Genomic DNA, 144,179 nt, shown 5'->3' with positions numbered 1-144,179 from the left:
GATCTTGGGCACGGACCTAGCATCGCTCATCAAGCCATGCTGAGGCGGCGCCTCACATGAAAGAACTGGAGGGACCCACAACTATAATATACAACTGTGTACTGGGATCTCTGGGGAGAAGAAAAACTAAAAGAGGAAGATTGGCAACAGGTGTTGTTAGCTCAGGGCCAATCTTTAAAAAAAAGAGAACAAATGAGCCTGCCTAAGTAATTTGAAACCTCAAACTTTGGTTACAGTCTGGTGTTAGCTAAATGAGGAATTCTAAATTCTGGGGATGGATTAATGTTAAAAGAGCTACAAGTTATTTTCCATATAAATAATTCTTATTCTCTATAAGGAAAGTATAAAAATAAATGTCTGTTTAAATTATATTGATGGGGAAAATTTGATATTAAATTTTAAAATAGATTGTAATAATTCTTTCAATAAAAAAAAAAATCCTTTCACTCAGCCCACAAGTTTCAAATAATGCTTACAATGTCAAGAACTTTCTAAAAAAATCAGTTTTTCCTCCTCTAGTTTTTTTGATGTAGATTTTATTATACATGTTGTGCATAACATGCAGATACAAATCGTAAGTATAGAGCTCTGTGAATTTACACCAAGTGCAATGAGCCTCCAGATCAAGAAAGAGAATATTACAGAGCCCTCCTTGTTGCATATAATAAATGTGGAGCTGGATGTGAATATGAGTTTGTTTAAATTAATTGCCATCCAACACACCTCTGAGTTTATTGCCAGTCAGAATTATTTACAACCGTTTCCAGAGTTAGAGCACAGCAACAGTGTGGTCCGAGTTTCACATGTAATGGTGTAATGTGCATATGCATGAACAGAATGCTCTAAACAAAACTCTTACTAATTCATTTCTTTGCATATAAAAGACCGTATTTTATTTGCTTTCCCTAGACCAAGTTGTCAGACACCGCTCTTAGTCATAATAATTAAAAGATAATATCTAATTCTTTCTCCTAATGAGCAGTATTCAAGAAAGTCCAAAACATGAATCCATCTGATCAGACTTACAGACCACTAGGCAATAGGTGAGGAATATTCCTACTCTATTAACACAAAGTGGTGATAAAATAGCTTACGTTATTCTGTTCTGCTATAGAGACAAAAAAGGCTAATTTTATTACTTCCAAAGGTGAATCTCTTTTTGTAGCCCTTTGTTCTAAGGTGGTCTTTTGTTTGATGTTTCAGAAGTAATTTATCTGTTCTAGGAGCAGTAACTCATTCGCACCATCTACACGTAAAGATCCGTGTTAGAGTAACTCCTTCAGGAAGAAGAATATCACTGTGGACATTAGGCCAAGTACACACCTGCTAAATAAAAGATCAATTTAAAGTTGCGTAAGTTTGAACCGTAAAGCAGGGGCTCCTAGTAGCCCTCACTGGCCGTTGAACCAGCTGTAGACAACCAAGGCCAGATTCAAACTGATAGCAAAGACACGTTAGAAACAGCTAGGGGATGATTTCTATAGACCACTAGGTGACACTGTTTTGTGAAAAACTCGTTAAATGCTATAATTGATCTCTACTTTATATTCCTTTCTTTTTTTAAAGTCACATATTGAATTGGGATATTGGCATAGTATAGTTCTAAAATGAGTATAATTATTTGCCTGGGATTAGCCAAACCCACACCAAAATAAAAGTAGTACAGTATTTAAAAGGAGTGATAAAGCAAAAGGTTTACCATTATCAATGTAAATCTTTGGCTGTTAGAGCCAAACCATCAGTGAATCAATAATCAGGGGATTTATGAACTGAAACTTAAGTAATTTGAATATATATATAATAAGGTGGCTGCGTAAGCATTTTAAAACTGTGGCATATTGTTTGGTTCCAAAATACTTTCTTTTCCTACACGATTGCTTACAGAAAGTTAGAAATGAGATCACATACAAGTTAATGTAAGAAAATTTCCTTGGAGCTGGTTCCGTGGCCGAGTGGTTAAGTTCGCACGCTCCGCTGCAGCAGCCCAGGGTTTGGATCCTGGGCGTGGACATGGCACTGCTCGTCAGGCCACGCTGAGGCGGCGTCTCACATTCCACAACTAGAAGGACCTGCAACTAAGATATATAACTGTGTACAGCGGGGGTTTGGGGAGATAAAGCAGAAGAAAAAGAAAATTGGCCACAGTTGTTAGCCCAGGTGCCAATCCTTAAAAAAAAAAAAAAAGGAAGATTGGCAACAGTTGTTAGCCCAGGTGCCAATCTTTAAAAAAAAAAGAAGAAAAGAAAATTTCCTTAAAGCAACTCTCCTTAACCCATCAATTGGCATTGACCCCCAAACTGGATATAGATGGGCCTACACCAATCTGTAGAATCTCTGAAGAGATTATCTTCAGAAGTAACCAATCCATTGATACCCCAATACAGAAGACCCTTTTCTTATAAATAGGCTGAGTTTTAAGAGCTGACTCTATTTGTTCCCCAAAGTGAACCTAAATAAAATCATTGCTACAGTATCTTCATGTTAGGTCGAGTGGATGCCCTTTTGCTCCGGCACATTACATGCTATTTCAATACCTATGGAAGTCTGGTGGAAAGTTGTAAATAGATGAGTTTTCATTCTTTCCAAATAACTCTAAAGTCCAGGATATTTATAAAGTATTCCTTTAAATAGACTAAGGGTTTTCCAAATCTAACAAGGAAAGGACAACAACAAATGTTCACCCAAAAGCTATCATCTTATTAGACAATGATGTCTAATAACTTGTCATCTGATTAAATTTTTAAATACGCAGGATAATATTGTCATAGTACAAGGTACTTTCTTAGTTATCTATTGCTGCAATGACATATTATCCCACAATTGAGCAGCTTAAAAATAACAAACATTTCCTATTATCTCAGTTTCTGAGGGTCAGGAACGCAGGAGTGGCTAAGCTGGATGCTTCTGGCTCAGGTTCTCTCACAGGAGTTGTAGTTAAACTGTCAGCCAGGGCTGCCATCATCTTAAGACTCAACTGGGGTTGAAGGATCCACTTCCAAGTTCATTTCCATGTTATTTGCAGTCTTCAGCTTCTCTCCAGCTCTTGGCCAGAGACTTCAGTTTGTCTCCGCATTGTCTTCTCCATTGGATTGCTCACAATGTGATAGCTTGCTCCCTCAAGAGTGAGTAATACGAGCTTCGGCTCCCAAAAAAGAAGCCACAGTCTTTTTATCACCCAGTCTCAGAAGTGATGGATCATTATTTCTTCTGTATTTAAATCACTAGAAGTGAGTCATTAAGTCCAGCCCACACTCGAGGGGAGGTGATGGCAACATGGCACAAATATCAGGAGGTGTGGATCACTGACAGTCACCTTAGAAGCTGCCTACCACACCAACTAACACCCAAATCTAAGCCATCAATCAAATATCTCTCAAAGACACTGAAAGGTTTTCCAAAACCAATGTTGATTAGGAAGCTATCATCTGATTATTAGACAGCGAATTTAATTTTTTAAATCTTCAAGATAATATTGTCCAGCACAAGGATACCGATTTCATGGAGTCTACAGAAAGAAAGAGCGAGTTGATTCTGTCATTGTATTTTCACACTACCCAGGTGGTTTCCTTGACTAAGAAGTAAATAGTTGAGTCAGGATATAATAGTTTGGCGGCACCATTTCCATAGCCACTCAGCTCTCTTTACCATGACTCTATGTATTACTACAAACAATATAACCTTGGCAAACTGATGATCTTTTGCAGGCCTGTCTAAATATTTGTCTTTTATCTGAATGATATGAAAACTCCTGATGAGCCCTCTTAAAGTAAGAGTGTTTATCAACTTTATTTCTTAATAAACTAGAATACAAGGGAGATTTGGCTGTGCTATCTGTTGCCCCATGGTTAATTCCACTCATGGGACTGTTTGTCACCTTTTGGGGGTGCCTACCTCCCCAGACTGTGACCTAGATTGAAGGAGATGAGATTTCCAGAAATTGCCAATTAAAACTTTTAAATTTTATTTTATTCATCTCTGGTGATTCATATGAAATAATTTCCCAAGATCCTAATAGTCTCTGAGTAACCTGATAACATTATGACTTTGGCAAATAATAGACATCCAGTAACTCTGTGGAAGACTGAACATGCCAGCTTGGGGACCAGTTCGACCATACGTACCCTTGCCTCATGCTCTTTTAAAGGACCTTTGACATCCTCTATGCTTTCTGTTTGTTTGACAGTTGCCATAGTTTTAGAGTATATCTCACTATGAACATCTGCTCATCCCATCGGCCCCTCAGGCACACAGTATGAACATGGAGGAGTCCCTGTGGCCTCCTGGGGAGAGGTACAGGCTGGAAGGGATGACACTGGACCATACGGGCTGATGTGAATATTGTGTGGTGGTTGTAAATGCTGTAAGAACTCCATTGGGCAAAGGCGAGAGATATCGTCGCTGTCCCTCTGGTCCTTGCCTCCTTTGTCTAAACTAGTTAAAGCAAGGTTGTACCCAAAGTTAGCAAAGTCCAGCCAGGTTCAGAACAGAGTTAGCTTGTCAGAATCAGACTATTGAGACAAAACACAGAGGAGGAACAGATTTACAAAGACGGGAAAAAGCAAGGAGGGAAAACGTGAATGGAGCTGTAGTAATTACACATGAGAAAAACACACACACATAAAGAGGGCTGCCATTCTTTCGGGGGAAGGAAGAATCTTTGTGTCCTTTTGCAGCCACTTCAAGGACTGACAGACACCCATGGTCCTTCCTTGGCTGTTCTGAAGTTGCCTCCCTTTCTTAGGAACAACTAGAAAAATATTATGGCAGCAAAGACCCTGAAGAGCAAAGTTATTTCACTTTGACTGGGTCCCAGTTGGTAAACTGACAATATCAGCTTTGAAAAGAATAAAAAGCCGCAGAAGAATCTGAAATAATTATCTTTTGAAATTAAAAAAAAAAAATCACAATTAGTAACATCAAGGGTGATTCTTGTAAACACACACACAGTCTACAATCTTAATTATGCCTTTGCTGACTATGGGAATATGAATTATGTAACCAATTTCAGCTTCACTTTCTTCCTCTACAAACACCTGCTTCACAAAGATAGCTTATACATCGTTTAATGTGTAGAAAAACTTTTTGTGTGTTTCCATGGGAAATTGTGCATCTTCTATAGTATATGTTTCTGGGTTATATTCTAACCCTGTTACTTTTCTTTGAGCAAATTCGCAACTCTGTAAGTTGTAGGTAACTGAGAGATACGTAAATTCTGACTTTTCTGGTAGTGTTTAACTGACTTCCTCCCCTCTGTGGAAAACTAGTTTTGTCTCCATTTGCGGTTCACCTGAACATTGCTTTATTCCATAATAATTTGTGCTCTTTTGACTTTTCCTTTGAACAAGTTATGCATCGTGAACCCCTGACTGTAACGGTCCATTCTCCTCATCCGACGTGGACTGGTGACCCTCCAGGCTAGCTGCACAGCTATTGTCCTGGTGCTACCCTTTGTCGTCAGCCTCAAAAATGGCACCATTTTCCCAGGTTTGATCCACGTTTTACTGCACACACCTGTTGCTTCCTTAATTTGCTCCCTCCTCTGTTCAAGCACATCCTGCAGTAGTTTCCTGTGGATGAGTGACTGAGAGGTATACATATGTTTGAGTCTTTGTATTCCTAAAAATGTTCTTATTTCTCGTTCTTGGTCAATAGCTTGGCTGAGCATAGAATTGTTCATCAAATATCATTTTCATTAAGAATTTTGAAGATCTTGCTCCAAAGTCTCCTGTCCTTGACTCTTGCTTTTGAGAAGGCCCGAACAATTCTGATTTGCTTTCTCTTATAGGTGACCTTTGTTATTTTCTCTGGAAGCTTCAAGTTTTCTACCTTATACCTGTTATTTTGAAATTTCACACTTCATGTGCTTTGTGGGGTCTTCTTTCCTTTTTTCTGTAGGTCACTCATGCTGGACATGTTCAATTTGAAGACTATGTCCCTCAAGTGTAAAAAAATGGTTCTCTTTCTTGATAATTCATTCTTTTCTTTTTTCTCTTTGCTCTCCAAGATTCTTATTAAATGGATTTGAAACCCTCATGGAATTATCTACCAATTCTCTTTTTTATGCATCCTATTTTTCACTTCTTCATTTTTTGTTTTAATTTTGGTCCTAGGATTTATCTTTCAATCCTTTTATAATGTTATTTATTTTTGTCATATTTTTGTTCTATGATATTTTTTCCTTTGTATAGCATCTATATATATATACCTATTGGGTAATATTAGATTATTTTCACATTTAAAAATAGTATTCCCTGTATTATCTGTTTCCAGTGGATTTTTTTTTTTTTGTATTTGTCATGGCATCTCTTTTTTATTGCATTGTTTCTTCACTATTGTTTTAGTGAGGTTTGCAGAAGAAGAAAAATAATATAATATGTGATCGGTCATTTTTTTAAAAAAATCCCTTTTCCCTTTTTATTTTCCAAAATATTAATTTTTGGCTTTCTGGTTATGCTGGGTTGAATAGCATCTCCCCAACATACACATCCTTTTAGAACCTGTGAATGGGGCCTTACGAGGAAACAGGGTCTTCACGGACGTAATCATGAGGTCATACAGGATTAGAGTGGGCCCTAAATCCAATATGGCTGGTTTCCTTGGAAGAAGAGGGAAATGGGACCACCAAACATTGCTGGTGACCACCGGGAGCCAGAAGAGACAAGGAAGGACCCTCCCCTGGAGCCTTCAGAAGGAGCATGGCCCACAGACCCCATGATTTTGAGCTTCAGGCCTCAAGAACTGTGAAAGAATAAGATTCTGTTGTTTTACGCTGCCCAATTTGTGTTGCTTTGTCCCAGCAGCCACAGGAGACTAATACATCTTTCTCCATTAAGGGGAATGGAGAATTTAGTAGAAAAAAAAAGATTAATTTGCTTTTTAAAAGCTTGTCTCCGATTAGTACCTTTTAAACCTTCTTTCTGAGAAACAGGAAGCTCAGTTCAGACTCTAACATCTGTTCCTTGTGCTCATATGGTGTTGGAGGGGTTAGTGGTGTCCCTTCCTTCTTGGTGGTTTCTCCTGGCCAGGTGGGGTCAAGCTCCCAGTGATGCGACAAGTGTGTGGAATAGAATAATGTCCCTGTGCTGATGCCTGAAGAGAAAATTATGGTTTTATATATTTAGCTTATTAGAAGTATAGATAATGCCTGCTTTTCATATACAATTTTAGGGACTGGTCAATTTGATGCCTTTTCCTGTACAATCAGATTGACATTCATTTTTATTTTATACCTAAGAATTTGTACAGCTCTGCACATAATTTTATTTAAATATTTTTGGTGCAAGACCAGTGAGAGATAGAAGGAGATGTAGAAACAAAAAAAGATGAGCCAAGGAAGGCATGTGTTCAGGAAGGGAAGTGTCAACTCTATCAAATGCCACAGACCCTAAGGAAAATTCCATTTGGAAATTGTTCTGTGTTGTTACCGCTCAAGTGGGCTCGTCTGCTCGCCTCAAGACTTGCCAGTAGTCAGGAGGCAAGGTGGAAGGGAAGAAAGGACTTTATTACAGCTTGCTAGCAAGAGGGAAGATGGCTGACTCATGTCTGAGAGAACCGTCTCCCAGAACAAAGACTACAGGCCAGTTATATACAGGCCAGTCTCCAGGTGGGGGAAGCGGCTGGGCTCTGGGTGGGGCAGACATCTGCTCCTGGTTCTTGATAATCCTTTGTTTACTGGATATGCATCAGAGAATGAAGCAATGCCTATACCCTGATCTTTCAGTTGTCATTGATGATGGCTATCAGCATGGGCTCTCTGCCCAGGGGTCATCACATTCCTAAGGAACTCAAAAGAGCAAAGGTATCATCTTAAAGCAGCTGGGAGGGACCACAAAATCTACAGAGCATGTCTGGGCTAGTTAGTCAGAGGTCATTTAAATTTACACTATGGTTTCTTTTATACAATATGGCTTCCTCTATGTCAGCCTTGTGTTGAGCAGGTATCAGTGTGGAGGGAGTTATTGACATTGTTGGTGCCTTGAGGAGTTCTGGGAGCGGAGGCCAAATTGCAGTGGGTTCATGATTGAATCAGAGGTGAGGAGTGGAGTGGAGCATGCTCTGCTCTATCAAGAAGTTTGGTTTTGAAAGGAAGGAAAGAGAGTCAGTTATAGAACACTGGTTTTAGAAAAGAGACTCACAGTGTTTGTACTCGGAAGGGAAAAAGTCTAAAAGGAAAGAACAGGTGGAGCTGAAGAAGCTGAAAATACAGGAAAGAGGGAAAGATAGAGAAGAGACAGAGATAAGGATGGAGAGTTGGAGATAGAGAAGGAGAGAGAGAGAGAAGATGAGTAGTAAAGATGTTTTCTTGAGCAGGAGTGGAAACTAATAGCCAGACCACGACATATATTAGCATTAGCTTTGAACATAAGCACAGCCCCTGAGACTAGAAAGAAAAATAACTGATGGGGACGCTGCCTTGTTTCCAGGAAGTTAATCGGGGAGGGACGGGAAATTGAGAACTCTTGCTTTTCTGTGAAGTTAGAAAGCAAAATCACGTGTTGTGTGTATTTATAGAAAGAAACTAAATTTAATAAGTTAAAATTATTACTTTACTTCAAAATCAAAATAAGGAAAAACATGACTAAATAAAAAGGTGCTGTAAGAGCTCTCTTTGAAACATAGTGGAGAGAATCATTGAATAAAAGCGTCTTAAACACGCGGCTTCTTTGTAGGCCATTAACAGAAATTATGGATTTCACACAACCCATCCATCTTTTATTTTTAGTTCATTTACAAAACAATCACTGACGGGTACAGACTGTGGCTTGAGATGCTAAGAGTCTGGTAGGTTCTGCTATTTCATCTCTGAAGGTTCTAAGTATCCTGTTTCAGTTAAAAAAAAAAGTTCTTCCTCTGAAAAAGGTCCACTGAGGATGTGGCTCGATGAGGCACACTTTCCTTTATCTGCCTAAGTGCTTGCTTTTCAGGGTGTGAGAAAAAGCTGCGCGGAGATTTTGACTTCATCTAGTAACACAGCCTTATTTCAGAAAAAACAGAAAACCTGGCAGACAAGTAAGTATATAGCACCTGGGGATACGCAGAAGTTTCTGACACAAATTTCAAAATCAGTAAAATAGAGATAAGTGACTTCCTGAAGTATTTCATTTCAATCTGCTTATTCAGAAAGTGCTTTCATCAGATAGGCATATAATTTATTCAATGCTCTCAATTAAAGGAACACATTCATAATGGAACACGACACCAATGATTGCAAGAATGCCAAGAGACACACAGAAAAGGCTCTTGTTTGGGGGAAAAAATTGTATAGAGATATTTGTGAAGCACACCAATTCGAGGAAAAAAATTTAAAGTATTTTCATATTGCTGTTAATATTGCAACGTTTCTCTGGGCTTTTGTCACTGTGTTTATAAGATATTCCAGACAAAAAGGGAGAGTAATGGCGCCGGTACAGTTTGTGTATTCAGCTCAGGCATATAGCTCATGTTGGGGCTTCCATCTCCAAGTGAAACCACAGTGCTTGGCTGGAGCCAGTCTCAACTTGGGTGAAGACGGCGTCTGTTCCAAGCAATTTAATCAACCCTGCCCTTAGGGAGCACTACTTTGCGAGCCTTTCTTCCTGCCCATCGGGTCAATAATGAAAGAACAAAGCTGCATTCAATGCAGTGACTGTCGTCTTGGTTTTCACCTTTTCTACCAAAGATTTTTATTTCTGAATGGAATTTAGTTTAGCAAATTATAGCATAATGTCAGGTTCAAGAAGACTAAGGGAAGATAAAAAGTACAGAATTATGGAAATGACGCCAGCCACACTTGGAGACGTTGATTGTACTCATGTAAATGAGACCGCTTTGACTCAAAAATCAGATAGAAATTGAAGGCTCTGATTACCCTAGAAACAGAATAACTGAGTTTTTTAAATGCCCTTTTCTTAATACAGCAGGGCAACATCAAGACATTTCAGGGCTTATCGAGAGGTACAAGAAGCAAATGTATATCCAGCTTCCGTCATCATCTGCCAGGAACCTGGTTACATCTTCAAAACAACCTCTAAGAACCACATACCTGGGTGGGCGGGTGGTGCAGCGGTTAAGTTCACATGTTCCGCTTTGGCAGCCCAGGGTTCGCCGGTTTGGATCCCGGGTCCGGACAAGGCATGCTTGTCAAGCCATGATGTGGTAGGCGTCCCACATATAAAGTAGAGGAAGATGGGCATGGATGTTAGCTCAGGGCCAGTATTCCTCAGCAAAAAGAGGAGGATTGGCAGTGGATGGTTAGCTCAGGGCTAATCTTCCTCAAAAAAAAAAACCACCCACCTTTTCTGGAGCCTTTTCAGATTCAATGCAACTAATACCTCCCTTTTAAGGACCACACATGGGATGCTCACTGATAAAACCAAGTACACTCGGACATGAGCGTCTGGGGACAATGAACTCTTTGCCGTTTCAGGTGGTGATGGGAGAAGCTGTTGGACTTGCAGCCTCTCCCAGACACTGGGTAAACCAGCCAGCTGTTTCGTGACACGTGCCACAGTTTGGAAGATGCACAAAGCTACCAGTCAGCAGTCGGTAGAGTCAGTGGGGAATATGGAGACCTAAAGGTAAGATATGCCTGAGGCTTCTGCAGTGTAATGTCAGAGAGCACTTTAAAATCTGTTGCTGTAGTAGTCTGGTCATTTATTGAATACTGTAAATTATGAATATTTATTTTGCTTGGTAAAGCTTTTTTTTTCTTTTGCAATAGACTCTTTTGGCAGCAATGAACTCAAAATATGAAAAGCATGTTTAATGAACATTTTAGTATGAAATATTTACTCTTTGAACAAGTGGATAATTAACGCGAACTTGCACAAAGAGCTTATCAATGCATACCGTTCACCAGGGGGGCCACAGTAAAGCTAATAGTCACCACAAAGCCAGAGAACATAAATCTCTGAAGAATCATTGACGTCTACTTCCAAAGTCAATACGAATTTTAAGAAGGACGTTCCCAAAGACAGCAATGTGATCCCTGCAGCTGATACCCTTCATTCTGAGAAGCACGACTTTTAGATCAAACGTGCTCTGCTAAATAGCTTAATTTTCAGTCCCAATTTTTCTTGGGCACATACGAAAACTCAAGCAACAGCTCTGAAGTCGGTTTTATTGAAGTGTCATTGGATGGTTGGGATAAGAATTCACGCAAGGTGATTCCCATAATGCTTCAGATTTTTCACCCAATTCATGCAATCAAAGTAAAAATTTTGGAGAAGGTGAAACATGCGATGTTTACAACATTACGTGAAAGTTGTAAATTTAGTTGGACATCATTATTCATTTGTGCTATAATAATATGAATACAAATTTTGGTGGGGCGAACCCACCAAAATCATTATTGTTGTGATAAAAACAACTTTTTGGCTAATTTAGGAAACCCATTGTGTCACTCAACCACTGCCCCATCAATGCTGCATAATAAATCATCCCAAATTTCAGTCTTAAGACAAAAATTATTTATTCTCATGGCTACATGATTAGCTGGCAGCAGGAAGACCAGCAAATGGATGAATGCAACAATCGAGTGACAGGATGGCGGCCCCGGCGAGGAGGATAGGAGTGAGGACTTGGTTGGTGGTGAGAAGAGACTAAATCTAAATATGTGGGTCAACTTTGCCTCAGACTGTGGCAGCTCAGGGTCAGCCGATCTGGGATACATTCTGCTGCCACTCTACTCTGTATGTCTCTCATCCTTCTGGTGGGCCAGCAAGGACCTGCTCCTCTCATGGTGATGGCAAACAGAAACACTGCAGGCCTCTGAAAGCTGAGGCTCAGAGCCAGCATATTACCAAACCTGCCCGAACACCACTGGCCAAGACAAGCTAAGGGGTGAGGATGTAGATTCTTCTCGGGATGACAAGGGTGCGGCTGGAAAAAAGGACGCAAAGATTGGGGCCAATCATTCAATCTACAAACCCTTTTGGAAGCAATGAGCTCAAAAACAGATGTACTTAGGATTGGCTGTGGTCGACACGACTAAGCGCATCCCCAAAGGTGCAGTGTTCTGTGGTCAAAATAGAGGATGCAGATGCCAAAATTTACACTTTTAAATATGTCCACAGAGTAGATAAACTACAGTTTGGGAGATAAAGCTGATGTCAAATAAATGTAAACATACTTCAGGCTTGAAGTATGTGCTTTCTCTCTTTGCTGCTGATCGTGTAGGATTTTAAGAAATATCTGACACTCGGAAGACATAATTTGTAAAACAGCCTAAAAGGCGTACAGTGGAACCGAACTTCAAAAAAGGAAAGCCTCTAAATTTGGTTGTATTTTGCTTAAAATTAAAGTTGAAAATATTTAATCAAAATGTTCTACAAAGGGAACAATAAGAAACTTCAGCTTTTCAGGTTTTAGAAAAGTAAAATTATTGAAAACAAGGCTAAAATCAAGACGACATTAAAATGTATGTGTATAAATGCAAGGTAGAGACTGAGTAAATTACAGGACGAGAGGTCAAACAGGGTGTACAATTTAATTTTTGAATTTTAATGTTGTACTTCGGAATATCTCAACTTGTAGGATGAATCTTTTGATAGAGGTCTTATTGTTAACAGATACATTTATAATTTCTACCAAAACTGAATAAAAGACCTATAATTTTAAATACTGTGGAATATCCAAAAAATAATAAAAAGAGGTAACTTACCTGACAAGTTTTAACTTATAAAATATACGTCAAAGAAAGGTTTTCTGAATAGAGGCAAAAAGACAAAACTTGTCAAAATATTTAGATTAAATATTTGCACATTTTAATGTCAAAAATGAAAAAAGAAGAACTGACAATATCCTCCATTTAGCAAAATTTGCTCAGACCTTACCAGGCATCTCGACATCTTTAAAGAGATTATTTGTTTAATTAGAAATATGATGGTCTACAGATAAATATTAATCTAAATTGTCAACAACTTCAAATTTAGCAACCATAAAATACAACTTTAAAGAATATTGCAGGTAATTGCAAGAAAATTGAAAATAACTAAAGACATTTTTAGGAAAAAATGCTGAAAAAACTGCATTCTTAAGAAAAACAGCAGTGGCATTATATGACTAACTGCATAAAGAACATAAATATGTGTCAAGAATAATTACTCTGCTTACATTTTTTAATGTTCATATAGTCAATAGACATAAATGTTATCATTTTTGCTTTAATAAACATGGATGTGTGCTTTTTTATTTTTAGAAATGGTTGCATAGTTCCAGCATTATAATAAAACAATTTTGAGGGTGAAGAGATAAACATTTCAAAAAGCTATGCAATTTATTTTGACATCCTCTTTCATTCTCAGAATTGTCCCAGGCTGAGATTTACAATAAATGGTCAAACCTATATTTCAGTGGTATGGGTGTGACGTGACAGCGGTCTGAACCAGGTAGATGACAGTTTTCAGAAAGAAATTAATAGGAGGTGTGGTGGACAGCTTTAGGTTTTATATTTTGATTAGTGGAATTAGTTGGTTAGTACAACTAGTCGGTCAGTGGAACTCACCACTTAATAGATGGCATCGGCCTTCATGGAATTAAAAAGAAACAGGAAAAGGCAGAAAGAGATAGAGTTTGGCAGGAGACCAGTTTCAAGTGAGAGGATCACGAGACGTCGGGTGACACTGGGCTTCTTGATGGTGATCTGCAGCCTCAGAGAGAAGGTTTTAATGTAAGTCATGCACCACATGACTACATTTCTGTCAATGATGGGCTGCATATATGATGGTAGTCCCATGAGATTAGCACCATATAGCCTAGGTGTGTAGGAGGCTGTGCCATCCAGGTTTGTAGGAGTACTGTAGGGAAGGAAGAAATTTTCCTCTCCCCTTCTAGATTCTTGGTCTAAGAATCAAATTGACATGAGACAGATTAAGAGGAGGAAAACAAACAGAAGTTTAATAGCATGTATACACAGGACAAACCCAGGAAAAATGAGTAACTCCTCAAAATGACCAAAGCTCTCACCTTAAATACCATGCTCAGCTAAAGACAAAAGAAGATGTTAGGGGTGAGGAGAGGCAGGGACTTCAAAGGGAAGAAGGGCAGTTCACAGGTAGGTGACAAAGAGCAAACGTTTGGAAACAGGTGCTCAGCCACAAGAGACAGAAGAAAACAGAGGGGAGTCCAGCAAACAGACTTTTCCAGGTTCCTCCCTGTCTTCCACCTGGTTCGTGTTGTGCTGAAGTGATAGCTGCTTCCTGAGATCGGTTTCTGGATCTGAATTCTTTTAGGCAGTTAAGGAGGAGGTGACAAAAACTTTCTGAGTCTTGTGTTTCTTAAAAACAGCGTAAAATAATCCTCATGTTAGAGAAGCATATTTTGGGGTGGCAAATTTTGTTCCCCTTCAGTACACTCTCTGATGTTTGCACAACAGCGAAATTGCCTAACGCCTTTCTCAGAATGTGTCCCAACCATTAAGCAGCGAATGACTGTCCTTTGAAGGGATAGCCACTTCCCTAAATGGTCACATCAAAGGCATTTCTCCTATCAAAAGTATAGATTTTTGTTCATTTGAAGCCTCTGAATGTAGTTATTTCAGGTGGTTTGAAACAATATTAAGAAAGATAATGTTTTCTGTATTTATGTTGGTATGACAGACTAGTAACAAGTTAATAAACAGAAAAAAGTACTATTGTATGGGACATAGGCAAATCAATTAAAAGTCCTGTAAGATAATATAGAGAAAGGTAATTTTATAATTCCATTTACCCAGTAAACATAATGCATAATTCAACTAAACAATAAATCCATTGGAATTCAGTACACTAAGGAAATTAAAAATGAATATATTTGCATTCTCTACTGATTTATTATTCATGAAAAAAACACTTTGTTTTCTTGTGTACAAACATACACATACATACGTATACTGAAATCACAGCCTGTATAATATTCCAGGCAAAAATGTGCAGATACAACATATAAAGCTGAAGCAATTTGGCATTTTATAGGGTTATCGATGCACATAATCCATTACCAGTCTATAAATGAAAATTGGGGTGAGTTTGTTATCAGCCAGATCTGAGGACTAGCCTAGGCCAGGGCCTTCCTTCCCCAAGGAATGGAGAGCACAAAGAAGTGGGATGCACAGAGTGGTTATATACCCTCAAAGAGCACGTATCACTTATGACTGAAATGTCCCTTTTACAGTAGTTACGAGACTGCTCTGTCGGCACAGGGATGGACGGACGAAGCAGGGTGGCAGGTCTGCTGTCTCGAGCTGGGTGGTCACAGGTGAGCACAGCAATCAGTTCCTAGCCTACGGAGAGATGCTTATCCTTAAGGAAATCCCAGTGTGGGGGAAAATGAAACCTTTATCTTGCTTGAGACTGATATACAATGCATGCTCAATGGCCATGTCAGGCCCTTTTGGACAAAACAAAGTCAGGCTGAATTAGGTTTACACCAAATGGCTTCCTCATCTACTCCAATATATCCTACTGCTTGCCATTTCTATTTGTCATTTTCCCTTTTTGATCTATGATCTTTCGATAGAAAGCATTGATGATCAAAACATTGTCCCTCGGTGCCAGGGTGGTTTCTGCCCACCCTGGGTCCATCATGTCCCTCGGTGCTGGGCTTTTATCTCATTTATTTGCGTAGTCGTCCACATTGGGGGGATATAGTGGACAAGCATAGAAGTATATATATTAACAGAGGAAAAATTTCATACGTTATGTAATTGTCAATTAATTTTAGATTGTTGCACAAACATTGTATACGTGCTTTTCTATGACTCTTCACGTTTACATTGCATATGATCATAGAACAAGTACAGTAACAATAATAATATTTCAACATATTTGAAAACATTAGTTTAAAATGAGTTCTAAGGCATAGTCCTTATCAGAAAAGGAAATCCAGGGTTATAAGACAGATCAACCATCTCAAGCCGTCAAGCAATCATTACTCTATTTTGTATGCTATTCTTACAACACTGAGTAAAGAAAACAACAATTAGTTTGAATATTATGACTAGTACAAGAATTCCAGGAAGTAATAGAAATAGGAACTGCAATCCAGTTTGAATAAAGGAAACCGATACTGGAAGGGAGCCAAACAAACAAGTGACACTGGGTATAGGATGGCTTAAGGCATCTTCCTGCTTCTTCATGTGCTTTAGCAGAGATGACACATTGGAAGATTCATCACGCATAAAAGCACAGCATTCAGTCTGAAAGATTGTCTATGTACCACCTTGGGATGCAGTAAGAACATCTAAAGCCATTCCGTTTTGAAGGACAGCCCTTCTCATTAAAGACATTTCAGTATTTAATAAGGTTATTCCTGCTTGTTGAGTAAATTTAGTCAGGGCTTTCATGTGGTAATTACATCTTTTAGCCCCAAAGAAGGAGCAAACATAGCCACTTGGTGGCCATACCAGTGGACGCTGAATGAGCCCATCTGTCCTTAAAGAGAGGGAGATGGGCAACAGGTTTTAACTCAGCCTGACTCCTTCTCTGCTTTTAAAGGAAACTCAGGGTGCAGTGTCTTAGCCATCCAGACAGTAGCCAAGGCCAGAGGTTTGTTCCATATAACCACTGAGTTCCATTAGGAGCCACTTGATAAATGCCTGGCCTTCAAGACCAGTCTGTTCAAAATCAATCACTTTCTTTAAGTATGATAGTATTCCAAACAAATTATAACATAGGTATATAGTTTAAGCATAACAAAGGTTTAAATGAGCAGATATATAGTCAGGGATACAGGTCTGGTCCAGAGTCTTGGGACAGCTGTCTACAACAGATGCTGTTTTCTTCTCATCCTGGTGTGGTCCTTTCCAACAAGGCTGCAAAAAGTCTTTTATTTGATGTCTCTCTCAATAAAGAAATTCTCCAGATTACAGTCCATGATCCTTAAATTCTGGGAGTTCTCTGTGAAAGAATCAGCTACGAATCTTTCATTTCTTTTAACCACCTCAATAAGACCCTGACAACAATGTAATATATCCCTTAAGCAAAGTTGGTTCATATGTTTCTTCATCTAATTGCATAGGCTGTTTTATTATTATTTCAAAAGGAAACAGCTGATGTTTATAAAAAGTGTAGATCTAAGATTAAGGAGCACTAGCGCAAGAGTTTTTGGCCGTGAGAGAGTAAATGCTTCTGAAAGCTTTGTCAATTAAGTTTTGGCTGTGTCATTAGTTCCCTCCGCCAATCCTGAGGAGAGAAGATGGTAAGCGCAGTGGAAATGCTGCGTTATTGGCCAAATATTACAGATAGATTTAATTAGTCGTCTGGCGAAATGAGTTCCCCGGTCACTGTGTAACTCGGTAGGAATTCCTCAAGCAGAAATTATCTTTTTCAATAATAATTACCTAAAGCCATTGCTCTTCTGCAAGTAAAGGCCTCAAAACAATGTGAGAACATATGGATCATTACAAGATATATTTATCCTTGAGATGGTGGCGTTTGGACGAAGTCCAATTGTCATACCTCAAAGGGTCCCTTAGGGAGGGGAAAGTGGTCTTGTGACTCATGAAATAGTTTCTCTAGATTATTTTTGATCATACAGCATAACAAGTATAAGCTATCTCAGTCACTGTGGGAGAAGGTTTCCAAAGGTATTGTTTTCCTCTTTTTTTGCCACCTTTATATATAGATATTTTTATTCTGTAGTGATTTCTTGAGCCTATAGAAGGAAATCTTTTCACTGGGTTAGCAGAGTTAATAGAAAGTAGCGGGCATTCTTGAGGTTGGACAGCATCTCCAGCTTGATAACATCCTTGCTTATCATTTAAGTAAGACCCATCTGTAAACCAAATTAAATAATAGAAAGTAGTCTTGGCCTTCTTCCCTTGTGATGTTGGAAGCAAGGTAGCAGGGTTAAAATAGTGAATAATATTTACCTACATAATACAACCTAAGAAGGTTTATCATCGATTACTTGACAATGCATCCTGTGCAATTTAGCATCCCAAACAAGCCTAATTAGTATCCCTCTAATATAGGAAGAGAGGACAAATTTCTTTGAGAAGTCCCAGGGGCCCTCTGAAAATTCTCAAAGAATGTCAGATAAAGACTTCATTTAGGATATGAATTATTGGGAGCTTGTCAAAAATATCAAAAGATTTTAAAACACTTATTTAAACGAGATCAAGGTGTTGCTGATCTTGTCATTGTGAAACAAGGGCCACTGAAACAATGCTTCATAATAATATTTAGCTAAAGTGACAACAGAAGCAGCTAAAACTCTTAATAGAGAGACCTCAGTCTTTTTTGAATATAGGAAATTATCTTAACAAAATATAGATCCTCCATCTTTTAGGTAAACTTACTCAGAAGAAAAACCTTTTATAACCTCTTTATCAAGAGCAAGACTAAGAGTTTAAGAAAATTATCCTTTTGAGACAGAAAGACAAATTCTAACTTTTGTACCAGTTTGCTTTTTCACATTAAACCTTATTTACTTAATTAGACTCATTTCAATCCTAGCCAGCTTGACCATGTACAAAACTCTTCTCAGAATTTCTCTTTCACAAACCGTCTATAACTTCCTTTTACATTCAGAATTTGTCCAATGTCTTTCTTTTTTCCTCCTAGTACTTTAGGACAAATTTATCTTTCTTAACCAAACAAACAAAATATTTCCATTCTTTATACTTTCTTTACTGAAAACTTACATCTTACTTTTCTTGAATACAAATGTTTTCCTTATTAATTTCTAATAGTTTTATCATATATATTAGAATCCTTTAACCCTTAGAAACCTTAATTTTTAGTGAAAATTAAGAAGTAAGCAATTATAAACTTTCTTTAGCATTTCGTGCCTTGGCAAATTTATAATACTTTCATAATTTGTAAAACATCTTACTTTATAGTATAATCTTTTAGTAACAAGCAAGACATGTTAACCTATGGATCTAGACACCTTTTAGTTTTTCTGGTAATAAAAGCCAAAAGTAGACAAACTTACATTTAGTAATTAACATCCAATACTCTATCTTATTTAGAGATGATCTAGATACTTAATGAATCTTTACCATTTAAATTAACCTAGAAAAATGTCAAAGTTTCAAGTTACCAAAGAGATTTTGGAAGTTACTAAATACATGTCATAGAATATTTTTATTGCTAAAAGTTTACCCAACACTCATCTTTTTCACATGTATTCACTTGTCCCCAATAATCATTTAGATTGCCTATCAGGCTTCATGAGACATTAGACAAAATTAGCCATCATTTTAAGTTATTATTTTTGCCAACCAGTTTTGTAATAGAGATAACATCAGCTTACCTGACCAATAAACATAGAATAAAGGCTGTGTGTTTGTATCACAGCCAATGATGACAGCTCTGAGGATATGCCTGTTTTAATTAAACCAATAAATTTAAACAAGCTTTCGTTTACCAAAAATTATTTCATCTCAGGTTAACTTGAAAGACATTTGGGTTAGGCCTATTTAGAAAAACTTTTTGTAAGCACTTACTTTAAGTCAATGGAATAGAGCTCTTTAGAAATTGTACCTTTCAGAGGTAAAATACCACAAGTTTGTAACACACATAGACACACACAAAAAACAGACAGATACAACAAAGATTTTCCTTAGATTTCTAAGTTAGGGGTTCTCATAACAGACTTCCACAGTAAACTTATTTTCCCAGTTTTTTTTCTCTTTCTTATTCTTTCTTCTGGCCTTAGCAATCTGGCTTGGGATCCCCCTTTGTTAAGCAATAGCAGTCACAGCATGAAGCCAGCTGGACTCCAGAGGAGAGGCTGCCCATTCGGGAACTGACCAGGCTGTTTTAGAAGCTCAATTTCTCACTTCTCTTTTAATTTTATTTTGTTATAAAGTCCGAACAACTCCTAAGGACCCTGTAATGGGTCAGAAAATGTGCTGCTTGTGAGCGTTACTCCCTGTAGAAATGTCGTAAACACGCTCTTACGTGCCTCAGTTTCTCCCTCCGGCAGTCTAACACCGCCGTGGGGGCTTGGAGCACCGGGTGACCAGTCCTTATGTGCGCATCCCCGGACGAGCCTGCAATTAATTACCGTGAATGAGAGTGGAGTTCCCTATGGGACCGCTGCATGTCATGAGGATTGATCCTCTGACACTCCCGCTGAGGTCCTTGGTCACCTAAGGACGCCTTTTGGTAAAGGCCGGGAGAAGCAAGCGTCCCTTTTCTTCGGAGCTGAACAAGTTCAGTCTCTCATTTCTCTATCAAGCTGTTTGTTCAGAATTTATAAACACAATTCTTTCCAATTTAAAGCCAAATTGAAATGGTCAGCCTTCCCCACTCACTCCCAAGTTCCTCTAGGCTCCTCTGACCTAGGAACTTCCCTCTAGGCTCCTCCTACCTAGGGTATGTACCAGTACCCTTTAAGACCTTCACCAGCTCATATAAACTCTTGAACTGTCACCTTAAAATAAGGAGGTCCGGGTTTCAGGAGAACTCACCAGGGCCACCTGAAGAATGCAGTGATCTGGGGTGTTCAATGGGCCCCTACTGGTACTGAATGCCAGTTCATTGTAGATTCCAGGTAGTCTCTGGTAGGTTTCTCTGAAATCCTGTTGCAACTATGCCAAGAAATGTTGATGCAGATAATCCATAACCAATCTATATATGAAAATTTGGGTGAGTTTTTTCTGAGCTAAAATGTGAGGACCATGTAGTCCAGGGCCTTTCTTCCCCAAGGAGGGAAGAGCACCAAAGAAGTGGGGTGTACGGAGAGGTTATATACCCACAAAGAGGATGTTTCATATGTGATTGAAATGTCCCTTTTACAATAGTCGCTAGACTGCTCTGTCGGCACAGCGATTGATGGACACAGCAGGTAGGTCTGCTCACTCGGTGGACACAGCAGGGTGGCTGGTCTGTTGTCTCGAGCTGGCTGGTCACAGGTGAGCTGGGTGGTCACAGGTGAGCTGGGTGGTCAGAGGTGAGCACAGCAATCAGTTCCTAGCCTAGGGAGAGATTCTCATCCTTAGGGAAAGGCCAATGTGGGGGGGTAAATTGCACCTTTATCTTAAGGCCATTTGTTCTTGCCTTTGGGACACAGCAGATATGTAAAGCAGATACACATAAAGCAGATACCCAAAGCATGCTCAAAGGCCATGTCAGGCCCTTATGGAAAAACAAGGTCAGGCCAAATTAGGTTTAAACCAAATAGCTTCCTCATATACTCCAATATATCCTATTGCTTGCCATTTCTCTTTCTCAGGGTAAAAAAAAAAGACTATTTTAAATTGTAACCCAGTTAATTTTATTCATATAATATATTTAGTAAAATACCAGGTATTGCTTTAGCGCATATTAGCATATTAGGATCTTTATTTATATAATCTTATTTTGGTTACTAAAATCCAAGTTTTTGTGATTTCTAGCCTTTAAAATCTCAAATTATTTTTTAGTTTAATTTATCTTATGCACTTATTTGAATATTTTGAGAAGACATTTTCACGTGCATGCCTATGTGTATATATTGGAAAATCTCTGTGGAAAATATGATGTAGATCCTTTAATAACAGAATGTCTGAATTTATAGGACAGGAAATGGTAGTTCTAAGATTTCTCACTATATCAGAGGGACTCTATTTAAACATCACTCTTTATCCAAGACATTTATACGTTTCGCCTGTGAGGTGTCAGTAAATGGATAATCAAGTGCTTCCCAGAGCACTAACATTGGAACAGGAAAGAAATGGGCTAAATGGAAACAGACTCAGTTAGATTCTAACAATTACTGTAAAGCCAATTCTAAAGTTTACATGGGGCCTGATCTTCCCAAACCTTTAAAAATATGTCAGTCCCCTCCTTCTGTGCATTCACCTTCCACATCTTGAAAGGGAACGCATTCATTAGGACATTAAAATACAACAGACCCACCCCTCCTCTGCCCCCACCCCCATAACTGATGACCCCGTTGTCTATGCCCTCTGTGCCTGCCCTCCTCTGCTCCAGTCTTTAACTCTCAGCTGATGCACACCTTACCCCACTGTTCAGAGAAAAGTTATTACAGGGACATTCCCTCACACTCCCAGCAGCAAATCTATCCATTTTCTCTGCACTCCTCCTTGCACAAAGGAACTAACCCTCCTCCCAAGTTTATTCTTACGTGCACTGGACTCTGTCCCCTCTGCCTTCTCAAGGACTTCCTTTCCTCAGTCGTGTCTCCCCTCCCCTACCTCCTCAGTCTCTTCATCTGTCCGTCATCAGTCTCTTCCTCTGTACCAGAACAACTCCATCATCATGCAGACAGTCTCTACTATTTCCATTTTGAAATCTCTCGCTAACCCCTCATTTCCTCTAGTTACTGTCCTATTTTTCTACTCCTCTTCCCAGCAAACGTTCTTTATTTAGTTGCTTTATTAGTTGCTCCAATCCGTCTCTCCAATCCATCCAACAAACTACACATATTCGACTTTCTCCCCATTCCATCGACTCTATTCTTTTCAAGGTCCCATCTACTGCAGAGTTGCCAACGCCAACAGGAATTTCTCTGTGTTTAGTCTCCACGGACTCTTGACAGTATTCAACACATTGGCAATGCTGTTCCTGTGGAATCTTTTCCTCCTGGAGTCCTTGCCCTAATGGTTTCAGCCTTTTCCTCCTACCTCACTATCTCCTCAAACTCCGTCTCTGATTATCCCCTAGGTCTGAATTCCGGCTCAGGAATTCTAGACTCATGTCTTCACCTGCCTGTCTGACGTCTTCCCGTAGATACTTAATTGGGTGGAAATGTTCAAAAGGTAGCTGATGATTCTCTCCATCAACCTCTGTCTCCCCATGTTTTCCCATTTTATGTGATGGCTCTGCTAGTTATTCAAGCCAAAAAAAAAAAAAAAATCTAAAAATAATACTTGATTCCTCTCTGTTTCACACCATCATCCCTGACATCTAATTGACCATCAAGGCCTGTTAGCTTAATTCTAAAATATGTCAATATGTCTTGAATTTATCTGAAAGATATCACTTCTAATTCTGAACTGTACCTGCCCTGTTCAAGTTATCATCATGTGTTTCCTAAAATGTTGCAAAAACTTCTTAATTATAACCCCTGCTCCCATGAACCACCCTCCCATTCTCCAACTGTGGCAAGAGTGATCTTTTAAAATAAGTAAGATCATATCACTTCTCTGTTTATTCTCCTTGAATTGTCCCCAGTTGCGTCCGTCTTTCCATGATCAAGCTGTTGACCTCCACAAACACTGTTCTTGGTATCGCCTCTTGCTTACACTCCCTGCCTCAGCTGCCTGGCCTCCGCATTGCTCTTCCAGTATCCACATTACCTTTCTCTGCTTGAAACCATCTCCCTCCCACTCCTGCCCTTCACCCGGCTCATTCTCATCCTTCATATTTCAGCTCAAACATCTCCTTTTTGCAGAGTCGTCCCCCCCATACCATTTAAAGCGACTCTACCTACCACTGTTTATCTTCTCACTCTGTTTGTTCTGCCTACACCTGTCGCCACCTGAGAACATCGTCTTTGGTTTCTTCGGTTCATCCTATCCACTCTCTATCCATTCGAATGTCCATTTGAACGGCAGCTCCCAGAGAACAGGGACATCCTTTATCTGGATCAGTTTTGTATTTTCTTGGGTCTAGGCCAGTGCCCTGCACCACACTTGATAGGTTATTAGTGAGTCAACGTATGACTAAACGAACAGATTATTTATAAAGCATCTCTCTCATAAGTAAGAGATCAAGAATTGAGAAATTGGATGGCATCATGATGTAACCCAAACTAAGTGGTCCGACACTCTCTATTATCTAGAAAATTCAGGAAATATAAATAACCCACCAAGACCTGGAGCAAGAGCACAGCAGAGAGAACAAAAAAACAAAGATATTACGTTTAGAGGGACACTTTTTTTTAGTTTTTTGAAAAGTTATAAAGAAATGAATACATAATTACAGATCTTAGAAAATATATACAAGGAAAAATAAGATTATCTGTTATCCCATCAAGTGGTTAAAACCTCACTTAATATTTTCTACATAATTTCCAGATTTTTCCCATGCAGCTTTACATACGATTTTTGACTACATTTTGCTTTATTGAAAACATAATGTCTGAAATGAGATATGCTGTAAATGTAAAATATATGGTGGATTTTAAAGACTTAATATAAAAAACGAATGCAAAAGATCTGAGTAATAACTTTTTTATGGATTAGATGTGAAATTATAATATTTTGGATATAATGGATTAAATAAAGTATATTTTTAAATTTAGTCTATTTTTATTTTTTCTAAAGTGGCTACCAGAAAATTTAAGTTACTACCTATGTGGTTTACATTATGTTTGTATTGAACAGCACTTCTATACACACACATATGCATTTATATAAACGTACAGTCACATATATAAGTTTTTTATAAAACATATTTTTTTATGAACTACTTCCTTGACTTAGTGATATTGTACAGACATCCTTTGAAGTCAATAAATGCAGATCCATATTTAGTCTTTTTGAATGATTGTTTAGTATTTAACCGTGTGGAATATTAGATATATTCCTTACTACTGAACACTTGGATGGTTTCTAAATTTCCACTTTGATATCCAATGCCAGGGAAACACACTGAGGGATATTTTTATTCATGAGGGCTGATTATAAAGGCCGAGTACCTTCTATGCTAAATTTTAAAGGAATTGGAGAAGGCCGAGGGAAATTTTTAGAAAATCACTGAAGTAATGAGAACAATGGAAAGCAAAAGCAACCATGGATGCCTGTGTGTAAAGGTAAGAGGAAAGGGAGGCAGACAGCCACGGCGGGTTCGGGAGGAGCACAGGTGGTGGCAGGAAGTTTCCAGTGGTGGTGGGAGCACCATAAACAGAAGACAGAAGGGCTGAAACAGGGCCATCAGGGCCATCTGAAGACACTCGGTCCAAATGGCCTCCCCCAACTCCTACACATATTGCAGTCACGTGGATAAGAAATGGGAGATTCGAGATGCTTCATACCTGCTGCCTGTTAAGACAGCAGCTAAATAACACATATTATGAAGCTGCTATCAACATCAGTTAAATTTAAAAAAAAATTCTATTGAAGACTGTTCTAATTTTGTGGGAAAATATGTTCTATGATGACTTCACCTCTCTGAGAACACCTTTTTATGATTTTAGATAAATGAAATACTGCCACATTTAACAATAGGATACAAGTTCATGGATCTAAGGGACTGGCAGCTCTGGTCTCTGTCATTTTTTCCCGTCTCTGAGAAGATGCCCTGAATACAGCTCAGAGGACAAAGAGCCTGCATGGACAGGTGCCCGGACCAGCCCTCCTGAGAAAGTGTTTGTTATCTCCATTCTGACGTTTGCCCATCTAGGCCGGCCCCAGGGCCGTGCCAAGGGTCATGGAATGTCATACTTCTCAGACCAGTTCAGGGAGCCTTTGCCCTCTGTGCTCCTGCCTGTTAGATCTACTCCAGGTGGCCAGAATCTAGAACAATGTGGTCTCCAGGGAACTTATAAGGAGCTCCACATTAGGGGAAACACACAGAGCAGGACTGTCTTGATTTTCCAAGTGTTTTGAGTACCCTAAATGCTCAGGGTTTCAGCGCTGTATGAATTGCATATTCCAGTGTTCCCAGACCACTGTTAGGTTCCTAGATGGCAAAAGATTCACGTTTAACAGAGAGAAAATTGCAGACATAGGAAATATTTTATGGAAATAAAATATAAATAGCATATTTAGCATTGCCAGAAAAGTCTTTTAAAATTTGAGCCAGTTATTCTACTTACTCTATAAATAAAATCATAGGACTTTCTTGGTTTAGGGCAATACAGTTGAAACTTTTTCATTTGTTTGTTTCGTCAATGAGAGTTTTGCCTCCCATGTCCTACATTGGAATTTTAGTACAATTTCACTGAATTTAAATAAATAAGAAGTGGGATCTAAGCACTGTTAAATTATTAGCAGTTACACCTTCTATATAAACACGTTGGAAATTCAGTCAGAAGTGACTCCTCTCTACATCGTTTCTGTAGTGTCACAGAAGCACCCAGAAGCTCTGTCCTGTCTTTCTGGATGTGCCAGTTCCTGATTATTAAACCAAGGGTAAGCCCTCTGAAAATTAATCTCTCTGAAAGTCAATTTCCTCATATACAATATGGGGACGATACCTCTTACGCTACCTACTTTACAAGGTTGTCATGAGAATCAAACAAGGTGAAACATATGAATACATTTTGAAAACAAAGGGAGATACTATTCCTAGAAGCTTAGGAAAATTTTAGAGTAATAATAAGTCCTCATTTTGTAAATATTTTCTTTTATTAGGAATCTTATGATTGCAAGCAATAGAAATCAACCCAAAGTAGTTTAACCGGGCCAAAAGATGGAGAAAGGATTGTATCACAAGGACACCAAAGCATCTCCTGGTATCCGAAACCAGGCGCACATCAGGGTCTCAGGAAAGAAATGAAACCTGTTACTTCTCCTTCTCTCTTCTCTTCTATTTGTTCTCTGTTTGTCTAAAGCATTTAAAAAAATATATCTAAACAGATTTCTTCTGCTTCTCCTTGAATGAAAATGTGTCTACGCACAGATCCAGAGCATGTTTTTACAGATCCAGTCACCTAAAGACACTTCCATCTCTTTCACTTCCGACTACAAATTCACAGGCAATCTGGCAATGCTTGGATTATGTGGCCACACCTAGTCCTAACCTGTGATGGATGACCAAGGACAAGACCAACAAAATGCCTGTTTGGTGAACACTGCTCTTCTCCAATAGATTGGAACGAGACCCTTTTTACCTCCCAAGAAAAGGGATGGTAGAACACAAAATCCCTTAGACATCCACTGCCTTTCTTAACTTCCCAAAGCACTTTCACATGTGAATAAAATGAAAAAAAAAAAAAAAAAAAGTATTACCTTAACAGATAGAAACAGAATTTCTCTGAGGGATGGAACTATTTTTGTTGAGGGGAAAAAATACCTTGGCAAGCTCTTTGAAAGAAAAGTCTGACCATCTGAATCCCAAGAACAAAGGAGTGCTTACAGGTGATGTGCTCCAGAAAACGAAAGGCACCGGGTCTGCTCCTAAGAGGACTGGGGAGGAAACACAGAAGGGGAGACTGGGAGGCAAAGAGACCAGGAACACTCTGCATGAAAGCTGCATGCAATAAAGAACCCGTAAAAATCTCCCTGACGGTAGGCACCCCAGCTCTCCCTTCCCCCGAGAAGCCTTTAAGAAGAAAAATAACCAATATGTGATTTGTGGTTATTTCTGCCTACTTTGGGCTACATGTCTGCTCTATGGACATTGCATGAGTGAAATAAGAGTTTGTGTGTGTGTGTGTGTGTGTGTATGTGTCCGTGTGTATAAATTAAGTACATCTGGACCGAAGCAGTATGGAACAGAGGAAACGCGTGCAGAAGCAGGAGCAGAGCACACATCACCCAAGATTTCAAGGGCAGGGCGGCAGCAGCTGACACAGGGTTATAAATGCATTATTTTCTGTGAGCCGCCCAACAACGTGTCAAGTAGTTAGAACAGACACTCTTCCCGTTGAACAGATGAGGAGATTGAAGACAAGCACTTACCCGATGTCTTAGAGCAAATTCGTCTTGAAGCACAACTAAAGCCTGTACATCTCCTCACTCCTGGGCTCCTGTCACTGCACAGAATCCACTTTATTTGCTTCCACTGTTATGACCGCGACAGAACAGGGAGAGCAAACCTTAGTGGCAAGAATCGAGAAGACATCTTTTCGATGCAATGCTTTTAATGAAATCACTAAGATTCCTTTTATTCATTTATCCATCCATTTAATATATATTTGTTGAATTCCTGCTCTGTGACCAGCCCTTTGCTGATGAGTAAGAATAGTCTGACGGAAATGAATCTTAAAATTAGGAAAGAAAATGACTAAGTAGTAATGGGAGACCATGCAATTCCCAATGTTCTTGTTTTTTTTTTGGTACTCTTTGAAATTGCAGCTGCACACAAAGTCTGCTGTGGTTTCAGCTGCAGAAACTAACCACGTCGACCCGCATACGCTGCTCATGGGAATGTGAGCATGCAGCAGCTTTGGGAAAAGCTGAGCAGTTCCTCAAAAAGGGAAACATAGAGTTCTCATATGACCGGCAAGTCCACTCCTAGGTGTGCGTCCGAGAGAAACAAACACAGGCATTCAAACAAGTACGTGCACACAAATGTTCGTATCAGCACCATTCACAGCAGCCCAAAGTGGAAAGGACCCAAATGTCCACCAGCTGATGGATGGAAAACCAAAATGTGGCATATCCGTACAACAGGATAACATTATTCAGGAACAAAAAGGAATGAAGTACCGTTACATGCAACCACGTGGATGAATCGTAAAAACATTAGGCTGAGTGAAAGAAGACAGACACAGAAGGCCACATATTGTATGATTCCATTTATATGAAATGCCAAGAACAGGCAAATCCGTAAAGACAGAAGGTAGCTTAAGAGTTGCCAAGGGCTGGGATGAGCACGGAATTAGGAAACTGCTAAAGGGTATGAGGTTTCTTGTTCAGTGATGAAAATGTCCCAGAATTAGTAGTAAGGGTTGCACAATCTTGTGCATATATTATAAAGCATTGGATTTTACACTTTAAAATGGTGAACTTTGCATATGGATTATATCCCAATGAAAAAAACTAACCACATCACATCTCTACATGTGAACAAATTCAGGATAATAAAATCAGCATCAAGATGAACACTAGCCACATTGCAATCACAGGAGTGCCATTGTTACCTTTTTTATCAGTGTTTTCCTTTGCTATCAAAATGTCCTTCAGTCAGCCACTTTGTGTTACAAAGGCGTCTCAATAAACCTACGGACACTGAACTCTTAAGGAGCCGATGCCCTACTTGGCCTTGCCTTTCTCCATATTCTGCCTCCATCTCAGAGTAAACTTTCTGTTGCTGTTGAAAAAGCAGTTGTCAGTGGCTCAACCCAGTCGAGGTCAGTTGTCCACCTCTGCTTTGCGAATTGCTAGCGGTTAGGGTAAAGCTTTGATGATTATTTTAAATTTCACTTTGAAGGAGCGCTTGGAAAGTGCCCTGCCAGCCGAGACACTCTTCCTCATCCAGGAGCTCCCGGGGAGCTTTTTAGAAAAGGGACAGGAGTGCTCTGTGAATCAAAGCACACCCCACCCCACACCCCCCGTCGGAAGCTGTGCAGCCCCAGATGTCCAAAGCAGAGCAAAGGATGAGGTTGAACTGGTGGTAGAAGCCTGAGGGCTAAGCACCACCTCCCAGTCAGCGCGTATTAAAAATCTGTGGACCAACATGCTCAGGCTTGCTTGTGGAACACGGTGTAGCCCAGGCAGGCCGTGAGCCCGTTTACCCACGCAGGTGCATCCAGGGAAAAGAGAGGCTCTGCAGAGCTATGTACTTTATCTTCCCGGGTGTTAGGGGTAGGGGTAGGGTCACAGCGAGCTGGGAATAAAGGGCGCAGGGACAGGCCAGGCACAGGGAGAGGGGACCAAAGATTCTCTGCCAGTCCTGCCTGTATTTCACCCCAGTTGCTTCTCACAGGAGGTCCAGGATCGCATCTTCAGCGTCTGACTACTTAACTCTCCACTTTGCATGCTGGCGTCGTTGGCATATGGAAAATCTGGATAATTTCACGTCTCAAGGCCCCTCATATGTGATTTCTCCCCCCATTCGATGACCCTGACCTCTTACAAAGAACTCATTTCTTAATAAGTTTATATCTAATAGATTTTGCCCCTTTTATCCCCTAATCAACATACAGCCCATTAAGGTGTTGACCTTCAACAAATGTGGGCTAAACTCCTTACTACCATTATTTGGAGCAGCATTGCCAATAACTGTGGTTAGGACAGAAGAGCCCTCGGTGCTTCCCAGAATCCCTCTGGCCTGGCTCCTGCTACCGGTCGTCCGTCAGTCCATCTGTTGTAGTTCCTGCTGAGCCGAACAAGAGACACACATGTCGGTGTCACAGCGTGAACAGAGGGCCCCAGCGACGGAAAAACGGCCGAGCCAGCGGGAGGCAGACCCTGAGGAGGAGGTGTCAATAGAGCTTCTTTTTATTCCGATGCAGTAAATAAACACACAGCCTTTAATAAAGCGGGGCAGCTCTTCCCTTGAGATGCTGCCCTATGCTTCAAGCGTGGCCCAAGGTTTACTCGATCCTTTATTAGAACAGCATTTTTGAAACTTTGGTAAAGTCAAACAAATATGGGGGGAAAAAAAAGACATGTCTTCATTCTTAGGCTTATTTTCAAAAAGAGGAGTAGGAAGCTTGAGAACCATGAAAACACGAGGCAGCTGGGAATTGCAAAAATATATTCAAAATTTTAGCATTGTCTGTCAAGATACAAATGGACACTGTGCTGCGATGCAGTTGACCATAAGCTAATTACTCCTCTTTGGATCTTACCCAAACCCCTCATCTCCGCCCTCCAAGCCCCCAGTTGTCCTCTCCACCTTAATCTCTTCTCTCTCCTGTTTCGCATAAGAGTAAAATACTTGAACTCTTGGATCTGACAGAGCAGAAAGAAAAACTACCATCATGATGAGCACACGATGTGCCAGGAACTACATTACAAATGATGTTATTAATTATCACAACACTTCTACAGATACATCCAGGTTTTTGTTTGTTTGGCTTTTTTTGGTGAGGAAGATTGGCCCTAAGCTAACATCTGTGCCAATCGTCCTCTGTTTCATACGTGGGATGCCACCACAGCATGGCTGATGAGTAGTGTAGGTCTGCGCCTTGGATCCAAACCTGTGAACCTGGGTGGTCAAAGTGGAGTGTGCCAAACTTAACCACTAGGCCACTGGGCCAGCCTCTGATATCTCCAGTCTTGAAGAATAAACTGAGGCTTACCAATACCAATTTAGAATATAGTCAGAACAAATTCTGAGCACTCTAGAATGGTCTGCACGGCTCCATAGAGCCTGGCCCCTGCCCACCTCGCAGCCCCCACTCTTTCACCTCCTGCCTCTCGTCTTCACTGTCATGCTTCCATCAAACGGCCTCTGGGCCCCTGGATTGGGTGACCTCGGTCTCCCCCAGGGACTGAGCACTTGCTCTGTGCCCACGACAGTGACTGGAACCCTCTTCCATCCATCTGGTTCCTTCTCATCTTCCAGTTGTCAGTTGCAAGGCGTCATCTCCTCAGAATGGCCTCCTTGAGCACTCAGTCGAAAGTTCCTAATTCTTCCCTCAGGGTAACTCCCCGTTTGGCCATGGAGGGGCCCCGCTCCAATAACCGTCTGAGGGGTATAGCTGGCTGACCACCTCCAACTGCCCCGCCTTCGGATCCATGGCAGAGCGCATGCAGACCTGAGGCCTCACTCTTCTGAGGCTGCCCAGGGTCCCTGACCGACAAGGCTGGGCACTAGGTCCAGACCACTCTGCCCAAAGCAGGGCTCCTCCCATGAGCAATGTTGACTAGGGTGTGAGGGAAGGGATCTCCATCCGCCTGGCCGCGATTTTCTGAGTCGTACCATAATCTGAGCCTCTTCTACTCCATCCTTCCTCTTTCCTTCTCTCCTCCCCCAAGTGTCGGAGCTGCAACCCATTGAGGGCTCTCCCCATCTCCTCCTGGCCCCTCTCTCCTTTATCCTTCACAGGCACTGCCCCCAAGAAATCTCTTGCCCATCTATTCTGCCTTCTCAGAAGACCTGTGCTAAGCTCTCTTGTGTCATCATTCACTCTTGTTTCATTCTCTTGTAAAACACTCTGCTTCCTTATCTTCATAGCACTTACAACTACTTTTAAGTGTATCCTGTTTAATTGATCCACTTAGCTATTTATTTAACGTCTCTCCTACCACTGGCCCCAACCCCATTCTATTGCAACAGGTCTGATTCACCACCTTATTCCCAGTGCTAAGAGCTTTGCCAGGCTCACGACAGATCTTCAATTAATATTGTTGAATGAATTAACAGATGGTTTAGAAGACTAGATTTATCGTCTAAACCCAGCTCCTCCTCTTTGTTCATTTACTATGGATATTTACTGTTCTAGCATATGGAGATGAAACAGTAAACAAAAGACACGAAGTCTCTGCTCTTGTGAATTTATGTTCAAGTGAGGGAAGATAGGAAATAAACAAATAATCACAAAAACATGTTATGTGATAAGAGCTGTAAAGAAATGGTAGTGCATGGTGAGGGAATGAAGAGTGACAGAGGGATGGTCAGAGGGCAACATTTAAATAGAGATTTGAATGAAATACGGGAATGGGCTGAGCAGACATCTGCTGGAAGAGTGTCCCAGGCAGGGGGAACATAAGTGCAAAGGCCAATGACAGAGTGTGTTTGGCAAATTCAAGGAACAGCCTGGAGGTCAGCGAGGCTGAACCATAGAGAGCAAGAGGAGAGTGTAGGAAATAGCATCGGGGTGAAAGAGGTGAACTTGACAAATCAGGTAAGTCCTTGTATGTCATCATAAGAACCTTAGATGGGATTTTTCTCCAGGTCAGATAGAAAGTGAGTGGATAGTTCTGAGTAGAGGAGTGACAATATCTGATCTACATGTGAAAGGATGACTCTGGTTGCTAGGTGGAAAACAGCAGGGGCTCATGGTGGAGGCAGACGGACTAGAAAGCAGGCTGTGCTAATCTTCCACAGATATCTGGAGCTAGGGTGTATCAGTGGATGGCGATATTTGGCCAAATTCCGGATGTATATGAAGGCAGAGTTAACAGGATTTCCAGACAGATCAGATATATAGGGTTTGAAGAAAAGCGGGGAACCAAAGGTGACTCCAGGTTTTTGGCCTGAGCAAATAGAAGGATGGCTGGAGTTAGTGATTAGCATGTTCTCCTTGGTCAAGTTCATCCATACAGGTGCAGACACAGATAGGCAAAGTGCTGATTTAACCAAATTTGAGGTTTTTCCTGTTGGACACAATGGTGGATGTTTTGGGGGTGTATACAAAGGAATGATTATCCTGGTGGAAGATGGAACATAAGTTGCATAAGGAGAGAAATAGCACACAACAGCCGCAAGGGAGGGGGAAAAGGCATATGGTCAATGGAAGGAAGGTCTCTGTAGGACTGAAGAAACAATGGTGATGAGGTATCAGAGGACGTGAGATGGAGAAATCAGAGGTAGAGATCAGAAAGTAGGGCAGCCATGTTCTTTCGTACCATGACAATTTCCTTTTCCACCCCTGCCTAACGCTTGAGAAGAGTCATGACTGAAACCAAACAAGGTCCCAAACCCACCTCTCCATCTAGCATCCCGTGTGTCTGCCGCTCTTCCTGGCTCACACTCTGGAAAGTTTCCTCCTCGAGCTCTGCGTTCCCAGCCTTCACCTGCTCCTTAAATTTGCACATGGTGTGGCTTCCATTCATGACAGCTTGGTGCTTCGGTATATATGCCAACCACCTCCTGCTGAGATGACAGACTCACAGGAATTCAGAATGATTGGGACCTCGGAGATGATCTAATTCAACACACTCACTTTTATGGATAGGGATTCTGCAATTTATAGAGGGTAAGGGACTTTCAAAGACAGAGAAACAGTTGAACACAGAGCTCTGCATTGCTCCATGGTTATCTAACTACCCGTCTAAAGTTTCTTCTACCACACCACTACTGCCATTCTCTTTTTCTTTATACTTGTCCCTGGGGATATTTTTTGATGCATTGGAAATCACATATTAGCCTTTTCTTCTTAAATCTCTCCCTCCTTTACTTGTGTATTGTTATATTCCTCAATGCCCCCCGGCCTCATCAACAATGACTTCAAGACTTACCTGCTTCAGCAGGAAGTTAAGCTTCCTAAAAATGTTCCCCAAATATTTCTGAGAGCCCGGTAAGGTGGCATCATATTCACAGGTGCTCACAAACCAATCTTTTGGTGGAAGTCACTGCCTAAGACCCTCTATGTTTTTCCTTTCTTTTCCAGGTCCCTTTTGTCATAACCTCTGTCTGTGAAGCTCTTGAGGAAGACTGAGTGTTGCCAATGGTGCAATGCCATCAGCCAGTGTCCATACCAAAAGCACTGTGTCAAGACGCTGCAAGTCCCTCAGTGCTCTGTGCCTGAGTGGTGGCATGCTCCACGCAGACACGACGGCCATTACATTCTCTCTGTCCCGCAGTGTTGTCATCTGCACACCCAGAGTCTGCTTGTCTTACAAAGTCTCTCAATAATAGTCAAGGGCTTTAGTCTTTCAACCTTTGCCCAGAGTCTCACATCTCTAATAAAAACAGTTTGGGTTTGGGACCGTCATATCTCTAACAATAGAAGGGTATAGATGCCATGCTAGCCGCTCTATTCTCCTAATTATTCCTAGCTTCCTCCCAAACCACACTCTCTCCTTCTTGTTTAGAAAGCAACAACCCCAATGTAGACAATGGAGAGGTGTTGACACACCACATAGGTTCCCACTTAGCCAGCCAAAGATACATACTGCCCTCTGATGTGTGTGTGTGTTCATGTCACGTTGCCCTGACTCTGTCTTCTTCTATGGTTCCTTCTTACCCCCACACTAATCCATCAACACACCAAGCCAACACATCTCAGATAAACTCTCCTTTCCCACTTTGGCTTGTTTTTCCTGATGGCAGAATGAGTAGGGAAAAGGTTGGAGTCCAGAAAAAGAGTTTCTTAATTTTATTCTCAGTTCTGACATTTAATCCCATTTGACTTCTGAATAATACAGAATCTCAAGGTTGGAAGGGATCCCAAAAGTTCTTCTCTAGCTGGATCTTTCCCAATATGTGATCATCCAGTCAGTCTAGATTTTTACATCATAGTCAAGAATGTATGAGCTTCTGAGGTTCCCTATCTCCTTTGGGGGGAACTGTACACTATTTTTTCTCACATCAAGATAAAATCTGTTAGCTACAGCTTTCTTCCAATACTTCTAAATCTACCACTTGAATCCACACAGAAAATGTCTACTCCCTCCGATTTATAATTTCTCTTTAGTCATTTGGAAACAGCATCCTGTCACTTTGTACCTTCTCACTCATAACCCCAATTTCTTCAATTATAGAAATAATAAGAATATGACACAATTTGGAGTTACTTTAAGACTTAGATGCTCTCAGCTGAACGTGTCCCAATTTGTCTTTTACCATATGTCTCTAATTTTCTTAACACATGATGCTTAGTATTATTCAGCAATAAAAAGAAGTGGAGGACTGACACAGGTTACCACGTGGATGAACCTTGAAAACCTTATGCTAATGAAATGAGTCGGTCACAAAAGACCGCATACCATATGGTTCCTTGTACATAAAATGTCCAGAATGGGCAAATCTATAGAGACAGTAGGTATATCAGTAGTTGCCTAGGACCCAGGGGGATTAGGGGTGGTGGAAAGATTGGGGGATAATGGCTATGGGGAATAGGGTTTCTTTTGGGGATGATGGCAATGTTCTAGAATTGATTGTCTTGATGGCTGCACAACTCTGTGACTGTACTAGGAGTCCTTGAATTGTACACTTTCAATGGATAAATTATATGGGGTGTGAATTACATCTTAGCATAGCCACTTAAAAAATATGATGTCCAGAAGGTAAACCAGTTCTCTGAAGTACATTGCTCTAACCTCTGTATTTCAATTTCATTCTCTATAAAATAGATGAGTTAATCATATCCACTCCACCTCCTTGATAAGGTTGTGGAATCACATTTTGCAACATCATAATTATGTAAATTATTGATTTGAGTGGCTCTTGCCACCTCATATCTGTGTTACTAACACAATCCACTTGCTGGTAACTCATTTGTTTTGTTGGGTAAGATATTTTTTTTTTTTAAGTACCTACTACCCAATTCAGGAGAACATAAGAAACACTTAGTACCCATTGTATAAAGTCCAACTGTTCCCCTTAATATTTCAAGCTCTCTTCCAACTGCCTATCATGCTTCACAGCCAAACTACGTTTCGATTATAAAACAATTGCTTCTCCAACGTGTACTTTGCACATTAACCCTTCCAGCTGGTTATCCTTCTCAATTAAAATATATCCTATAATGGACTGAATGTTTGTGTCCCCCGCAATCCACATGTTGACTCCCTAACCCCAGTATAAGGGTATTTGGAAGTGGGGTTTTTGGGAGGTAATTAAGTTTTGACGAGGTTATGAGGGTGGGATTAGTGTCCTTATAAGAAGAGGAAGTGAGACCAGAGCACGTTGTCTCCACATGTGAGCAAGATGCTGGCCATCTGCAAGCCAGGAGGAGAGTCTTCAGTGGGACACTGAATTGTCTGGTATTTTGAACTTGGACTTCCCAGCCTCCAGGACTGTGAGCAATAAATTCCCATTGTTTAAGCCGCTCAGTCTATGATATTTTGTTACAGCAGCCGGAGCTGACCAATACACACCCCTCAAACTCCCCACCCACGCCCAGGAATGGCTTTCTTCTTGCTTCACAAGTTTCTTCCAAACTTTCTTCTCTTGCAGTTTCCCCTCATACAAATCACTCCATTCCTATGCATCCTTTCGGAAGTTTAGCTTCCTGTAAAGCTGATTTCCAGTTCTTGTTCATCCCTGTTTTATATTTTACCTCCTCACCTACTGGACAAGCTTCTCAAATGAGCGGGGTAATGTGTACATTCTGTTATACCTTCTTTTCTCCAAAACACAAGTTTTGTAGCCATTTCCACCAGTCCTCAGTCGTGATTGCTTCCTCTTTCCCTGCAATTGTTGGTCCCACACTCTATATCGCCCGAAGCTTATAGGAAAGACAACAACAGACAATCCAACATGGCGAACACACAAACACTACGTTGAGAGTTCACTCCACCAAGTTTAATTCCAGAGTTTCTGAGGAACATCACCATTTAGAGCGCCAAGAAATACAGGGAGAGTAGAAGGTGACTACAATTTAAGGCTTGTTCCTTTTTGTTGTTATTTTACTAAAAGTCATAGGAAACGTGGAGGCAGTCCTTGAAACGGCATCTCTTGAGCCCAGCAGGTGTGCAGAACAGGAAAGGGCATGTCCAGCAGGGAGGACCCTGACAGTCCCCAATTGCCCTGCCAGGCCTGGCCTAGGGGACCCCTCTACAGCTCTTCTGACTGCATCAGCTCAGCCTCACTCTCTCGGAAAACTCAAGCCCAGTGATTGCAAATGCCTTTTAGGAAACAAGACTTGCAGATGGAAACGAAAGACCAATCTCCCAAATTTTAGTACATCAAAGATGTTTTTCTTTGCTGCCAGCCCCATCTTAGAAGCAACCAGCAACATTCTCTGCCGTGGCTGTCAGGGAGAGGTGTGGTGCAAATGACAGCAAGAGACAGACCTCAAACCTCAGCCCATTCCTCAGATGCTGAGTGGAATGCCTGGCAGGCCCCAGAAGCTGACCTCCTCCCCCAGACCAGGTACAACCGATGGCGTGCATCCGCTCCTTCTCAGTTCCTGGGCGAGGAAGCTGAAGCCTGCGAGAAGGAACGACATGCTCCGTGGCTTATGACTTACTAACGTGGTCATAAATATCGGTTCCAACTTGGCTGGGGAGCTTCCATCCCGCCCCGGTCGCGGTGTGGAGCAGATCTGTTTGCGTGGGTGTGTTTTACTGCTCTCGTCATTTAAAAATATACTCGTTGCTTCTTTGTCTCACGTTTTCTCAGGTCGTGAGGAAATCCTTCTAAACGTTCTCTGCTTGCGAAAAGAAACGTGAGAATGGATGGAAGGATGCAAGGAAGGGAAGGGAGACGGAAGGGAGCAGGCTGACCTCCTAGCTCCCCAGACTTCTCTGTTCCCCCGTCCCCACTGCCTTCGCCTCGGCTCGCTCCCTCCCAGCTCCATCCCCTCCCGCCGCGCAGAAGGCCGGCCCCGGGGCTGTGCGCTGGACCACCCCGCGAGGCCGCGGGCGCCGGGCGCGCTCGGAGCCGGGACGGGCGCTCCCCGCGCCCAACTTGGGCAGCGCTCCGGCCGACCCCCGAAGCGGCAGGTCCGCATAGACCCCCGTGCAAGCCAACGGCCAGAGACCACCCGCTCCCGCGGAGGAAGAGAGGCGGTGCGCTCGCCGGCGGCCAGGCTCTCGGGGGCGCTTCTCCGGGGCGCGCGCCCGCTCGAGGGGCGCTGTCCGAGGGCACGTGCGCGGGAGCGCGCTCCAGGGCCGCCGCGGGGAAGGGCTGGGGGGACGGCAGCGGCAGAGGTGGTGGGCGGGACGGGGCGGTGGGGCGGCCCGGGGCTGGTGAGAGGCGGGGCCGCGGCGGGCGGGCGGAGCGAGGGTGACGGGGGCGCGGTGTGCCCCGGGAGCGGCCGGGGGCGGGTCTGTCCGAGGGCGGGTCTGTCCGGTGGCGAGGGGCGGGAGGGGCGAGGGTAATGGGGGCGCGGTGCGCCGCGGGAGCGAACGGGGGCGTGCCTGGCGGTTTGCCCTGGGAAAGGCCGGGGGGCGGGTCTGGCGGGGGGCGGTGCTCGCGAGGAGCTGCCAGGGGCGGGTCTAGTCCGGGGCAGGGCTGGCGGGGGGCGGGTGGGGCGAGGGTGATGGGGGGCGGTACGCCCTGGGAGCTGCCGGGCGTGGGTCTAGCCAGGGGCGGGGCTGGCCGGTGGCGGGGCTGGCGGGGGGCGGGTGGGGCGAGGGTGAGGGAGGCGGTGCGCCCCGGGAGTGGTCGCGGGGCGGGGCGAGGGTGATGGAGGCGGTGCGCCCCGGGAGCGGCCGGGGCGGGGCTGGCGGGGGGCGGGCCGCGGCGGCGCGCGGACGACAGCTCCAGGCTCCGCGAGGCTGCGGCGCGGCCGGCGGCGGGAGGCGGCAGCAGGGGTTCCCGGGAGCTCGGTCGCGGCTGGTGGGCGCCGGGGCGCCGGCATCGTAGCGCGCGTAGCGAGGGGCGCGGCGGGCGGGCTGTGCGGACGGCGCCTGCCCCGGGGTCCGGAGGGCGGCGGCGGCGGCGGCCGGGAGAGGGCCGCCCGCTTGCGGAGAGGAGGCGCTGCCCGCGCCGGGCCCGCTCGGCACGATGGGCTGCACGCTGAGCGCCGAGGACAAGGCGGCGGTGGAGCGCAGCAAGATGATCGACCGCAACCTGCGCGAGGACGGCGAGAAGGCGGCGCGCGAGGTCAAGCTGCTGCTGCTCGGTGAGCGGCCGGGGTCGGGGGGTCGGGGCCGGGGCTGGGGCCAGGGGTCGGGGTCGGGTTCGGGGCCAGGGCGTTGGGGGTCGACCCTCGCGGGGACGTGTCCTGGCGCCCAGGGCGCGTCGGGTAGCGCCCGAGATGTTGTCCAAGGGCGCGTGTCCGGTGCGGGGCAGAGCCGGGCGAGCGCGCACCCGGGTCCTGGTCTCCCCCTTCGCTTCCCGGCTCACCGGGTGTGGACCCCAGAGCCAGGAGCGGGTGGGAGGGCGCCCTTTATTGGAGTTAGCGCGGCCGCGTGGAGATGGGCACATCCGCACCGTGAGAGCCCAGCCCTGTGCGCAGGGCGCTGTGGCGGTGCGCGTTCCCCGCGGCCCGAGCGCCGCGCGCGGTGAGGTCGAGGCCCCTTCGTGGGGTCCCCGTGGGTCGCGTGCGTCTCCTGTGAACTTGCCCTGGCGACTCCATGCCCGATGCAGGAGCACTGGCTGTGTTTGCGGTGCGGGAGGAAGCGGGCTGCGCTGCGCCCGGTCGTTAGTGGGGACCTGGGAACCACCGGGGCGGGGTGACATTCGCTCCTGGGAGATGCTCGAGCGGAGAAACCGACGGGGGAGATGCGAGAGGGTCACGCCGGCGACAGGACCCTCCCCGCCGCCGCGGGTCCTGATGGATGAGGTTGACCAGACACACGCCAGGGCTCTCATTTGCTCTTGGGGAAACGCTTTCTTTTCCTTCTTTGAAAGGAGAGAACATAAAAAGAGGAGCCAGGGTTTTGACTAGGGGATACGTTGGGAAATAGTCGCAGCCTACGGTTTGTAGATATATGAGCTAGGATTTTCTTTTGTTTGCATGTTACCCCCCTACACCCTATAGGTATTTAGGTAGATGAAAGACTTCTCAGAATCATCATTTGCACTGCCAGCGATTGCTTGTAATTTTGTATCGGTTATAATAAAACACAAACATTGCACAAACCTGCTTTTAGTAAGCTTCTGTTTCATTGGTTTAATGATTGCAGGAAAAATGGTGGGTTTTTTCCCCCATTACTAGTAGGCTTAGAAGCAGCAAACTTGGCATGACTAAAAGTAATAATGATCTGAGTCATTTTGCGAGCAAACTGTGAAATAACTTTGCATTTTGAAGACTTGGGTGGCTTTCTTCGCCACCTTCCCCCACGTAAATCTTGCACTTGGTGCTTTTAGCTTAAGTTTTTACCTTAATAAGAAATACTGTATTTTGACGAGGTCAGTGTATTCTTAGTGCATTGAGCATGGAAGACACACCTTGCTATGGAAACATATGGACGCTCCTCTTACCCATTAATGTGCTTGAGGCAAAAATGCAAAAAAAAAAAAAGGTTGAAAAGTTATTTTGCTGCTGTTTCTGCGCTCCTGCCGTGAAGTGTTATTTCGGTTTATTGTAATGTGGCTCTTAGTTTGAGCCAGCCATCCTCCATGTTTGAGGCAGGTGGAAAATGAACCCTTGGCTGTTATTTTATGCTTTAATTAGATGTCTGTTAGAGAGAGATGGGCAGGCATAAAGGTCCGGGCACTCGCGTTTTGCTTTGTTCAGAAGAGGTGGGTGTTTTTCCTCAGTCTTAGCGCCGCTGGCATTTTGGGCAGGAAAATTCTTTGTGGTGAGGCTGTCTTGTGCATTGTAGGATGTTAGTACATCTTGGCCTCTACCGGTTAGATCACCATAGCAGCCCCCTCAAACTGTGACTCCAGAAAATATCTCCAGATTTCCCCAAACGTCCCCTGGGGGCAAAAATTAACCTGGGCCGAGAACCACTGTTGTAGATTAGCCGTTAAATATAGTCGCATGTGTAATAAAGACCCCCAAATTGCATCTCTATAGCCCGCTATAGAGAGACTTAGAAGAAAGGTGTCGCGGACTCAAGATTTTCAGAAGAAATCGTGGAATTTTTGTTTCTCCACGCCAGTAAGGTTAGAGAGATTTCACGATGACTTTTTAAAATCTTTCGGTAGCTGAGTCCCTTCAGCCGTCTTCTCTGGCTTTAGTCTTTTCCGTGCATCTCGTCTCTGCAGAAATCCTTTGGCGTGCCTGTCTGTGGTCCACCCCCCCCCCCCCCCCGCCCCCGGATCTGTCTTACTCCCACTTGACTCTACCCTTTTGCCCAGAGTCCCAGCACCCCCGTTCCTATAAACAGACTGCTGGCTTACTTATTTCATACATCATAATTCTTAAAATGTTTGTTTTTTTTTTTTCCCCAATTTGGCTTTAGCAGGAAGTGTTGACCTTTGGTTCTTTCCTAGATGCTTAAAGTCACAATGTGAAATCATTGTGCGTGAAACACGGCAAGTGAATCAACTGGAAATATAAAATGGTTTCTAGGGGACCTGTAACCAGTGTCATTTCCATTTACATCAGGTGTTCTTCCTCTTCAGTTATTTGTTTTTCTTATCACGTGTTTTTTTTTTTTTTTCATTTAAGGCAAAAAGCCTCCAAAATATATTTAAGATAGTATAGTAAATTGTTCATTATATTGCATTTTTTCCTGAGGCATGTGTTGCCTTTTTAGGCATCTGGGATGAGATATTCAGGTATGAGACAAACATTATTAGGAAGAAGCTTTGGGTACTATCTATAATGACTTAAAAAAAAAAAATAGAGGTTTTTCACTATCCTTATGAGGAGCAGTGAATTAGACCTTAGGAAAGAGAAGACCTCGTGTAAACATTGACCTCAAGGAAATTCGCTTAGGGTTTGGGTGGTTCAAGGCTTCATGTTTTTGTATTAGATTAGGTTTTAGGTATTAATATGTTTTCAGGCTTTAGTGTCAGAATAATAATCCAAAATAGAAAAACTTATTTTTTTTTATAGAGTTTTTTTTTTTTTTAAAGATTTTTATTATTTCCTTTTTCTCCCCAAAGCCCCCCAGTACATAGTTGTATATTCTTTGTTGTGGGTTCTTCTAGTTGTGGCATGTGGGACGCTGCCTCAGCGTGGTCTGATGAGCAGTGCCATGTCCGCGCGCCCAGGATTCGAACCAACGAAACACTGGGCTGCCTGCAGCAGAGCGCGTGAACTTAACCACTCGGCCACGGGGCCAGCCCCTAGAAAAACTTATTTTAACTAAAGTTTTCTTTCCGTTATATGTATATGTGTGTGTGTGTGTATATATATGTGTGCATATATATAATGTCTCAGGAGAATCCTTTTGTTACTGTTGTATCTTGGCAGATGTTACAATTTATCATCCTTTTAAGGGCAGTATCTGTTACACCTAGGCTGTTTCAGTGAGACTGTCTTGTACATATGGGTACTTATTAAATATTATGTTATCATAATCTTCATGGAGTTAAATGAAAGTGAAATGTGCAGGAAACAGTTCTTCCTAAATCTTTGCACCCTGAAGCTTTGCATTCTTATTCTCCTTCCCTCCGCTCATCCTTGGAAGTGAAAATGCCCAGTCTGCCTCCTCCTGGAGGTGGGTTTAAATGTCCTACGTTGAGTGAAAATGAGGAGACAGATCAGACCTCTTCTGCTTGATGCATGTTTTTCTGTTGCTACCACCAACCAGCTGTTTGAGAAGCTGCATCATTAGTCTTTCCTCTTCCCCTTGATCTGGCCCTGTGACTTTTTTAGTTGAGAAATTCTGGCGTTGCCAGACTTTGGATTTTGCGTTGATTTAGGTGTTTCTTGGAACTGGCTCAGGACCTTAGCTGTCCGAAAGCCCATTTCCTTGAGTAAGTGGACCCGGTGTTCCATGGGTCGTGTGCTCCTCTCTCGAAGCCTCCTCGTAAGGCCACTTACCTTGACTGGAGCCACAGGTGGTCCTGCAGGATGTTCCAAAGGGCTGATTCTTCTGTCTTCTTTTTCTCCTCCTCGCATTTACTGTCCAGGTTCTGCTCTCCCCGATTCCGCTAGGCTTTCCTGCCTCCAGTCTTTGCCTCTGGCCTCTTCTTCCTGCCTTGGGTGTCATGCTAATTCCCCGCTCAACCTTCCTTGCCTTCTCTGTTGCCTGCAGAATAAAAGCTGCTTCTAGCCCTGGCTTTTCCCTCTGCCTTTCTGCTCTTTTCCTCCGGGCGCCCCCTCCTCCCGACAGGAACCGCTGACATATGGCCAGCCGTATTTGCGCTGTTTCCCGGTTCTTGAGCCTGTGCCCTGCCTGTCCCCTACGAGTGCGGGCTCTTTGCTGGCAGAGTCTTTGTTAGTCATCCTTCGTGTCCCTAACATCTCATTTACTGTCTTGTGCACAATTAGTTCTTAATTATGTTATCTTCTATAGGATTAGAACTTACCTAGAATATAAACCTTATACCTTGCCATTTTCAGTGTTGATGGGAATAACTACCCAGCCAAACAAAAAAGGAATAGAAATAGTGTGTGATGACCAAAATAAGCGTGCATTATCTAAAAGCAAATTATTTAGTTTAAGAACTTTTTCCATATTTGTAAGAACTTTTCACAGTCATTGTATTATTTGATAAATTAGAGACAATGACAAGGATAATTCATCGGAGGAGGGTTTGCCGTGGTTGTGCCGTTGTTGTGTTGTTCCTTAAAACATTTTTTTGGTAAGGGTAAGTCTCATTTTCTAATCTTTATTTTTGGCTTCTTTTAACCATAAATAAAGAGCACAAGTCTTGTTAAATTTATCAGTGATGAGAAATATAATGCCTATATTGTAGAATTTAGTGGGACATATCAGGAAATACAATGCCTATCTTACAGGATTTAGTGGAAGATTTGTTTAAACCTGAAAAAGATTGCTGTAGTTTCTTAAACAAAAACTGAATATCCACCCACAGTCTTAATTTTTATTCTGTTATGTGTCTCTCTGCCTGGACAATTCAGGATACCACAGATTCCCTTGGGAGGCCCTGATCGTATGTGTCACATTTCTAGGTCACATATTTCTTGGTCACATGTTCTGACATGCAGTCGGCCACTGCGTGACTTCTCAGAGTGTGACATTGGTGAGGCTCGGATCCCAGATGGCGTTTGAGCCGAAAGAGCTGAGGTCAGCTGCACCTCATCTTGGAGTGCTTAGGCTGCTTTTGGTCATAACTTGCTAAATACTAATTAAAAACCTTATCAGAAACAGGGCAAAAGTAATTTTAAAGTGAGTGTTTGTTACCATACACTTAGTGGCTTCAAACAATGCAGAATTGGTTAATTTTACATTTCTAGGGGTCAGAAGTCCAGAATGAGTGTCCCCGGGCTACAATCAGGATGTCGGCAGCTTGCTGTCTTCTGGAGGTCCTGCAGAAGAATCCCCTCCTCTGCCTTTTCCAGCCTCTGTCTGGTGGCTGCCTGTTTTCACTGGCTCATGGTCCCTTCCTCTGCAAAGCCAGCGGTGGCTGGTGGAGTCTTTGTCAGGTCCTGTAGCTTTCCTGGTCCCCTCTGTCACTTACAAGGACCCTTGTGATTACACTGGTGGCCCACCCAGGTAATCCAGGACAGCAGCCTCATCTCAAGGTCTTTATCTTAACTAAGTCTGCAAAGTTCCTCTCACCGTGTAGGGTAACACGCTCACAGGTTCCAGGCAGGCCATGGGCATCTTTGGGGGCTGCTCTTCTTGCTCCCAGTCTGCCCTCTGGCCGCCAAAGATTCACATCCATCTCACGTGCAGAATACGTTTGCCCTGTCCCAGCGCCTCCTGAAGTCTCAACCCATTACAGCATCAACTCAGCGTCCAAAATCTCATCCAGATCTCATAATCTAGCTCAGGTATGGGTGGGATTCTGGGCATAATCCATACTGGGATAAAATTCTTCCTGTGAACCTGTGAATCTAGAAAACACAGTATCTGCTCCCAGAATACGATGGTGGGACCGGCATAGGGTGTCAGTTAGAGACACTCCCTTTCAAAAAAGGAGGAAGTGGCAAGAAGAAAGGAGCCATCAGTCCCACGCACTGTCCAAGCTACATTAGGTTTCAAGGCCTAGAAGTGATCTCTGTGCCTGTCAGCTCTGCCCTCTGGGACCTGGACCGCCCTGGGAGTCCTTCCTTTTTAATGGAAGGTGGCACCTGTTTGCAGCTGAGTGATTTTATCAGCTTTGCTTCTTGCCTGTAGAATTATGGTGATGTGACAGCATCCTTTCTTGTTGTCCTCTTCATTTGTCTTTTTCCTCTTCCACTTTCCTATAACCAACAAGGAAAAGAACAGGGAGCACCTTCCACAGTTTGCTTGGAAATCTCATCTAAATACCCCAGTTCGTAGCTTACCAACTCTGCCTTCCGCATACCTGCAGGACATGATTCACTTCGGCTCTCCGTGGCTACCTCACAAGGATCTCCTGTCCTCTAGTTTCTGATGACACGTTGCTCTTTTCCATCTGAGTCCTCTCCAGCCGCGCATCTGAAGTCCACAGTCTGTTCATGACAGTTCAGTATTTTCTAAGCTCAAGTATGTTTCTCTGTCACGTTCCCCACTTCCACCGAGGCCCTCATAGGACAGACGTTGACATCTGTGTTTCTGACAGCCTGTCAAGGCAATCTAGGCTTTTTCTGTCGCACGCCTCAAAATTATTTCAGCCTCTGCCCGTTGGCTAGTTCCAAATCCGTTTCCACGTTTTTGGTGTTTGTTACAGGAACACCCCACTTCCAGATACCCTCGTTGATATGTCATCTGTAACTTTAGGGCACGCCTAATGATTGTCATTTCATATTCCTCAATCCTTTGTAACTGATGTAACCATCATGGTAACAGCAAATTCACCAGTTTATGGTGCTTCATATTCAACCCATCGTATCTCGCTTGAGACATAGTGTGAAAGAATAGAATTTTCTTTGCCTTCTCGTCAGTGGAGTTTTTCCTGACCGTCTAGTCTAAAGGGAGAGTCTTTGCTCTCCCTTCCTAATTACACCATTTTGAAATCATCTTCTGCATTTCCTTTTTCTCTTTTTTTTTTTAAATTTTTTTTATTTTTAAGGAAGATTAGCCCTGAGCTCACTGCTGCCAATCCTCCTCTTTTTGTTGCTGAGGAAGACTGGCCCTGAGCTAACATCCGTGCTCATCTTCCTCCACTTTATATGTGGGACGCCTACCACAGCATGGCTTGCCACGTGGTGCCATGTCTGCATCCAGGATCCGAACCAGCGAACCCCAGGCCGCTGAAGCGGAACGTGCGCACTTAACTGCTGTGCCACCAGGCCGGCCCCCGCATTTCCTTTTTTATTGTATGTTGCATCCCCCTATGGGGTTGGCTCCATTAGAGCGTGAATCCTATTCGACTTGTCACCTAATGGCATGGCACACTGTAGTCCTTTCATAAATGTTGATTAAATGAATGACTAGATAAATTATTGAACATCAGTTCTGACTAATAGTGCTTTAAAGGGAAATGGTGATACATTTTCTTTGTGCCTTGGGTAATTTTAGTAAATGTTGGCACAGTCTATCCCCATTTATCTCTTTTATATCTTGCTGGTTGGAGTAACTAAAACTTGCTACGTTATTTCTCACACCGTTCTAGAAAATGAAATTAATTTGCAGGACCTAATTCTTTGATGGTTTTTTTTAGCTTATTCGTTTTCCGTATTTATTTATTTAAATTTCAGGTGTACAGCGTTGTATTTCTACTTCTGTGTAGACCACATATCTTCCCCACCAGAAGTCTAGTTGCCATCCACATGTGCCCCTTTACCACCCCCACACCCCTGTAACCACCAATCTGTTCCCTGTATCTGTGTGTGTTTCTGTTCTACATAGGAGTGAAATCATGCAGTGTTTGTCTTCCTCTGTCTCACTTACTTTGCTTAGCATAATACCCTCAAGGGCCTTTCATGTTGTTGCAAATGGAAGATTTCATCATTTTTTATGTTTGAGTACTATTCCATTGCATATTTATAGATATCGCATTTTCTTTATCTGTTCCTCTGTTGATGGGCGCTTACGTTGTTTCCAGGTGTTGGCTACTGTGAATAATGCTGCAATGAGCGTAGGGTGCACATATCTTTTCAGATTAGTTTTTTTGTGTTCTTTGGACAAATACCCAGAAGTGAAATAGCTGAATCATATGGTATTTCTATTTTTAATTTTCTGAGGAATCTCCATACTGTTTTCCATAGTGGCTGCACCAGTTTTCATTCCCACCAGCAGTGGATGAGGGTTCCCTTTTCTCCTCATCCTCTCCAACACTCTTTATTTTTTGTCTTTTTAATAAGAGCCATTCTGAAGGGCGTGGGGTGATATCTTGTTGTGGTTTTGATTTGCGTTTCCTTGATAATTAGTGACGTTGAACATCTTTTCATGTGCCTGTTGGTCATCTGCATGTCTTCTTTGGAGAAATGTCTGTTCATATCCTCTGCCCATTTTTTAAACAGCTTGCTTGTTTTTTGTTGTTGTTGGGATGTATGAGTTCTTCATATATTTTGGATATTAACCCCTTATTAGATATATGGTTTGCAAATATCTTCTCTCACTTGTTAGATTGACTTTTTGTTTTGTTGATGGTTTCCTTTGCTGTATAGAAGCTTATTAGTTTAGTGAAGTCCCATTTGTCTGTTTTTTCTTTTGTTTCCCTTGCCTGAGGAGACATATTCAAAAAGATACTGCTAAGATACTGCTAAGACCGATGTCAAAGAGTGTACTGCCTATGTTTTCTTCTAGGAGTTTTGTGCTTTCAGGTCTTACCTTCAAGTCTTTGATCCATTTCGAGTTAATTTTTGTGTATGGTGAAAGATATTGGTCTACTTTCATTCTTTTGCATGTGGTGTCCAACACCGTTTATTGAAGAGACTCTCCTTTCTCCATCGTATGTCCTTGGCTCCCTTGTTGAAGTTTAGCTGTCCGTATATGTGTGGCCTTATTTCTGGGCTCTCGATTCTGTTCCATTGATCTGTGTGTCTGTTTTTGTGCCAGTCCCATGCTGTTTTGGTTACTAGAGCTTTGGAGTATATTTTGAAATCAGGGAGTGTGATATCTCAAACTTCATTTTTTTCCCCTCAGGATTGCTTTGGTTATTTGGGGTCTTTTATTTTTCCATATGAATTTTAGGATTCTTTGTTCTATTTCCATGAAGAATGTCATTGGGATTCTGATTGGGATGGCGTTGAATCTGTAGATTGCTTTAGGTAGTATGGACATTTTAACTATGAGCACGTGAATGAGCACAGAATATCTTTCCATTTGTTTCTGTCTTCTTTGATTTCTTTTCAACAGTGTCATGGTTTTCAATATACAGGCCTTTCACCTCATTGGTTAAGTTTATTCCTAGGCATTTTATTCTTTTTGTTGCAATTGTAAATGAGATTGTGTTCTTGATTTCTCTTTCTGCTAGTTCGTTGTTGGTGTGTAGAAATTCAAGTGATTTTTGTATGTTGATTTTGTGCTCTGCAACTTTACTGTATTTGTTATTGTTTCTAATAGCTTTTTGATGGATTCTTTACGGTTTTCTCTGTATAAAATCATGTCATCTATAGATAGCAACAGTTTCACTTCTTCCTTTCCAATTTGGATCCTTTTTATTTCTTTTTCTTGTCTAATTGCTCTGGCTAGGACTTCCAATACCATGTTGAATAAGAGTGGTGATAGTGGGCACCCTTGTCTTGTTCCTATTCTCAGAGGGATGGCTTTCAGTTTTTCCCCATTAAGTATGATGTTGGCTGTGGGTTTCTCATATATGGCCTTTATTATGTTGAGGTACTTTCCTTCTATACCCATTTTTTGAGAGTTTTTGTCATAAATGGATGCTATATCTTGCCAAATGCTTTTCTGTGTCTGTTGAGATGATCAATGATTTTTATTCTTCATTTTGTTAATGTGGTGTATCACATTGATTTGTGGATGTTGAACCATCCCTGCATCCCTGGAATAAATCCCACTTGATCTTGGTGTGTGATCCTTTTAATGTATTGTATTCAATTGTCTAATATTTTGTTGAGGATTTTTGCCCCTGTGTTTATCAGTGATATTGGCCTGTAATTTTCTTTTTTTGTGTTGTTATTCTCTGCTTTTGGTATCAAGGTCGTCTTGGCCTCATAGAATTCTAATGAGTTGGAAGTTGGGGACCTAATTCTCATTGCATGACCAGAAAATTATTGTTGGACTGTTGGAAATTAAGTGGTATTGTGAAATGTGGTTTTTATATTTGAATATTCTGGACACTGTTTTCTACGTGTTTGTCACGTTGCTGCTTCTCATGTTATTTGACTGCTTTCCTAATGTGCATACAGTGATACAAGAGGCCTTCAGTGTGTTCTCATGGCCGTGTCTGTCACTCAGGATGAGGCGATTGTAAACTCTGGGCTTTCAGGGCCCAGCAGGCTGCTTGGAAGCTCACCGCAGCCTCTTCTTTATGTCGCCCCCGTCCTTATGTGGCGAGAATGGTCTCTCAGGGCATTTGTAAAGTGCGTTCCATGTTTTCGCTGTGGCATTATGCCCGAGGTGTACCAGATCCTTAAGATCATTTGCAGTCTACTTAGGGAAATCCCATATGTGAGTAAAAATAATTCCTCGTAATGGCATGTGGGGAAGAAGTGGTGTAAGGGAGACCAGGTGAGGTGTGCTTTAATATCGAGGTCTGCACTGTAGATCTTGTGGGGTGAAGATGGACGGAGCCTGCCTCTCAGAAATTACCATGCTTCTAAATCTGCTCATTTTCTTTGTGTATTTCCAACCTTGCTTTTTGATCCTGATCAGTTATAAGCTCTGTATTATATAGAAACCTACAATCTAGAAGAGACTTTGCCATCTATAATGTAGTTTTCTTACATTCTCATGCATAAGGCATTTCATCCCTCCAAGGTTTATTTAGCTCCGTAAGGAGACCGTCCAGGTAGGGAAAGCGGTTGACTCGGGACTCTGGCAGTAAAATGTTTTTCTTGAGACCGTGGCAAGCTACCCACCCCATTTTTGCAAGCTCTGGTTTTCTTTTCTATAAATGCCAGATAGTAAACGCACCTGCCTCACAGGGCTGGGGGACAAAGTCAACTAATGCATCTGAAGCACTGAGTATGAGGAACGGAGACTCTCTGGGGTCCCCCCTCCCTCTCTGGCTCCTTGCAGTTGACCCATTTATAGTCATAGACATTAAATCCTTTTGTTGGTTCTTCTTAGCAAAGGGTGTGTACGCCACGGAGACTTCAGGAAGGATGCAGTCCATCTTAATTACTAGTTTCTGATCCCGCCACAGCTTCCTTGCAGGACTCGGGTTTCTGCTCCCAGTTTCCCCACTGGGAATAGACCAGGTGGATGCCTGTGCTATGCAAAGAATTCTGTAGAGTGAATTTTAAGTCTTTGGAAAACCTGACAAATGCTTTCCAGGTGATTTTCTCTCCATTTGATTGCCCGTTTTTAGAACAAATGCAGTAATTAACTTCAAACTTTCCTTTTTTCGTTCTTGAAAATAAAACAAAGTTGTTAGTGTAGGTGATGAAACCTTGCGTTGATTGCAATGAGTGTGCCATTTCTGCGGGGAGGTTACGATTCCGTCCGGCAAATGCTAATCCTCTCGGAAACTCCCCGTGCTGATGACTCCAAGAGATTCCTAATAAAACACTAGGATTGCCATCAGGTTACTTTTAAGAGAGAAGCAGTCTCCTGAAGAGTAGCTGTAACCTAGATAGAGGAACAACGAAGCGTCGAATGTGTAGTGTTTATGCCTTTTAATAGTTTTCCAAAGGAGTCCCTTAGGACTTAGCCTAGAATTCTCTGAATTCCTTCTACCTTGCGTTTCTGAGGTGCAGTCCAGAATTTTTTTCCTGTAATTTGCTGACCTCATCTGTATTACGTTTTTTTCTTCTTTGGGCGCGTGCCTTTTATTTGGCAGCCTTTCATGGTATTTAAGATGCATGGGAGCTGTAAGTAAACCGCACATAAGATCAATATGACCTGATAGGAGTTAGAACAAAACTGTCTTCTTAGACATAGTTCTGAAGTTAATCTAATTCCAAGAGTTACATTTATGTCTATACGATTTAAAATCAATCCACGAATGGTAGCTCGCGGAGTTTTCACAAACTGAGCCCATCGCTGCCATCAGCAGCTAGGTCAAGAAACATCTGCACGGGACGCATGGGGACCAGAACGAGTCATCGTGCTACCCAGGGAGGGTGGCGCGAGTGACCAGGGGATGCTCCCCTCGTTTGAGGCCAGCGTTGTGCACTGCTCCCACTTTCCCACCTGCTCTTCCTCCTGGGCCTCCCGCCCACCCGACTCTGCTGTCTTCATACTTCTTTCCAGACGCCTGTGTCCCGGTCCACAGACAGCCTCCAGTCGTGCTCCGCATCACAAGGAATAAAATCCAAGCCGAACTGCTCACACCCACCTTTAGTAGTGTTTAATGTCTCGTTTGTTCATCTAAACCTTTCACAATATTAGGCTGCATTCCACTGTTACTTTCTCACTCCCCATTCACTCTTGGAATTGCTTCTTGTTTTAACATGGTGGACTTTCCCAGTGATGTAGAGATAGTGAGAAATGTGACAGACACTCCTGTGACCTGCACCTACATATTATTTTTGGAAGGGAGAACGTCTTGTGGTCATTCCCTCTCTTCCTTCCTGCTGGAGTTTCTTTTCCAATCGGGTTGGGCTTCTCGTTCTAACTTCTCTAGCTCTTAACCTCTCTCCAGGTTTTTATCTCTTTACCTTTTTGTGCTGCTTATATATTTTCTGGTTCACTGTGTCTATTCATTAGTAACCTAAGCTGCCTTTTAGCGTGGTGAATTTTTAATTGTAATGGTGACATTTTTATTTCCAGAAACTATTTCTAATCCTTCTTTTAAAAAATAGTTTATGATTTCTATTGTTCTATTTCCCAACTTTTTAAAAAGTCGCTTTCATTATGCCAGACTTATTTCAGTCTCTTGGTGAAGAATTTATTATTTGAAGTTCTTGGGGTTCAGCTCCTTGTGGCGTCTTGACTGAATCTCACGGGGGATCGTGTCCTCCTGTGGCTTTTGTGAGCATATGTTAACCGGCACATGGTCTGTGTGAATGCTGTGCCCCTGGCGTGGCTCGAGTTCCCTTTCAGGCTGGTGGGTTGAGGGTGGAGGGCTGGCCTATTTTGGATTTACCGGGACACATTCTTCCTAAACTGAAGGCATCTGCTCTCCCCCACGTGTTCAGCCACTTTCTCCCTCCTCCTGCTTTCTCTTCCTTGGTTGCTGGCACCACCCGTCCTTGACTTCTCATTTGCTTTCACACTCACATAGGCGAAGCTGCATGGACTTTATTTTGTAAATAATTTGCTTGTTTTTATGCCTTGCTTTATGCTCTTGTGGTCTCTGCTCAGTGAGAGGCACGTGTATGTGTGTGTGCACGCGCGTGTGTGTGCGTGGCCAGGACTGCCTCCCACTTCTACGCTGGGATCCTCTTCGACTTCCATCGGGCCTCCGTCCCCTGCATCTAGCTCGTTTCCTGTCCGCTGGCGTCTGCTGCTGAAGTCTGAGTGTCCGGTTGGTCCCTCACGTTGCATTTTGGTCATGGCCGGGACCACCTCTCTTCCTGGGGGGCCCTCCGTCATCTCTGTGGATGCTGTGGCCCTTCCCACTTCTGTCCCCCGGGCAGCCCTCTGCTGCACAGCCATACGTGGTGGCCAGGCTCTCGGGATCTCAAGTGCTCTGCTTCTCCGGTCCCCTCAAGCATGTGCGAAATTAGATGTTGCATCCATTCTGTGGTGCTGAGGAGATGTGAGCTCAGGTGTCCTTCTGCTCAAGCGCTCCTCCCCACCAGGCTGCCTGGCGACTTCATCCTCCCAGGATCCCAGACAGATCCCTCTGCCGTTAGCTTTCTCTTCCTCTTCTCTGACATACTGTTCACCTCTGAAACTGGCCCAAAGATGACATCAGACAGGTGACTCCCGCCTCCCTGGTCCCCTTCTGCCGTCGCTACTAGGCCACTGATCTTGCTTCTCCACCTTATTTTCCTAAAGCAGCTCGCCTTAAACTCAGACTTTCATGTGCATAGGAATAAGCTGGAATCTTTTAAAATGCAGATGCTCCTCCAGTAGGTCTGGGGTGGCGCCTGAGATGGTGCATTTCTCCCAAGCTCTCAAGGGATCCACAGTCCAGGTCACACTTCGAGAAGCAGAGTCCTGGAGTGGCGGATGCGCCTACATCTTTCCCATTTATCCATTTCATGAGCCTTTTTCAAGACTTCCTCCATCATTGCCACGTTCATGAAACCTCTCGTCACCTTGTTTATAAAGCTTTGAACCAGTGGCTTGCCCAAAAGCTCGTTCATTATGTTTTATACACTCACATATATGTACACGCATATATGATGCCTGTCATCCTTACTGTTGTTATGTAGTTAAACTTCTTCTAATGTTAATCTGAAACCTTTTTTTAGTAGTGCATTTTGAGAAAAACTGTTTGATGTAATCTTGCATGGAAACACGCGTTTCCTGGAGAGTGATCAAAAACTATAATTAGTGATAATGAATCTTCTCTGTTTTTAGCAAGAATTTTTAAAGTGGGTTTCTTCTTTTGATGGTACGATTATTCAGGTCAGGTTGAATGTGACCTTATAATAATGTTTTATGGACATTTCCATCTGGCAGTGTTCATGGTGAGATTCCTTCTTCGGAAGTAAATAAAGGATGCTTGCAAATCTGAGAAGGTTAATAGTTGTTGTTCTTGGAATAATTGATTGTGCTATTTTTATGTAACCTTAGCTCTGCTAATCTATATGCACATACAGTGTAATTGCTGTTGCCTTTGAAAGGGAATTCTCATCTTAGAAAACTGTCTTTCACAACAATATTTACTGACAAGCACCTACAAAATGTGGAACACTTTCTGATCAAATATAGCATAAATGATCTATACCTTCTGCTTTTGTCATAGTATCATTTGCTAGTTAGGCTTAACTTGCAGTTACTTATGACATCTGGTTCTTATGAAACGTGTAAATTCATTCAACAAATATTTCTGGAATGCCACCTCTGGCATTTATTATCTGAGTATCTGGAAATGGGACAACTTTGGGGAAGCTGATATTGATTAAGGTAGAGAAAACGTTCTTTAATCATTTTACCGTTGGATAAAAGCAATACGCTTATTTCGGCTTGTCTAGTTAGAAGTTTAAGTATAAAAAAATAGGTTCTGGGTTTCCTCTCGCTCCCATTTGTCTTGGTATGCCTTTGTGGTAGACCATTTCAACTTCGATTTGGATCATTGCTTTTTATGCATCAGGTTGAATTTTATTCCTTTTTGCCAAAGGCTGTTCAGAACCTTTCAGAGCAAAGGACAAGCAATGAGCTTCACAGCAACTTAACCCTGAGCACCTGGTGCTGCTTAGAATTTCAGAAGTAATTTCCTGAAGAGTTACCAGCCGTCGGTGCAGCCCATTGTCGTATTAGCAGTCACATCTGAAATCACTTACACTCTGGTATAAAGAGCAACCTGTATCAAAAGACGGTTTCTGAAAAATACAGAACTCTGAGGAGGCTCTCAATAGCGGCTGCCTTTGGAGAGTCAGTCAGCAGGACTCAACCCTTTATAATTCGTAGACTTGTGTAGATTCCGAGTTAGATTGGGGTCTGTGTGGATGCTTCTGTTCATCAGTGAGCAAAAGTTATTTTAAGAAACCAAAAAAGTCAGAAAATTAAAGCATCAGAATGAGTCTCTTGGACAAGGAACTTAATTTTTTCTGAATAAAAGTAGAAAATGCCGTGAGAATTTCTACAATGGATCCATCTAGGTGACGGAGTAAGTTGAGAGCCGAGCTTTAGTATTTTTGGACTTGTGTAGTATTCTAGAAATCATTGGGCATAAGGGTTTGTCTGGATTTCTGAAAGTTAAGATTAGGTAGTTAGATTTTTGATAGCTTTAATCGTTCAATATTATATGGATAAGTTTGCAACCAAGATAGCCAGCTTCTTTGATAGACCATTTTGAGTAAAATCATAGAGGCGTGACTTAGTTGTCGTGTATTTCCCATATCCACAGTGGTCTGTGACTGAGGCAAGTTTGGTTTTTAGTAATGTGTGCGTCATTTACATCTGCTGCACCTTCGAGGTTTAGTTTACGATAATTAAGGTTCTCCAGCCTGAGATGTGTGTGCCTTAAATTGAAGCATTCAGCCAGAGCCCTTCTGTTGTTAATCTTCCGAAGACGTTTGATGGTGTGACATAGATCCGAGATCGTTTCATGTCCTCATGCGGTCTACTCTGATCGCTTCAGTAGGAGGCTTTATAAAAGACACATTCTCCCGCTTTCCTGGGCACAACACATTCACCAAGTGTTTCTTTCCCTTCTAGCCATCTCTGTTCGTCTAATTTTCTATTTAATGTTCATATGTCATTCTCTTATGAAAATAAAGTGGGATCTGTGCTGGTAGATGTGGTAAATGTTTGGCGTGGTAAGTGTGTGGAGAACACGTCTGTGATTAGACAGGGCTCTTGCCGTGCTGGGAAGAGATGCTCCCTGAGTTAGCTCAGGCACAGAGGGCTCCCAGGAAGCCAGGGCCACAGCTCTTCAGGCCAGTGGGTCAGAACGAACCTGGTGCCTCGGGCTCTGCATCCAGGGGCATTGCTGTGGCACCTGCCATCCAGCTTCTCGTCCCCTCGCTTCGTGAGCTTTCAGCTCAGTTCACACTGCTCACTGCCTCAAACTCTTGATGAATTTTCCCAAATCGGACAAATCTGATGTGCCCACCTTGGCTTTGGCCCCACGCTGTGGGTCCTGGGCCTTTGGCAGGTAGAGGCTGGGCTCCCTTGGCTCGAGTGCTCGCTGCCCTCTGGTCCAGGCAGCTGTGGGGGGAGGGCAGTGTGAGGTCACAGAGCCCGCTCTTCAGGAACGCCGGGGAAGGCCCTCAGACTGTTAAACAAAAAAAGGAATGTGGTGCTGCTTTCAGATCCTTCATGTCCCCATTATCAGAAAATGGTTTATTTATTGCCTTTTAAACAACAAAGATAGAGCTTTGGATTCATCTCCTCCATCAGGGGTGACATACGTGTTCATCGTGTCACATGTTTTGGGCTGTTCGCTCTTGAGTCTGATATGGGATATTACTAACCAATGTCTCAGTGTAACTTGATTTAATTATATTCAGCATTATTTTATCAGAGGAAGAAAATACAGGCATTGCTCTTGTGTTCTGGTATCTAATTATTTGCGAATGCTGATCCTCTAATTATAAAGTTTTATGTGTGTACTTTGGGCATTTGGGAAAAGTAAGCCTGTGAGTGAGTTGCTTTTCTCTGCATTTTGAATAGCTGACCTGATGCTGTATCTGGATGTCCCTGTGCGCTTTTTGGCTTACGTATTTAGCTGTCCTTAAACATCTTCTGTAAATCTCAAGTGCAGTGGCTACATAATAATTCATTTTCTAGATCTGCCGTCGTTTATTGAATCACACTCACGTTGAAAGTGGAGGCCTTCCAGTCTTATAATCAGATACTGTGCTGTGTCGAGTATATTTTATGCATCTGTCGTTACTTATATTTGTGATTATTTCCTTAAATTACTGAGTGAAAAGGTTTGAACTGTTTGAAGGCTTCTGATGTGTTATGGGATGACTGCTTTCCCCAGATCTTCCCGTTTCCACCCGGACAGGTGGTCGTGAGGCTCTGTGGCCCTCACCCTCATTAGCGTTGGGTGTTCTTATGATTATCTGCGCTACAATGATGAGTAAAAGTGGTTTCACCTTGCTTTAATCTGCACTCGGGTTTGCCAAGGTAGAACGACTTTTTAAAGAAGTGAATCTGCTCCATTTTGAGATTCGTCAGAAGCTGTCCTGTAACACTTTGCATATTTGTTGCATATATTTTTACCCACTTGTGGGCTTATTGATTCTGTTGCTTTTTGACATACATCACTTGTTTTGCCTTGGGTTAAATAAGAAGATTTAGAGTTGTTTAAATGGTTGGCACGTATAACTGTGCCTGGAGTGATTTTAACAAATGATGTTTTTAAATTCACTTAATTATATGTGCCTTCGGGATATACAACCTGAGAACTTTTTCATCAGAAATAGAGAAGACTTTCTTAAACAAGAAGAAAAAAATGCAGACTCTAAGAGACAAGATTGATTAATTCATTCATGTGAACATTGATAACAAATGCACCATAAACCAGAGTGGGGCAAAAAGCGTGCCATATACGGTACCGCCTGTTAGGATGGAAGTGCAAACTAGAATAAGATACCATTTCACACCTGTCACAGTCAGTACCAAATGTTGACTTGGACAACTTTGATGCAGCGTTGGTGGGAGCATCAGTTGGTAGAACCATTTTGCATAATGTTTGGTCAATATCTAGTAAAGATACACATCCCTTGGACCAAATAATCAGTCTTAGATTTGGCCTCCAGAGAGGGTATTGCACTTGTACCAAGAAAAATGTTTCCTGCAAAATTTCTAGTAATACAAAAGTTAGAAATAAACATAAAATATTCATCAGGAGTGAATAAATGAGCAGGAGTGAATAAATAAATGAGTATATATTAAACATGAAATACTATATAGGACTGTACGAATGAAATACTATACAGAGAAAGTGAACCTGTGACAACTCTCAGTGACAGTGTTGAGTTAAATCTGCAGTTTGCAAAATGACGTGCTCTGTGACACATTCATAGAGAGTTAAAAAAAACTCTTCAGAACTGTTCCATGTTTACAGGTGCGAACATATAGCAGAAGCACAGAGAGACGCACGGGGAGGACAAAGCTCGGATTCAGAGCGCTGGTTCTTTCTGAGATGGGGGAGAGATGTGGATGAGAGCGAGGTCCCCAGGATGCTGTGACATCTTCACTCTTAAGCCGGGAGCTGGAGGCAGAGATGTTAATTCTCTTATTTTCCAGATATTTTTGTATGACTGGAATATGTTGTCACTAAACAGAAGGTTTGTGACTGTGGGCTAATTTGTGTGAATTTTGGCGTCCTCTCTTTCTCTGCTTCCACACCTGGTTATTTCCCAAACACTGTTTACTCTCCTCTCCACCACCCCGCCCGTCATCCTCCTTTTCCCGTTTTCACGGAAGTTAGTCTGTTGTAATACTCCCCGCCCTGGTCTTCCCACCTACACACTTTCCGCCCTTCCTTCTAAATTAATCCTCCTGGGTGACGCTTTGATCTGATCTGGAACTGCTCAGGAGTCCTCAGTAGCTCTGACTGCTTTCAGACTCCCACCCTCTTATTAGCGTGGTATCCAGGAGCCTCTGTCCTGTGGCTTCCACTCTGCCTCCTCGTACCTCCCGTGACTCTCCCTTGGCACCTCTGCGCACGTCCCCTGCTTTTCCATCTTGATCATGCTGTTCCTCTTTCTGGAAATACCCTTCCATCCTTATCTGTTTCCAGTCCTGCCTATGTATGTTCATGAGCAGAGTTTGGGACATTTTCTATCAAAATTGAATAATATCTAGATCGTTAATAAAGAGGAAACAATGCTTGCAGATTTCAGATAATAATTATTCAAACAAATAATGTGTAAAAATTATACATTTCTTACTCCTAAGCAACCACAAAGCCAGAAAAATTACAAACAAAAGTGCCAGCTCTGCAGTTCTCATGAACTGCTTGTCCTGTGCTGGGTGGGACCTAAATTGGGTGTAGACTGCGATTGCGTTGGGCATGCCTGGACTGGGCCACAGCCCGTCTCCACTCTCTCCTCACCCTTCTCCAGCTGAGTCATTGCAGAGCCCCATTCCCCGGGGGCTTCCCTTCACTGGGTCTCTGATGGTGTGAACTGTGAGGCTCAGTAACGTGCCCACCAAGGAGCCTGCTTTTATAACACGAGCGAAATTTCTGGACTCAGTGCGGAGGTCATTCAGAAATCCTCAGTGAGATGCCGTCTGCTCCGGGCTGTGTGAGCTGTGGGCATCCACACGGGCGCCAAACGTGGGTCCTGCCCTCAGGGGTTTTAGCTGCAAAATAAAGCAGACGGCAGCCTTATTGGTGGGAGGGATAAACGCTGGGGTGGGATTTGAACTCACCCAGGGCGGCGGCAGCTGACTTTCAGGTTCTCAGCTGTGAACTCTGCGGCCCTTGGGCTGTGAAAAGGCGGAAGCCAGGATATTAGGTCGATGTGTTTATTTTGAGCTGATTTCTCTACTGTCACATTCATGTTCCTCATGCTGCTTTCATTGCCTCTTCTCGTTTCTTGCTTGTGGACCCTGTTTCCTTCAATTTTCTAAACTAAGGGAGGGGATATTAATCTCATGTTACAAAGTGGGAGATGCAGGCTTACAAGGTGCGTGTCTTGCCCAAGGACGTGCAGCCGGCAGGTGCCAGGCTGGGTCTGTGTGTCTCAGTAAATATGGGTTAAATAAATTAATTAACAATTGTGTCTTAGTTGAAAGAATTAATAATTACAACTTAAAATGCAAGTATTAACTGGTATACATAATCACGTATTTTAATGGTATTTTTTAAGGGAAGACAAAATCGTGCATGTACATTAAAATAGTGTCAGTGTTTTGTTTTTTAAAAAATGAGCAAGAGAGCGGCCGGCCCCGTGGCCGAGTGGTTGAGTTCTGGTGCTCCGCTGCGGTGGCCCAGGGTTTCACCGGTTTGGATCCTGGGTGCGGACATGGCACCGCTCATCGGGCCCTGCTGAGGCGGTGTCCCATGTACCACAACTAGAAGGACCCACAACTAAAAATATGCAGCTATGTAACTGCGGGGATTTGCGGAGAAAAAGGAAAAATAAAATCTTAAAAAAAAATGAGCAAGAAAAACCAACTTCAGGGTATAATCTGGGTGTAATAGTATAGATTCGGTCTCATCTCTTACATCTTCTGTATCTAGGGCTGAAGTATTTCAAATGAAAAGTGAAATTTCTTATTAAAAAAAAACTGATGCAATTGAATTCCCGAATCTTTGAAGAAAAAGTTAATTATGCTTACTGCACTGTAGTTACTAAAGAAAACATGTGGGCTGTTGTATTTCAGAAAGACTTTTTCTGCATCAATGACCTTCCCATTAACCAAGTTGACTAAAATAGCAAATTTTTAAGAATATGCCGTGATGGAAAAACATCCCCGTCATTGACAAGCTGGCCCCTGCATGGTGATGATGGAGCCTGGAAGGGGGGAGATTAAATTAATCCAGCTTATCATGTCTAACGTACTCATTGAGAAGAGTCAAAGCATTCGTGTGACTTTGCGTTCTTTTTTTCTTTGGTAGCGGCCTAGTACACGGTTTTACATCCCTGGTTTAAGGTTTTGGTTATAAAATGTATATCTTAAAAATTGGTAAGCTGTACTTAATGCATGCGTTTTTCTAATAACTTTGTAAGTATAGTGAACAGTGATACATCTAATTATCAAATTGGAATTAAAACCATTTCCATTTCTGCCAGTTAACCAGGAGTATGTCGGGGGTGGTTTTGCTCTGATATTATATGAAAGAAACAGTGAGACGATTAATAAAGAAGTCAGAGGTGCCGGGGATAAGATGCTTGTTCCATCTAGAACGCTGAGATATTGTAAGTAGACAAAGGGGTGCTTCTCATCAGCTTATTTTGAGGGGTCATATTAGTTAATGGCCTCAACATTCTGAAATGTTATCTCTTCATCGGACATTTTACTCCTGAAGCCGTCAAATAGAGGCACATCCTGTGTGCCCTGGCTGAGAAGGAGAGGAAGAAATTTTTATCGAACTGAAAGTAATACTTTTTTTCTTGCATTTAGAAGATTGTCTAGTTTTCTTAATCTTTTGTGACTTCTGTTTGGTTTCCTTTAGTGTAATTCCTAGAAATAATTTTTGGCAGTCAATTTACATAATTCTCTATGGACATCAGATTTATATACTCAGTAAACTAATGTTTTTAGGAAAGAAATAGAGAGGCACATCTTTATTTTAATTGTTATTTTCATGGTTATAATGTCTTGTGTTTAATTGAGTTCTGGATTGTAAATGTTTCAAGGGTGTATTTTTAAGCCTCTGTGAATATGTTGAATGTCGTCTTTGGTGCCGTTGTGATAAACTAGGGTTGAACTCGATGCACTGGGACTCTAGAAATAAAGCCTTCATTTTCCCCAAACCCTTGGGTGTGGAAACAGTGGTGGGGATGGGGTGGCAGTGCCCAATTCTGTCAACTCTTGTGTGTACGTTAATTTCTAGACCGAAGTTATCTGGGGCTTTTGTTTTTTATTTGGTTACTTCTTAAATAAACACACTTCTACCATAATTTATATTCTTTACTAGAGTAACTTTATTTAGGTTTATGGTTGACAAATAACACTTCAATTATTACTTTTTTTTTTTTTTTTGCTGAGGAAGATTTGCCCTGAGCTAATATCCCTGCCAGTCTTCCTTTATTTTATATGTGGGACACCACCACAGCATGGCGGCCAAGGAATCGTGTAGGTCCACACCCGGGAATTGAACCTGGGCCACCAAAGTGGAGCCTGCTGAACTTAACCACTAGGCTGCCGGGCAGGCCCCAGTTATTACATCATTTTTTAGGGTTGTTTTCTTTATTTACAGTAAAGCAGATGATGTGTACATTTTACATTTGAGAGAACACTGTAAAATATCTCTTGAAAATTGTATTTCCTCTGAGTTGGAAGAACTTAGAAAGATTTTGATTAGTGTAGCTAGAACTTTGCCCTCAGCAATAGCTTTCTGGGCTGTGCTCCAGAATTAGATTTGGGTTCTAATTGTGAAAGACTTGGATTACAGTTTATTAGATTACAGATATAATATTTTTTAAATTAGCTTATTTTTTATAAAAGATAGTTTCATCTTTAGTGAGAAATATTACTGCAGCAAAAGTACCTATTACATATTATGGAAAAATAAAATAATATGTTGCTTATTCTTTATTCCTTTAGCCTGCTTTTGAATTCATTTTTAAATGGATTTGTCTATAAATGTTGTATTTCTACCTAGACTGCAGAGCTTTTTCAAAATTATTGACTCAATAAGTGAGATTATGCAACTCTTGAATTATTGAGCTTTTCCTGATAAATGGAACAGTTTATTGCTTTTTAATAAAGTCTGCTTACATGAGTAAGACAAACTATTGAGTTGATATTAAGGAAACACATGAATTATTTTGTTTTTTGCATATTTTAGTCATAATTGAACTGTTTTTTCTTACATAAAAAAGGAAACGAAATTTTCTTTGATAGTATTGTCAATTTCCAATAATTTCTAATTCTATATTTCTATCAGGCAATAGATGTATAAAGAATAAAAATGACTTTTTAATTTTTTTGGTATGTGCCAGGTCTATAATAGATACCGGTTTTAGTGATTTGAGAATTTGGTTGTCGGGGGTGTTGTTTTTATTCGGAAATCACACGGTTTCATTGAGGTTAAACAGAATCTCCCATGTGCTCACCTCCCTTTAGTATATTTTATGTCGTCTCCTTTTCAAGACTTTGCACTCTTAGTCATTAAGGTGTCAAAGTCGGTGAGTAGGCTGGTGTCTTTATTATTAAGGATCGGTGATTATAATTGAAGTTTTGAGATTTTAAGTGGCAGTGGCATTCCAGAAAGAATGATAACGGAGTTGTACAGCTAGATGTTTAAGGAAAAAAATCCCGCGTGTCACTGAGCAGACTCTTAGGAAGCGGGGACCCGTGAGCAGGCGAGTTGCCTCTTCTCCTGGCAGCAGAAGAGCGCTCTGGGAGCGGCCTTCATCCTGGAGGATGGGTGTTCATTTGCAAAATTCTTCCTAACCCTTTTCCCCTGTCTTAAGTAAATGTGTTGTATTCAGTAAGCGCTTACTGTCTGCTTATCCTGTGCCATGCATCCCGTTGGAAGAACTAAAAGAAATCAAGGAAAGATAAAGTTCTTGGCCCCGGATCTAGGGGCGAGTGAGAGATTTAAGGTTCCCTCTGTGACGTGAAACAGGCCCCAAGTGTGTGTTACAAGTACGCTTATCCTGAAGGAGGGCTTCAAGTAGCGAAAGGAGATCCATTTCTTTCTAACTCCAAAACTCTTGATGATGTGCTTGCCTGTTGAGTCAGTATCTATGTTTAACAGTGTTTCTAGATACTTAATTAAATTTTTCTTTTCCAAAGAGTGACCTTTAAATAAAAAGTCGCCGTGCAAATGGCGAGACGCTGTTTTCTCAGTATGCACCAGGCGGCTCTCGCCAGCCCTTTCACATTCCTCCCAGACATCCTGGGATTTGTCAGGAGACTTCCAGCTGTGTCCTTGCCCTCGGCCTCCACGTGGATGCCATCGTTTCCTCCAGTCTTTCTGTGGCTCACGGTGGTGATGTCTGCTGAAGCTGCTGAGGTCGGAGGTGGCCCAGCTTCCGCCACCGCCCGCCCTCGATGTGCTGGGGCTGCGGGCACCCAGGCCTGAGTTTGCTGTGTCTGTCTCCTGGCCTCACCAAGTCTCTCTCGATGTTTCCCATGTCACATTGGGGACGCTGTCCCACCCGGGCCAGAGCTGCTGGCACAAGTTCTGGGGCCCTGTGTTCTCAGAGTCCCACGGAGACTTTGCAGAAACAGTTCTTTCTCGGTTTTGCTTGTTCATTGCACTGCCCTTGTGCCCTGTTCCGCCCAAGTCCAGATGGGCTTGGCTGAGCGACAGGCTGGTCCTTTGTTTTTGAGCCAGACTCCGTGGACTGACTCCTCCTCACCCCTGTATTTGTTTTGAAATAGTGCCTTTTAGTTCTGGAAAAGCCTAAATCCGAGATGCCCACAGCTCGAGTCCAAGCCGTACACCCAGTGGGTCGTCCGTAACAGACCCTCGAGATGTTTCTCTTTACTGTCTTCTCTTTCAGCAAACTGTTAACGTTTTGAAATATAGTTTGTTTCCTGTTTGGATGGCCAAGGACCTGTGGTTGTGGTCGTCTCCAGGTAAACTGTCTCCACTTCGCTCTTCTGTGCTCAAAGATCCTTGTCTTCACGAAGCGGGAGAATTCAGTTTGCATCCCAACTTCAACACTTGAACCTGCAGGATGATCATGGCGCATTTCTGAATTTCTGGGAAACTCAGGCTCCTCCCCTGTAACAATGGTAGAAGACATCTGTCTCATGGGGATTAGATGCAAGTCCAGTGCTGGGCACACTCCGGATGCTCATTACGTGCTGGCTGGTGTTGACCTCCCCGCGTTGCTTGGATCACTCATTAAGTGTCAGTAAATAAACGAGTCCTTGCTGTACTTTGCTGCTTGGATCTGAGCTTCGAGGCAGCTCTCTGGCAAATCAGTTCCCTGCAGCCCCTCTAGAAACAGCTGCTTCTCTTATAAATGCTACCCCCGCCGCCCCACGGGTGACATGGACGTATTATGGGCAGCCTCTCTTCTAGGCTAGCTCCCTGCAGACCATTTTCCTTTAAAATGTGGGGGAAACGTTAGAACGGTTTGCACGCGACGTGAGCATGTGGCAGTCAGCAGAGCGTAGATTAACCTCAACTGTGCACAGAGCATGGGTTCTCTGTGGTTCTCTGAGCCGCGGTGGGTTGTTAAGATGGAAAGAACCAGGTGATCTTTTAAGAGCTTTTCCATGTTTAAAAAGAAAATGAATCTGTTATTCCATAGGACAGATCTGCTGTGCTCAACTTGGTATTTTAGATTGCTGGTTTGCATATAAGTAGGATGCTTTCTGGTTTCCCATCATGGAATGAGCAAGTGTCCAGGAGAAACTCAGCACACGTCAGAGTTTGCAAATCGATCCCGCAGCTTCCAGCCCCTTTTGGTTGTGGCCTTAAAGATTTTCATTACCTTTTAAAAATGAATATTTGTGGTGTCTGTTTGCAAATCAAGTTATCTGCCAATGTATTATCTTGAGTGATTTCGCCAGTTAATACTTTCAAGAAGAAGAAGGTTACCTTGAGTTGTTATAGCACGTTATGTTCTTGAGAGCAACCTGAAAATCTGTTAAAGAGGGTTTTTTGGTAAAACAATTTGAGTATTTCCTAAGGAGGGCAGGAAGTATGTATGTTTTTTATATTCTTTCCACTTAGTAGTACTATTTTTCATGAGAAAACATTTTGATAGCTAACATAATAGTTGATATTGTATCGTACGCTATTTTCCAAACAGTCTTCTCCGGAACACTGAATTTCCATAAGTCACATAAAATGGCTCCCCAGTTAATTACATCTAGGAAATGCTGAGTTAAAGGTAACAGACTTTTTAATGTAGGAGGCTTTTGAATCTTTAATAGGCTGAAACGCATTGTGCATCCTCGAAAAGAGAGTATAGCACACACGTTATTATGCTGTGTGGCCTGGTTTCCCAGAAACCTCTTGGCCTTCTTGATAACGTCAGTGTTCCAAGGACACGGTGTGAGAAGCTCCTTCATGTGCAGTGGTCTGCGGTCCATACAGCACGGTCGCATTATTACCTCTCTTGATTCTCACAGCCTGGTTGGGTGCTTGCTGGCCAGGTCCATGGGCGCTGGAGAAACCGGCTACACCTGGAGGCTCAGAATTACTCAGTTGGAGACTAGTTTATGTTGAGAAGGAAATTAGATCTTAAATCAGCAACGGCATGTTGTTTTGAGAAATATTTGAGAAGTTAATTGAGTGCAGCTTTGGTGATTAAAGAGAACTCTGTTAGAAGACGTTGATTTAGAGAATGAGAGTTTAAGAATGTCAGCTATTTACGACCGGGCATGCTGGTGAAATTTTCCACTCCTTAATTATGTTTGTGTCAAGGAGAAAGAATTTCTTTAAATGCCGTATGTTTTTAGAAGTGTGTTGTGGCTCTGCCATATAAATTCTCTGGGTTCTTATTAAATGTGAAAGTACAAGTTAATTTATCATGTTATTGTTTGCTAAGGCAGCTTGTTTCTGAAAGGTGAGCTCCAAGATCCAAAATATTCTGAATCGTAGGCTTGATAGGACGTTGAGTTCAAAGAGATTATTTTTTTTCCTGAGGAAGATTGGCCTGAGCTAACATCTGTGCCAGTCTTCCTCTATTTTGTACGTGGGATGTTGCCACAGTGTGGCTTGATGAACGGTGTGTAGGTCCGTGCCGGGGATCCGAACCCACAAACCCTGGGCCGCCAAAGCAGAGTGCGCAACTTAACCACTATGCCACTGGGCCGGCCCCAAAAGTTTTCTGGGGTTCCTAAGTCCATCCGCCTTTTCAGAAAGCTGAAATAACCCCTGCAGCATTCCTACTGGATTATGGAATGGTCTACCAAGATTCGAAGTCACTGGAAAGGTGCTCAGTTGTTCTGTTTCTTAACAGGTTCTTACGCCGTTCCTGCCGTTTGCCAGGCAGTGTCCTTGGGGATCTGTACCCATCAGGCTATTTCATTAATAGTTATCGAGTGTCTGCTAATGTGCCGGGCGGTTTCCTGGCTCTTTAAGGTGTTGTGTTAAATCCTGCACCAGCTCGTGAGGAAGTCTGTGTTATGTCCATTTGATCGATGAGGAAACAGACACTCTTCTCGTGCGTCTCAGCCTCAGGGCCACACCTGCCTGCCAGGTCGGTTCAGACAGCGGGGAGAGACCTACCCTGCGCCTTCCGCAGCTGGCTCTGCTCATGCACGAGTGAAATCAGTGGACTTCTCTTCAGTGTCGTGTCTGCAAAGAGATTTTGCTCTTGGAGCCACCGTGTCAGCAGCAATGGGAAATCTCTCTGCCCAGAAAGAAACCCTTCTTGGGTTGAGGGAATACTTTGAATGGCTCCTTGAAGTCAGAGGAGAGATGGTTAAGATACCTGGGAGAAATCATGAATGGTCCCTACTGAGCCACCTGCTGGATTTGGTGTGGCTGAGCTTGGCGGGTGCTTGAGATGCCGCGTGAGAGAGAATGGAGCAGATTTGGGGTCACTTCCCGTGAAGAGAAACGAGAAGGAAGAATGGATGTGTGTAAGTCATACCGGGTTTCTGGTGCACATGGTGTTATGATGTAAATCTTAGTCCTGTCTCCCCATAAAATCTTTATTAAACCTTTTTTTTCCCTGAATAATTTGCAAAGCTGGATTTGTTTTAGGGAACGGGGCCACGTCCTGACTACAGCTTCAGGGAGCCTCGGAGCCGACTTGCTGAGACCACCCAGTGGAGGGTGACGGTGGAGGTCGCGTTTCTCCCTGGCCCTCGTGTTCATTTCCCTCTGGCCGTGTATGTGTCTGTTCTCCTTTCCCCTGCATCTGAAAGGCTTTTAGATGTTGGAAGCACAGGGTGGTCCCTACCTTAGAACCCCTCAATCTTTTATTTAACTAAATAATTTTAGTTCTGTAACCATCTCTGTCACATTACCCGCCTGCCGACAGCTTAGCATCCTAGGAGCCCTTCTGAGTGTGGGCCCGTATGTTTGCAAAGCCCAGGTGTATTTGAACAGTGGTGAGTACAGAGACCTTGCTCGATGGCTATAAGGATACGGCCCGTCTAGGGTGGACTCTCCGTCACTCTGTGTTGAGCAAAGTCTTCACTTAATTGGCACGTTAATTCTGTTCCATTGAAAATCCTTATGTAGCTACTTAGCACAAACCAGTAGGATCACACATTTGAGAAATTGGACGTTTTGAGTCCAAGTTCTGTATTTTACCTCCATTTTAACATATGTGAAGATAATTTGTTCCAGCCCATTAATTACTGAATTTTGAGATATTTAGAGACACTGGTTTTCCTTCTGTCTTTTTCTGCCCACCTCATGATTAAAGTGTGAATGTTGTAGCACATTATTCACATGCAGATAGTAATTCATTAATCGGTGTTCTTTAAATAGATACGAGATACAAGGCCACCTAATGAACTGGAGTCTGGCATCTTCTTGTATTGAGCAGAGGATGTTGTGGGACATACGGTGAACGCTTGGCTGAAACGAAGCTACTCTGGGTCTCACCTGTGGTCTTGTCTTTTCTCGGTCTAATAATCTTGTCGAAACAGGGCTGGCCTTTTTTAGTGAGCGTCTGCTGTTTCCTCGTGCCAGTGATTTCTTTTCTAAATGGCCCCTTTTTACCTTTCAATGAGTTGTCTTCAGAATTGTCAGAAATGGATTCGAGGCTCACCTGATTTTCCCGCTCCTCCTGGCCCATCTCTTCTCCTCGCTGACGTTCTCCATGATTTCTCGGCTGCCGTTGGATGACTTCACAAAGACACCAGCCATTGGAGAAGCGGCAGTGACGCCTTAATAAGAGCTGTTGACATTTCAGAAGCCTTAGAGGGCCACTCCTTCCTCACTCGGCCTTCTAAGAGTCATGGAGAGGCATCCGAGAAAACGCTTTATAGCAGATTAGAAAATAAAGCCTGCGAGAAAAGGCTGAAGATGTCGTGTTTGTCCCTCCAAGAGAGAAACCTGGAGACTTTGTGCGTGAGGATTGACTGGAATGGCCATCTGTTTCGCACATTCCACAAAGACCAAACAAAAGGAAATGGATTTAAGCTGAACTGTTCAAGGATTTATATTGAGTATAAATAGGAATTTTATGATTCTAAATATTGTTCATCTCTGGAGTGATGTTTTAAAGGAAGTTGGAATTTTTTCCCTCCCCTCTAAAAGTCTCTAAAAATAACAGATTTTCACCTCCAGCAGTGGTGTAGTCGTGTGGTGCTCCCAGAGGCTACCAGAGATGCCGGGTGACCTTCCATGTCCTTTCTTGCTCAGTGATTCTCACCTCCCATCTAGAGGTGTTCCATTAGAGTTCCTCTTCCTCTTTCCCTGTCTGTCATTGAGTGCCGGAACATTCCATCATGCATCTGCTAATGGGAGAGTGGCTGTGCCGTTTAAGGTGCTGTTCTGTATAAAAATAAATACTTCCTAGGTTTACGTAAAATACAGATACTTCATCTAATGCCTCAGTAATTAAAATGGCAGGAGATGCTTGATGAATTATTTTTAATGACAATCGGTATTTTTCCATTTACCTTAAGAGTTCTGGCAGAGCATTTTTTCTGTCAGTTGTGAAATTGAAGGTGCCATTCATTTGTTTTTACTTAATATTTTATTGCTAGTTAGTTCTTTTAGCTAAATTCTATAACCAGAGGTATTCTTCACTAAAGTACTTTTTAAAAACTAGATTACTATCAAGCAGGTGGTATTATCTATCCCCAAAAGAATGAATACTATTTGGAAATATCCCTAATTTTTTTCTGATTTGGAAGTAAAATAAACCATGGATATATTCAAAATAAATATGTAAAATATTCCCATAACAGTTACCGCATCCTTTGGACCGTGTCGTCTGGTTTGACCTTTGTTACTTTGTCCTTCTTTGAGAATTAAAGACAGAGAAGGGAAATTAATACAAAACCTTTGACTCCTGGATCTCTGCTTTCAAGTGTGTGACCTTGAGCAATTTGTTTGATCTTTGTCAAGCTCCAGTTTTACCACTTTATAATATAACATGGTAGTGACGCAGTGCTTATTAAGACTGATCAAAAAAAGAATGCAAAATGCTTAGCATAGTGCCTGTCACCTAGTAAGGGTATAGAAGTGGCCATTTTTGTGCATTCACGGAAACAGGCACGGTTGCTTGTGCTGGGCACTGAGCAGCCGACAGTGAGAAGACTGGCTTCTGCTCTGGGGGAGCTCTCGTCCTTACCTGGGAAACGTTAGGTAGAAACAAGAAACTGTGATCCTAGAAATGCAGTCTTTCAGAAGGTGGAATTGGATAGTAACTTGCTCACTGGTAAAAACAGAACTTCCAAATTACTTTTAAAAAGTGGCGGCGCTGTTTAGATCATTTTCCTTTGTGCCAAGTGGATTGACATATTGTTCTTACAAACGTAAATAATCATAAAGTTAATAGAAATGCATTTTGCCTTTTCTTGACTATAAATGACTGTGTGTAGAGCCTGCTGGAGGAAGGGAGCAGTGTCGCAGAAGATTTCGTTGTGGGTATTTGCATATTGATATTAATTGAGTGTTCTAAATTGACTCGATCACTCATATTGAGTTTTCATTCTAATTTTGTTTCTTTAACGCTACTTAGTATAATTTAATTTTAATCCTTTCAGATGACATGGGAGTTTTGATAATGTGTATATTTATGAAGACATTTTCAGCTTCATTTTTTCTCTCACTACTCCTAAGGTCGTTGGTTGGGGGTGGAAATGGGTCTTCTCCACGCGCCCTCTAAGATGTGTATGTGGTTATTAAAAGTGATTTGCTGCCGTTCCCCAAGCAGGTTCTTCGGGTTTGGAAGTTGACAAGGTCTGTGCAGGTTGTCATGACAGGGTTCTTGTCATCGTTGGGGTGTTGATGTTGGGGCCTCGTTGCCTGTGGGAGCCGCGGAGGTGGATGGCGTCATTATAAGCAATGACCAGGGAGAGTGAGTGGGTTCGTGGATTGCTGTTTCCTGGGGCGTGCCCTGACCGAGTCGCCTGAAGACCACTGATGGTTTCACACACTTCTTGGAGTGGGAAACAATCTTGGCGTTGACCGTTGTCCAGCCTTACAGCCAATGTGAGAATGGCCTTATGATTCTGCATCTCTGACTGGTGGGCACCCTGCCTCTGAGCACTGCATGTGGTTGGATGGAAGGGAGAGAAGAAAGCTCTTCTGGGAAGCTTGGCCTTCGTGGAAAACAGGCATTTGCAGTGTCTAATGGGCAGCAAGAGGCACGTGGGGTTAGCGTGTCTTCTCTGTCCTTGAGATGGAGTCAGCGTTGCTAAAGTGAAGACGGAGTCAGGTCTCTGGCAACGGAAAGGAGGTCCATATTTTACTTGCCCTGAGCAGTGGCTCCTATAATGGTCAGATCCAATGCCTCCTTTTGTTGCCAATAATTTTCCTGTGCCCCATGATACCCTGAAACAAAAGTTGTAGATAATAATGACCTATCATTATAGACTTATTAGAAAACAGTCAATAAAACACCCTAACTGTAATGTTTTAGGAGAAACAAAGGAAAGTAATTTATAGTATGTTTTTCGGTACGTAAGTGGTCAGCTACAACTACGAGTCGCTCTGAAAGCTCCATGCCGGGTTCTGTGGGTCAAGTCTTGTAGTCGCGACACGTGCAGACTGCAGAGGTGCGCTGCTGAGAATGAGTCAGAAATGGAGTTCAGCTTCCCTGAAATTGATGAACCATGGGGGTACACTCTTCTTTCCTCCTGGTGGTAGTTGCACTCCTGGAACAATTCAGTATGTATTAATGCCATGCAGAAAGGTCTTTGTGTTTATGTGGGAACTGGGGTTAGGTTCTAGAGTCAGACAGGGAATTTTTTTTTTTAACTGACAGGGACGTTCAGAAGGTCGTTAGAAAATCGAGCAGAACACAGCACAATGCTTCATTGATAGGATTGCTCTATATATCGCAGTAATATACCTCACCACTCCGCCCATCAAAAATGCTCTCATAAACTTCCTTTGCCCTGCCCCTGGGGTGGCACCATCTTTTTTGAGAATCGGTGCCCTGCGCTGACTCCACTAGAACTTCACCTTGAAACCCTGCTACCTCAGGTCCAAAAGCGTAACACCAGTCTGCACCTGTGAATGCGTTCCAGCAATCGCTAGTCCTGTATTTAACCCCTTTTGACTAACTTACTAGATTTTCAGATGCTGTGAAATTTTTTAGAAACAATCCCCCATGCATACAAAGGCCACATCCAGAACACCAGATACTCTTAAAAAAAATTTTTTTTTTATTATGGTAAAATATACACAACATAAAATTTGCTGTTTCAGCTTTTTTTAAGTGTGCAATTCACTGGCATTAAGCATACTATTGTTCACCCATTATCCATCTTTGGGACTTCTGCATCACCCCAAACTGAAACTCTGTACCCACTAAATAATACCTCCCTATACCCAGCCCCTGGTGACCCCCCCTTCTCCTTCCTGTGTCTCTGAATTTGTCTCTTCTGTATGCCTCATATAAGTGGAATCATGTGATATTTTTCTTTAGTGTCTCTGGCTTATCTCACTTAGCATAATATCTTCAGGGTTCATCCATGTTGTAGCATGTGTCAGAATCTCTTTCCTTTTTAGGGGCTGAATAATATTCCATTGTGTGTATTGACCGTGGTTTCTTTGTCCGGTCATCCACTGGTAGACATTTCAGTTGTTCCGTCTTTTGGCCATTGTCAATAATGCTGCCGTGAGCATGGGGGTGTAAGTATCTCTTTGAGACTCTGCTCTCAATTCTTTTGGTTTATACCCAAAGTGGAGTCACTGGATCATATGGTAATTCTATATTATATTTTTATTTTGTAGAAAAAAAAGTTTTTTTTTTATTTTAGACTGCCGTACTGTTTTCCACCATGGCCGCACCATTTTGCGTTCCCCTCAACAGTGCACAAAGGTTCTGATTTCTCCATATCCTCCCCAACACTCGTTCTTTACTGTTTTTTTGATAGTAGCCGTCCTGATGGGTGTGAGGTGGGTGTCTCATGGCAGTTTTGATTTGCATTTTCCTAATCATAAGTGATGTTGAACATCCTTTCATGTGCTTGTTGGCCGTTCGTATGTCTCCTTTGAAGAAATGTCTATTCCGTTCCTTTGTCCCTTTTTAAATTGAGTTACTTATCTTTTTGTCGTTGAGTTGTAGGACTTCTATATGTATATAGAATCATGCGCTGCGTAACGATGTTTCAGAAAACGACAGACCACACATACGACGGTGGTCCCACAAGATTCGTACCATACAGCCTAGGTGTGTAGTGGGCTGTCCCATCTGGGTCTGTGCGAGTCACTCTGTGTGTTCCCACAGCGACGGAATCGCTTAAAGACACATTTCTCAGAACACAGAACACACCCCCGTTGTTAAGCGATGGCTGACTGTATTCTACATATTAATCCCTTCTCAGATACATAATTTGAAAATATTTTCTCCCATTCTGTGGGTTGCCTTTTCATGTTCTTTATAGTGTCTTTTGATGTACAAGTTTTAAATGTTGGTGAAGTCTAATTTAGCTGTTTTTTCTTTTGTTGCTGGTGCTTTTGGTGTCATATCTGAGAAATCAGTGCGGAATGCAATGCGCTGAGGCTCTGCCCTGTGTCTCTAAGAGTTTTGTATGTTTAGGCCTTTGATCCATTTTGAGTTAATTTTTGTATATGGTGAAAGGTAGGGGTCCAACTTCATTCTTTTGCACATGGCTGTCTAACTTACTAAATTTTTAACTTTTCCCTTTCAAAATTATTACAGTCTTAGCTACCTTACCATTATAATGTCTTCATCTCCTTTCACATGTAACTTTCTTCTAGTTATTTTTTAAAACATTCCATTCATTCTCTAATTTGTGTTATTCATTTTTATTCTTAAATATGTGCACGTTTTATTTTTTTAACTTTTCTATTTTAGCTGTATCCTCTTTTTCAATCTTTCTTATTTTTAACCATCTCTTTTTGTGCTTGCCCACTTGATATGTTATTTACTTGGTTCGAATGCTGTCTTTCTGTTGTAAGATTATTTTTATTATGAAGTGATGTGATTAGTATAAAAAAATTTCCCAAAAATGATATGTAAATTAGAAAATGAGAAGCACTCATAATCCTAGTCTCAGGAGATCACAGTGGCTTAGTGTGTGCCCTTCCAGATGCTGACTGGTGGTGCATGTGTAGATCTTACATATATATGTAAACTGTCCATACGCTTTCACAGCATCGTGTGTGCTCTGTGTTTTTCTATGTCGACTCATGCAGAGCTATCACATTTTTAATGCTTCTATAAAAATATGTTTATATGGCTATTTCATAATTTGTTTGATGAGCTCCCTAATCCTGGACATTTAGGTTGACTGGACTCTTTTCCTATTGTTAAAATTTGTAGATGTGTTTAAGATGGATCTCTGAAGAGGATCCTGGTATGACAGGACATTTTTGACGGCTTTTGAAATACATTGTTTGAAGGGTGGTCACAGCTCTGGCCTCAGTAATGGTATGTGAGTGGACTCACAGCCTCACACCGTTGTTTACGGTTTACCATAGTGGCTTGGTTAAAAACATTGTGTTTTTTTGATGCCTAGTGCAATTGGCTGTCTTTTTCTGTTTACAGGGCTTGTATTTTTCCTCTGTTGACAGTTCTTGTGTTTCATTTTTTGTTTCTTTATGGTTGCTTGTTCTGACCTTATTCTGTGTTGGTTTATTTTTGAAATCTTGACTATTTTAAATATTTTAAATAATGGTTTTCTCCTTGCCCTCTTACTGTAGTTCTTTTCCTGATTCTCTTAATTTTACTTTCACTATTTTATTTGTCCGCATTAAAAAAAAATAGCTTTTCTTTTTAAAAATATTCCTGGATTTAAAATAGGGAGCTAGACTCAACGCCTTGAGAGACGACGGTTTTAGGAAGACCCCATGTCCTACGTCTGGCACTTGGGGTGCCTTTTCCGTCCACCTGCCGCCGCCACGGCCCCCAGGTCTCTGTGACGAAGCCCTGAAATGACTGTCCTGAATGGCCTGGAAGATTTTCACTTCTGCGAGTCTGCAGTCTATAGACCTACGGGCTAAAATTCCCCCCCAAAGGGAATATTCAGCTGGTGTTGGAACCAGACTAAAGTAGTAGAAATACATCACTCTCTTATAACAGACACCACCTGTCTGCTCGGTATAAAATCTTTGGACTTCTACTTCTGATAAAATCACTAGTCTTTCAGCAAACTGTGCAGTCAGAAATGCTGCTCAGTAGAAGAAGAGGTAGAAGGAAGATTCTGTTTAGAAAAAGTTTGGTCTTATCTCACAAGGATCCAAGGGCTAAGTCAAAGTTTCAGGATGATTTCATGGGAAACAGGTACAATTGGGTTTTAAAAATATTCTTAAATTATCTTTTTAATCATAATTATTAATTATCAAATTTTTGAAAACATCTTTATTGAGAGATAATTCACCAACCATAAAATTTGCCAAAGTGTACAGTTCACTGTTTCTTAGTATAGTCACATTGTTGTGCAGTCATCACCCTATCAATTTTAGAACATTTTCATGGCCCCCCAAAGGAAGCCGGCATCCTTTAGCAGTTACCTCCCATTTCCCCTAAACCCCACCCTCCACCCCGAGTCTTTAGCAACCACTACTCTACTCTGTGTCTATAGAGTTGACATTTCTGGACATTTCCTGTAAGTAGAATCATACAGCAATATGTGGTCTTTCTGTTTGACCTCTTTCTCTTAGTGTGATGTTTGTAGGGTTCATCCACGTTGTAGTGTCTATCAGTACTTCGTTCCTTTTTATGGCCAAATAATATTCCACTGTATGTCTGTGCCACAGTTTCTTTATTCATCAGTTGATGGATATAATCATCCCTGGGTATCTGTGGGGGATTGGTTCCAGGACCCCACCCCCCGTACCAAAATCTGCAGATGCTCAAGTCCCTTATATAAAATGGTGTAGTATTTGCATATAACCTACACAATCCTTCCATGTACTTTAAATCATCTCTAGATTACTTACAATACCTAATACCATGTAAGTGCTATGTAAATAGTTGTTATACTGTATTGTTTAGGGAATCATGACAAGAAGAAAAGTCTACACATTCAGTACAGATGTAGCCACCGTAGGATCTTTCCATCTGAAGCTGGTTGAATCTACCACCTGTATTTGGTTTGTTTCCGTCTTTTTGACTATTATGAACAACGCTGCTGTGAACATTCATGTACCAATTTTGCTTGGGCTTATGGTTCATTTCTCTTGGGTATATACTTCACAGTGGAAATGTTGGACCAGATGGCAACTCTTTCTTTAACTTCTTGAACCGTCAGAGTGTTTTCAAAAGTGGCTGCACCGTTTTACATTCCACCACCAGCGTATGAGGCTTCTGGTTTCTACACACCTTACCACCACTTGTTATTCTCTGACTTGTGATTCCAGCTATCCTAGTAGGTGCGAAGTCGCATCTTACTGTGGTCTTAATTTGCGTTTCCCTGATGACTATTGATGTTGAATGTCTTTTGATGTTTACGAACTCGTAATAACTCTTAAAACTTAAATAAACTAAATCCCTGGTGGAAGGTCTAACTTGGCGTTTGGATGCATTAATGAGGATGGATCAAGGGGACATATATTTCATTAATTCTAGGCTATCCGTTTTTTACATTTAACATCACTGAAGTCAGCATACCTTATAGTAAATGTAATATGGCTTTAATAAAGACAATTTGAAAAAAGAAAATCCAGTTGGCATTTAACAAGCTTACTCTTTCTTGTTTTCTTAGTCCTGAAGCAGCTGGTTCAACTAGAAACTAAAATGTTCTCAAATTAGGACCAGATAATTCCTTCTCTGCCAGTTCATCGGATTAAATTTTTAAATAACTCATAATGTGAAGCCTCTTTGCTTACTCAACTTTTCTGATTAGCTTGCCAGGACTTGCCAAACTACTCTGTCATGTCCTTGACAGTCGTGAGGGAGTTGATGCTCACTTTTTAATAAAAAGTAACTTCCTATTTCCTTGTAAAAAATTAATTTATTGGATATTTACTCAAGACTTTTTTCCTATTTCCTTCTTTATAAAGTTTAAGACTGTGTGTCAATTTGGGGGAAGAAGTGCAGAGATTTAGTTCAAGCTGCCCCATCGTTTGTCATTTTTAGACTCTCTTGTGTGGTGGGAAAAGCTGATGAGGAATAGCAGTGCAGGCTTGTTTTTTGTTGATTCCATGGGACTTTGACCCTGTGCGGAAATGGGCCGTGGCCAGAATGAATTCAGCATCGCCTTTTATTATTGCTTCTGTGAAACCTACAGTTTAACAGGAGTGCAGGAATCAGGATAGTACAGATAATTTTAATGATTTCCAGTAGTGTAATCCAGAGTTCTGTATTGCCCCCTTCCCTCCCTCGCCCCCCCACTCTTTGATTGTGATAAGACCACCCAACAATGGATCTACCCTCTTGACAAAATTCTAAGTGTACAATGATAGAGTGTTATGAACTATGGGAAGTGGGGAGTTGCCCCATTTCTTTTTAACATATATCTTAGTGATGTAAAATGGCATCCAGTGAAACGATATATATGCCTCTTACAGTGGGGAACTGGGGCAATAACAGTCTCATTGACGGGTCATGTTATTTTATAGATTCTGACATCAGATTATTAACAGATTATTCCTTTTATTGAGCCAAACTTGCTTCCGTGTAATTTCTGTTACTGATCTTAATTCAGCCTTCTTGGGTGTCACCCGGCGTAACTTCTCTTCCCATGTGGGGGCTTTTCAGCTATTCATCAGACATCCTGATTTTCCCTAGGCTTTTTCTTCCCTAAAAATTCCCTCTCTCCTCAGCCTTTCTTCAAATGAAGTAGTTTATAGTCCTTCATGCTGCCTCTCTGGACATAACCCCGTTTGTCAGTGTCCTTCCGAGAGGAGTGGTTAAAGGGCGTCTTTCAGACGTTGTGGGCCTGTGAAAAGTATAATAGGGATCTAGTTCTTGTTCTTTGGAATTATATGTAGTCATACACATTTTGTTCTTATTAAGTTTTCTGTAAGCTGTTACTGTCGTTTTCTTACTTTTCATTAATTTTGTTCTTCCAGTGAGTTACTGGATGCATTAAGATTTTTTTTTCTTCCCCGCAATCTCAAGTGTTTCCTGCCACCTGTTCCTCCCGCTCCTGAGAGCAGGGGCCATGGCTGTATTCCCACTCACTCTGTCCTCACTGTCCAGCGTTGTGCCTGCCGTATCGTGTGGGTGCTCCATACATATTTTTTGAATGGAAGAAAAAATATTATGATTGTTCATTTCCTCCATTGTCTTCTTTTCTTCTGGATACAACTTCTAGAATCAGGACCCTTGTCTTATTCAGCTTTGACTTGGTGGCCTCACATAGTCCTTGACACAAAGATGTTGGGGTTCTTTCTGTGTAGGTTAGAGAGAGTATTTGAAGATTTATATGACTAGAGAATGGTTGGAGGTATGTGAGACTAAGAGGCATTTGGGTCCAAATCCTAGAATCCTTGGAATGTGATGCTCAGAAGTTTGCATTAGAGAGTTGATACAAATTTAAACATTTTGGAAAAATAGTTCTGGCAGGAGTATCAAAATTGAGAGAGAGAGGTAATAAGTTTGGAATATGTTGATATGCAGGGGGAAATAGGAATCTTGTGTACTGGTGGGATCAGAATTCATCTGTCAAAAACTATGTCTTAAGGGGAAGTAAAAAAAAATTTGCAAACATACCCTGAATATTTTGTTCTAATGGAAAACATAGGCGTATTCGGCAATCTTTTGATGTAGGATCGTGGTGTTTTTTGGAGAGTATGATTCACTGGTTATCGCTCAGGGTTGTCTTTTTTGCATGTCCAAAGTGGACGCCTTATTTCCAGTTTCTGTTTCTTTCAAGTGAGACTCTGAATGAAGAATCCTTCGAGATCTGAAAATTCTTCCCCTCTCTAGCGAACGACACGTCACCTTAGGTAATCCGGTAACCCTCGTTAGTAGCAGAGACTTCTGCTCGTCCCCCACCAGCCCTGGGATCCATTTTCTGGACACGTAGCCACACAGCCAGGGACCGTATTTCATAGCCAGTGAGGCCAAGAGGCTCGGTTCTGATCGTGGGGATGTGGGTGGAAATGCACTTACAGTTTGGGGCTGTCCCCTTAAGCACATTCCCTGCCCTCCTCCTCTTCTGCTCCCTCCCACTGACTGCAGGTTCCTGGACAGGTGGGATCACAGACAGGTGTCTACCCCTGAGTTGGAAGCCATGGCATGAAGGTGGCAGAGCAGTAAGATAAAGGGCTCTTGGGTCCCCAACACCATCCAGCTGACCATGAGCCTGGACTGCTCCCACTTGGACCACGGTGGGAAAGAAGGGTGGCACTCGCTCTCTCGTTTCACTCACTTCCGTGGCCTGAGCAGGAATCCTCGTGGAAACTTTAAGGTCGTGTGTACATGCCAGGAGCACGGTGTCACGGAACTGGTTTCCTCTGAGTTGGTGGAAGTAGAGGAGGGGATGGTGGTATGTGCCTCGGGTTACTTACTGACGGGAAACGTTTACCGTGGAGAGAGAGAGAGATGTCAGCTCTCGTCAGGTGTGAACACCTGCTCCTCCAGGTCCCTGATAGTCGCTCGGAGCAGGCTGTGGAGGTCGTCTGTGAGTTTGGGGTGTCTGATAGAGGAAGGGACAGTATCCTTGTCTCTCTCTAAGTATGCTTAGAAATCATTGCTTATCCGTTAATAGTGGGGGCTGCGAGAGTCCAGTCTGGTCATTTAGACAGTCCGATTACATAGTGTCAGATGAAAATGTTTCATCTCTTGCTGGTGGGTGGGGCAGTGGGTGGGTGGGAAGGGGGCGGAGTGGCTCAGGTGAGCTCCTCCCTGTAGCAGGGAGAGTCCAGTCCCTTAGAGGTGACCGGCTCCACCTACCCTGGGCCTGGAGGGGTGGCTCTCTCCTGGCTGCCCCCAGCATCACAGTTGACCTCTCTGGCGTTGTGACTCATGGCTTGCTTGAGCCTGCCTGTCTGAGCTGCCTCCGAGTGTAGACCTTGGCATCTCCCACCTGAGTCTCGGCAGGGCTCCGGTCTTGGTGGTCATCCTGTCTGCCATGTGGGCCATATGGCAGGCCCAGCATCTGGCAACCCCGTTCCCACTCTCCAGTGCCTTGGGATCAACCCCAGATGCTCTTCTGCCTGAGTATGGTGTGGTCCTCCTTGGGGGCCGTGTTGTTAAGAGGCTCCACTTGGGAGAAAGCTGGGGGAGGGTTAGAGGCAGGAATGGTCATGAAACTTTTGGAAGTAAAGTGATTCGCTGTGATTAGGACGTGAGATTTCTGTGCATGAGTGATGATCTGAGAACGTGAGTTGAAGCGCAAGATTAGAGAAGATGATTTTATTCAACTTCAATCATGCAAGAGCGATGACCAAATTTTTCTGAATAACTTGCGTAGTTTTGATTCAGTGTTATGTACAAAGTAAAAATTTGGAAATTACAGAAATGTTTGGAGAGTAAAATTGCGTTACTCAGATATAAACACTTTTCAGTGTATTTCAGTCAATGTACTTTTTTTTGCATGAATATATGTACATGTGTATATAGTTTAGAAATACTCTATATGTGTGTTTTTCCTCTGTAAGTTGTGTTTGTGGCTTTTGCCATTTGGAATATTGGTATTTTTCTTGTCAGTTAATGTTAATTCATTATGAATTAAAGAAATCTATACTTTGATACTAATTACTAATATTTTTCCCTATTCTGTAGTTTATCTTTCCACTTTATTTATGGGGATTTTTTTAGACATTTGTATGTTTGGGGACTTTTTAGTTTGATTTGTTTTATATATCTTTGTGTTTACATATTTAAACCTAGATAACTTATAAAAAATTTGTCAGCACAAAGGCCAAACTGTGTATCAGAGAAACCTAAGCTGGCCATGTCCTAAAGAAGCTGGGTGCTGCTGTCTGCCGTGTACCAAATCTGGGCTGAAACAGTGTCAGCGTGCTCTCCCTCGCCGGGGCATTCGGGGAGCCTGCCTCTCATTGCCCCACCATCCCCTGGGCGTTGTCTTGATCCCCATGGTTGGACAAGACCCCAGGCACACCCGTTGTCCGGCTCATCTGAAGGAGCAGGACAGAGTCCAAGGCTGCGTCTTCCTTTTGCACACGTCACCTGCTTTGGTGACAAGGGTGATGTGGTTTGCACCTGGCAGCCTAGGAGCCTAAGAATGGTGGTCTCCAGCTGCCGTGCAGCCAGCCTCTACTCTGCCGACAGCGGAAGGAGAGAAGCCGCTCAGTGGGCAGCCACGACCCTCCACCACATGTTTTCTTGATTTCTTCTGGTCTTCTAACAGAATTCTCCCTTTCCACAGTTCATATAGAGATTCAGGGACATTTTCTTATACTGTCTTGATGGTGTCCTCCTTCCTGCCTTTCTCCCTTGCATCCAGCCAGTGAACAAAAGTTGATTGCACTCCTGCTTTGTGCTAAGTATGGGAATAAGCTTTGGGGACATCATGGTGACAAGACCAAGGGCTCTCTTCCCTCATAACTTATAGTCCAGTGGGTGAGAAAGACGTTAAATCAACGATTCAAGGGGTGACCCATGGACCCTGGGATCCCCTGAGACCATTTTCATAATAATATTATGATGATGTTTGCCTTTTTTGTTGTGGTATTTGCTCCAATGGCACCAAAGTAATAGTGGGTCAAACTACTGAATCAAGTCAATGGCATCGAATTGTGCCAGTAGTCGTCGTTATTCTTCACTGCTACACACGTGTGAGAAAAATCATTATTTTTGTTAAATCTTGACCATTGGGTAGGCACCTCTTTAAGACTCCCTGTGACCAAATGTGAACTATACTCAGCGTCCTTCTTCCCTATGCCAAAGCGTGTTGGTCGTCTGGAGGAAAAGCAGTTGTGGGATCGAGCTGAGAACTGAACTAGTGGCTCTTTTTCCTGGAATGCCCCTTTTTGCTTGAAAGAATGACTGATAGATAAATTAGGGTTAGTCCGACCTTGGGGCTGGGCAGAGTTAGTCCTGTCCCTTCAAGGAAACAGCTGACAGTATTTGTTGCCTGTAATAAAATTTGATCTTTCAAGGCAAAAAAAAAAAGAAAAAAAAAAATGTCCCTGCCACTGGGAGCTTGACGTCTTCCCAAGACCCTCAGGTTTTTCTGATGAAATTATGGGTAATTTTAAAAGGTGATTAAATATATATACACACACGTATATATTACTTTTTAGATTGAAAATGTGTCATCATTCATTTCTGCATAACTCAGTGAACTAATTTCCATATCAGACTTGGGTAAAAGATACATTCCAAATGTGAAAAGTTCGTAGAAATGCATTATAACCAAACTTTAGGCCACCTTTTTCACATTTTGATACGGAATCAAAGAAGACTATCCACAGTTATCTGTAAATACTATTAAAATGTTCTTCCCTTTTCTAACTACTAATTATGTGAAAATTGATTTTTTTCATGTACTTCATCCAAAGTAATATATCGCACCGAGTTAGATGCAGAAGTAGATGTGAGAATCCAGCTGCCTTTTAATAAGCTATTTGCAGAAATGTAAAACAGCATTACTTGTCTCATTGTTTTTTGAAAGGGAGGAGGGAAATATAATTATTTCAGAAAAACAATATATTGGTTATTAAGCAGAACAGCACATCAAGACTTTTTCGGGGTCTGAGGCTTTATCGTACTTGCCAGCCAGCAAGTTGGCCCACTGCAGTCGCACGGGTGCTGGCCGAAGATGTGAGATTCCTGGTTCAGAAACAAGAACGACTTTTTTACAACAATCGCAGTTGCCAGAGAATTAGCATTTTTGAAGGTTTACTAAGCCCAGCTCCCTAACAGCAGCAGGTGGTGGCTGCTCAAGCAGTAGTTTATGTGGCAGTGGGGGAGCTCTGAGCGTAGGGGTCCCCAGTTTCTTTTTCATAAGGTGCAATAACCCTTTGGCCCGGAGGACGTTATCTGTTTTATATTGGACAGTACAGGGACGTGCTCTCTGCTCCAGAGGGAGGCATCACCTCTGTCTTCCCAAACTGTTCCCCATATGAACGTCCTGGACAAGACGGTTGGGGAGAAAGGCAGTTGGTGCCTCGGCCCATACCTGTTCAGAAATGCCGCAGAAACCCGTGGAGAGTTGTAGGTCAACGGAGGACAAGTTGAGAACGTTTGCATATATTAATTATTTACTGATCCCTAATAGTAAACAGCTGATCAAAAAACATGAGCCCAATTAGACTTGTGTTTTAGACAAAGACAGAGAAGAATATTCTTCCCCTGTGTGGTTCTAAGTTATTTTCATAAATGTTTATAACCATCATTGGGAGCAAAATTCCTCATGCTTATGGGTCTTATATGAACTATAAAAACAATTCTGTAAATTAATATATATATTTAAATTTAAAAAGAATAATATTAACTTAACATGACAAATAATGATACCTTAGCCACAAATAAATTGTACTCGCAATAGATTCCTTTGGATTTGGCACCTTTTCTGAAGTGGGCTGATTTTCCCACATCTTTTCTCTGTCTAAACTTCTGTCTTTCTTTTGTAAAGCGCGCAGGGGTTAGCATTCGACCTGCCCTTGGCACAAATGCATCCTTAACCTCCTTTATTTTTCCCTCATTAGCTAAAGATCGTTAAAGTAAAGCTGTTTGGCACAAGGTTAGTCCGGACTCTTTTTGGGTCCGTGTGACAGCAAGCAGACTCCTAAGGGCTCTCGTAGCTTGGAAATCAGGTGAGGTCGTCTTCAGCTGTGACTTGAGAGATGTGTCTCCTGCTTTTCCAGGTCAGTCCTGGGTTCTGCTTCTGCCCTGCACTCTCACAGCGTCCCAGTGTGGCTGGTAAGTTGTGATTGTCTTCCCGGGTGTGACTTCTCCTGAGGTCCAGCGGTGCTGTCAGGTTCCTCCCGCTCTCGCCCTCTCTCCGTGTCTCAGTGCTGCTTCCCTGTTTTGGCCCCGTCCTTGGATGGTGTCTCCATCATGTGATCATGGAAGATGGCTTCTGTGGGCCAGATTTCACGTTATCCTTTCAGGGCTGGGATTCCTCCAATAGCTTTCACTTAAAAAGCCAGAGAAGACCTCTCATTGGCACCCAGATCTCCTTCCTTTCTTGGAGGGAAAAAAAAAAATCAGTGCATCCGAAGTGACTATTTTGTAAGTTTTATACATATTATTTACAAATATATCTACATGCATTAATTTATAAAATGTTTTGTTTGATGCTTTGTATAAGAGCTGTCAGGATAAGTAATTTTACTCCCAGTCATGCAACTGATTGGCCAGCTAGAAACACATGACCCCTTCTTTGGGTAAAGGGTCGAGTGATTGACAGCCAGACCAGACAGAGTGGGGCACGGAGGGGTTCCCAGGCAAGGTGAATGTTGGGCACTTGCTTAAGCATCTTAGGCGTCTATAAACACAAACTCAAATACAGACCCAGAAGTTGCATAGCTCTGTTCTGTTCCATCATATGGAGTCATTCAAGTGCCTCAGAATTTCTTAAATTATTTCTTATTGTACAAATAAAAACACTGAACTAAAAATTCTTGCAGAAAACTTGCAGAGCCCCAAGAATATGCTTGTGGCCTCCAGTCTCCATCCTGCCTCGCCCTCACCTGTGAGTCTGTAGACTTCCCTCGTAGAAACATTGATCTCTTGGTTAGTTAGCTGACTTCCGCGGTCTCTGACTGGGCTGCCCAAATCCTCCTTCCTTTCGTCCTACTTTTCTAGAGGAGTCTGGTGTGTGCAATCACTCTTGCTCCGTGTAACACTATGTTAGCTATCTCAGGCACGAATGGCTCGGGGAGTACTTCAGTGGGGAGTTAACATTGGAGAAAGTGGGTCATGTGGGGGACCTAGATTCTGATGTTTACCGTCATTACCAAATTATTGTCCTATCCCAGAATGTCAGATCTATTCCATAAATATGTATGTATTTATTTAAATATCAGTTCAGAGCTTCTTATCACTAAATAGAAAAGATTTTTAGATTGTTACCCCTGTTGGGGAATTATAATTAGAAACAAAATCTTCTCCCAACCCAGAAATCTTCTTCACAAAGGTAGTAGAGAAAGAAAACGCTTTTATTATTGAAGAACGTTGAACCGGGCTGTGGTGTGCCTCTCGCAGGCTGTCCACCACGAGCGTCTAGAAAGGAATCTTGTCCTCTGATGTAGCGAGGCTGGTACAGCTTCTTACATGCTGTTTCCAAGATGATCAATAATAGTCCTTAAGTAAGAGGCTCACCAACGCCTTCCGACACACTAGTTCATCCTGGCTGTACCTGGTCACTGGTGACCCCGTCTGTGTTCTTATCCAGAGGAGGAACAGTCTTCTGTCTTTCCGACAGGAGGCTAGTTTTGCAACCTGGAGTAAGGCGCCCACCCAGCTTAGGCTCCTGCCCTCCCAGAGAAACTGGGAGACGGGGCGCTGTCTCCTTGGACGTTTGCATTTCAGAGAAACGGTGCCCACATCCTCCAGGAAGACATTCTGGGTCATAATGCTGACAAAAAAGGCCTATTTAGTTTTCAGAAGGATATTATATACATTTCAAAGAGAAGAGAAAGTACTTACAATTTTTCTGAAAATAGAGGCTCTAAGAAAAAGGAGGAGAAGGAACCTGCTCCCTTACTTTCAACTGGGATAATCCAGCCTCCTATTTTGAACTTCTATTTGCCCTCACACCCTCTTTATTAGTGTTCTATCTTAAATATAGGGACCCTGATCTTGGGCATCTTTAGTAGCACCATGGTAAACAAAAGTGACTTTAAGTGCACTTGTAATTTGGACTAAATTGTAATCTAGTTTTATTCAGTATAAAAATTTTGAATTGTTGAATTCTACATAAAAATTAGGATTTCTTAAAAGTAGCATGGTAGTGTCAGGAATTGAGCATAACTTGACTGAATCACCGTTTTAATAGGTGAACAGTCTGTGATATGGGGCAGCTTACAACCCTGAAACCAGGGATAAATGTTGTCAATACCATCCCAAGCAGAGGGTTGGACAAAGAATCTTCTTGGAAGAAAAAAAAGTATTTATTTCCTGAGGTCAGAGGATTTTTTTTTTTTCTTTTAAACTTTGCCAGCAGTTAAAATTTTAGATTTCCTCCAGTGCTCCTCAACAGAATCAGGGGCAGGCACTATTCGGTCGCCATTTTTATAAGGTGAATTACATCATTCTATTCTAGGACTTAGAATCTAGCCAGGGGTTACTTTACGCAGATCTTGGTTTGTCTTGAGTTTTCCCCCGTCCCTTCCTTCTCCTTGCCCTAACCTGGAGCATTTCCCTTTCTGAACCCGGATCCGTTAGGAGGCCGCCGTAGGTGGCTTCCCCTGGGCTGCGTTCCCTCGCCGCGGTGCTGTGGACGCTCTTCGGTCCTCCACCGTCTGCACGTGCGTTAGCATCGCATGCTGAGCTCCACTGCATGCACCTGCTGGCTCAGCATTTGCTCTCCGAGATGCTGTTTTCCATCAGCCACTTCCTCCGTGGGGAGAGGCCCGGGGACCCCTCGGTGACCCTGCCCTTGGCTTTACGGGCCTGCCGTGACCACACTGCACACGTTCTCGGCTCTGTGGGAGGTACATTCTCCCTTCCTTCTGCTCTGAAGTCCCGCTCATTTCACAGTGACCAGCTGGTTGACAGTTGCTTTGCAGGCCCCTTAGTCCCCTTGACTAGCTTGGCCTGGTGACCGTGGTGGCCACGTGCCTTGATCTCTGCTGATGGATACACGGTCTGTATGCCTTGATTCTTCTTGAGAGAAGGCTGCTCCCGCCCTTTTCATCCCGCCTCTGGACTTACAGGGAAGCGATAGCTGCCTAGCTGGGTGCTCTTAGGAGAATGTACCTTTTTCTCCCTTCCCTGCCCTTCCACGATCTCCTAGTATTTTTACAATATTGCTTCCTGCCCATCTCTCGAACGTGACTGTGCTGAGATTTGTAAAGTGTCCTTTCCCCCTTTCCTGTACACTCTGGGGAAGAAGGCTGGAGCCGTACCCGTGCGGCATTGCTCATTTTCCTCTTACGAGTCTGTCTGCGTGGAAGTGAGAACTGAAAACCATTAATATAAATTGCAAAGCTTTGAAACACTTCTTTTCAGCCTTTCTGCCTCCAGGATATCTATTCCGCAAAGAGTACCTTGTGACTAGCCAAGAAACTAGGTAGAAATTCGATTAGTAACACTGCCATCCTGATGCTTTAATGTTAGATGGTTTTCAGGATTTTTGCAACCACAAGCCACTGACTAGATGTTCTTTGCAAAGTAAGCTAAGTGTTCCGTGTCACCAATTATTTTGAGAGATGAGGGAATTAGAATTCAAAGATAACGGCTAACATCAGAAAAATTTGCTTTTTCCTCGTTAAGATTTAAAAATTCTCATATGTGTACACATAGTTCAACTATTACATATTCAACTATTCTTTACTGTTCCTGATTTTTCCCCTCACGTGGCTCTCAGACCTCAGTAGCTTGTCTCGTGTGACCTGTTCTCTGGGCTTTGAGTTGACCAGCTGCTGGGCAGCGCTCAGTGCTCCGGAGCCGAGGGCCCGCTCCCAGGTGGCCCAGCTGGACGCTGCGCCCGTGTGTTGCTCGGGCCGACGTCTCTTGAGTCTGAGAAACGCGTGAGCAGTAATGCCTGCCGTGGTGCCTTCCCGAGCCAAGTACACTGTTGACTAAGAACTAATGGGTTGTTTATCTTGGAATTGTTTTATTGGCAGATGCCCCGAAAGAGTCAAAGGCTGGCTGTGCCTGAAGAAGGCCCCCGTTGTGTATTCAGCTCCTGCTTTTCCGCTTAATATGCTGCTTATCTTGGGGAAAATTTCTTGAATATCAAATCACAAGTAAAATTAAAGCCCACCCCCACCCCGATTTTCAAATAGGCCATTTAACTATGACATTCTCAGATGCCCCCAAGGATTTGGGGGTATGTGTGTCTGTGTGTAGCTGGAGGGAGAAGGGGCGAAGGGAATGGAGCCCAGAAAGATGCCGTCAAATGGTACCCGTCACAGAGAGCGTAAATAAGTCCCATTACGTTTCTGGTTGACTGATGTTGTGTCTAGCGCAGCTTGCTGAGAATTCAAGTAGGAACGTGCAGAGTGAGAGGCAGGGGTCACACAGGGAGGGGGTCTGGACGTGACGAAGCAGGTGAGTGTGGTGGGTGAACGAGGACCACCACATGGTGAGATGCAGCGGGCCAGGTCGCGTTTCGGCAGCGGAACCAGAGTGACGCTTTGGGCGTGGTCCGTGTAGGTGTTCTTGGAACTTAAGTTGTTCACTGATGCTGGAGCCGAGCACTGTGGGAATATCCCTGGGAAGATGGGAATATGGGGCCCAGACAATGAAAACCCTGAGCCGGGTCTCTTAGACGGTGATAAACACCTCCACGACACGTGGCCCTGACAAAGACGTGAGAAGCCAGAAGACGCTGTGCTATCTTCCCTGTTTTGTGTTCTGCGCTCAGACGTTCTCCATGTCTAGCCATCGAGCGGAGCCTGACAAGCCATGTGTCTAATCTGACGTAAAGGTGGCAGCTCCTCTAAGTGTGAAGCGTAAGAGGGCGCTGGCTTTGTAACGGCCGTTTCATCGGTCATACTTCCATGGTACGATGGCAGGATGCTGGGGACTCAGGTCGTGAGCAGACCCTGCGTGTGGAGAGTGTTCTGAGAATGGGCTCATGGCGGGTGACAGGGACGACGGAGACATTTCTGTCCCACACACACCGTCGCCCCTTCGGTGCTGGGGCTCGTGTTGGCTGCGTGTCAGCTGTTGAGTAGCGGTGGATGAACACGTATTGCACGAGCCATAGCTATTTTCACATATATTCTTAAAGTATTTTTCACGTGGCTCCTGGGCATCACTGCCATCTACTTCACCAGAGCCAAAGGCTAAAATTACGACAATTGGCTGAACAGTTAAAACGTCTTCGAGGGAGCAAGACTCTGAATAAAACTGCTTATGGTGCTTCAATTTAAGTTATGGAAGATTGAATTTTTAATGCTTTAGGGAACACACACAAATACCAATGAAAGATTTTTGTTTCACTTGGGTTTGCTGAATTTAAGTATTAAAAAATAATAGACAGATGGGACTTATTTTTTTGAGAACTTTCCTATATATTTGGAAACCAGTAAAGATCATTTTGTTATGAAACAAAATTCGACTGTTTGTTAGAGACAGAAAGAGGGACTGTGTGTGTGTGTGTTGGGAACTGAGCAGACATAAGTGATGAAGTTAGAAATCCCGTATTGTATTTTCCTTTTTTCAGGTGCTGGTGAATCTGGGAAAAGCACCATTGTGAAGCAGATGAAGTGAGTAGAATGGACGTTGGGTTTGTGTTTTGGGCGTGGGTGTGCGCCTGCACCAGAGGAGTGAGTGTTCTCTGTTCCTCGGTCCCGGTAGGATCATCCACGAAGCCGGTTATTCGGAAGAGGAGTGTAAACAGTACAGAGCTGTGGTATACAGCAACACCATCCAGTCCATCATTGCCATCATCAGGGCCATGGGCCGGCTCAAGATAGACTTCGGCGACTCAGCGCGGGCGGTAAGTTCTCAGATTCATTGGCGCCGGCCTGATGAGTGCAAAGAGTGACAATATTGTACCGCGTCACATAGATTCCTCAGCTGTCTCGGGACATTCTGTAAAAGGGAGTCACAAGGACCAGAGAAGGACACACGAGATCTCATGATCTCCCCTTTCTAGCTGGATGCGTTCCTTCCCCATCAGATGGTGGGCGCTCAGTACCCCTTGCAGTGCTTCCTGTGTAACCTGGTGCTCGGGAGCCGTGTCTCCGTCACAGTTTGTAGCAGTTCCCACTGAGTTTAGTGAGCTGCCTCTTCAAGGTTCATTCTTATCGTTCGGAACGCTGAAATGATCTAATTGTTTGTTTTCATGCCCGGACGAAAAAGCATTCTCATCTCCTAGAATGAGAGCAGTGTAAGAGTGAGCCTGTCTTTGGAATCGGAAAGCCTTGGCTGTCAGAAAACACACGTCAGAATTTCACGGCTAAAGGGACACGGCCCTTAGGAGACAAGCTGGCTGCACGCCTTTGTTTCGTGGGTGAAGAACCTGGAGCCCAGGAGAGACAGGACAGAAAGGGTGGTAACCCAGCACGCGGCTTGCTTCCTCCTTTCATTTCAAGTTTATTATCTATACACGTGTGGCTTTTTCTTCACTGTTTCTTTGTCTAATAACATATAAGACTTGACCTTCCCAGAAACCTTTAACTGAATCTGTAGCTTCATTTTTAATTTTTTTTGTACAAAGGTGTATTATTATTGTTATCACTACCATACTGCTCCTTTTCATAATTCCTTTGTATTTTTATGTGTTCCATACGTGTGTGTGCTCTGTCCCTTCTAACACTATGAAGATTTTTTTTGTTCAGAGACTATAACTTTTTCTTCCTTTTTTTAGCAGAGGCTCAATTCACACTTGATGGAAAAAAATGAATGAAAGCAACGTTAGAAAATATACATTGGAGAAACCTGTAAAATACACCTGGTTTATTTTTTATGAATTACTCTAAAATTTCTTCATAAGTTACTGAACCATGATAATTTCCTCAGCTTTTCCCTTTAAAGAAGGATTAAAAAAGCTTAGTGTAATGACTTAAAACTTCCAAGTAGATTTCCAGATCCTTTTTAATAGTAATTCATCACATTCTTCTACGTCGTCTTTTCTGAAAACAAGACTTGCTCACATCCAGGCATTTTTGTGCCTTGTCTGCTTCCTGCCCAGTCAGTCTGTAATTTACGCATTTATCATTTATTCAGTCAACAAATGCTCTTTGAGCTCTTCGTCTTACGGAGAGGGGAACCCCCTTTAGACTGATAGACATTGTACTGATACCACTTCTAACGATGGTGACTTTGGTCAGATTCCTGTGTGCGGGATTCTGCATTCCGCTCTTACACGTGATTCTTAGAGATTTTGTAGCCTCCGTTTTAGGGGGTGATGAAAGATCGCTGCAGGCAGTATTTAATCAAGTCTATCTGTTTTCTTGTTTTTCTCTCATAAATTGTTGCCACTTTCTGCTTAATTTCATTTTTTAACGTTCCTGGACTTGGTTTCAGGACTGACCGGGAACAACTGCTCACCACAGCCTTTTTTGACGCTGGTTTTCTGATGCTTGGGGGCGGCGTGCAGGCCTGCTGTGCCGCCTCGTCTGCCTTGCTGGTTCGACCGCTCTTTTCCTCCCGCTGCTCTGCCCTCCTAACTCTTTTCTTCCACCGTCAGCCTGTTGCTTCTGCCGTGTTAGCCGTGGTTGCTGCCTCCTTCCCGCGGACGCGGTCTTGCTCTTGCTCTTGCGCTGGTTTCGATGGGTCTCCTCTGTGTGTCTCTGGTCATCTGGCCTCTGCGGAAGCTGTGAATACACGAGGCTCCAGGAACTGTGCTGAGGAGTCAAAGGATCAATGTGGCCTGCACGTGAGGAGGGGCCACTGGCGCTCAGTCTTGACTTGAAACGTGTATGAGTTTTCTAGACAAAAACAAGGAAAAAACGTTCTAGGAATAGGAAACAGTACTGTCTTTCTTCTGTGAACTCCTGTTAGTGTTCTTCACTCAGTTCTGTTAAATGACTTGTCCTTTTCACATTAATTCTCTTTAAATATTAGGGATATTAACCCTTCTTTAATATTTTGCAAATATTTTTGTTCAATTTATTTTTTACTTTTTTTTTTTTTTTTTGGTGAGGAAGATTGCCTGTGAGCTAACGTCTGTGCCAGTCTTCCTCTGTTTTGTATGTGGGACGCCGCCACAGCATGGCTGACGAGTGGTGTAGGTCCACGCCTGGGATCTGAACCCACAAACCCCAGGCCGCCGAAGCAGAACGTGTGAACTTAACCACTACGCTACTGGGCTGGCCCCTCTTTTCCTTTTTTGAAATAGCATTTTTCTTGTTATAGAACTCCTAAATAAAATTTCTGCAGTCATTTCTGACTTCTGTGTGTCTTGTTAGAAAGATATTCTTCGATTTATAATTATTTTTAAAACTACTCTTATTTTTCTAGAATGTTTATAGTTTTATTTTTTAGATTTCTCTCTTCACCCACCTGGAAATCTTACTTATGTCTCGTGGTAGGTGGGATCTAAGTATGTTTTTTACTCTGATCATTTCTTGCCTTAGAACCATTTATTAAATACTCCGTTCCTCCATAACTTGAAAATGCTCCCTTCAGCATGAAATTGGGTGTGTTTCTGGACTCCCATTTTTTGGGATATATTCTTTTCTTCCCAGATCACTCACTTATTAAATTAACCTCTGTAAGTTTGTTTCCTCATAATAAGATGGAAATAATAATAACTTCTATGTTGCAGGGCTGTGAGGAATAATGACACAATGAACATCGTGTTTACCTCACGCCCGGGTTGGAATTGATGCTCAGTAGATGTTTGTTGCCACTGTTGCTGTTGTCACCGTCACGTCGTTTTAGTTTCTCTTGCCTCATAGGATAAATTGGTATTTGGCAAAGTCAGAGCACCCATCCCATTCTTCTTTTACCAGAATATCAAGGCTGTTATGCGTTTATCTTCCAGATGGATTTGAGAATCAGCTTAATTCCCTGCACCCCTCTTCAACCAAGCAGAAAAAGCCTGTTGGTACCTTCATTGGAATGACATCTTAATGCCTAGGTTAATTTGGTGAGAACTGACCAAAAAGATGTAAAATTGTAAGAGAGGGTGACTGATTTGCTGTGGTTTCCTTCATATTTGGCAGTTACCAGATTTGCAAAGCAGATTATACATGACTTATTCAAAATGAGACGAAACAAAATTGTTTTTAAGCCTGTCGTAGAACAATCAAATTTTGTGCCTAATCATCCTTTCAAAACTCTCCCAGAATGGCTGTCATCAGGCTGTGGATGGTGATGATATATTGATAGATTAGATTACTGTTTCTAATACTGTGAAATTAGGAAAGCGTTATGTGGGGCCTGTTAGCATGTGCTGCTCAAAGGATGATCCACAGCCCGGGTCAGTGCACAAGCACGTGCACAAGGCAAATACAGAAATGAGGGGTAAGCATTTAGAGAGACTTATTGCCATCAACAGGGTAATTTATATGTTGATTCTGATAGTTTAAGAATGTGGATTTATATTTTTATGTCATTTAAATTTTATTTTTCTAATGGTATTAGTTCCGAATTAGATTGGAAACAAATGAATGTAAGACAGTGTAAAACAGGATGGGTCCTCTGTCACGGATGGTTTGAGAAGCGCTCACTTTGAATAACACAGGCTGGAGGAAACAGAAAAGTCTGCCTAGCGTTGACCGAAGAAGCTCCTTTCCCCAGCCTCAGCGTGCGCCTGCGTGGCCGCCACTCTGTGCCTCGAATCTGTCATTTATTTCGTTAGTGCACACGTGTCCGCCATATTTGCCAGATTGCTTTGGAGAAGGTTGACTCCTTTCACCTTCCCGTTAGCGGCTGACCAGGGTGCCTTTTTTAACGCTCTGGGCAGCCAACATTTAGGAGCCTTACGTTTAAAAAATGTTGGCTCGTTTGTTAGCAAGTCTTATTTCAGTATAATTTGTATGTTCGATTTTTAGTGTAGTTGTACAGTTTTCCGTATCTTTATTGGCTGCGTTTTCATTTCTCTACGTTAGTGGCCTGTTTCATCCCTTGTTCCCCACCTGTTGGAGCCTTGGTGTTTGATAGTCTGTTGGCCTGTTCGCATGTGCACGTGTTACCCCTTGTCCACTGACATAAATATTCTCCACGTTATGCTGATTACCTTCAGTTTTACGGTTTCGGGTTTTTAAATCTTGCCATATTATTTCTTCCCTTATGTTTAAATTTAGAAAATCTCTCAACCAAAGATTTACCACATATACATGCAAATTTAACATTTTTTAGACTGAATTTTAACAGTTTTCTGTGTTTATTCTTTAATCCCTCTGAAACTTATTTTGTCGTATCCATGGACTAAGGATCTACTTCATTTTTTTCCTCTTCAATGGCTAAATCTATTAGCGTTTTTTGAATAATCATGTTCTTTCCTGCTAATTTACCTTTATCCTATAATAGTTTCAGATTTGGGATTTTGTTTCCTGGTGAGCTACATTAATACCAGACAGTCTACAAATTGTCAGCTTTTAATATCGGATATTTAGCCTTCCTTCTCTGGTATCCTTTTTTAAAACGTTCCTAGTTATTTGTGCTTGTTATTTTTCCAGATGAATATTTGAATAGGTTTCGTATTCTGGCTCATGTTTGCAAACTAAGATGATGTTACAGGATTATATTGTTTTCATTCTGAGAGATACCCATTTATATATGTGGCAAAGTGATATTAACCCTATTTGAAATGTAGTATGTGCCTCCAGCTAGTATTTTCTATTTCCTTCTATTCATGTATCAATTATCCCATATTTCTATATCTCTTTGGACAAGTTCTATCGTCCATATAAAGAAGTCTTAGGTATTTTTTATTAACTTGAAAATAAAAAGTATATATTTATGATTCGTAAATACATGCATAACATTTGTATTTGCATAACGCATTTATTGTAATTTTTCATCTTGACATAATGAAGCTCGTGATCAATACAAATCAGTCAAAATGTTTGCTGTCTGCAGTTTAGTTGAAATTAACGTAGAATATTTCACTTTGAGGCTTTTTCCTCCTTTTAACCATTGCTATGGGAAAAAAGGAAAAGGATTTCTTCTTTCCTTGCCTCAGCCATTTTTACTTGGGTTATGTTTGTGTTTTTAGAGGAAAAAAAGTTGCAAGTTTGCGTATTTCTGAATCAAAGTAATTCTTTAATGTCTGGGATGGGCGCCGTGAGCTGGCAGCCGGAACGCCCCCACTTTCCCCGGATTTGCTCAGGGCGCACTGCCTGTGACGGGAGCCGTGCGGCTCTCAGATTTATGGGGTGAGTGTGTGCTTAGACACGCGGATAAAGGAGGAGCTCTCGTGTGTGGTTTTCTGAGTTTGTTGTTAAGCAGTAATTGAGCTAAACCATTGGAACAAGAGATTTCCATACACGTAACTATTATGACATCAATATATGATCCTTCTGGCCCCAAATTGAGAGGTGTCGCTGTTTTTTGACACTCTTTTATCCTACGATTTAGCCTCTGTTGTGGAAGAGCTTTCTGACGTTTTCTGTTCCAACTCTTGATCTCATTCATAAATTCTCTCCGCTGTATCACAATAAAGAATCATCCAGCCTTTGCTTAAAAACTTCTCTTTCTCGTCCCCCCTTTATTTTTTTTTTTTGGATGGCTTTGGTTGTTTAAAAAAAAGTGTTCTTCTTATTGAATTGAAATCTGATGTCTTTTGCCCTAAGAATTCTTCTTTGTCTGCTCTGTTTCCGAACGCGGAGTCTACTCTTTCTTACCTCTCACGATCCTTAGTATGTGGGAAGACAGCGTCATGGTCCCTCCAAGCCTTGCCCATCCTGGGCAGACCCTTCTGAGTTCTCACGGCGGGGGACAGCCTCAGATCAGACAGACGGTGACGCTCAGAGAGCACAGGTGCCCCCGACTGTCTGCAGAGAAGGCCCTCTTGCCTGCGTCAGCGATAAGATAGTTGTCATCATTCTACAGATTTAAAATTTACCCTGTTAGGCAACACTACTTACCAGTCATTGACTGACTAATATGTGGGATTGGGTGACTCATTAGCTGTGAGACTTTACATGAGTTGCTTAACCTCTCTGTGCCTCACATTTTTTTTTATACAAAATGAAAATTAGAATAATTGCTGAAGTACCTTCCTGCTTAAATTTATTACCTTAAAGCTCATCTACTGACGTCTGAATATCCTGCTAGTGACACTGAAGCGAACATTCCAATTAGTTTTTCAGGGAAAAGAGACGATTTTACATTTTTGTGGATAGGACATATTTTTGAATGCCGCAGAGAGAACACACTTTATAAATCCAGCTTCCAAGGCTTCTCCTGTCCTGTCTTCAGGCTGCTTCCTAGAAGGTTTGAAGAGGATGTGATCTTATGACCCATCCCAGAGGGCGGGAGTCCTTTCTGTCAAGAAATTTTACTAAAATTGAAGAAAGACAGAAGGAAAGCTCATTTAAAATCCCACTTTACTGAAAAGTACTTTTCTGAAGTGGATGGAGATAATTATGTTGATGTCCGTTAATTAACGAAAATGACCAAATTTAGAAATTTCTCCTATTCAGGTAAATGTTTGGAAGACTGAATTGTTGTTTGCTGGAATTACTAAATGGTGCTCAGAATGACTCAGAACCTGGTTACCTCCGCGTTTATTAAGGATATTGTGCACGTGTGGCTCGCTTGCATGCGTTTCTCTTGTGATTTACTCAAAAGGGGAACATAGGCTTGCATCGTATGTTCCCATGCTGAGAAACTTAATATTTCCCGCAGTGGGTTCCATCTGAAAAGGAAGGGTTTCACAGATTGGCCGCAGAAGGAGTTCACACACCGTCAGCTGGCGCCTCTGCCAGCCTGGGTCACCGGATGCTTCTCGTGTGCACCCCTTACCCTGTGCACCCTCCCTTCATGAACATCCACCACGGTGCTTTGGAAAAACTCCCCTTGCGAACAGTTAGGGGTCGTCCGCCTGGTTAACACAAAGCCACGGTCTCAGGTGGAGAATCAGCTGTGTTGTTGCCTGAGGACGGTGCCCGGCACCATTGCTGCTGCACACGCGTGTGTTTGAAACGTGTCTAGTGTGAATTGAGATGCGCTGTCCCTGTGAAGTGAACGCCAGATCGTGAAGACTAAGTACGTATCAAAGCGAATATGAACCATCTTATTCATAATTTCCTATTACATGTTGGAATAACGCTTCATAGACAGGTTAAATAAAACTGTGAAAATGAGTTTCACATTTTTTTTTACTTTTTAGAATGTGGCTGTTAGAAAATTTAGAATTGCATCGGTGGCTCCCACTGTATTTCTTTTGGACTGCACTGCCGAGCGTGGTCGATCGCCTGCGGGTCAGAATAGCTGTACATATTTGTAGCCTCAAAACTTAAGGGAAATTTAATTAACTTTGTATGCAAGATTCCTTCATTTAAAAACTTCCGCGTGCCGTCTTCTCTATGCATCTTGAGTATTTCTGCCCCGGATCTGTGTCTGTTCTGTTTTCTGCACCTGATCAGCGGGTGCCTGCCACCCTCCTGCCCGTGGATGTTGACATACATCCACTTTACGGTCTTCTGAGAAGTCTCTGGCTGCCCCGTGAAACGGTTCTTGCTCATTCTACGTTGATCTCTCCCTTCTCTCAACTCACTTTGCGTCTACAGAGTGTATCAGAGGCTGACATTTCATTAGACTCTTATCTTCATGTCTAAGTGTTAATCTGTTTCTTAGATTCGAGACGTTTTTGGGACGGAGGGAGCAAGGGTACATCCTTCTGTTTTCTCCTAAGTGGTCCTTTACAGTGTCCCGCAGACTGTCAGTGGACGGTGGGCTACGTGTCCCCTCACGACCTCCAAATGTGCTGGTGCTTCCGGCTTCCTCGCACCTATAGAGCTCTCACTAACATCACAAAACATAGACTCACGATTTAAGATGATGCCTTTCTGATTAAGCCCATTTTTTTCAGGGGTGCTTTAGAAAAATAAAAGTTCTGACACCAATAAAAAAACCTAAAGGAAATTGCCCATGTCGCCTTTTGTGACCCGTAACGTCCCCCTTTGTAGTTTTTATCGGTAACGTCTCCCTTTTTCCTTTTTTTGCAAAACGGCCTTCCGATGTTCAGGATGATGCCCGCCAGCTCTTCGTGCTCGCGGGGGCCGCTGAGGAAGGTTTCATGACGGCGGAGCTGGCCGGGGTTATAAAGAGGTTGTGGAAAGACAGCGGTGTGCAGGCCTGTTTCAACAGATCCCGCGAGTACCAGCTCAACGATTCCGCAGCATAGTAAGTACTCCTAACTTCAGAACCAACGATGATGAGTAATTGCCTCGAGTTGTATATACCCCCAAGTCGCTTCTGTTGCAGAATTGGCTGACACGTCCCAGTACAACGCAGGACATCAGGGTGACAGTGTTGGAAAAGCCTTCTCCGTCTTTCTTGTGTCTGTCTGTAGACAGCAGTGCCGTTATTTCTCTTGTGTTCAAAAGTGTCTCGAGACTCATGGTTACGTGACTCCAATTGGAACACGCAGAATGGGAATTTCCAGTGTATTTCTAAGAAAGTAGCTGGAACTTTTCACAGTTCACTCTGAATTTGGGGGTCTCTCCAGATGGCCTGGGACAAGCCACAGGGAGGGTCACTGACGGGGGTTCTTGTGCTGATGGTGCCTGGAATGGGTTGGCTGTCCGGTCCCAGGCACCTTGATGACATGCACCCTTTTTAAAGAGGTGTCTGCTCATCCCAATATCTTTTCCCACAGTGTAGAATAGCTCTTCACTTGAGAATTGTCAGTTGTATGTGTCTTGTTGCCTTAGACATCTAAGGACAGCTTTTTGGCAGAAAAATCTACCCTGGTTTTCTAGGTGGTGGCCCAGAAAGTTTGTAAAGCAAGATGTGAGAAAACCTAATCAGGGCGCTTTCTGCTTGGTGATCTACATAGAATTAAAAAAATAGAGTATTTGTTTCCGTAATTTGGCAAACATCTTCAAAAATGCCACATAGGATGTGAGTAGGAATTGTTGGTCTTAAAGCACATGCTCTGCCCTCATTTTCCTTTCCAGGATTGTTCCATCCTCTTGACAGAGCTCTTGACTCTTAGGGACACAGTGAGGATCGCACAGAAGATGACAAGTATTAGGTCTCAGGAAATACACACACTTTGACACAATGGAAAACAGACAAATGGGGTCTGGCTCCCCTTACGCCACTGTTGTCAAACAGCCTGTCATCTGTCGCACATCAGCAAACTCCATGTGTGTTACATCAGTGATTGGGTGCGAGTGAACAAATAATGCATATTATTGTATAACCCATGGTAATTTTTATAATGCTATTTCTTAATCTATATTTTTAATTTTTTCTTTTTTTTTTGCTTTTTCTCCCCAAATCCCCCCAGTACATAGTTGCATATTTTTAGTTGTGGGTCCTTCTGGTTGTGGCATATGGGATGCCGCCTCAGCATGGCCTGATGAGTGGTGCCATGTCCACACCTGGGATCCAAACCGGTGAAACCCTGGGCCACCGAAGCAGAGTGTGTGAACTTAACCACTTGGCCACGGGGCTGGCCCCTTTAATGTTTTCTATGTATATAAACCATATATATTATCACATATGCAGTTTAGATATATTTGTGTAACACCTTCCTTTTTTTTTTTTTTTTTTTGAGGAAGATTAGCCCTGAGCTAACATCATGCCCATCTTCCTCTACTTTATATGTGGGATGCCTACCACAGCATGGCTTTGCCAAGCCATGCCATGTCCACACCCGGGATCCGAACCGGCAAACCCCGGGCCACCGAAGCTGAACGTGGGAACTTAACCGCTGAGCCACTGGGCCGGCCCCATATGTCACACCTTCTTATTGCACATGTAGCCCATCTCGCCAGCTGGAGGCCTCCCTTCTGCTAGGAAATATTCCTCGTCTCCCTGAGGAGGTCCTTGCCTCTCTGTTTTGTGTACCCCTAATACGTTGTGTTTTCTTTCACAGATTTACATTTCCTTTGAGGCAATTTGATTTGCACTTACACCGAGACCTTTTGATTATTTTCTGTCTTGGCCGCCACTCTGTGAATTCAGCGAGGTCTGTCTCTGCTCAGGCTTCTGTCTCCGTTGCCTGACACGCAGCCGTCGCTCAGGATGTCCTTAATTAATAATGAATGGATGAGCCACCACCCTTTACGGAGGCTGGAAGAGAAATTAGGGAAAGTTAGAGAGAGCAGGAACACAGCTCTTGGGCCGTGGTGTTGGTTTCGGCCTCACCAGCACCTGCAGGAAGGGCCACACGGGGGTCACCGTTAGGGTGAGAAGATGCTCTGAGCCGAGCCCGGCAAGGGGCTGTTTCAGCAGTTGTGGGGCGCTTTCCAGGGACACTGTTTGAAGTCTGTGTCCCCTGTGGGGGACTTCCTGGGCCCCTCAGTCTGTTGCCAGAGACGCCCCCTCTCCTCTCATGGTGCTTGGACATGTGCTGAGGAAGACATGTCACTTTGGCTCCCCGTTATTTTATTACTAGTCATCCTGACCTTACGATGGCAGTAAAGGGACGAGGACGTCACAGAGATCTTGTTCACGGCCGTTACAGGCGTCACGATTTCCGAGGTCTTGACCAGAGATGGGGAGGTGCCACCAACGTTGCCAATAAGACATCTAACCACCAGTTCACACTTTAAATTCACAATCATTTAAAACAATTGGAGTTTTTCACAACGCCTGTTTTTCTTTTTTCGTTTTGTTGAAATATAAACGTGTGTTACTTTTAGAGGCTATTAGAACTCTAGCAGTTTTAAGCAAAGAAATATTCCTGTGAGTGATCAGAGCACATTTTAAATAAGAGTAGCTCACCGTTTCAAAGACACAATTCGTAAAATTGGGCTGTGGCCCGTTTTGTTTATTTAGATTTTCTTCCAATAAGGTGTAACATTATATATGTGGGATTAAAAAGAGATAAAGTACTGGGGGATTATCAGCAATGCAGTAATAAGATTTTTTTTTGCTTGAGGAGGATTGGCCCTGAGCTAACATCTGTGCCAATCTTCCTCTATTTTGTATGTGGGATGCCTCCACAGCGTGGCTTGACGAGCAGTGTGTATGTCCGCACCCAGGATCCAAACCTGCGAACCCCGGGCCACCAAAGCAGAATGTGCAAACTTAACCTCTGCACCGTTGGGCTGGCCCCCGTAATAAGATTCTTTTAAATTCAGTACATACAATACAGATAACTCAAGCTGTCCTCTCTCCGTGTGTTCTGGTGTCAACACCACGTACATACACTTAGCCATCTGAAATGTTTTGATTACTAATTTAATGTTCAGATTGTTTTCCGACTCCATCTCCACAAATCAAATATTTATTGAGCTCCTTTGGTTTGCAAGACCCCGTCTGAATGCCAAGGGCAGTTTCGGAGGATAACATCAGTTAAAGGTGCAGGAGTGGGTGCCTGTCTGCAAGACGCCTGGATGCATCTTCTAAATCCTCCTGGGCCGTTCCCCTCCAGAATTTGGCGATGCCCCCCACGTCCAGCTGACCTTAGGACTCCTTCCAGACTTCCCATTCCAGGTTACGCATAGCCTGCCCCTGGCCTTCCTCTCTGAGAAACAAACTGTGGCTCCTCCTGCTCCCGTGTTCTTTCCCTGCTCCTCCTGACATGATTGACATTCCTGTTTATCCGTCCCGCTGTTCAGATCTGGGTGAACCCCCCGCACTCTCCCCGAATCCTTCTTTACCACATTCACGTTCCTGTCTCCACGCCGAGACTCTGTATAACGTTACTGACTCTACTATATAATGTGACACGTTAATTTACACAGAATCATGGCGTGGTGTGACACCAGGACGGTTTCGTATCACAACGAGTTTGGCGTCATCGGCCGAGAGCGTTGAATGAGTGACTGGTCAGTGAGCGGTGCAATGCAAAGATCGGTTAGGGAGCCCGTGAAACGGGAAGGAAGGGAGCCTATGGGTGTTCCCCTTCATGGAGCTTCAGGCTGGTCATAGAGGAACAGGATCCAGTTCAACTTCGGCCAGAGGTTCCCTCATCACTTTCCTGAAGACTGAGACTTCTTAAATCCACAACAGAAGAGTAATGTCTGGATGTGAGCGCAGCCCTGCATCAAAAAAGTGGAATCAAGAGTTTTAAGAAACAAACTCATGCTGCACACTTAGTTTGGGTGGTTTTTGAAGAAGTTATTATTCTGTTTTCTCCCCCAGCAAAGAGAATGACTAATTACCGTCCTTAAGAAACATAGGACACAACCTTTAAAAAAACGTTAAAAGAGCTTTGTGGCTGGAGAAGTAGAGACGTTTTCATTGCAGTGGGATTCCTGTAAGATATAAACTTAAATTGGTTGTATTACATCATTACACAGAAATGTAAAAACTGCCAGTAATTTGGAATATTGCATGCGTTCGAAATGTTTCCTCTTTATTTAGATGCTCTTTACTGGCTGTGTTAACTATGAGCGTATTGTTTTCTTTATTTTTTCAGCTACCTGAATGACTTGGACAGAATAGCACAAACAAATTACATCCCCACTCAACAAGACGTTCTCAGAACTAGAGTGAAAACTACAGGAATCGTTGAAACCCATTTTACTTTCAAAGATCTTCATTTTAAGTGAGTAGCTTCAAAACATATCATTTATAAATTTAGATAGAAAACACTATTTGGGAAAAAAAGTATAGTAAACGTTTCAATAAATTTAGGGTTGGAAATTACAGAAAACTTTTCTCAGATGATTGGACAAAAATAATTTTGGGGTGAAAGAGGGAGAGAAACATTCTTAAGAGGAATATTTATATTTTTATTTAAGAATAATAGCTATGCAAATTCCAGTTGCCTATATTGTTCACAGGGATGTAAATAAAAATACTTTTTGGTTTTCATTTCTAAATAGAAAATACTCTCTAATATTTTATATTTTGGGAAAGTGTTGCTATCTATTTTTAGGTAAAAAGAGAGAGTTTTACTGATAGAATATGTGCTTATTTATGGAAATATTAAAAAGGAAGGGTAGCTTTTAAAAATTTTTCCTGAAAAGTTTTGTTCATGCGAACTGATGTTTGCACTATTTCGAGATGAAAAACATTCATTTAATTTCGAGTCTGCTGAATTTTCACATTCTGACACCCGAGCAGAGCAGAAATGAGAGGGAATTGGAGTTCATTTTGTCCAGTGCACTCATCTCGTCACGAACCCGCCTCAGGAAGTTCAATTAAACATCACGTTCACATTTATAGGACTCATTTTCTTTTTCCAATAAATAACAGTTTTCAAAGTATGAGAAAAACTGCTGGACTTCAGTTAATGCTGATGCCCTTAAGCAGTCGTGATGATAAGGCAGAATTTCTGAAAGCCCCTTAAGCAAAGGTTCCTGTCCAAGATAAACAGATGTTCCTAAGCTCACTCATGAACAAGCTCACAATTCCAGACCGTGGGGAGCACAGTTAAATATGTGCAATTACACCTCTGATTCCCCGTATTTTAAATATAATGCATTTGTTACTATCGTTTGTCACTAATTTATCCCACATTCAGTGGTTCATGTAATTGAATTTTCCAGAAAACTAAGATTTCATTTCAATTTTCCATGGCAACTTCCCTCCCAGGAAAACAAACCTTGCCCTGCTCTCTTAAACAGAGACACGGATCCTAATTCGTTTATCTGACCGTGCAACCTGCTGTTTTAACACAGGGTGTGGTTTTGCATCTGCTTTTTAATTTTTTTCTGTTTCCACTATTTTTTTTAAGCTGTCAGTGGGTGTTTTTTCGCTGCTGGCATTCTCTCTGACTGAAATCATTCACCTCCTTTTAGTCTGCTCACGACTCCTAGGATGTTAAGTGACCAACTCGGGAATATTCAAATACTGGGATTTCAAATAATCTGGTATGTCTTATCTGAGCCCTATTTTCATATTTATCTTAAAATTAAGAAGTGATTTTGATTATAAGGAAGCCCACTGTTAGAATGAGGCTGTAAGGATGTTCTTGTTTTTAAACCAAGTGCAGCTTAGATTCTGACTTTTTGCTTTTTATTTACCTTGCTTTAAAGACCCTATTTTATAGCAAATTTACATTGCTATGTTTGGATAATGGCTTTATTCTAACCATTTAGTGCGGGGAGAAAATGCATGGGGTCGGGATGAGCAAGTCAGGGTCCTAGACCCAGGCCCCTGCTGGGTATGAGGGCAAACTGGGTTAAGATTCTTCCCGAGGGTGTTGCAACCTTGCGTGTTGTCAGAGGTTCAGACATCAAATGAGTTATCGTCTGTGGAGGGAGAGCCTGCGGATGGTGGAAATGCAGTGGTAGATGGCTCAGTCCGTCCTCTGGTACTTAAAACAGTCTAACTGTAAAGTCCGGCTCCAGGCTTGCTGAGATCCCCCTTAAACGTTCGCTTCCAGAACACACTTTTCACCTCCAGCCAAGGTTTCTCAGAGTTGTCACTGCAGCATCTCGCGGGCGCCCTGATTCAGTGAGGTTGTCCCTTGCCTGGTCCTCGCCGTGCGTCCGTTTCTGCTGCCCTGTCCGGTGTCCCTGGTGAGGTAGAATTTCTCAGGATGCATTTAGTCACTGTTTCCACCTGCCGCCTTGAAGATAAACACAGGTCTGTCAGGAACTGCAGACAGACTTTGTCTCATTTTGGATCTGAATTCTCTTAAATTACTGTCATTGCTCACATATGGTTTCAACTTTGCTGTGTATGCTCAGTGAGCCTCAGGAGAACGAGGGCAGAAACGTACTTAGGATGATTCCACTGGGAGGTCGTCAGCGTGCTTATCATTTTGTGTGTTTTGTGCTGTAATTCATTGTCTGATTTTAACTGCCGATGTAAAATTTCAGTTTCACTTATTTTGTTGTATGGTTGGAATTAACAAATTCAGAATGAGGTGATAAGGTGTTATACTTTAAGAATATATATTATCACCTCCATGACCAAGCGTCTGTGGAAGGTGTCTCTTTGGATTATTTTGCTCTGAAGAATCAATGCTTGGGGCCAGCCCACGGGTGTAGGGATTAAGTTCACGTGCTCTGCTTTGATGGCCCAGGGTTTGCAGGTTCCGATCCTGGGCGTGGACCTGGCACAGCTCATCACCCATGCTGTGGCAGGTGTCCCACATAAAATAGAGGAAGATGGGCACAGATGTTAACTCAGGGCCAATCTTCCTCACCACAAAAAAAAAAAAAGAAAAGAAAAACAGTTTTATTTTGCTATTATGTGTTTGCTGAATATAGAAGCAAAATACCCCATCTATTATAATATTGCCATCGTAATATAAGACAAGTTTCTATAGTAATATAAACGTGTAGTGGGTTTTGGAGCGCAGTGTCGTGTTGGTGGGGTTGATGTCTGTGTGTGGTCAGCTAGCTTTGCATCAGTCAGTCGTGGTCATGTTGGTGTTAGTTGAGTCTGAGGACAGGTCCGCACACTGCAGGATCTCCAATACCCCCTTCCACCTTTCCCCTCCCCCTAAAAAAAGAAACCTAAGAAAACTCAAATTCACTCCCTATTTGATGCTAAAGTCCTATCTTTTCTTTTCTTTTCTCTTTTTTTTTTGAGGAGGATTAGCCCTGAGCTAACATCTTTTGCCAATCCTCCTCTTTTTGCTGAGGAAGGCTGGCCCGGAGCTAACATCTGTGCCCATCTTCCTCTGCTTCCTATGTGGGATGCCTGCCACAGCATGGCTTGACAAGTGGGCTGTAGGTCTGCACCCGGGATCTGAACCGGTGAACCCCCACGGGCCGCTAAGTGGAGTGCATGAGCTTAACCACTATGCTACTGGGCTGGCCCCTGTTCTTAGTCGTTCTTGCTCCTTGGTTTATGAGTTAGACCAGTGATTCTCCAGACATAGTCCCTGGATCAGCAGCCCCAGCTTCATCCACCTGGCGTCTGGTGTGCACTGAACTTTAAGAAACGCAGGCTTAGATTGAAGGTCCTTGGTTTGTGACCAGTATGTGAATGGCTCTCGTTCATTTCTAAATTAAGTAGATTGAAGAGATGTCGTCCGTGGTCACGTTACTTGGTGATCAAGTAAAAGCTCTTTTATGGTTAACCTTCCCACCGCGCACCTGGAAGATCTAGATCTTTAACGTCGTGGCGTGAAGTCTATTGTTGCTCGAAAGTGTTTGAAAATATTCTGTAGACACAGTTCACTCAGTCATTCAAGAAACGTTAGGAAGTGCCCTTGTGTGTGTCCAGTGTGGGGCATATAGAACGCACCAGACAGACAAGTCTTTGCCTTCATATTGCTGGGGGTGGGGGTGGGAGGTTAAATATTTAACAGGCTGGGGGTGGTAATTCCTATAGTGAAGAACAAAGCCAGCAGGGCTGCTCTGACAAAGTCGAGGAAACTAGGTGTCGTAAAACAACGGGAGCCGATTGATTCCCTCGTGGTTCTGGGGGCGGAAGATTGAGATCGTGTGTCTGCAGGACTGAGCGTCTTCAGTCTTCAGGCTCTAGCCGTGGGGGCTCCCCGCCTCTTCCTGCCTGTAGTGGTGGCTGGTGGCCGTTGGTGCTCCTCGGTCTGTGGCCACGTCCCTGCAGCCCTGGGCCCTCGTCACGGGGCCGCCTTTCCTGTGTGTGTCTGCTTCCCTTTTGCCTGATAGTTCATTCCTCGGTTTCTCTCTTTCCCCACTTGGCTGGGTCACATCCTCAGCTGAAGATCCAGGTTCCCCTCCTTCAGGTCTGACCTTACACCCGGCTCTAGAACGCGGTTAAGCAAGGTTTCTGCCGCCTTACAACTTTCCTCAGTGTCCAGGAACGTGTTTCTCCTTCCTTCTGAGACCTCATCGGAGACATTTAACATTCGCATCCCCCCCTGACGTCGTGTTCATGGTGATATGTATTCTCTAAGGGGCGAGCTTTTCCACCGTCCTCTTCACTTCCATCAAAGTCTCACCAAAATCACCTCGAAGGTCCATGCTCCTAACCGACCATCTTTTCCAGGAAATCTGGGCTTTTCCTGTCTGGTAACTTGAGATTCTTCCAGCCTCTGCCTGTTCCCCGATTCCAAAGCCACTTTCACGTGTTTAGGAACGTGAGAGCATCACCCGGCTCTGGGAACTAAGATCTGTATCCATCGGGGTTCTGCAGAGAAGCAGACCAGCGGGCTCTGTCTGTTTCCAGGAATTGGTTTCCACGCCTGTGGGGCTGGCGACTGTGAAATCCGTAGGGCCAGCAGGATGGCAGGTGCCGACAGAACCTGGCGTTCGCAGGCCTGCGGCCGAATCTCTTTTTCCCCTGAGAAAGCTCGGTTTTTGCCCGTCAGGCTGGTCAGTTGATTCGGCGAGTCTGCCCACGTGATCTCAGATAATCTCCTCTATGGAGTCAGCTGATTATGGATGTTAACCGCGACTCTGAAATACCGTCCCGGCTGCGCCTGGATTCGTGTTTGGTTAAATCGCCGTGTGATGGCCTAGCCAAAAGTCTATGACGAAACGAGCCGTCGCAGAGGGACGCGCGCGCTGGGTGGGTTTCCTTGTTGTTTATATCAAGTGGTGGGGAATTGTGACCTCTGATCAGAGGACTTCTCTAAAAGTATGTTACCTTTTTGGTCAAGTTATTTTCAAATTGTGTTCCTTGGCAGGTTGACAAACGGGCCACGATTTTATTTTCTTTCATGTTGTTTGTGTCCGATCTTTATCACCAGCCGTCCTTTTTGGATCTTACCCGTTTTATGGTGTGGTCAGATCATTTTGTTACGGAGCATATTTCAACTTAACGAATGATTTACCAGCCAAACCAATAGCAGGAAGGCCGCTGAAATGATGACAGAAGTAGCAGGACTAGCTGGTGGACTCAGATTTGGTTTATAGGCCAGTGCGACTCCGCAGGGAAAATTCCTTTGCTGAGAATTAAATCGGGACTGTTTTAATTAGTGCATCATCTCGATAAATGGAACCTTTAAAAATGTACCAGTTTGCATAGTGTTTCCGTTACGTAAGTGGTTATTTCTAGGTTGCGTAACATAATCTATGTGAGTTGCAACCTTTGCTTAACTTAAACTCTTATCAGAAAGAGAGGAAAAAAAGATTGTCGCCTTTATATTGTTTCATGGTGTACTATTATATATTGTGTAAAAATTGAGTTTTTCAGTCTTAACTTAAAAACTATTCGATACAGCCACTCGTTCATCTCCTATTTCATCCCATTTTTCTTGTACACCATAGTTGAACTTTTCATTAGCAGCCTCTTTGCCCCGTCTGAGTCGACTGCTTGCTCAGCTTTTTCTTTCCTGGTTTACGTGAAAGTCTTGCTTGTTTCCTCTGGGAGAAAAGGACTTTTTGTAGTGGGCGGGGCCCCTCTCTTCGCCGTGACTTCTGCAACTCGAATTTCCCCCGTTTTCTCTGCCTTCCCTAATTGCTTCATGGGACTTCTCAGGGTTTAATGATCTGCTCTAAGTGTTCTCATCTGTCAATGAATGTGTTGTTTTCTTTGAGGGTATTTTGGGGTTTTCTTGTTTTGTTTTGAGATACCCCCTCCTCTCCATCAAAATTTTCTTCCCAAAAGTCCTTTTCTCCTTTGTTCCCATCCCACCTTCCGCCTGCAGTTTGGAGCTTTTCTGTTGATGTTATAGAATGCCTCGGAGCTTTTGAACATTTCATTTGACGCTAAACTCATTAGTTTTCCTCTTACAGAATGTTTGATGTGGGAGGACAGAGGTCCGAGCGGAAGAAATGGATCCACTGCTTCGAAGGCGTGACCGCCATCATCTTCTGTGTGGCGCTGAGCGACTACGACCTGGTTCTGGCCGAAGACGAAGAGATGGCACGTAGACCCGCTTTTCAAGATTGGGCATGGGATAGGAAGAGCCCGAGATGCTGACGAGAATTTTTCCGAGAAAAATGCTTCTCGGAAAACTTCTTGAGAAATTCTCGCTAATGTCTGAAGCATTTGAAAGTTCAGGCTCATTTCTCTCATTTCTCTGTCTGGATACTAAGAGGGAAGTAGATCAAGGAGCACAGAGGAAAAGGAAAAGGCTGAGACTTAATCTTGCCTCAACCGTACATGCCTAACTCAGCGTTTCCTGCATCTGGTCTCTACATACTGAGCGGAGATAAACTTATTTCCACGATACCCCAACGCTCGTTGTTCTTGACTTGTTACTACTGCTCAGATCACTCAGTCATCTTTGACCCGAGTTATACTTTGCTGTTGCCACGTGATTTTCACGTGTGTCTCAATGTACCCTTAATCTGGAGGCAATATTTTTAAATAGAAATTTAAAACTCAATCATTTTGAATCAACTTTAGTACAAACTGGGGGAAAAAAGAGAAATGTCCGTGTTAACACTTCTGAAATCAGGCGTGTGCAGCCGTTGGGCAGGAGGCACTGTCCCCCAGCCTGTGTCCTTGTCTTCTGTCTTCAAGAGAAGACGTATAGGTGCCCTTGTGGGAACCACAGATCCTGGAGGGCAGGAAAGAGGGACCTCGGTTTCCTTCCTGATGCACCATTGTATTCAGGGTGTTGGGCTAATTGTGTTCAGCTTGTTCCGTTTAATTTATTAATCTTTAAACCCTCTGCTTATCCCTTAATGGAAACTTCGATTGACTGTGACAGTGAGAGCTCTTGTCACGTGCCGGGTGCGATGAATGAAGAGTCACGTAGATGCTCCCCTCGCCTAAAATCAGAGGCTGTTTGTTCTTAAATGGCGGAAATGTGTTTTTGTGGTTGGTGCCCTGTTCCTCAGCTGACTAAGCTCTATTTTATTATAGCATGTGGTCTATTTTATAAGCAGTATTTCTCAAAATCCTTGCCGTGATGACAGACTGGTTGTATTCTTCTCCGTTACAGAATCGGATGCACGAAAGCATGAAGTTGTTCGACAGCATATGTAACAACAAATGGTTTACAGACACTTCTATTATCCTTTTTCTAAACAAGAAGGATCTCTTTGAGGAGAAAATCAAGAAGAGTGCCCTCACCATATGCTATCCGGAATATGCAGGTATTTTACGTTCTGTGGACAATATTTCTAAGTGAAAGTTCCCCTAAGGCAGGGTTTCAGGTGCCCATGGAATCTCTTAGTTTAGTAAGTTGCACCTTGAAGACAAGTTGCTTATCAACTCCGTTCCTTGAGGTGTGGATCAGATTAGTGAAGTAATGCATTCATTTTATGGAAAGGATGTTGGGTAATTTTCTGTGATGACTCCACGTCTTCCTAAATCTGAGACATTGGTTCGTCCATCTGGTTTATGGATCTGTGTCAGGTATCCTGTGATGTGCAGCAAATGGGACACGTCCTTGCTCACTGTCTGATCTCACAGACACATGGACTTGTCAACAAACACATAAAAACAGCAGCCAACATGCTGGTAGAAGGAACACGACAGTAATCACGAGGGGGAGAGAAGAAGAGGGAATCCAGGAGTCAGGTGACTCCTCAGGGGGAGTCACGCAAGGTTTCCCGAGAAATCTGAATTGTGGTAATGAGACTGCTTTAATTTTCCTCCCTTGGAAAATGGTCCATGGTGGCAAGGAGGGACCTCAGGTCCAGTGCTGGCTTTTCCTCAATTAGCTCTTTGATCTTGAACAAGGCAGTTAATTTACTGGGGTCTCTACCCCATCTGTAAAATCAGATCCTGGGCTCGGACCTAGCACTGCTCATCAAGCCATACTGTGGTGGCATCTCACATATAAAATAGAGGAAGATTGGCACAGATATTAGCTCAGGGACTGTCTTCTTCAAGGGAAAAAAAGGAAGATCGGCAACAGATGTTAACTCAGGGCCAGTCTTCCTCACCAAAAAATAAAAGTCTCAAGAATTTGTTTCATTATGCACATTATTTCAGTCTGTCTAGTGTTAGGTTGTGCGATGAGCGTTTACTGCCATTCACAGGCGGTGTTACAACAGCCCTGTGATGTCAGTTCTCCTGTTCCCACTCTACAGGGGAGAGCGCTGGGGCTTCTTGAGATGACAGGGTCCAGACCCGAGTCTGTGGCGCTCCTGCACCCACACCCTTCACAGCCAGACCGTGTGTGGTTGTGTTCTCATTGGAGCCACCAAGGGAGGGTCCTTGAGTGCAGTCCCACTGCGCGTGATCTAAGCCCTTCTGTGGACGGCAAAGTTACACTCAATTCCAAATCATTCCACATGGTTGCTTATTTTAAAATTTCTGTTTTCTTTTTGAAAGTCATCACATCCTTAAGTCACCTTATTCGGAAACACTTTTAGTGCTTATTAGGAATAAAGTCATTTATAATTCTAATTACAGGATTGAAGTTACCCACGGTCAACATGGCTCAGTTTTGCTCTTACTTTCGTCTGTCTTTTGGTTCATTTTTGTCAGTTTCTATGAAGTAGCCATTTTGTGCTAATATTACCAGACGACCCAAACGAGCCCATAAAGATCACACACCTATCGGGATTTCAGAGCAGCCAAGAATAGACTCGTTTGCTTTTTCTTTGCCAGGTAGACAGTGTGTTTGATAATTTTCCTTGAGTTAATGAGCATCTCCGATCTTAGAATCTTTGAACCGAGAGAATGTCACATCGTTCTTTCACGTTCCCAGTGTTAGATTGGGATTTACTGTCTTCTCCCCACACCCCAAGTCTTGACTCCGTTACCTCTTGCTGCAACCTCAGCTGTTAATCCCTGTGGCCCTTGCCTCTGTGGAAGATCCCCACGGCCTGCCGACCCCTCACTTGGCTCATCTCTACCCCTGTCTGCTCACGTCTTCTCCTCTTTCTATCTGTATGCTGGTGTTGCACTGCATTCCATCTCTGTCCTGTGATTTTTAGCGCTTCATTCCTTCATAGTCATATTTGTTCTCACCATGGTCAAGTCTGCTGTCGACTCTGGTTTCTCTCTAAGGCCCAGGCCTGCATTTCCAGCTGCTTGATGGACATGTGCATGCTTTTTAGCACCTGAAACTCAGCCTGAACTCATGTCATTTTCTTTCTCCCATTTCCTCCATCTCCCTTGAATTATATCACCAGCCTCCCAATTCTCCCTTCTTGAACCAGGTTATCATCCGTACTTACCTTTATTCAGGACTGTCTTGTCACATTAGAAAATACTAGAAGATATCTGTCAAATTCCTCCTCCCCATTCTTTGCTGTTCCTAAGACTTAGAATCATATTGAGGAAGGCGCTCAATAGTTCATTCATGTGTCTTGTAGCTCTTGGGAGTCAGTAATCTAGCCAGCTGCCCAGAATATATTCAGTAATGAGCTGTGCACTCAGTGCAAGCTGTTTTCCCAAAACATGGTTTTAATTTAGAGGTTGAAAAAGCTTCTGTGAGCCAACAAGACACTGTTTATTGCTTTAGAATTTCAGACAAAGAGCCTTATTTATACTTTAATAAAATAAATTAAAATTTGTTTTGTAAAAGATATGGGGTTGTCTACTAGCTACATTAAGAGTTAAAATGTAAACTTATTTTGACAACCTACAACAATGGAAAAATTCATAGAAACATACAACCTACCAAGAATCATGAAGAAACAGAAAATCTGAACAGATCAGTTACTAGGAAGGAGGTTGAATCGGTAATCAAAAACCTTTCAACAGACAAAGGCCCCGGACCAGATGGCTTCACTGGTGAATTCTAGCAAACATTTACTGAAGAATTAACACCAGTCCTTCTCAAATTCTTCCAAAAAACAGAAGAGGAGGGAACACTTCCAAACTCATTTTACAAGACCAGCATTACCCTGATACCAAAACCAGATGAGTACATCACAAGAAAATTACAGCCAGTATCTCTGATGAACATAAATGCAAAAATCCTCAACAAAATACTAGCAAACAGAATTCAGCAACACAATAAAAGGATCGTACACCATGATCAAGTGGGATTTATTCCAGGGCTGCAAGGATGGTTCAACCTCCACAAATCAGTCAACGTGATAGGACACATCAACAAAATGAAGAATAAAAATCACATGATCACCTCAATAGATGCAGAGAAAGCTTTTGACAAAATTCAACATCCGTTTATGATAAAGACTCAACAAAAAGGGTGTAGAGGGAATGTACCTCGACAGAATAAAGGCCGTATATGACACGCCCACAGCTAACATCATACTCAACGGTGAAAAGCTGAAAGCTTTTCCTCTAAGATCGTGGACGACACTAGAGTCGCACTCTCACCGCTTTTATTCCATACAGTGTTGGAAGTCCTAGCCAGAGCACTTAGGCAAGAAAAGGAAATAGAAAGCATCTAAATAGGAAGGAAGAAGTCAAACTGTCACTATTTGTGGATGACATTTAATATGTAGAAAACTCTAAAGACTCCACTAAAAAGCCATTTAACTGACAAATTCAGTAAAGTTGCAGGATATACAAAACCAATATTCAAAAATATGTGCATTTCGATACATGAATAATAAACTGTCGGAGGGAGAAAGTAAGAAAATCATCCCATTTACAATTGCATCAAAAAAACCCCCAAAATATCTAGAACAAATTTTACCAAGGAGGTGAAAGACCTGTACACTGAAAACTGTAAGTAAGACATTGATGAAAGAAACTGAAGATGACACAAATCAATGGAAGATATTCTGTGCTCATGGATTAGAAGAATTAATATTGTCAAAATGTCTACACTACCCAAAGCAGTCTACAGATTCAATTCAATCCCTATCAAAATTTCAATAGCATTTTTCACAGGAATAGAACAAACATTCAAATTTGTAGGGAACCACAGATAGATCCCAAACAGCCAAAGTAATGTTGAGAAAGAAGAACAAAGCTGGAGGCATCACACTTCCTGATTTCAAACTATACTACAAAGCTGTAGTAACCAAAACAGCATGGTGCTGTCACAGAAACAGAGACAGAGATCAGTGGAACAGAATAGAGAACCCAGAAATAAACCCACACCTATATGCTCAGTTTATGGCAAAGGAGCCAAGAATATATGATGGGGAAAGGAGAGTCTCTTCAATAAATGCTGGGAAACTGGACCACTATCTTAGACCATACACAAAAATCAACTCAAAATGGATTAAAGACTTGATTGTAAGACCTAAAAGTGTAAAACTCCTATAAGAAAACACAACTGGTAAGCTCCTTGACGTCAGTCTTGGTGATGATTCTTTGGATTTGACATCGTAAAAGCAAAGGCAACAAGAGCAAAAATAAACAAGTGGGACTATATCAAATTAAAAAGCTGCACAGCAAAGGAAACCATCAACAAAAGGAAAAGGCAACCTATGAAATGGGAGAAAATAGGTGCAACTCATATATCTGATAAAGGGTTAATATCTAAAATATATAAAGAACTCACACAACTCAATAGCAAAAAAACCACACAGTCGAATTAAAAAATGGGCAGAGGATCTGAATGGACCTTTTTCCAAAGAAGACAGGCAGGTGACCTACAGGTACATGAAAAGATGCTCAACATCACTAACCACCAGGGAAATGCAAATCAAAACCACAATGAGCTATCACCTCACACCTGATATAATGACTATTGTCTAAAAGACAAGAAATAACGAGTGTTGGCAAGGATGTGGAGAAAGGGGAACCCTTGTGCTCTGTTGGCGGGAAGGTAAACTGGTGCAGCTGCTGTGGAAAAAAAGTATGGAGTTTCCTCAAAAAATTAAAAATAAAACTACTGTATGATCCAGCAATTCCACTTCTGAGTATTTGAGGAAAATGGAAACACTAACTTGAAAAGATATGTACATCCCATGATCATTGCAGCATTTTTCACAGTGGCCAAGACATGGAAACAGCTGGTGAGTGCAGCGGGGGAAGCACTCCAGTGACAGGTGGCAGCTTGTACATCGGGTCCCCTGACACGGAGCCAGCCTCAGATGTGGAATAGAGGATCACAGACGGGCCTTAGCGAGCAGGCTGAGCAACAGGGGACCTTGAAAGCCAGGCATGTAATTCTGTGTTACTACTGCAAAGCGAGATTGAACATTCTTTCAAATGAACATTTTATTGAAGTATTATATATATACATATATAAAATATGTACATACAGCACAAATGTGAAGCTCATTAAATTTTAAGAAGTGAACATACTGATACATCCCCCACTCAGGTCAAGACATCAAGTGTTTCCAGGTCCCCAGAAGGCCCAACATGCCACTCCCAGTCTTAACTCATCACTTCCCTACACACACACACACAAAGAGTAACCATTATTACGACTTTTGTCCTCATTGACTAATTTTGATTGCTTTCTAAACATCAGTCATGTAGTAAACACTGTGTCTGGCCTTTTGTGTTGAACAGTATATGTAGGAAACCCATCCATGCTGGTGTGTGTAGCAGCAGAACCTTCGTTCTCGTTTCTCGTTACTCTGTGGCAGCTCATTGTATGAACATGCCAGAATTCATTAGCCAGTCTACACTTAATGACCTTCTGGGTTGTTTCCTAAAGTAGAAGTTTGTTCGCTATTAGCTGTCTTTGAATGTCTTCTGGTGAACATATGTACAGGCCCACCTCGTTTTATTGCACTTAGTTGTGCTTTGCAGATGTTGCATTTTTTACGAGACCCCCCCCACCAGCAAAAAGATGATGACCCACTGAAGGCTGAGATGATGGTTAGCGTTTTGTACCAATAAAGTATTTTTTAATTAAAGTGTGTACATTGTTTTTTTTAGACACAGTGCTATTGCACAGTTAATAGACCACAAAGTGTAAACATAACTTTTATGTGCACTGGGAAACCAGAAAATTCCCGTGACCCACTGTATCGCGATGTTCGCTTTACTGCAGTGGTCTGGAACTGAGCCCGCGCCGTCTCCGAGAGGTGCCTGTGTGTGGTCTGTCAAGGGCACACCTAGAACCTGAACAGCCGGTCAGCAGAGTAGGCGTGGTGATTTTTAGATACTGCCAGACAAGTTCCAGACTGTTTGTGCTCAGAAGTCTAGTAGTCACTTGAGAGCAGGGGCGTGTCCCTCATTTTATAACTTCATGGCCATAAGCCACATGTAGACCCTTGTACGACTTTTGAATAGAGAAAAATGAGTGAGAAAGGCTAATTAACGTGTACATACGAGAGGAAGTGAGAAATACCCATCGGCCTTCACTCGGCATTTCTTGATCAGCCCCTAGACGAGAGCTGAAACAGCGTGCCACCATGAGGGGCTGAGTGGTTCGTGCTGGGATGTAGGAAAAAGGGGGATCTGGCGTTTGGAATGGCGGCAGGAACAAAGATCATGGGGAACATGGAATACCATGATTTGGGTTTGGGTTTTTTTTTTAAGAGTAACTTAACAGTCATCAAAAGGTAATTAACATGGGTATATTTCATTTAGGGGAAGTAATTTCTCTCATTCTCGAAGGGGGAATACAATTACAGAGTCCACATATTTTATACGAATGGAACTGTATTTCAAGGCCCGTTTTGCACAGCTTTGTGCTCGTTGCAGCTTTTCACCCTGTGTTTCTTTCCTTTTCCCGTCTCAGGCTCGAACACGTATGAAGAGGCAGCCGCATACATCCAGTGTCAGTTTGAAGAGCTCAATAAGAGAAAGGACACGAAGGAGATATACACCCACTTCACGTGTGCCACCGACACGAAGAACGTGCAGTTCGTTTTCGACGCCGTAACGGATGTCATCATAAAAAATAACCTGAAGGATTGTGGTCTCTTCTGAGTTTTGCAGCTCGTGGGTAAATGCATTTTGAAACCAAACGCGTACATTGAACCTCTCTAGTCTCGAGTCTCGCAGCCACACAGGATGTAAAGTATGGCAAACACGTGTAGGGCCTGACCAGAGCTCTTCTGGTTTGTTAACTGAAGGTCACAGAAGGACCTTTCCTAAGTGTGGAAGGTGGTCCCTCGGTGTGCGCTGAGGCCCGTCAGAGCTGGGCTGCGGTGTCCTCACCATTTCTGCGTCCGTGTAAATATGCACGCGTGTGTCTACACGTACTTACAGCTTTAGTTGCCTGCGTTCCTTCTAGGTTTTCAGAGCGGCAGCCTATGATTGTAGCATGATGGCGTTGGAAATAGCGGAAACACTGAGTACTTCGCCCTGAATGACAGGCTCTTACTGTGTTTGCCAGTTTTACCAGCTTTATTTGTGTTCGTGTCCTGTAAATTCTTGAGTACAGTGATTAACATTAGGAGAAGGGGCGGCCCTTATCTTGGTTCTCTGTACACTTGTAATCATAAAAATGTTATTTGTACAAACACGGCACAGTCTATTTTAATAACATGATTTGTTCTTTAAATTTAATGTGTTTTATTGAAATGTTCTTAAAGCGGATGAATATACTTGCCTTTGGATCAGTTATTTAAACATTATATGCATTTTGATTTTTTTTTAATAGTGCATGCTGATCTGATTCTATGTTAGATTTTGGTTTGAAGAGCTAAAATTTTAGATTTTTGAGGATACACTATCTTAGACCTATGATAGACACTTAATTTTTATTCAGTTGGTTTTGTTTTCACTTTGAATTTTAATATTTGGATGGTATTCATGCGTTGCCGTCAAGGTGATGCCAGATTAATTTTTATACACTTTGAATAACTACGTTTTTATTTATAACTTAAGTTTAGGTGGATTCGCGAGCATTCTTGTGGGTAAAACATGTCAGCCTAGTGAATGTTGAGACATCCGTTTGTGTATTTCCTTTGGGAAATCCTCGTACACACGGAGCACACACAGTAGCTCCGAGTTTGGAAAATAACAGGAAAGATCTCTGAATCTAGTCAGCTTCTGATGTGATACGAGTTTTAAATTCATCTATGTAACTAGTTTCAAATTTACTTATCACCCTTTATTAAAATTACTTTTTTCCCTTAGATCATTCAAATTTCCTCCACCTGCTTGAATTTATATTCTTTCTTTTTAAATTGCGCTATTATTTCTGAGAATGACACATGCAATTGCCCTTAGAAAGTGAGTAACAGGATTTAATACAGCCAGTGATTGTATGTGCACTGAAATGAGGGTCTCATCTGGGCTGGATCGTGAACTTGGGCAGTCATTTTCTTTCGCTTATTCACTGTGTGTCCTGTGACCTCGTCTCAGCAAAATGAACAGCATTCCCTACCTTACTTCTGTTTGTTTTACGCATCTTGACAAAGTCTTTGAGTAAACTTCGGGGGCACGTCGTTTCTGAGTTTCGTCCTGTGCTGTCATTCTGAAGTATATTTGTTGAAGTGTGAGCGTGCGTGTGCGTGTCTGTGGGTAACCACAAGCTACATCTATCTTTGTTTCATTTGAGGGGCTTGTTTTTCTTCTTTGTAATGTAAAGAAATTCAAAGTTATCAAAATTCCTTCAGTGTGTTAGTTTAGATTCTTTATGTGCCTTTCATGAAAGACATGTTCTCATTAATTTTACCGATGGAAGACATGTAATATCCATATTGTGAAGTCATGTATGAAATTCAACTATACTGGGAATAAATTTGAATCATGAGAAATACAGTTTAAAAAGCCACAAAGACGTACATATTGGTGACCATCATGGATGATTCCTGAACTTTATTCTGTGTAATTGTGTTACTAATAAATCCTAATAAATTTAAATTTTTAAAATTTTACAAACCTGTTGGCTGAACACGTTTTGCGTTAGGATTTAAGTGTCATTCTATAGGATGTGCATTTCTTCTTTATCTCTCCTCTCTTTTTGCAATTTCGTCTACTCGAGAAGCTAGTTTTTCCTGCTCCACGTTTTCTCATGAGACATGGCACACACTTGGAATTGCCTGGTGGACATCCCCTTCTGAGAATTTATTGCCTGCCTCCACTCAGTAGGACCAAAATCATATTCATCCTCATTCTCTCTTTAAACCGGGTCTCGCCCCCGACTTTGTTTGCCATGGTAGCTACCCAGTACCAGCATTCATTTCATTCTCAGTGGAGGACTTCTTAGCCCTCATCTCCATCTCTAATGAGCCACCATTTGACACTATTCTACTTTTCCAATGCCTCACGTGGTTTTTTGTTTATTCTTTCTTTCCATCCCCCTACCACCTACTGAATTCAGATCTTTCCTTACCTTCCACTTGAGATGGCTTATTAATTAAATTCCCCACCTCCCATGTGTCCCTTCTCTAACCCAAGTTATCCTAACACAGAACTGTGGCTGTGTTGTCTTCTGTGCGTTGACCTGCACTGGCTCTGACACGTCAATCAAGTCAAATCTGACAGCCTCCCATCCGTGCTCCTCATCATCTGAGCCACTTCACTGTGTCCCCGCTCCACTACCCCACTATGTGCTAATAGTGCTTTGTGCATAGTGTGGGTTTTCCTCCAAACATTATACCACATACCACCCGAGACATACTTAAAACAGTCCTCGGAATATGGCGCGTGTCTGCTAAGGTCATTATTTTTACTCATTAGCACTTTTGTTTGTGGCAGCTTTTTTAGATTCAGCTGGCATCTGTTCTTCAGTCTGCCCTTTGGGAACTGTAGTTGCAGTAGAGCTGTCAATCACAGTTCTCATCCCCCTGGCCGTGGGTTCAGGCCCGACCACTCCTAGTCCCCCGTCACTGGGCCACTGACCCAAACTGAACCAATCATAGTCCCAGTTGCCATTTCTAAGGTTCCTAAAGCTGTTCTGGTTTCTAAAATTTCCTTTGTTCATTTCAGTACCCTTCTAAGAAACTCCTTTTATGCTGGATCTAATTCGTCAGGTTCAGTCTCTTTCTGAAAAAATCCTGGTTGAAATGTGTATGTTCTTACTGAATGGGAACAGTAAGTGTGAGATGGATCAAAAGAGGCTCAGAGAGGTTAGTTTCCTTGAGCAAGATCAGATCAAGGATTCAGACATTTGGCTTCTATCTTAGGTCTGTCACCGAACTCCAAAAACTGCTATCTTCTTTCCAGAAACTGTGTAAGTAGTGTTTTAACTGTCCCCACTCTCACCTTCTCAGTTTATCTGAACCATAATACTTTTCTAGATTAAAAAGACATAAGATAGAACAAAGCTGGAAGCATCACATTCCCTGGTTTCAAACTATATTACAAAGCTATGTAATCAAAATGGTATGGTTTTGGCATAAAAACAGACACATAGATGAATGGGGCAGAATACAGAGTCCAGAAATAAGCCCACACATATATGGTCAATTAATTTACAAAAAAAGGAGCCAAAAATAAACAACAGGCAAAGGACAGTCTCTTCAATAAATTGTGTTGGGAAAACTGGACAGACACATGCAGAAGAATGAAACTGGACCATTATCTTACACCGTTCACAAAAATTAAATGGATTAAAGAACATAATACCTGAAACCATAAAAGTCCTGGAAGAAAAACACAGGCAGTAAGCAACTTGATGACACTCTTGGTGATAATGCTTTAGATTTGACACCAAAAGCAAAGGCCACAAAATAAAAAACAAGTGGGACTACATCAAACTAAAAAGGTTCTGCACAAGAAAGGAAACCATCAAAATGAAAAGGCAACCTATGGAATGGGAGAAAATATTTGCAAATCATATATCTAATCAGGGGTTAATATCCAAAGTATATAAACTCATATAACTCAATAGCAAAAATCACACAATCCAATTAAAAACTAGTCAGAGGATCTGAATGACATTTTTCCAACGAAGATATACACATGGCCAACAAGTCTATGAAAAGGTGCTCAACGTCACTAATCATCAGAGAAATGCAAATCAAAACCACAGTGAGCTGTCCCCCTTACACCTGTCGGAAGGACTTATCACAAAAGAAATAACAACTGTCGGTGAGGATGTGGAGAAAAGGGAAGCTTTGTGCCTTGTTGGTGGGAATGTAAACTTGTGCAGCCACCATGGAGAACAGTATGGAGATTCCACAAATTAGTTAAAAATAGAACTACCATATGATCCAGCAATTCCACTTCTGGGTATTTATTTGAAGAAAGCAAAAACACTAATTCAAAAAGATATTTGCACCCCCATGGTCTTTGTAGCATTATGTACAATAGCCAAGATATGGAAACAACCTAAGTGTCCTTCAATGGATGAATGGATAAAGAAGATGTGGTGTATATATACAAGACAGAAGAAGAAGAAGAAAATCCTGACGTTTGTGGCAACATGGATGGACACTGAGGGCCTTAAGTGAAGTAAGTCAGATAGAAAGACAAATACCGTATGATCTCATTTATATGTGGAATCTAAAAAAAAAAAACTGATAGATACAGAGAAAAGGTTTGTGGTTGCCAGAGGTTAGGGAAAGAGGGCAAAATGGTTGACAGGGGTCAAAAGGTACAAACTTCAAGCTATAAAATAAGTCATGGGGACGTAACATACAGCATGGTCACTATAGTAAGTGATATTGTATTGCGTGTTTAAAGTTGCTAAGAGTAAATCTTAAAAGTTCTCATCACAAGAAAAAAAATTTTGTAACTATGTTTGGTGAGGATGTTAACTAGACATTGTGGTGATCATTTTCCAACATATACAAATATTGAATCATTATGATGTACACCTGAGAGTAATATGTTATATGTCAAATATATCTCAATTAAAAAAAAACTTTAAAAATGCATGTGATACCTATGATGTCATATCAAAGCTTTTTATGTGATCTCAGCACCCATTAGATTTGAAGCTACTTAAGGGGATGAACAGTTATGGACACTTTCACCTTATTTATTGTCTGCACAACCACCCACAGTGCCTGCCTTGTGTAAGTGAAGTTACTATAATCAATAGTACAGACATTCACATTGTCGTTGCTCAGTGTGTTACTTCAGAGAGAAGTAGAAACCGGTGGTAGTGGCCTAAACCCTGGTGTGCAGTCTGGCTTCAGATGCTGGTGCTCTCTCTTATTAACTGGGTAATCTTTGCCGAGTTATTTAATCTTGCTCCCCCTCCTTTTTCATCATCTGAAAAAATGCAAATTAAATAATCAGACCCTTAATGTTAATGGTTATTGTATTTAATAAGTTCACAATGCATGTTAAGCACTTAGAAGTGAGCCTGGCGTGTGGTAAATACTCAAGTTTTACTGTTACTTGACTATAAAGACTAATTTTGGGGTGCTTTATGATAATAATCAGTGCATAACCAATACTTGTTGATATGAGCTTTGGATGAAATGCCTCCAAAACAAAATTTCTATCATAATTTATCTTTATAGTTAAAATTTGTGAGTGTCTCAAATTTGATATTGATATTAGAAAATGGGAATGAGGGAAAAAAATGCATCTTTTTAAATTTACTTCAGGACACTTCTCTGTTGTTTCAATGTAACCAAAAATGTGGGAGATTGATGTTGTTTTAAAGTTAATGTGGGAAATCTTCTCTCGCAGTTGCTTTTCACAACTCTATCTTAATAGTTAAAATGCCTTTATATCAAGAGTTTTGTGTTTCACAACTCCACTGGCCCGTTTCCCAGACATTTTTCCCTTACCCAATAACGGCTTGCTTTGGTGTCTGTTGTGATTTCCATTATTTACTTGTACTTTTTAGTTACTTTAAAAGTGATGAAACACATTTCATCAATTCCAGAAACACGCAAATAGACCCACGCAGGAATCTGCTGCAGTCACAGGCCAGCACTGAGGAGGCCTGAACCCAGACACTCCTGCCATGTAGTGAATCTTGTCGAGCACCACATACAAGGTCAGATATTTCCAGCTGCTCTGATTTACTGGCCATCTTCCTGGGTCTCTGTACCAACAGAGTGAATGGAAACACCGCCCATGCCAAGACAGAGTTCTTTAAATTAAGAATGCATTGCAATCGATTAAAAGTGAGACGAGAGTGTTGGGCAAAGCATGCATGGAAGATCCACAGTGCAATTCTAACTACGATTTTAGCAGGTGACAGAGGCCACTTTTAGTAAAAGAAGGTGCCTTTTCCTCCTGAACTGCACAGTGCATCACCTGAAAGAAGGTATGTGGAGTAGGACTCAAGAATCAAGGCCAAACAAATTCCTTATCCAACTGCAGTGTCTATTAAGGGATTCTTAAAAATAACTGTATTCCTGCACGCACACTCTGTGTGTATTCTCTCTCTTACCAGGATTTTCTCTTTTTCTTAATTTAGATCAAGAATTTTGCAGTGACGTTTTACTAAATTGACAGGTGTTTGTGCAATTTTGGTGAAAAGCTACTCTTAAAAATAAGCCACTGTGAAGACTGGATATTACCTGGAATTTTCTGTTATGCCTTCTTGAATTTTAATTATTTCCTGTGAAAACTTCCCAGGAATTTCAGCTTTGATCCTTTACTTACTTTTGAACATCAACAAGGAGAGAAGTTAAAGCTGCTGCCAGATAACTCTGTCTGTAATCTTTATTAAACTAAGTAGTACTGAGTTCCAATTCAAGAGGATGACCTAGGAGGATCCTGGACTCACCTCCTCCCATGGACGCGGAATTTACAGCTGCATGTGGGACAGTTTCCTCTGAGAAAACCCCAAAAACTAGCTGAGAGACTCCTGCACATCAGGATGAATGAAAAGAATCACTTGGAAGCAGGTAGGAGAGCAAGTCACCATCTCACCAGGGACCACGCCTGGCACAGCCACCCGCTGGCAGAGAACTCAAAACCCTGCCCAGTGAAGGGTTCGAACCCCACCTCCGGCACCCCAGCTTTTAAAACCTGCACCCAAGAGAGGAGCCCTCAAAACATCTAGCTTTGAAAGCCAAGGGGGCTTGCATCCCATGGGACCCCAAGCCTACAGTGAACTGAGAAAGAGCTCTGAACAGCTTCAGGCGCACGGACCCACAGCCTCCCAGAGCAGAGGGCACTGAGCGGAAAGCACGGACTTGCTGGGAAAAGGGGTGTTTGCTTCTGTGAAAGCCCTGGCCTGAGTGGCAGGGTCTAATTTAACACACATCCAGGGACCTCCAGTATGCCCCAAGACGGAGGCCGAGGGTCACCATCTTGCCCCCTGCCTCCCTCCAGGCCACCAGGGTCTCCTGGAGAGGGGCTTGGACACGCATATGGTGCCCTGGTTTGGGTGGCTGCTGCCCGGGGACAACTCCACATTGCTGGGTCTGGCGGCCAGTGAGGCTTAGGTTTGCGGTCCCACAGGACTGTGTATATTTTCATGATTTAAATCTGCTGCCTGTTAGAACTAATGAGCAAATTCAGTAAAGTGGCCTGGTACAAAATCAATATGCAAAAATCCGGTGCATTTCTATATGCTAATAACAAACTGTCAGAAAAAGAGATTAAGAAAACAATCTTACTTACAATTGGATCAAAAAGAATGAAATACCTAAGAATAAATTTAACCAAGGAGATGAAAGACCTGGACTCTGAAAACTGCAGGACGTTGGAAGAAATGGAAGAAGACATGAACAGTTATTCCGTGCTTATGGATTGGACAAATTAATATTGTTAAAACAGTACCCAAAGCAATCTACAGATTCAATGCAGTCCCTATCAAAATTTCAATGGCATTTTTCAAAGAAATAGAACAAACAATCCTAAAATTTGTATGGAACCACAAAGACCCTGAAGAGCCAAAGCAGTCTTGAGAAAGAACAACAAAGCTGGAGGCAGCATGCTCCCTGATTTCAAACTACATTACAAAGCTATAGGAATCAAAACAGTATGGCACTGGCATAAAAACATACACATAGATCAATGGAACAGAATAGAAAGCCAAGAAATTAACCCATGCATATATGTCAATTAATTTATAAAAAAGAAGCAAAGAATATGCAATGAAGAAATGGCAGTCTGGGGGCCGGCCCGGTGGCGAAGCAGTTAAGTTTGCACGTTCCGCATCTCGGGAGTCCAGGGTTCGCCGGTTCGAATCCAGATGGCGGACATGGCACCGTTTGGCACACCATGCTGTGGCAGGCATCCCACACATAAAGTAGTGGAAGATGGGCACGGATGTTAGCTCAGGGCCAGGCTTCCTCAGCAAAAAGAGGAGGATTGGCAGATGTTAGCTCAGGGCTAATCTTCCTCAAAACAACAACAAAAAAAGAAATGGCAGTCTCTTCAATAAATGGTGTTGGAAAACTGGACAGCCAAAAGAATGAAATTGGACCCCTATCTTACACCCTACACAAAAATCAACTCAAAATGGATTAAAGACTTGAATGTAAGACCTGAAACCATAAAACTCCTAGAGGAAAACATACATGATAAGCAACTTGACTTCAGTCTTGGAGATGATTTTTTGGATTTGACACCAAAAGCAGAGTCAACAAAAGCAAAAATAGATGAGCAAAACAACTAACTAAAAATCTCCTGCACGGAAATGGAAACCACCGACAAAAGGAAAAGGCAAGGTACAAAATGAGAGAAAGTATTTGCAAACCCAATATCTGATAAGAGGTTAATATCCAAAATATATATCAAAAATATATAAAGAACTCAGGCAACTCAATAGCAAAAATCACAAAATCCAATTAAAAAATAGGCAGAGGATCTGAATAGACATTTTGCCAAAGAAGATATGGATGGCCAACAGGCCTAGGAAAAGTTGCTCAGCATCACTAATCATTAGGGAAATGCAAATCAAAACTACAGTGAGCTTTTGTCTCATAACTGTTAAAATAGCTCTTATCAAGAAGAGAAGAAATAATGAGCATTGGCGAGGACGTGGAGAAAAGGGAACTCGTGTGCACCACTGGTGGGAATGTAAACTAGTGCAGCCACTATGGAATCAGTTAAAAATTGATCTATATGATCTAGTAATTTCGCTTCTGGGAATATGTCTGAAGGAAACAATAACGCTATGTGAAAGAAATACCTGCACCCCCATGTTGATAGCAGCAGCATTTACAGTAGCCAAGACGTGGAAGCAACCCACTGGTGGGAAGCACCCATTGCTGGATGAATGGATAAAGAAAATGTGATATATATATCACATTACATATGTGTACATGCATATGTACATACATAACATATATGTAATGTGTATATATATATATATGTAAGGTATATATATTACATACTCCCACACAATGGAATATTATTAAGCCATATAAAAGAAGAAAATCCTGCCATTCACAAAAACATAGATGGACTTTGAAGGCATTATGTTAAGTGAAATAAATCAGAGAAAGAGAAATGCCATATGATCTCACATATATATGAAATCTAAAAAACACAACAACAGGGCCAGCCCGGTTGCATGACGGTTAAGTTCACACACTCCTTTTCAGTGGCCCGGGGGTCCCAGCTTCGGATCCTGGGTGCAGAACCAGCACCACTCGTCAAGCCATGCTGTGGCAGCATCCCACATAAAATAGAGGAAGATTGGCACAGATGTTAACTCAGCGACAATCTTCTTCAAGGGAAAAGAGAAAGAATGGCAACAGATGTTAGCTCAGGCCAACTTCCTTACACACACACGCAAAACAAACAAGCAAAAATCAAAGAAAAAAATCCCACATTCATGGATAACAGAGAACAGATTGGTGGTTGCCAGAGGTGGAGGTTGGGGGTGGGCGAAATGGGTGAAAGAGGTCAAAAGGTACAAACTTACAGTTAGAAAATAAATACGTCGTGGGATGTAATGCACAGCATGGTGACTGCAGTTAAGAACACTGCATTGTCTATTTGAAAGTTGCTAAGAGAGTAGATCTTAAATGTTCTCATTACAAGAAAAAAAGAGTTCTGTAACTTTGTCTGGTGATGGATGTCAACTAGTCCTATTGTGATCATTTTACAACGTATACAAATATCAATCATTCCCTTGTACACCTGAAACTAATATATGTCAATTATATCTCAATAAAAAAATAAATTGAAGAAGGAATAGATGTCTGAGGTCCTTCCAGCTTCAAAATTATATTGGTCTATGAATAAAAATGCACTCATTCAAACAAAAAAAATAAACAGTACTGCATCATCAGTCCTGCAGCTTGTGGCATGTGGCCCATCCCCACAGCAGCAAATTCGTCTATCTAATTCGCACAGGACTCGTTTTCCATCACTCCTCTGGAGTATAACCTGTGTTTCCCTTTTTGACAGACATAAGTACCTGTCTATATAAGGGACCACTTCTAGCAACCCACTTCACAAGGCAATTAACCTCCAATAAACAGAACTTTTTGCAGGCCTGGGCATATTTTTTACTCCATTCTTAAATTCCCTATTACAGTAAATTACCAATTCATTTTAACTGTGTATCTTTTTCTTCAAAAGGAAGCTCACGTGAAGTCTAATAATTAAAGAGTTTTCTGGCTGAGGTGGAGGGGAAAGCTTGGCGCCAGAATGAACTGGCCTTTCTTCTCTCTGAGCCCCACGTCTGGTCTGCACCTCAGGCTCCTGGGTACCAGGCTCTTCCCATGATGCTCTGCTTGTGCTCTCATTCAGCCGTCAGAGCACCCCTGCACATCATCAGTAAAGGTTCCATTTTTCAGATGAGGGGACAAATTTAAGAAGGTTAAGTGTCCGGTGTGATACTGACTCCCTGGTAAGTGGCAGAGGTGGGAGTAAAATCCGGGGCTCTAAGTCATTTATCACCCGTGTCTTCAAAACCCAGTGGCGTAAAGAAGTTTTTCCTAAGAGTGTCACGTGGGGTAGTGCCAAATGGTGTTGCCTAAGCGTGCACGGTGCACGCCAGCGTGTCAATGGCTATGGAAAGTTGTGCGGTGAAGCGTGTATGTGTTAACCGCTGGTCTACAGACACTGGAGCTGGGCTCACGCAGCAGCCGCTGCCCACGGAGGACTGACGAACACTGGAAATGCAGCCGGTCCAAGTGGAGATGAGCTGTGAGTATAAAACGCACACAGGAACTCAAAGACTTACATGAAAACCCGTGTATGTATTAAACTAGTACTTTGGGTATATTGGGTTCAATTAAATACATCTTTAAAATTCCACCTGTTTCTTCTTACATTGCTAACGTGGCTGCTGGAGTAAATAAAATGCTCAAGCATCTTGCATTAGATTTCCATTTGCAAAGGGAAACACTTGTTTTTTTTTTTTCTTCCACAACAACTCTATTTGCATTCCATGGGAAAGTTCCCAAATTTTAGAGAAGCAGATACCATGGATAAAAAGCTAAGATTCCAAGCCTATTTCAGTTCTAAAATGCTTGGCTTTGGTGTGATGTAACAGGCCTCTACTGTGGGGGGAGGGGCTATCTCATTCTCATTTCGAATCTGTCAGCGGTGATAAAGGACAGCAATACACATTTTGAAATCCACACTCTGAAAATGAGTTCTTGAATTAGCTGCATCTTTATTTTCAGTTCTAATACGTGGAGTAGGAATGGGCCCATCTGGGTACCGGTTTACAAATCCATCTCTTTAGTGTTCTTTAGCCAAATCATAAGCTTACAGTTTTTCTTTTATTTGATGTTGTTATTGTGTTGTCTTTTGCTTTTTAATACATTTCGATTCCCCCAGCCGCATTCCTTTCTGCCTCCACACCTCCCACAGGCCCGGGCTGAGCAGAGTCATGCATTAACAAAGCTTCCGAGCTCTTTTCCGAAAGAGGAGCTCCCTGGAGCTGTGGAGGAGGACAGGAATTTCATATTCTGTGGGACTTAAATCAAGACGGGAGCTCAAATGTTCCAAGGCCTTAGATGCAGATTTTGTTTTTGATAAAGACGGAAGACAGCCATAAAATCACATCTATTCTTTTAGGTTCATAAAGTCACATCTGTTTATCTGTGTAATTGAAGCTTTCCAGATTCTCCAACTTCCCTCAGGGTTTGAGTTCCTCAGTTCAACAGTGTCAATCTGAGAAAGGTTATTATACACATGTGCATATGTCAGCTATCCTCCTCATTAGAGGGTACATACATAAATCACTCCATGAGAAGTATGAGTTCCTACTTGGCACAATGTGCACCAAGAAAAAGTTAACTATATTGGAATAGGTGAATAATTTCATTTGTAATTAGTTGAAATTATCAAGGCACATTTTAGAAATATATCTAGAATTTTTTTTTTTTAGGCTTGGAAGAGCCTAAATGATTAAAGCTTCTTTAAGTTACTCTAACAATTATGAAGAAGAAAAAGACTAGGTTTGATATCAACTTAATTATCATTTGATTAAATGATTATGTATCCAATAAAGGCATTAAGATTCAACTAAATTTATATCCCTATTTTTATATCAAATAATCTCGTTTGAAAGAATCCATTTTTTTAATCAAATCATCATGCTCATGGTATTACGAGTCCTGTCTTCATTCTGATAATTCCACCTGTTTCCACTCCTCATATCACTAAATAAATAGGATGCACTTACTTTTACTTCCACACATCCTGGTTCACATGGGAAGCAGTAGTTTTCCACAGAAAAGCAGCAGCATTAATCCTCCTACCTAATTTTCTAGAGTCCAACTTTGTCTTTTAGGCTTGTGACTTTTCTTGGCACAAGTGTGTAGAAAATCAAAATCAATGGTTATTCTGTTTACAAAGCAGCAGAAGCCTTCACACACTTGCCTGGCAGTCCCAGCCCAGGGCTGTCTCTCAACACGACTTCTTTCAGATTTGGCACAAGAGTTCATCTAATGAGCCATATAAACCTTCCATATTTTCTAACTAAATGTTATCCCTCTTTTCCTTGAACCTTGGGCAGAAAATGCCCTTTCTGTTTAGTTATTGCCAAGGACAGTTGGGAAGCATTTGACCTATTAAGGAAAATACACCTGCCAGCTCCACTTGTAGACACTATGGTTAATCTCTAACCACAAAGCAAGTTAACAATGCAGGGGAGACATCACCAAGATGGCAACATAGGTCACTCCTGACTTTGCTCCATGTCACAAGAACAACTAGCAACCTTTCATGGACAAAACGTCACTGAGAAAATCCTAGAAGACGGGGGTGAGGCTGAAGTACCTCCCTGCACCACAGGGACCAAGACAGACTGCCTTAGTGTGGGAAGTGGAATGGCTGTGTGCTCATGGAACTGCTCTTCCCCACACCAGTGCAGCACCACATGGAGGGGTCACCCTGAGCCCACGTCTCCTCCAGTGGGAAAAAGAGCCCAGGGCAGACATCCAGCTCTGCCAGCATTGTGGGTCGCTTCTTGGGAGCTCCACCTCTGGTCTTGCCCCACAGGAACTGCAGGGGAATCTTTGGGGCTTGACCACTGGGAATCTGATTGTGATGGAGAAGGGGAAAGGGGCTTGCAACAGCCAGCACTTGGATCTTGACAGACTGAGTTCCTACTTGCAGCACACAAGTAGTCCCGCCCAGCATCTTTGCTCCTCTGCACAGCCAAGACGGTGGTGCAGTCTGAGCAGGGAACTTGGCAGGGTGCAGGTCTACCTGATTGAGGTCCTCAAATGAAGACCTTGCTGGCCTTGAAGCCTGGTCTTCCCATCACCCCCAGGCAAGGAAGTTGAGTCATAGCTGGGTGCACTGCTAAGTGTAGCTCCCAGCTCTGCCTGACCAGAAAGCCTGGCTGAAACACCAGCAGAGCCACATAGCCCAGCATTGCTTGAGTAGAAAGTCCAGCAGGCAGAGCTGATCGTCCACAGAGTAAAGCCAGTGGTCCTGTCTGACTAGGGAACTTAGTGCAGAGTCTTGCCTAATTCGGGCCCTCAAACAATGAGCTGTGCAGGCCCTGGGGCACATTCTGCTGCCCTGCCAGGGCAGCAGCTAATCTGTAGCCTTGTCTACTACTGAGTATAGCATCCAGTCCTGTCCATCTGACAAGCCTAACTAGAGAATGCAGACAACCACGGAGCATATCCTACAGCCTTGCATGGCCAGGGCAATGTGCCAGCAGTCCTACCCAACTTTTCTCAGCCACTGGCACCCCACCCCCCAACCTCAGAGCCTGGGCAGTGGCCTTGCCCAAAAATAGGTTCTGAGAGCATGTGCAACCTGCCCAAGGACATTACCAGCAGACACGTCCAGAAATCAAACTGAGCTGACTGGTGAGGAATTGCCTCTGCCAAAGTGAACCTGGAAAGTCTGAAAGAGAAGATCACTTACTCAAGTGTGCAGACACACCAAGATGAGGAAGCACGGATCATGAAAAATCAGGTAAACATGACACCACCAAAGGAAACCACTAAAGTTCCAATAACTGACCCTAAGGAAATGGAGACCTATGATCCGTCAGACAACGAATTCACAGTAATCCTCTCAAACAACACACAGATAGACAACTAAACAGAATTAGGAACACCACGCATGACCAACATGAGAAGTTCAACAAAGAAATAGAAACCATCGAAAAAATCAAACAGAAGTCCTAGAGCTGAAAAATATAATGACTGAACTGAAAAACTGACGAGAGAGCTCCAAAAGCAGATTTGGCCATGCAGAAGAAAGAATCCATGAACTCGAAGACAGGACATTTGAAATTCTCTAATCAGAAGAGAAAAAAGAAAAAAAAATGAAAAAGAGCAAAGAAAGCATATGGGACTTATAGGACACAATCAAAAGAAACAATATCTGCATTATGGGAATTCCTGAAGGAAAAGAGAAAGAGACAGAAAGTATATTTAAAGCAATCATGGCTGAAAACTCTCCAAACCTGGGGAGAAAAGTAGACAATCAGATTCATGAAGCCCGAAGGACCCCAAATTGGTTGAACCTGGATAGGGTTACACGCAGACACAGAATAATTAAATTAACAAAAGTCAAAGACAAAGAATTTTAAAAGCATCAAGAGAAAAGAGAAATTACATATACGAGAACTCCCATATGACTATTGGCAGATTTACCAGCAGAAACTTTTTAGCCCAGAAGAGAATGGGATAATACATTCAAAATATTGAAAGTAAACAACTGTCAATCAAGGACTGTACACCCAGCCAAGCTCTCCTTCATAAACGAAGGAGAGAGAAAGATTTTCCCAAACAAACAAAAGCTGAGAGAGTGCATCACCACTGGACGTGCCTTGCAAGAAATGCTAAAGGGAGTTCTTTGAGTGGAAGTAAATGGATGCTAATTAACATCATAAAACATAAGAAGGATAGTGAAAACTCCATAGTAATAGAAAATATACAGTTGAAGTTATATTCTGTGATATGGCCATGGTGGTGCATAATTCACTTACAACTCTAGTTTAGATGTTAAAAAGCAATTATAAATATTTATGCACCCAAGATCAAAGCACTTAACTACGGAAAGCAAAGACCAACAGAGCTAAAAGGAGAAACAAACGGCAGTACAGTAACAGTTGGGGACTCTGATACCATACTCTAAAACAATGGATCGATCATCCAGACAGGAAATCAATAAGGAAAAAGAGGATTTGAACAGTGCTACAGACCAAATGCACCTAACAGAACATTCCATCTGACAACAGCAGAAAACACATTCCTCTCAAGTGCACATGGAACATTTTCTAGGACGGACCATATGTTAGACCACAAAAGAATTCTTAGCAAATTCAAGAAGACTGAAATCATACCAAATGTCTTCTCTGATTACCATAGTATGAAAATAGAAATCAATAACAGGAGGAATACTAGTAAACTCACAAATACAAGGAAATTAAACAAGATTCTCCTAAACAACCAATGGATCAAAGAAGAAATGAAAAGAGAAATAAAAAAAGTATCTTGAGACAAATGAAAATGGAATCATATCATACTAATACTTAGGTGGTGCTGGGAAAGCAGTTAAGAGGGAAGTTCATAGCAATAAATGCCTACATTTAGAAGTAAGAAAGATCTCAAATAAACAACCTAAATCTATGCCTCATGGAACTAGAAAAAGAAGAACAAACTGAGCCCAAAGGTAGCAGAAAAAGGAAATAATAAAGATTAGAGAACAGGAAAACAATAACAAATATTAACAAAATGAAGAGTTGGCTCTTTGAAAAGGTAAACAAAACTGACAAATCTTTAGCTAGATCAACCAAAGAAAGGAAGAGAGAGGACCCAAATCAACAAAATTACAAATGAAAAAGGGAACATTATAAAGACACCACAGAAACACAAAGAATCCTAAGGGACTTCTGTGAATAACTATATGCCAAAAAACTGGACGACCTAAGAAATAGAAAAATTCCTAGAAACACACCCTCTACTAACACTGAATCAGGAAGAAATAGAAAATCTGAACAGACCAATTACTAGTAAGAAGATTAAATCATTAATCTAAAGCCTCCCAACCAGAAAAAGCCAAGGACCATATGGCTTCACTGGGGAATTTTAGCAAACATTTAAAGGAGAATTATTGCCAATCCTTCTCAAACTTTTCCAAAAAGTTGAACAGCAGCTTATACTCCCAAACTCATTTTACAAGGCCAACATTACCCTGTTACTAAAGCCACAAACTGACTGTATAAGAAAACTACAAGCCAATATTGCTAATGAATATAGATGGAAAATTCACGGTTTGTGGTCCTCATGTCCAATGACACGCTCCACACTGTCTGGTCCTCATGTCTAATGATGTGCTCCCAACCGTCTGAGGTCACCGTGTCCAGTGAAGTGCTCCCGACCCTCTGAGGTTCCCATGTCCAGTGACACATTCCCCACTGTCTGTGCTGGTTTGCAGAGAACAGCTGGGCAGGAGCTGGTGTTCTGGTCTTTCCTCTCTCAGAAAGCTGAGGTTCTTATGCAAATGGTTCTCCACCTCATTAGGGTTTTGCCAACCAGGGAGTCAAGAGAGCCATGAAGACTTCCTGACTGGGCTTGCTCTTACACAGCTACAGAGCCTGCTTACAGGATCCTTTAGAAAAATTTAATTATGACATTGTGTTTGTACGTAGATGGGTGTGCACAAAACATAATGTATTTGTGTGGTTTAAAGAAGAATAAAGCCAACACTGGTGTTCTCTATGATACATAAAGTTAGCAACATCTTTGGAGCCCCCATACACCTGTCTCTGCCCACAGATCTCTCCATCCTCTCCAGAGTTAACCATCTATTCAGCTGACATGGCTGTACTTTTTCTCTGAATTCTTATGCATTTATACTCTTTACAATTCAGAGCAATATACACCACAGTGAACTGCCTGCTCAAAAAGTGTGTGTAGTTACAGAAGGATCAAGATCCTATACTTGTCAATTCATACTGTATGCATTTAATGCATGCTTTTAAATAGCCTAGAAAATATACAAATATATAAAAATATAGATGTTCTTTTTCTGAGCTCACAAAGTTCACATCGTTCAGAAATAATACTGATCAATTAGTTTCCCAAGAGATGGAGGAAATCTCTCTGCAAAACCTCCTCTCTTTTTCCCTCGACTTTCTTGGACTGAAAAATTTATTGATACTTTTAAACTAACGTTTCTCAAACTGTTTCAATAAACTGACAATAAATTCTGCAAGATGTCTCCCCCTAAACTCCACAGAAGTGCTTACTATTTTTCTCTTTGGGATATTTACAAAGCAGATTAGTATGGAAAGGATTCTGGATGTGTCTGCACGGAAGAAAGCTGTTTACCTGAATTTACCCTAGTACCTCCCAAAATGATTTGACCAGAAAATGTTTTTATGTGAAATGTCCAACAAAATCTTGTGAATCTAGTGCTTGAGGAGCCCAGCATGGACATGCCAACAAATTCAGAGATATGGGCTTCCCTTGAATAAGACAACAGCACCTGAAATATTTTCCCAGAAGACAGTTACTTCAGACAAGGTGGAAAGAAAAGGATGGAAGTGTCAGGACGGCGTAAGAGAAAGGACGCTTACCTGGGAGATCAGTCACCTGGGCCCTGCGTCTATCACAGCACATTCAATGCACACCTTTCACTCCTGACTCTACATTACCTTTTCAGTTTTCTCTTTGGTTTGTCTATTCTTTACTTTTAATTTGCTCTTTGGTTGTGTTACCTGACGTGAGCTTGCTTTAAATTCATCCTTTCGTTTACTCGATAAAGGTTTGCTGAAAACGCATTATGTATAGGCTCTGTGCTAGACGTCAGAGTGACAATTTAACAATAAACATATGAACAATAGCGCCTTTAATTTTATAGTTCATTGGGAATTTCAGATAAGCAAGTAAGTTCTAACAAAGTCCATAAGGGAGATTCTACGGTACCTCAGAGAATGTCATCTCAAGCTTGGAAAAGCAATGTCGTTTTCTTGGAAGAAGTCATGTCAAAGACGTGGGTGAATGAGTGATGGGGGCGTGACCACGTGTCAGGGGGCAACGTTCCAAGTAGAATGAGGTGTGTCCTGCTGACAGGAGGAGGGAGAAAACACGGTGGATTCAAACCAACATAGTGAACTAGACATTTAGCGTGGTCACAACAGAGAAGGAACTTGGGGAGGGGAATCTTGGGTAGATGAAGGAGAATCTTGCAAGCCGTTTTGTTTTCTTTTTAAAGATTGGCACCTGAGCTAACAACTGTTGCCAATCTTCTTCTTTTTCTGCTTTTTTTTCCCCCTTAATCCCCCCAGTACATAGTTGTATATTTTAGTTGTGGGTCCTTCCAGTTGTGGCATGTGGGACGCCGCCTCACCATGGCCTGATGAGCGGTGCCATGTCTGCACCCAGGATCCGAACCGACGAAACCCTGGGCCGCAGCAGCGGAGCGCACAAACTTAACCACTCGGCCACAGGGCCGGCCCCTCAAGCCATTTTTAAGAGCTTGGACATGATCACATTTGCATTTTAGAAAGATAACACTGATTACAATGTGGAGAATGGACTGAAAAGGGGTAAGATTAAGAGCAAGGAGAACAGTAGCGGAGTCTGTCAAATAATCCAAGGGACAGTGGGCTCATTTTTAAATTGAATATAAAATCTCCCCAAATGGGAGTCAATCACATATATAAGCTACTCTGCAGCTGATCCATGCTCTCAGTGGCTCTCTGCAGCTTCAGCTAATGGGGTCACAAGGGAAAGCAGGGAAGCAGGGTCAACAGAAAAGGGCAACAGGAATAACCACGTGCTAGTCCATGGTGAAGATGCAGCAGGTGGTTGACCTATGACCTATAGAACAAGTATGTGGAACACATAACCGTGTTTCCAGATCCTGCTACTCGTTCCAACTGCTAGAGAGCTTTCCAAAATGCCGACGCTAAGGCAGAGATTCTGATTCAATTGATCTGGGTTGGGGGGTCTTGAAAACATCCCCAGGTGGGATCAGCAGGCAGGACTGAGGGCCAACGAGAGACAACAGGTCTACCCAGGAATTCAGACCCAGCTGTTTTAGCTTTGTTGATTTCCGCCCCACACTCCAAGGCCGGTGTTCTCGAACTTTAGTAGGCATGAGAATTCATGAGAAGCTTGTCAAGACTCAGATCGATGGGCTCCAGTCTGAGTTTCTGATTCAGTACGTCTGAGTGGCACCTGAGAATTCACATTTATAACAAGTACTAAGGCGATGCTGCTGCGGGTCCTGAGATCAGCCTTTTGGAACCACTAGTCTAACGCGATCAATTTGGAAATGAGAATTTTAAAAACCGATTTATTTTTTAGCTGGAGGAACTAACTTTTCTTATTTTCTTCTTTTATTAATTTAGACATGTGGAGTGTTTTCAGTTTCACAACTTGAGCACTGCGAAAACACCAAAATGGAAACAAAGATTGAGAAACCACAGTGTGCTTTTATTTGATTATAGACGTGAGAAGTAAACAGAGAGCTTGGAAGAACTTCCTCAAAGTACTTTCTACACTGATTCTTCTGCTTTTTAAAAATTTAATACCGATCCAAACAGTGGGGGAAATGCACGTTTTTAGAAAGAGGCAAATACAATGAAAGCATATGTAATAATCTAATGGTCTGCTACTCTGTGTGATTAAGAAAAAACTTGTCCACCATAATCATTAAAGTGCCATGTCTGACCTATGTTTCTGTCTGCAATGAGTCTGTAACTTAGGACAGCACCCAGTTCCAGGGGTTGGCTGGCTCATAATTGTGAGTCAGAATCAAGCACATCTCACTCTGCTTACGCTAATTCATTTTTTTTTAGGTGCTAGCATTGTTCTTTCAATTCTCCAGGAATCCTGGTTAGTTTACAAAACACCTTTTTTCTTCCAGCAAAATATTACCAGGGAAAATGTGATTTTGTAGTCAAGCCTGATGTGTTTCTCAAATGCACATAAATCACTTCAAGGTTCTGGGGGTAAAACTAAAATCTGCTTTTTCATTAACTGTGCATGGTTGAGTCAGATCAAATATAAATTAGGTTGGGAATGTACTGTTTTTGTTTTTGTTTTTAAAATTGGCACCTGAGTTAACAACTGCTGCCAATCTTCTTCTTTTTCTTCTTCTTCTTCTTCTCCCAAAGCCCCCCAGTACATAGCTGTATATTCTAGTTGTGGGTCCTTCTAGTTGTGGCATGTGGGATGCCGCCTCAGCATGGCCTGAGGAGCGGTGCCATGTCCGTGCCTAGGATCTGAACTGGTGAACCCTGGGCCACCAAAGTGGAGCAGGCGAACTTAACCATTTGGTCACAGGTAGGCCCCCACTGTTTTTTTTTTTTTAATATAAAATAACTTTAATTATTTAAAAAAATAAAACATGAGGGGCTGGCCCCATGGCCGAGTGGTTAAGTTCGCGTGCTCTGCTGCAGGAGGCCCAGTGTTTCATTGGTTCGAATCCTGGGCACGGACATGGCACTGCTCATCAAACCACGCTGAGGCAGCGTCCCACATGCCACAACTATAAGGACCCACAACGAAGAATATACAACTATGTACCAGGGGGCTTTGGGGAGAAAAAGGAAAAAATAAAATCTTTAAAAAAAATAAAATAAAATAATTATAAATAAATAAATAAATAATGAGTCCCATAATGTCAAAGGTCTTAATATGACTCTTTCTGCTTAGCACATTAACATTTCTTATGCCAACTGGTGAATGAAGTCTTATGGGTAACAAGGAATTTTCATACTGAATAATTTACAAAAAATTACATATTTTAAAATGTTTGACGTGTTTTGTACAAACTATACTGTTTATGGCACCAGTATTATTTTTAGCAGTAACAACACGAAATCTACTCAAAGACCAAAAACATAATAATCACTATAGACTTATTTCTAAAAATGTACCAATATCAAACATCACTGGAACTGTGGATATAAAAGTAAAACCATCAAAATAAAATGAAATGATGCAATTTTGAAATTATGGAACTGGCTGGCTTCTCCTGATTCAGGAGGAAAATCTGGCTAAACAGACGGATCGTGGACCGAGCCCTGAAGGTGAGCAGACTTGTGTTTGTTGGACCATGACCATTTGCGTGGCTTTGCCCTTCCCTTGTCGTTAACTCATAATACTTCACCAGACTGGGAGAGTCCAGAAATAAGGTGACTGTGAAATTAGCTTTTGGGAGCATCTTAAAAACTGACAGGAAAAGCCAACAAAGCATTCCAGGTTAAGTCAAGAAACAACACGACAACTTTTAGTCAATTTTGGATGGCTGCCAGGTTTTACCTTGACCCGATTTTTTCCTGATACGCTCTTTCTCAGCAAGATGGTCCCCACATGCACCAAAATCCCATCACAAGAGGAATAATGTGGTTTCTGTAATTTCACAGTTGTCACTTCCATGTCCTTAAGAACGTTCAGTTTAGCCAGAGCAATTTCAGGGTGACGCGGAATTACTTTAAGACACGCTAAAATTATAGACAAGAAAAACTGAAGCCTCTGTAAGCCCATTAAAAGATGTACTGTTCATTATTCAAATCACATGAAAGGTGCTTTTAAAAATGATTACTTATGTCAGAAATAATTTGTGGAGTACTTAATCACCATTCAAGAAACATTTGCTGAATACCAAAGCAAGACAGGGTGCCAGATGTGCCTCAACATTGGTTCAGTTTCACTTGACATGTCTAGATGGTTTATCACAACTTATTCATAGGCTAAGAAGACACATTTTAACTGAAAACAATAATAAAAAGCCTCAGTGGTTCAAATGTAGTCATGTTAGCCATTAATAGAAAATATATTGTATTTTCACAATAAAGAATATTTATGACTAAAATTACATGTGGTGGTACAATGGGATGTTTTGGATACTTTTGACATTTTTGATGTTTTCTTTAAGTATTTTATTAATATACTTAAGTATTAATATTTTCATTTGGAAGTAAAATCTCATTCAATCATCTTGTAAAATTGTCCAAGAAAATGATTATCATTTTGAATATTTTAAGTAGAAGAGAAAGAAATTTGTAAGAAACTGATCAAAGTATGAACAAAATATTTAGAGCACTTTTCTCTCTTTCCCCTTGTTTTGCACCAACAAGGACAATAAAATTGAAATATTTGCCTCTGGTCAATGCGATAAATGACGTGGTCAAGCAGGAGGCCCAAGGAAAACCATATAACGTTATTTATGGTTCCTGGAAGTGGCCGTGTGGCCAGGTTGACAAACGCACAATCTAATCATAGCACTTTAGAGCAGGAAGAGAAATTAGAGATAATCTATTTCCACATCCTCATTTACCCAGGAAGAACCTGAGGCCCAAGGCTGGTTCCAGTCCTCTTTGTAGGTGTCCCTTGATCCTATTTGCCCTTGTCATATAGCTGGACGATCTGGTGATACACTGTCGCATGGTGTAGTATAGAACAGGGAAAAACTGCTTGGTGGTGCTCAAATTTTTGCGTGCTGATGTATTTGATAAACACGTCCCACGCCCAGAGATCCAGTTCAATAAGTCTGAACGGAGCCCAGGACCTGCAACTTCAACAGTGATTGTGATGAACGTGTTCCTTGGTGGGTATTGAGAAATACAGAACAATAGAACGTAAAAGTTTTAAAAAGGGATTTTATGCTGAGTGAGCACACTTTTCCAAACAAGTACAGCTTTTCACTAAACTATAATTGTTTTTCTCTTGCTTTGCAACTATTAGGAAAAGGGAATGCTGTTTCGGCAAGAAACTGGGGAGACCACAGAGCAAAAATCCTTGACCAACTTCCCATACTGGACTAACCATCAGAATTACATGGGGATACCTGTAACAATACAGAGTTATAGGTCCTTTTCCTGGAGACTCTTATTTATGGGGAGGTGGGTGGTGGGACCCAGGAATCTGTAGTTTTCAGAATCACTCCTGATAATTCTGATAACCAACCCAGTTTGAAAACTCGGCCCTGTTCTGTTGCATTAAAGCAGCGTCAGCGGTTCTCAGCTTTGGTGCAGAGTCAACTAGGCCGCTCAGTAAAACACTCACCGCCAGCGTTTCTGGATGTGGAGGTCTGGAGCGGGTCCAAGAATGTTCATTGTCGCAAGTTCCCAGGTGATGCTGGCGATGCTTTGAAAACCACTGGGCTGGATTATACGGTGCAACCTGAGGCAGAGGACTCACAGGAAGACGCCAGAGGCTGCTGGCCACGTCTGCCGAAACCCACGCATCCACCGATTGCTGCCTGGAGAACGAGAAAATGGCCTCGGCTGCTTTTCTTTCCTCCGGACCTTGTGCAGGTGCTTCTCATTAGAGGAACTCCTGGTAGGGATTCTGGCTAATGGAGTTCCCAGGCTTCTAGCCCTTACAATGGGTGGGTTGGGGTTGGGGGGGAGCATGGAGGGATGATGGGGGTGAGAAGCTAAAAGAAGGGAAGTTGTGTTCAATTGGCAAAAAAAAAAAAAAAAATAAGGTAGCACAAAGCTGCAGGTAAGTTTTAGCAATAGTTTCTCCCAAACTATGGAAGTCAGCTAATCCCTGATTATCTTCAAAATATGAAGGGGTTAGTAGGATCTGAGGGTCTAGGAAAAGAAAAAAATAAGACACCTACAAGAGAGAATAAATGGAAAGCTGAGGTGATCAGGATGAGACCAGAGTGATCCATGGGGCTGACACTACGGATGCCATCAAGAGGCTTAGCAAGGCCAAAAGGAAATGTGATTAATGAAGGATCTCGTTGCTCTTTCCGCGATGCACCCAAATGTAGACTCCGGCGTGGACATCTGAAAACCGTCCTTATCTGTGCAAGTAATCAACAGAAAGAGTAAGCTTTGGAAGCAAAAATGAAGAGATCACAAGAAGAGTCGCCAATCTGTTTTGGGAAAATAGAGGCTTGCACAGAATAAGGCATGCTTCAAACGAAAATACAGGAGAGGAAAGAGAGCTGAAATCTGTTCTAAATACACAGGGGTATGTCACACGTTCACGAGGCACATGAACGCACTAATGTGCAATGATAAAAATGAAAATAAGAAAAAAACTTTAGCGACAGGGATGTAAATGAATGTGCAAGGTATGACTGCAGGGGAAAGCAGCAGGAAGGCAAGAGGCATTGTGTTAAAAATTAGAGCTCGGTGAATGGAAAGAGGCAAGCTATTAAGATTGGAGCTGTGACTTCTGCCAGGTCTGCGTTTGTACAGACACCATTTTAAAACCAGGCGTTGAAACAGAGAATATCCTGGAATAAAAGATTCAGTTTCACAGAATGACACCAAACAGGGACGTGGAAGCTGTCACTGATTTGGGTAGTTCCAGACAATAGATAATCACGTGAGCACAGGACCAGATTTCCAAACACTATATTCTTTTCAATATTCTCTTGAATCCTTATTTCAGTTATGTTTTGGGGAGATAAAAGAGTAATATTCTTTGCTCTCAGTAAAGTAAATGCCCCACATTCCCGCAATGTCTAAACACATTGTAGGCTCCATTTAAACACTTAGAAATGCTCAGAAGAAACCGCAAAGATAATAAACAGATTAAATTAAACATAATTTAATTTAAAATCTAAAACCTCTTTAGGTAAAAGAAATGTATGTTGGAAGGAAAGAGTGCCTATGGTAGATTATTGGATGAACCAAGAAAAGCACAGCGTGCTACATATGCTTATAATCAAATCTTGTAAAATTGAAAAATGAATACGGAGAGACAGACTTTAAACTGGTAAAGCGGGCATGAGTCAGGAAAGGGAGAAAGAGGGTCGTATTTTTTACTTTATACACTCTGGTTCCAGTCAAATATTATAATGAGCCTTTTGTTTTATAAGCATAAAAGATTCATTATTTAAATACGAAAATATTGGACTTAGGAAAGTTGATTACTTGAACATTTTCACGAGTCTCTGGCCTTGGATGTCTTCTCGGCAGCGTTTTATTCCAGAAATCAAGGGAGTGATATCCGCTGAGTTGTAAGGGAAAAATTTGTGTCACAAAAAGATGTTTTTAATTTAAGTGAGGGCATCAGAAAGACATTCTCCAAAGAGCAAGTACCCACGAGATACATAATCCATGTGCTCCTAAGTACATCCACGATACACACAAAAATGCATTAGTCAGAAGTCACCCTGTGAAGGACCAGTCGTGAATATGTAATCCACTGAAACATAGAATTAATGCCAAAATAATGTGGAATATGATACAGAAAAGAACACAAAAGTTTCAATTCTTGAAATAAAAGCTGTGTAAGAAAAATAATAACTTCTCTATAAAAGACCAAAACAAAAATTCTGCAATGTACCCCAAAAATAGGAAAGTAGAGATGAGAGGATATGCAAATGGAAAAATGTCCCCATCTTTCACATGAAAAGTGTAGCGAACGCTGTAACTTGCTACCTGGATCCCCCTTCACGGCTGGTGCACCTGCTTCCTCAGCTGCCCGAAGGTCGCGGGGAGCGCAGCCTGCTCAACAGCCCTCAGCCCTCGTCAGCAATTGCATCAGTGGATCTAAGTCACCCGGCCTGAGGCCATGCCCCCTTCAGGGACACCAGCATCCAGGGACTGGACGTCTCGGGGCCCCCTGCCAAAACTCTGAAGGGTCATCTAAGCTTCAGAGTCCACCTGCTTGCTCAGGACTTTATTCTGATTGCATCATGTCCTGCCTTCTCTTTCCACCCATCTCGACCCCCTTCTGCCCTCCACAGTGTTCATTCCAAGAACACTCCCCCGCAAATCGTCATGCCCTCAGATCTCCGTCTCAAAGGTTAGTGTAGTAGCGTCTAGCTAATAAGGTTAACCAGAAATAAATTAGGTAAGGAAGTGAAGACGGCAGGGTCAAGCAGAACGAGGTGACCTACTAGGTAGTCCTTGCTGAGGCCACATCATCCTGTGGGGGAGCACTAGAGTTCCTCCAGCTGACACATGGGCTGGGCCTTCGAATCCCCACATCAGAAGGTTGTAGGCCTGGGCCACCTCGTGCATCGCAGAGCCCTGCGTGGGACTGAGGACAACCACCTACGGCAGATGGAGATTCCTGGCTGAGGAAGCGAGTGACTGGCCCTACAGAGGGGATCCGAGTGGAGCACCACAATATCTGCCCCACCTACGCTTTGAGGGGCTCATGACCACTTGCTCCTTCAGTAACTTCTCCCCATCAGGGAAAGGCTTTGCCAGGATCCTGGTTGGTCGGGCTTCCTGGGGGAAATCATGAGAGAAGGGTGGGTGGAATGAACCACAGTCCGTGCTGCTCCTGATCTCGAAGCTGCAGCTGATCCCCCATCTCCCTCCTCCGCCACCCGTTCCAGATCCCCTTCCCTCAGCTCACACCTCTGCTGGTCTAGGGCGTTTGCCTGGTTGGACGACCTGCACTGTCATTCCTGAAGGGTTGGAGCCCCCGGTTGCTGTGCCATCCCCAGGCTGCGGCTGCTGTACTTGTCTGTATGCCATTAAAATGGGGCCTGGTGGGGCCCACAGAGCCCGTGAATCACCCGGGGGCCAGACACCTTCCTCCCTCCCCGCTGGGTAGCAGCTGGCCTGCCTCCTCCTGAGGCCAATCGACCTCCATCAGGCTGACTGGATCGGAGTTGTGTGTGATGTGACAGGACCACTGGGTCCCTTATCTTGTACAGGGCCGGGGCCCACTGAAGAAGGGGAGGCACTTTGGGTGAACATGAAAGGAGCATCAGTCTCAGGGTGGCGACACTTATCTCAGGACACTTCTCTCTCCACACGAAGTGGCTGACCAGGTCCACCAACGGGAGCTCTGCCCATGGGGAGGATTTCTCCTCACCAGTGTCTTTCCGGGCCAGCCCTGAGTCACCCGTAGCGCAGAAACACCCAGTGTTAGCTTGCACTTGCCGTCCAGCTGACCCATCCATTCATCCTGCTCCTCCTTTTTCCTCCTCCATAGATGCCCTAAAGGGCTTTCTGTGGGGCAGTGAGATGAGCTGAGGGAGAAGTGCCAGACAACACTGTGGATGACGGGGGATCTGGGTCACATACTCATGTGGTTTACTGGTGCTTCCTGGCTGTGCGCATGCTCAATTCCAGACGTACCACTTCCGTCTTACAAGGGATTGCTGCTGGGCCTTCCCACTGCTCATGACGTGGGGATAACAGCTCAGGAGGGAACCTGGGCACGTAGTCACTAGATGGTCCAGGATCAAACGCTGTCTCCTGCTGGGCTTGTAAAATCCACCTGTCCATTCTCATTACGAATAATGCTGGTACGAGGGAATCCCAGATCGTGTGGCCCAAGTGACCAGGTTGTTTGCACCACAGCCTGGACTTGCTCTTTCCTGCAGAGCTCTTTCCTGTTGTTCTCTCCACTCAAAGATGGCAATTTTCCACATCACTGGGTAACTGGATTCAAGTAGTATTTGCAATTGCAAAGCTCTAAAAGAGCTACCAACTGTAGCGATTTTGTTTTAAGTTGTAGGAAATGCAACATGCAACAAGTTGTCCTTTATTTTGGAGAGGATGTCCTGACACACCCAAGATTGCCGTATCCCTAACAACTGTGCTGATATGGTGTTTGGCTAAAACGTTGTAGGGTTCATCTCCCACCCTGTAGCGTGCATGCATTTCCTAAACTTCTGACACATTGTTTACTGCTTGCTCATCTCATCAGATTAAAATAATGTCTCTTGAAACGTCCGGACAGTTCATATTCCTTCAGAATATACTACGACAGACAGCAGGAGCGTTAACATGGCCCTGGGGCAAGACCGTAAACATGTACATACAGTATTACAATCCCCTGTTTTGTTTCTTGCATTCTTCCCCAGATTATAAGTTCCTTGGGAGCCTGATTTTCTCTGTTTTAATCACAGAATCTAGTGATAATTACACAAAGTTTGGACAGAATGCAATGGCAGTGATGTGAGTATGTCTACATCATTCTGAGGGGTTAGGGAGTGTCCAGGGAATGAAGGAGTGAAAACCTGAGCCCCATTCTGAAGAACAAATGGAAAGATCCAAGCAAGGAAGGGAGGAAAGGGTGGCCCCCGCCTACAAGACAAGATCACGAAGGCTCAGACTCAATAAACGGTATCATAGCAGATAATCAATAAAACCGCTACAAACGGTGAGCAGCGCGGTGTTGGGGGCCGAGGCGGTGACGGGTAGTGAACAGATGATCACACAAGTAGAGCCCTTGTTTCCAGGCACCCCATAAACTTCCCCGATTCGCTGTGAACCTGGGAAGTAGAGGGCCCTTGGAAAGTGAAGGTTGGGTTCCCCAGCATCTTGGCAGGACGGAGACTTCGAACCGTATTTAATTTGATTGAAAGGAAATAAGAAATGTTACTGTTTTCCAGGTGTGTGTCTCTAGGTGTGAAGTCGCACCTGCTGCAGTGTTTCGGTGAAGTGTCATTAGCTACCTTGTCTTGGGTTTTAGATTAAATTTAAGCTCAAGTAGTAATGATGATAGTGACTACAACTTCTTCAAGAAGGTGTATGGAAGAGAGGGAGGAGGTTAACCAAGGAGTAACGCGGGATCGAGGGCCAGCTTCTTGTCGAAGATGGGCGGGACTCGCCACTGTTTGAACGCTGTTCAAAGAGGAGACCAGAGATCAACGATGAACCACAGTTTCTGATGAGCACAAACCAACGAGATCTAAAGAACAGGAGGGAGAATTAGCCTTGAACTGGTGGGGAGGGCAACTTCCTCTGTTAAGACAAGAGGAAAGCAAAGAAGGAAGAGTGCAGATTAAATTAACCTTATTTTTACGTGGGGTGGAGAAAGTTTAAGTTCCCAGGAGAATGAAGTGGACAGTAGTGGAGTGAAGGTTCTCATGAAGAAGACAAA

At 42.6% G+C, this 144,179-nt stretch overlaps 1 protein-coding gene across 1 annotated transcript; it reads left to right on the top strand.

Annotated features, from left to right (window-relative positions):
- Window positions 1-38,575: 38,575 nt before the first annotated feature.
- GNAI1 (G protein subunit alpha i1) lies at window positions 38,576-117,039 on the top strand. The gene is made up of 8 exons (XM_023638820.2): window positions 38,576-38,928; window positions 88,283-88,325; window positions 88,417-88,558; window positions 96,707-96,864; window positions 101,060-101,188; window positions 107,208-107,337; window positions 108,365-108,518; window positions 114,947-117,039. The coding sequence occupies exons 1-8, from the start codon at window positions 38,811-38,813 to the stop codon at window positions 115,135-115,137; spliced, it is 1,065 nt and encodes a 354-aa protein (XP_023494588.1). The 5' UTR covers window positions 38,576-38,810; the 3' UTR covers window positions 115,138-117,039.
- Window positions 117,040-144,179: the final 27,140 nt, after the last annotated feature.

This window comes from Equus caballus, chromosome 4 (assembly GCF_041296265.1).
Source record: "Equus caballus isolate H_3958 breed thoroughbred chromosome 4, TB-T2T, whole genome shotgun sequence".
NCBI lineage: Eukaryota > Metazoa > Chordata > Mammalia > Perissodactyla > Equidae > Equus > Equus caballus.
Note: the sequence above shows the minus strand (reverse complement) of the source record. Positions and strands in the feature narration are given on the sequence as shown.

What these genes read in the sequence shown, in the direction of transcription:
- GNAI1 (XM_023638820.2), top strand. Translation starts at nt 38,811, where the DNA reads ATGGGCTGCACGCTGAGCGCCGAGGACAAGGCGGCGGTGGAGCGCAGC. An exon ending in ACCATTGTGAAGCAGATGAA is followed by an intron (nt 88,326 to 88,416) that starts GTGAGTAGAATG and finishes CGGTCCCGGTAG; the next exon opens with GATCATCCACGAAGCCGGTT. An exon ending in CTCAACGATTCCGCAGCATA is followed by an intron (nt 96,865 to 101,059) that starts GTAAGTACTCCT and finishes TTATTTTTTCAG; the next exon opens with CTACCTGAATGACTTGGACA.